At 41.6% G+C, this 105862-nt stretch overlaps 1 protein-coding gene across 1 annotated transcript; it reads right to left on the reverse strand.

The window, feature by feature from the left end:
* Nucleotides 1–18176: 18176 nt before the first annotated feature.
* LOC147901311 (transcription factor TGA2.2-like) lies at nucleotides 18177–51370 on the reverse strand. Its single transcript, XM_087375405.1, has 11 exons — nucleotides 50904–51370; nucleotides 46139–46251; nucleotides 45666–45742; nucleotides 45331–45531; nucleotides 45127–45198; nucleotides 43987–44046; nucleotides 43824–43901; nucleotides 43540–43585; nucleotides 30881–31152; nucleotides 19063–19299; nucleotides 18177–18879 (listed from the first exon to the last, which is right to left on the reverse strand). The coding sequence occupies exons 1-11, from the start codon at nucleotides 50987–50989 to the stop codon at nucleotides 18733–18735; spliced, it is 1389 nt and encodes a 462-aa protein (XP_087231531.1). The 5' UTR covers nucleotides 50990–51370; the 3' UTR covers nucleotides 18177–18732.
* Between the last annotated feature and the right edge of the window lie 54492 nt (nucleotides 51371–105862).

The raw sequence follows: 105862 nt of genomic DNA on the forward strand, positions 1-105862 counted from the left end.
AAAGAATGGTACCCTGAAGAAGACAAATAAGGGGAAAGAGACAGCTAACATAGCAGAAGCAGAGTTGGCTCTATCTTTGGCCATTGAGGAAGAGTATTCCTCAGTTCAAGAAGCTTTAACCACTGATTCATGGGTGTTGGATAGTGGTTCCTCCCATCACATGACTTGCAAGAAGGGTCTATATTGTTCCATGTAGCCTCTATAGGAACCCATCACCATGACGGTAATAATGCAAAATGCCCTATTGAGGGTACACGTATGGTTTCATTTGTTTTTGTAAATGGAGATGTTAAGAAACTATCTAATGTGCTGTATGTTCCACAAATCAAGAGAAATTTGCTATCAGTTGCTTCCATAACTGACCTTGACCATGAGGTGAGGTTCAACAAGACAGGAGCAAAAATTCTGGATAGTGCTGGCAATCTTGTTGGCATAGGAGTAAGGAGGAACAACTAGTATGAGCTAAGTGCTCTTCCAGCCACCGCTCGAGTGGGCACGCTCGAGTGGGCACAAGCAGACTTTGGCACGAAAGATTCGGCCACATCGAATTTGCAGTGCTGAAGGAGATGCAAAGGCAAGGTATGGTTGCTCACTTACCTACAGTAGCAGAAATCAAAGAACCGTGTGAAGCTTGCATGATGGGCAAGCAACAGAGAAAGGCATTCCCACAAGAAAGCAAGAATAGAGCAAACACTCCTCTAAAGTTGGTGCATGTTGACTTGTGCGGTAAGATGCCTACACAGGCCTTGGGGGGATCTTCCTATTTTTTATAGGAAGATGTGGGTGTACTTTCTTCTCGAAAAGGCTCACGCTTTTGGTAAATTGAAAGAATGGCTACAGCTTGTTGAAAATGAAATAGGGAGAAAAGTGAAGAAAATGAGATCGGATGGTGGTGGTAAGTTTGTTTCTACAGAGTTTGCAGATTTTTGCAAGAGCAAAGGGATCAAGTGACAAACAATGACACCACATATGCCTCAGCAAAATTCAGTTGTTGAATGCTGAATGTGGACCACCATGGAGATGGGGAGGTGTTTGTTGAAATTTTGGGCTGAGGCTATCAATACTGCGGTTTACATCCTTAATCGTAGCAGCTATACAAGGCACTCAAAGGTAAAACACCACATGAGGATTACAGCGGTAAGAAGCCATCTGTCTCCCATTTTAAAACGTCTGGGTGTGAATGATATGCACATGTACCAGACAAAGAGAGAAACAAGCTACAACAAAAAAGCACCAAATGTACTTTTTAGGCTATTGTGATGAGAAGAAAGCCTATAAGTTGTATGACCGAGAGGCAAAGAAGATCATAGCGAGCCGCAATGTGGTGTTCAGAGAGCAGCCACATGCAGTGAATGCAGAGAAGAGCTCTTCCACTTTATCATCAAGCGAAGAGGTAATTCACTATGGACCTATCCCAGGAGCTATAAAGGAGGAGGAAATATCAGATGATGAAGGTATAGGTCACCAACCTATTGTTACACCATCGGAAAAGCCATGGGTAAGGCAGCTCTACGACCATGATAACCAGATGCTCCTCTCTTTTTCCTCCCTCTTTCCCCTCTCTTCTCTTCTCTCTTTTCCTCTCTTTTCCTCTCTTTTCCCCTCTTTTCTTCTCTCTCTTCTCCTCTCTTTTTCCTCCCTCTTTCCTCTCAGTCTTCTCTTCTCTCTTTTCCTCTCTTTCCTTCTCTCTTTTCCTTATCTCTTTTCCTTCTCTTTTCCTCCTCTCTTTCATTCTCTCTTTTCCTCTCTTTCCTTCTCTCTTTTCGTCCTCTCTTTCCTCTCTCTTTTCCTCTCTTTTCCTCCTCTCTTTCATTCTCTCTATTCCTCTCTTTCCTTCTCTCTTTTCCTTCTCTCTTTTCCTTTCTTTTCCCCTCTCTCTTTTCCTCTAATTCTTCCTCTCTTCTCTCTCTTTTCCTTCTCTCTTTCATCCTCTCTTTTCCTCTCATTCTCTCTTTTCCTCTCTTTTCCCCTCTCTTTTTTCCTCTCTTTTCCTCTCTTTCCTTCTCTCTTTTCCTCTCTTTCCTCCTCTCTTTTCCTTCTCTTTTTCTCTCTTTTCCCCTCTCTTTTCCTTCTCTCTTTCATCCTCCTTTTCCTCTCTTTCATTCTCTCTTTTCCTCTTCTTTTCCCCTCTCTTTTTTCCTCTCCTTTCGTCTCTTTCATCCTCTCTTCCCCTCTCTTTTCCTCTCTTTCATTCTCATTTTTCCCCTCTCTTTTCCTCTCTTTCATTTTCTCTTTTCCTCTCTTTCCCCTCTCTTTTTTCCTCTCTTTTCATCTCTTTCCTTGTCTCTTTTGCTCCTCTCTTTTCTCCTCTCTTTTCCTCTCTTTTGGAGGCTAAGATTGAGAGTACTTTATAAACTGTAAAGACATTCTTTATCGTTTCTTTGATGAAGTGTTGCCCTCCCCTTTGTCATCTCTCTTCTTCTTCTTATGCTCCACCTCTTTTTTCTTCTGCTTTTTAGCCGTATTTGGTTCTTACTTTTCAAACAGATTCTAAATGGAACACCCTCCTCCACAACAGTCTGCCAAAAACCCCAACCCAGTTCCCCACATTGTAGTGATTCGGGACATCCAAACTCTGCTACTATCACATGTAGTAGAGAAGATTGCACCCAATATAGACCAGGTAAGTATAAGGTCAAAGTGCAGCGTGCACGTGGGTGGGGTCCTGATCGATTGTACCTGGAGCGAGGAAGATTGAGGCAGGCACAAAATAACCTACAAGATCTTCGTAAGCTTTGGAGAGACTGCTAACAACCGTGAATATAGCAAGGATGAAACTATAAAGGACATAATGGGTTGTGTAGAGCTCTTATTGGCCTGCAAGTACATAGTCCAAGAAGAGTATGATTATATATTAGAAGAAGTGGAAGATGAGGTCTCGAGTGACCCGTCTAACAGGGTGAGGAGGAGGAAAGTACCTCAGATAGTAATGAAGAGCAGTAGACCTTCTCCTCTATTTTGGCATTTTTGGAGAAAAATTTTGCTTAATAATACTATTTTCATGATGTTTTTTGTATATGAAAACTCTTGTTTAACAATACTATTTTTTGTGTATGAAAACTCTCTTGGATTCCACTTGTCTTAAGTAAATAATTGTATTTTCATAATTGTCTTAAGTAAATAATTATCTTTTCATAGTTTTATCGAATTGAATTTGAGTTTCAAGTAATAAATTGTCTTTTAAGTAAATTGTCTTTTCGCTTCTTACTCGCTCTTGTGTTTGTTTTTGTTTTCGTGTTTGTGTTTGCATTTGACCAATCCCCCCAAATTAGACATGGCATCACGTCGCAAGTTCGGAGACTATGAAATCCCTCGTAGGAGGAGACATCATGATGTATACTCTCTAGAGGACTTCGATTCCCCTCAACCAACTCCTCAGGGGCCTCCCCCTGCGACTACTCCTAGGCTGACTCCTCTCGGGCCTAGTATTGCGACTACCCCTTGGGGAACTCCTTTGCTAGCAGCCCATGGCGAGTCCCGATGATTTTGTCACATCCATGAGTGATGCAAACACAGTGAGATTCTTCTCTTTGCTATCCCAGAGGACCTTAGCTATTACCTCTCCTACACCCCTCGGGGTAGATCAGGGCCATCAATGGCTGGACCTACTTGAGAGCCATTCCTTGTAGCCCCTTCAACTGAGGGGTCATCACCTAGGCATACCCATCATAGGTCTAGGAAGAGTAAAAGGGTCGAAGCTGCTATGGTGACTTAAGGGCTATAGACGAGTCAGCACACTCACATCCCTACAAGTTCCACTTTGTCATGAGACCCAGTACCAGTAAGGTTCCTTGCCCTCTCCACTCACAGGTAGAGGCACACCAAAGCCCACTCCCTCTGATACTCCTCGCTCTGTAAGTGCTTCCAATACCACCCCCCTCACTCTAGCTCTACTACTACCACTCCCCCACCCAAGGACCTTTAATATGAGCTCACTACTACTATGGGTAAAGAGATAATAGAAAATAAAAAGGGCAAAGAAGTGTTGGCTGCCATGAGGCAGTTGATGAGCCACCATTTCAAGAGCGGCATAACAATTGACTGGTGGAACCAGGATGACGAAAATGAGAAGGCACTCATCAAGGAATTGAAAAGACAATTCCCTAACCCCCCTAGGTGGGAGTTGGATGACACATACATGCGAGAGCGCATGTGTGCTCTCTTTGAAGCATTGTAGGTTAGAGCTACGAGATGCCATCGCGGCGAAAAAGAAGCCTAAACCTAGTTGAGCAAATAAAGGTGATTGGAAGTTTTTGAAGAAGGAGCTGAGGGACACGTCCACAAAGTTCAATAATCAGAGAAGGGCTGCGAGGAGACAACTGGGCACCGTAGGTGCTTCCCACCTCGACAGTAGTGGAGGACAGGCCACGTTTGAGGCATGGGTGGTAAGCCTATTTCTCATTTAATTTATTGTTCTATTTGTTTAATTACATATTGCATGCACTTTATCTAACTCTCGTAATTTGGGTCCACAACAATCTGTGCTTGGTTGCCATCCCACAAAAAAAGAGATGAGCTGCGTATTCCATATAGGAGCAAGGAAGTGGTTTATTGAGATGGAGGCGTTTATTGAGATGGGCTACGGTGGCTACTCGCTCGGTATAAGTCTACTCCAACTTGTAATCTCACATTTTAAATTGTTTTCTTCTTTAACTTCCAATCTAATTTCAAATTAAAATGATTTCACTCCTATGGTGCAAGCTCGAATGTCCCATTAGTGGAGGTGATCGGTGATGAGACGAGGAGGCAATTCTCAGGGGATCTGGCTTAAACATCGACGAGGGCCAGGGATCAGGCGGAGGTCACGAGGGCCAGGGCGATGATGATGATGACATTGTAAAAGACCAGATGATGGAGGAGCTGAAAAGGGAGAATCCAGAAATCAAAAAGGTGATGTAGGAACTATGAGAGAGCTTCGAGGCCAGGAAGGATGGGACAGAGAATAGCCGGGGTGGAGAAGACAACGAGGCAACTCCCTAGGCCAGGAAGGATGTAGAGAGTAGCCACCACGGTGGAGCAAATTCTAGCCACCACGGTGGAGAAATTTGCTGCAGCCACGGTGAGGGTTGTTTTTATGAAACACTGTTGGAAGTCCAAAGAGAAACCTACAATACTCTACAAGAAGATTACAATAGATGTTTGCACAAGCTTGCAGTGGATTTTAACAGTTATGAAAAGCAGTCCGTCACCCTGTGAGATTTCCAAACTAGAGTGAAAGTCTTGGAAATCGCCCATGAAGAAGTTTTTTTGGAATTTACGAAAGTTCAATAGATGCCCTTCATGACATCGGGAAAATTTTCGGCGAGAGCACGGGTCCGCGCAAAATTCAAATATTCACCCATCGCATCACAGGCCCAAAATGGCCCCAAAAATAGTTCCGCGATTGGCTACACCCAAGCTAACGTTGACCCGAGGGGTAGCTTGGGAGACATTGACAATCCATAACATGTGCAGATGTTTCGATGTAGCATTCGAACTCCATTTTCTTTCTATGGCATCAGCCTTCTACAACTCTACTTTCTCTTAGAGATCCTCAATTTTCACCTGGTTACCATTCCATGTTGGCCCCTAAGTCCTAAATGTTCTCACGGGAGGCTTTGGCTGCTCCAAGGAAAACTATATCTTCTAGTTCAGAGTCGTCTCCTCATGTAACTTTTCAAAGCCAGATTAAAAGTAGCATTTTGCGACTACATGGCTAGAGCTATCTGTTGTATCCACAATTAGTACTTAAGATGTCAGATTATCATTGTCTCCTAAGGGTGAGAGGAGCATGGCGTCCAAGTTTAATCCCCTAAAAGTTAAACATAATAGCAAATGTAAAGGCATCTAGCGAGAGATGGGATAGCTTTACTCTGTGGCTTGCCAATAGCTGCCCTTTGGTAACATTTACTCATGATTTACATTGTAGGAGTGTCTTTATCTTGATTTTATAGCCCCTTAATTATTGGTAAGGATGTACCTATTATAATGGTGTGAACTAGATCAACATCACACCAACCCAACCGCCCACCTCCCCTTTTGTATCCATTGTATAACATTTACTCGTGAGTCACATGGTAGGTCTCCAACCCCACACCCCCACCCATGGTATTTATAGGTCCTTATCCCATTTCCCCTCTATCATGTTCAACTTTATTTTGAAAAGTTTTCAACATAGTCCAAACATCTCCGAAAAGCTCTCCCAATGCACCTAACCCCTTCCCAAAGTGAAAAGTGCACTTTATGGTATAAGCTCTCAAGGAACCGCTTTTTCCTCTTTACTTCCTCTCACGATTCATCATCTTAAGATGGTGAAGCAATCACCTTTTACAAGCTATTACTTTAATCTTGTGGGTGTCACATTTTGAAGGACTAAGATGGTGTTTGGATTGCTTGAGATTTGAGACTTATGTCTTCGATTTCAATATATCTCTCTGCACATGTTTCACCAAAAGTCTCTAAAATGATAAAGCAAACAAAAAGAAGCATTAGACTTTGGCCTATCAGCATTACGGTTGCTTACCTTAAAGTTTTATCCTGATATTGATAAAAAATAGAGTATATCACAATGGAAATGGTAGTGGTTGTGTGTTTTCACAACATATGCACAACAAGGTCAACATTTGTTTTGGTGTAGCCAATCGCGAAACTATTTTTAGGACCATTTTGGAGCCACGATGCGATGTGCTCCTGGGTGAATATTTGAATTTTTCACAGACCCACGCTCTCCTCGAAAATTTTCCCAGCATAATGATGCCGCACTGGCATAGTAATGAAACGCAATCTATTCATTTTGAACATTGTATAGCTCAACACACGACACTACATTGTGCATCTCTGCACTGCTTCATGTAGCGTAGTCTTTGGCCTGACTGGCTTGATCACTTATCATCGTGCAACCTTTTCCCACAACTTTGCCACCTGTCATTGGGCACCGCAACCATGCATATCATTAAAATTCAAGGTTGGCTTGGAGGGATCACCATGCTGGTTCTTGGCATAATAATGAGACGCAATCTACCATTTTGAACACCACAGTAGTGTAGTCTCTGGCTTACCACCTGTCATCGCGCAGCCTTTTACCACCGCAGCTTTGCCGATGCAAATCATAGGTTGTCTTGGAGAGACCACTGCACTAGTTTTTGGCGTAATAACAAGACGTAATCTATCATTATGAGCATCGCCTTAGTGCAATCTCTGAAGGTGCAAGAATGGAATGGAAAGACATAATGAAAATGCTAGAGCAAAGCAAAGATAACCAAAGTACTCACATGATGGAAAGCTTGATGTAGATGTTGACTCCTATGATTTGACACAAGGAAGTACAACACTCTTATAGAGTGCACACACAAACTAAAGTACCTAGTGTATATGGGATAATTCCCAATATGACACGTGGCACTCTCACACAAATACTAGTTCCTAGTACACACTAGAACACTCAACTTGACTTCATGTTCTAACACCCCCCCATGAAGGAAAGGTGAGTGATAGCATGAGTCCATAAAAAAATGCAGCTCCTTGATATTCCCAACAAATCCCCCCTCAAGGAAATGCCTCATACTGCAAGGATAAATCATAGGCTCATGGTCTCTCATGCCAGGGTCTCTGGTCAAGGATAAATCCACAGCTCTAGTCTCTCATGCAAGTTGGACATCCTTGGGTAGGTACATAATATGGGATATACCAGGATAAACACACAAAACATAATAGATACCTCTAAGAGGTCAAACAGATTAAGACAAGATACCTTTGCATACTCATAGCGGTTGCAACAGGTTTACAAAATCCTTTTTGGAAACATGATCCAGGTAAGGAACCCTAGAAACAAAAATCTTTATCATCTACCATATATGCTTTTTCATCACTTGTGTCCTCCACCATATTTGCTGAATTTTTCTTTGAGAAACAGTTACTTTCAGAGTGGCCATTCTTGCCACAAATCCCACATGGCTTGATGCGAAAGCAATCTTTCTCATCATGATTGTTTTTGCCACAATGTTTACAAGCTTTAAAATTCATCCCTTTGAACTTGGTTGCCAAAGCTAGTTCTCCCTCATCCTTTTGTTTCTCTTTCTTCCTTTCCTCTTCCTGCAATGCACTTATGATTCCTTCAAATGAAGGATTAGGACCATATTTCAGCGTGGTTACCAGGTTGTCGTATTCTTTTGGCATGCTTTTGAGAAGCACTGCCATAGAATCATCTTCTGTCACCAGTGAATCAACCGAAGCCAACTGGTTTATGAGACTTCTCATTTTGTTGATGTGAGCATCAAGAGGTGCTCCAGATGTCAGCTCTAACTCAAAGAACTCAATCTTGAGTGACAGCTTAGAATGCTTGCTACTTGCACCAAATAAGTGGTCAAGCACAGCCCAAGCTTCAGCAGGATCTTCAAGATTGGCAATGTGATGCAGATAATTGTCTCCAAGACCCAATGCAATGATTGCGAATGCTTGCTCGAGACGTTGAGGTTCCTTTTCCCTCTCTTTTGATGAAGAAGTTCCCTTGACCAGATTCCACAGATTGTACTTCATCAAGTGGAACTTGATCTTCATTTGCCAGGTGTGGAATCCTTGGCCATTGAGCTTGTCAATGGCAACGTGAGTATTCATGGGAAGATGCAGGAGAATGGGGCGCACTTTTACTCAGAATTCAGCAACAGTTGGTGTGCTGAATTGGAAACAAATGACGGGGCATAACTGCAGCAACAAATGATGGCGATGAAGAATGAAGTAACCGCTAGACAGTTGCTGAAGGATGGGACAGAACTTGGCGTAGATTTTGAGCAGCATCAGGGACAAATAGGAGCGACATGATGTAGAGGCGGGCAAAAGCAGGTTAGTGGCAGCCTGATGTAGAGGCGGGTAGCAGCAAGAGAATGGCGAGGTAAGTGAGAAGAGGTGGCGGGTAGCAGCAAGAGAATGGCGAGGTAAGTGAGAAGAGGTGGCGGGCAGCAAACACAAGGGGAGCGGCTAGATTTGGAGGAGAAGATGGCAAATGAAGAGGGAAATCGTGGGCAGCTACATGTTGATGAAGACCACAGGGAAGCTCCAGCTCCACATGAAGGGGTACGGGAAGGGAAGCCTTCCAAGGAGAGAGAGAGAGAGAGAGAAGCTTCTCTTTCTGGCCTCTCTCAACTCAATTCCTTGGAAGGCAAGGAGGAAGGGGACCTGGCTCTGATACCACATGAACGTGCAAGAATGGAATGGAAAGACATAATGAAAATGCTAGAGCAAAGCAAAGATAACCAAAGTACTCACATGATGGAAAGCTTGATGTAGATGTTGACTCCTATGATTTGACACAAGGAAGTACAACACTCTTATAGAGTGCACACACAAACTAAAGTACCTAGTGTATATGGGATAATTCCCAATATGACACGTGGCACTCTCACACAAATACTAGTTCCTAGTACACACTAGAACACTCAACTTGACTTCATGTTCTAACAATCTCTAGCCTGATGACCTGTCATCGCCCAGAATTCAAGGTTGTCTTGGAGAGACCACCACGCTGGTTCTTGGAGTTATAGCTCCATTACCTATTTTTACATATTACAGGAGGAGGTCTATGACGACTAACATGTTGGCAAACAAAGGGAGATCTATGGCAGCCACCGCATTGGTACTTAGAGTTATATATTTGTGTACCAAGGAAAATGTATTTCCTTGTGCAACCAAGCAAAATACAATTGATGATATGGCCCTTGAGGGGTCCCCTCTAGGGGCAAGGGCCATATCGACATGCCATTTTTGTTCAGTGGCATCTTGGATATTTTATAATGGCCCTTGCCCCTAGAGGGGACCCCTTAAGGGCCATATCATCAATTGCATATTCTAAAAGTTTAATTGTATTTTTCTGGATGTATCTCCATGCAACCACAATGGTGGGTCGTTGGAGCTATTTTAGCACTATTTTGGTCATAAACCAAGGAAATTGTAGTCCTACTTTACTGGTATTTTAGTCCTTGTTACAATAAATATAAATGAGGGAAAATTTACAATTCATCAAGTGAAAATTGAGCAAAAGAGATTACAATGTACATCTATGTCCAATAACAGGTTATATAAATATTAACAACTTATACCGAGCAAAAATTGAAGAGAGGATCTTACATTTATAAAAACTCGGCAATTGCTGAGAGCCTTAAAGGCCAAAAGATTACAGCTAGCAACCATAACCATTCAAATGTAAAAGTTAAAAAAAGTGAATATTGAGAGCCTCAAATGGACAAAAAGAAATTACATAAATTATGTAATAAAAGCTCAGCAATTGCTGAGAGCCTTAGAGACCAAAACATTACATCTAGTGAGCCAAAAGATCGTTGAGAGCCTTAGAGGCCAAAAGATTACATCCAATGATTAATGAGTGGTTATGAGCCTTGTATGAGCAAGAGGGAATTTGTACAAATCAGTATTTCCGCCAGTCTAGCTTGTTGCATTAAAATTTTTTAGGGAGCCAAAGGAGGAGACAATGGACAGGCCGAATACCATGCAGATTGCCAGGACTCAAATTACGGCCCCCCCAAGAAGTCGAGAGTACTCTGCTGTGAAAATACTGAGGCCTTCATCAATGTCTAGCAGAAACCCATATAGCACAGGCATAAAGAGCCCAGAGGTGAGAATGTCATCTAAGGTGGTGACATGCAGATGTGGGGGGAATCGACTGTGGGAACGAAGGGTCTCCACTAGTGCCAGCATTTTTATTCCAGGAGGTGAGTGAGACGCAATCACCTTATATGAGAAGGCAGATTACATTGCAATCATAGTGCATCGAGGGGGGGTGGTAGTAGGCATAGTGAAGATGAGTGGGTGAACAGTAGATGAGTAGGGGAGCAGATGAGTGACGATAGTTGGAGGACAGGGAGTGTAGAGCAAAGTAGAGCAGAGGTAGAAAAGAGCTGGAGGAGGGGTGTGGAGCAAAGTAGCAGAGCAAGGTCGAATGAGAGCAATGTAGTGAAATGCCAAATGACACGGATCTTATATATTTATAAAGTTCGAGCCACGATGGTGGCTGGAGGCCAGGGTTCCATCCATATTAATTGCAGGACATATCGGTGGAATCTTAGGCACCACTCTAGATGAGCTAGTAATCATGAAGTAGACGCCACATGGTGGGTGAGTAGGTCACGCCAATGGCTGGTAATTAACTGCTAGCCCAGTGGAATCTTAGCCATGATAGACATGGCTAATGAGAGCCACCATCAAGCAGTAATTCCTACAAAAGTAAATCATGAAGCCTTATCACTCAGTACTCTATTGAGTATGCAATCTCGGTGGCTGGTAATTTTTACTACACTCGTTGTGATCATGCATACTTTGTGAAGAGAGTGGGAGAGAAGGAAGGAGTCTCACTTGTAGCTTTCTCACATACACAATGGGGGGACTTCGATATTCATGGGTCATCATAACATCATCTTCCTTTGTTCTCCTTGTGCCAGCATTGGAAGACATGAAGATGCCTTATCAAAATGTAGAGTCCATATGGATTCAGATTGAGGTCAATCAAGTGAAGGTGGATTCAAATACATCTTTCATAACATCTCCAAGATGGATATGTAGCACTTTAGTGTGATGTATTGCTGAAGTGTTGGCATTTAAGAGTATGAAGGAAGAGGATCTTAGAGGAGTGGTGTGCAATGCGAGAAATGGAAGGCTATATATTGTAGGAGATTCATATGGAAGAAAATAATACACAACAGAAGATAACAACAAAATACAAGTACACAATAGAAAACTAGACATTGTTACTCAGAGAGCCTAAGCTTTGATATCATGAAAGAAAATGGTACGCAGCAAAAGATGATAATGAAATGCAAGTACACAATCAAAATTGGAGAGAATAAAAAAATTTATACACCAAAATTGCAGATATAACAAATGGCTACTGTGTTGTCCACCTATGCACTCTCAAGAGTGAGCTTCAATGGTGATCTGGATAGATGCTAGATGGAGAACTATGAGAACTCAAGATTAGAGATAACTCAAAACAAGAGGGTTAACTATCATATAGTGTGCCATGTGGGTCAATTAGATTAACTGACTATAGATCCTTTAGAAGGTGTAAAGTCGAGCTGACTATAGATCATATGGAGGTTGCATCTAGGGGCCTTTGAAGCACTACCAGACCCCAGTTGTGGGGCTGCCTCCTCCCCTTGCAACCCTTACTTTTTTGGGGGTTGAATGCCCCCAAAAACCCACCCTTCGAGGCTAGTATCAAGCTGTATCCCACTCGACAAAATGTCAAGTCCACATAGGCCATCTTGTAGCCATCCACTCTACAAACTAGGAACCCTTATAGTGTCTAAACTAGGGACCCACCCACTATCTAGGCCTAATCCTGGCTTCTCCTCATGTGGGGGATGAGTAACTCACACAAGAGGTAGAAATTTGAGCTAGCTCTAACACCATATACATGTATATGCATCTCATAAATAGATACAAATTCTAAAGTCCACACATGACAACATATACCTAGGGGATATCTTAAATTACTTCACCATTATGATATTTTGGAGGTCTATTCAAGATCCATATGTATATACACCTCATATATATGCATAGATATACACTCTAAAGTCCACACATGACTCCATAAATCTCAGTGATATGCTCTTTTACTTCACCATTATAACATTTTATAGGTCCATCCAATGATGGAGGACCTATTTATGAGGGTGGACAAGACAAGGAAAGTTCCTTAGGTAGCTCTAATTCATGGTGGCCCTCCCTCACCACTTCGTGTTTAGGAAGGGTCATACCTTTGGGCCATGCCTTCAGCCTCCATATTGTAATGTAGGCAAAACGTCCACGTCCAAGATAATGGGGATTAGGACTACTTTGGCTTAAGGGATATTTAGGCCTAAAAAGAGCTAAAATGTATGTAGTAGTGGAGACAACCTAGTAGCAAGGAAAGGGAATAGTCATTAGAAGGCAATCCATGCCCTTTCCTATGCATCAAAATATTGATGCTTCGAGTGAAACGTACTTAGTGCCTCTAAGAAGCAACAATAATGTCATGCTTAGAGGCTTTCATAGTGGAGAATATAATGGCCCATATTAGATATCAACATGCCCCTATGTTAACTATCCAACAAATATGATTATATACAAAGATACTACTATTAAATCTAATATGAAGTAAAATCAAGGGCTTTTAGAATAAGTATATGGGAAACATAGACGAGAAAACTAATGATCAAGTATAAGTTGCTAATGTTTTCTATGGTTGTACTACATCACTTGGTTTCTTGTCACCTTAAGTCACTCCATTAGCACAGAAGCACCCAAAATAATCATGGATTATCATAATTGTTTAAGCGACAATGTCAAACTATGGTAGGGATAAGAATCGTTTATAAGTCAAAGAATCTCTCCAACATTTGAATTTATAAAGTTTAAATGTTTTCAATCATCTTTTGTACTACTATGTGTCCATGATGAGAATTAAGGTGTTCACTTATCTTAACAATGCTTTTGCAATGTTCTTTTCTAGCTTTTTTAGTATTTCTTGCAATCTACTTTTTGCCAATTTGGATTCTCAATATCAATTCAATTCAAGGATTAAACATACCACAATTTTGGTTACTTTGCAATGTTGCATAGTACAACAAAACGGACATGGCATAACACCAAGCGACACAATTGGGACTCACACAAACCATATACCCTCCCTTTTCCTTCTCCACTAATTCATACAATTTTGCTTTTTTCCAAAGTTGAGGGACCTATTCCAAAAGCCCTTAATCTCAACAAATTCTACTATATATATAACTTAAGGAGAAAGGTAATTGAAAAGGCCTTTATTTTTTAATTGAGAAATTCAATGAATTTCTTAGGTGAAAGGGTGTACTCCAATCAAGCTAAGGTCAAAGGGATAGCTTCATATTTTCTTGCAAAGGGGGGTACCCATTACTCACTCACAAGTGCTTACCACTAGGGATGTCCTCATTAACCACTCTCCTCTTTACCCTTTCCCTTGCCTTTCCACCTCTCCCCTCCTCCCTTTTCCACTAAATAATACATCTTTGAATTCTTTTCAATTGGGACGAAGTCATCATTATTCCACTAACTAATATATTTTTGAATTTGTTTCAATGTGTAATATCAAATGTGCAAATGGAATAGGGACGTGGCAAAGAGTAAAACTTAACTCTACCTTGAAATATATGTATGGTATAATTTGTTGAGATTAAGGGCCTTGGAAATAGGTCCCCTCAACTTTGAAAAAATGCAAAAATGTTAATAATTAATGGAGAAGGTTGCGTGAGTCCCAATTGTACACTTGGTGTTTTCTTATGCTAAGTACATGGCAAAGAGTAAAACATAACTCTTCTTAAATGCTGAAACCTTATTCTAGTTGAAGATGTGTGCTCCAATTTGAACACATATTGCGAATTGTTTAGGTAATTACAAATGTTCTCCTTAAAGGTTCTCTTAAGGAAATTTTTGACCTTTTTTGAAAATGTGCCCATACATTGTAGCTCCATTTTAACCAAATTATAAAACTTAAGTATAAAACTTTAATTAATTTAAGTTTTGGCAAAAAATTTTTGTATAGGAATATACATTAATCACTAAAAGTAGATACTTAAACTAGTCATTCTGGGATGTGAGGAAGATATAGAGAAAAAGTATGATAGTTAATATGTTCAAAGAAATAAGAGCATATCAATGAATGAAGCATTCTTAATTTTTTGTATTTTGTGGTTGACGTGATTTTGCATCTACATACGATGCCTTAAATTTTATTTTATTCTTTAAATTAAATTGGCTTTTTTTTGCAAAAATAAAGATATTAAAACTAAAAAAGAAAAAGAAAGAAAAGATTAGAGCTAGCACCTCAATCTTAGAGGCAGACTTGAGCAAAAAATAGACTATCCTTCGCTCATTCACTTTACCAATTGAGCAAAGTCAACCGTCCATGAAAAACAATAGCATCTCCCTGCGCCCAGGCTTGCTCCACAACTATTGCTCTAATGATGGACTTGAGGCACCATTACATCTCCCTTATCACCCAAAAGGGCAAGTTCCATATCAAGGAGAATAAACTTACGAACACTCCACAAAGGTCGAATAAATACGCCTACTCCCAAAACAAGTGAACAAGATGAATGCTCATATATCATTCATAAGGCTTGCCTGAGATGTGGAGTGTGGAAAAGAGGACGGAGATAAGAGAGAGAGAGAGAGAGAGAGAGAGAGAGAGAGAGAGAGAGAGAGAGAGGAGAAAAAATAGGAGGATTTTTAGGGAAAAGGGCAATAGAGGGGGGATTATGTGGAAGTTGACTATAGTTGCATGCGAAATTAAAATAGTTATTTCACTTCTTAAAGATGAGCTTCATTGTGAAGGCTAGTGTCTAAATTTAGGAGAAAGAAATCTTGGAAATAAACAAGGTGAACGACGTTCAAGTGGCCTGCCCTGCAGCAAGGAAAAGAGGGAGGGAGAGAGAGAGAGAGAGAGAGAGAGAGAGAGAGAGAGAGAGAGAGAGAGTGCTTGCCTTGAAACATAAAGAGAGAGAAAGAGGGAGGAAAGGTTGGAGATCATATGCCACCTATTTTTTGGCTTGCCCCATGGGAAGGTCTAATTGGAAGTTCCACTTTGAGAAGCTAAAAATGTTGTTTTTTCAAAATTACCATTTGGATTTTTATGATTGCGCAAAGTTGCACTTGTTGGTTACATCCCATCTTTTTCTCCCATCTTTTTTTCTCCCTCTCTCTCTCTCTCTCTCTCTTCTTCTTCTTATCCTTCTTCTCTCTCTTTCTCTTCCTATTTGCATCCAATCTTTTTCTCGGGCCCCCCCCCCTCTCTCTCCCCCCCCCCCCTCTCTCTCTCTCTCTCTCTCTCTCTCTCTCTCTCTCTCTCTCTCTGTGTGCCATCGAGGTGGAGATGCTTAAGGCGTGATAGCCAACAGAAGATGGAATAGGGCTATACAAATAACTTTGAGGTACGTTAGGCCGAAAAGGTATTCAAGGCAAGGGGGAAGGCTACCTCCAAACACTCTCTTTGGTAAAGATGATAACCTTTTAGGCTTCTCGGTTCCTTCAACGCTCTTGTTTGTATCACTAATCTTGTCTTCGATCTCTTCCATGCTATCCTTGCCTCTTGCTACAAAATCTCCGACAAAAAATGTTTTTCCCTTGAAGTTGTCTCTTGATTGAGTATTATTGGATGAAACTACCCCAAAGATCATAAACTGCTGCTTCCAATTTCATTTCCAAAATTGCCTCACACGCCATACTATGCCTTGGAGAGGGTGTTTTGACTTAGAGAATATCTATTTTGCCTAGAGAAGATCTAGGTTGTGTGCATTGTATAAGCTTTAGAGGGGGAAATTTTATAAATAAATGAATTTATTAGAGTGATGGTGAAGCCACGAAGACCAAAGATACAAAATTAAGGTTGACGATTGACAATGCGGTTTTGGACTCACATCAATTCAAACTGATTATCTTTTGAAGACATCTAACAATTAGGTAACTGGGACCCTTTCTTTGTACTTGGGATCTGTTTAAAATTGCAGAGAGAGACAAGGCAACCAAGTAAGCTAAAGAGAAGAGTAGGGCTTGGTTGTAGTCAAGTACATCTCTCACTTTAAGGATAAACTCCCACAAGCACTACAACATGTGATTTGTTTAACATCAAAAATCCTATCCATCCATCAAACATCAAACAAATATCTCCCTTGGAGAGGAATGTAGGCCATAAACCTTCTATAGACATGTTTGGGTCAAACACCTTTCTCCTACGTGAATTGTGGGTACAATTAGGTAAGAATGAAACGTCCAAAACTCATCTTGTTCATTAAGATTAGACAACTATAAGCAAGCAAATGTACTGAAAAACACAACCAAAAGGCCACAAACACCAACCTCCAAAGCAATGTTGCATGTTCCTCGCTACCGCCTCTGTTATTTCCATATTGTCTCCAAGTGTCCAAAAACTTCTTTGTTAGCAGTCACAAATTTAGGCTTTGGGGATTTTCAAGCAAGAAAACGGCAGGGTTGGCAAGGCTTACACAATTCAGTTTTGAAGTGAAGCTATTAGAACTAGTGCAAACGATCTTGGCCACACATTTGGGTAGGAATTATGATGGCTTTTGATGCAAATGATACTATTTGTATGATTAAACGTCATCTTTTCAACCACTTCACATGCTGTGTCTTGCCTTGTTGTCTAAGTAATCAGCCTGCCACCTTTATATTTGCACTATCTTGTTTGATAGACAGTGACAATAGATTCCATTAAATACAAAGCAACAGAAATAGTAACATGGCTTCCTTGGACAAAATGCTGGAGCAGTAATCAATGCTAAAGTGAAGCAAGGGGGTAAAGAAGCACCAAGCCAAGGACACAAGCAAAACATAGAAAAGGGAGACCGGTTAAGGGAGACCGATTTATAGAAGAATCAAACGCAAGGAATTGCCAAAAATGATTTCCTTCTAAACCTTCTCATCGGCCTTGAATCGTCTCTTTCTATTGAAATCATCTGTTGAATACCTTCTAGCCGCTGCTACGCCCCCGGATTGCATAAGGGGCCCCCTTCTGATTTCAAGCAAATGCTAGTTCCTCATCTCTTGAAAGGAAGAGCTCAACTGCGCTATCTTACTTATCACCGATGTATGATGTAACTTGGCAGCTTCTACATTTACAGATAGCAGCACGGTAGCAACAGCTCAGAGCACTCCTTCAAAAACATATTAACCTGAACATCCACTAGTGGACACCTCCTTACTTGCTGCATGGAAAATGCACTGCAATGTGTTTCTTGACAGCATTCCAGATGAATACTCTCCACAACCAGAATTGAGAATAGTAAGCAGCAAAAGCTTGTGCCCAGCATGGGTTTTCCCTCTGAACAGGGACCCACAGAATGCAAACAAGTACAGTGGTAGGAACCAAAACTACGAGGTTCCTTTCTTTGCAACCACCAAAAAAAAAAGAATCAAAACTACGACGACTCGAACCAGTGCCAAAATCTCTGTATTGGGAGTCATGGTAGAATTACTAGCAACTAGAACACTTCATGGGAGGAGATTTGAATAGAAATCTATCATTGGATCTTGACAAGGATCCTCAGCAAATGTCGGTATTTAAAATTGAGCTCCTCTGGAAAAAAATAAGCATAACAAGGACCCAAAGTTTTCAAAAATATACATGAACCTGTTGTCAAGGTAAAGCAACTGATACAAAATTTACATGAATGTTTATTAGAATATGTAAGGAACATTTACAGGCCTCTGCTCTTCCTGATAGTGTTGCTGATCCTGCCTGTACGCAAGCGGTACACATGCATTCCAGTAAAATGTACATGGCCATCAGTGATACCAGTATCATTATTGTTTATGCACACGTGCTTAAACAATTGCCTCTATGACCCAAAACATAGTCTTGAAGAAGCCTTTAATCTGAATGGCAACTTGCACAAAGTCGCTGAAAGACCATTCTAGAGCTCACCTCTCCAGTTTACCAGAGAAGTCAGCTATCAGACACTCCTCTAAGTAGCATCTAAAAGCCCTGAACCACTGCACTTCCCTGCCAGATCTGATACCACAAGAACTCACACAGCAACCTACACAGCAACTATTAGGGCGACAGCTAACCAGCTTAAGAAACCTATCCCAGAAGAATGTGCTTTTCACACAAGCAGCCATGTTGTAAACTCTCTACAAGGTTCAAATGCAGATGCACTCCCTACCTAAATGACCCATCAGTCTGAACCTTAACAAAGAAACACCATTCTGTATCTCTTACTCTCGTGGCCGGGCTATCCAAAGAGAGCTTAGAGCACGAAGGCGAGAAAAGTAGTCTCCCAAAGCAAGGAGGCCTCTTGCTGCCTGACGAGTTGTAAGAATACGATTCATTTGCTGAAGTGTTTGTTGCCGAAGGTTGTCAGCCTGCATAACAAATCGAGTAACCAAAAAATGAGAGTATAACATATTTGTTCTTAAAGAACTTTGTGATTACCTAATACACTGTTACTAAACAAGCAATCAAGCCTGACAATTATAACTGGATTAGAAGCATGGGACACGCAAAAAAAGGAAGGAAGCTATCTATATAGGATTGATGATATGGACCTGGCGAACAAAGTTTTCAAGTGTTCCAAGTTTACCCATGGCCATGGCCATCTGACCCATGTAATTTGCAACATTTGGAGTTCCCAGAGAGCCAGCGGATAATGTATCAGCCAAATTCTGCTGCAAAGCTTCCATTCCTTGAGATAATGCATCCTCTGCCTGTTGAGAGGACTGTTGCAAATTGCACACTGCTAAAAGCTGCTGCTCAGTAAGTGGCTCGAGTTGAGGAATCAAAATCTGCTAAAACACAAACTAAAGATTAGGCCCATCAATACTATTTACAGTTTTGTTTAACCTAAAAACTGATTTTTTACACACACAAAAATGAAGCAAAATTCCAAATTCTTGTTTTTCCCCGTTTTTTGAAGTTGTGCAATCGTAATGTACAAATGCATCCTAACTAGATACATAATCTTCATATCAGTAACAAGGATGCAGAAGAAGACAATCAATCTTGAATTGCTAAGATCAAGACAAGATGCTGCACAATTGCATCTTAGAGAGAGTAAGATCTTAGTTACATCTGTAAGTATATAGTTTTATGATCTAAAACTGTTTATGTTTAGAAATCTAACGAGCATATATATGGACTTATAAGCCATACTAGAAAGAGAGACAAAAAAGCTAGTGACAGAATTTACTTTCACAAATGAAATCTGGCATACCCATCAACTTGCCCAAGGGATATGCTTAGGTTGTTTCCTATGAGGTGGCAACACCAATGCCACATATCATCAAAATATTTACTACAGAAAGCTCTGCATGTACTCAACCCAAAGACAAATAACTGAGCCTTAAAATGGCACCAAAATGTGCACGAAAGCACAAAATTTTTATGAAATTCGTACAAATTAATCTGCACACTCGTCGAACATTAGCGATGCATCTCTTAAAAACATGATGCAGTTGTTATGTCCAAGAAGCTTGGATAATCTGTGTTGCATGCAATATTGGTTTTTTTGCAACCACAATGAAGCTTTAACTGTAACAAATAATGCTCCTTACTGTCCACCTATTTCTAACCAAGTCCTACAATTAATCTCCAACCTGGATTGTATCATAGCCAATGTCAATGCAGACAAGTGCCTTTATTCTCAAGAGGATATGCTGCCATTTCTTGCTGCTTCTTACCCCATGCTATTACCCATGTGCCAACTCAGAAGGTAAAACACGCTGTCGCTCTCAAGGTATGCTAATGCTGACCCTAATGTCAGTCAGATAAACATGTACGCCCATGCCATATAACAATCCTCCCTGCTGTCCATTGTGGCTCTTTTGACTGCTCCAAAACATAGAAATGCCTCGTCTTGTCTTGGTCTATCAAACATTGAACCTACACACTCATCGTCACGATAGGCCCCGGCTTGAACTCAGGTTCCATGGCAGTCCCTGTCACATGCACCCCTGCACTTGGGTGCAAGGTGACATATTGGCCACATCGACAAGTTCATTATAGTTCCCAGATAGAAGATTTTGTCGTATGCTGTGACCCCTTTGTGAGCCCTTGTCCAGAGACAGTCAGGCACAAACTACGTAGGTCAGTCTCTCAGCCTTGGGTCAAGTCAGTAAGTCAGTTCTTGTTTACTAGTACCTACTAGAGAACAGTAGGTTAAGTGTTTCCATCTTATAGTTTAGGTCTTAGCCTAGGTTAGGAGTCCCTTTAGGGTCCCCAAAGGCTGGACAGGTAAGCAGGGAAAAGGCTGCCCAAAACCTCCCCTGGCGAATGAGCCAGGGAGGGCTTTTTATAGGCTGGTTGTAGGCCAACCAGTCTGTAAAACAGACCGACTCAGTCGGCTGTTTACAGACTGGGTTGGCTCAGTCCAGCCCTATAAAAGGGCCCCTTGGCTGCCCTGTTTTCTCATTCAGTTTGCTCCTGCCTTCAGTTCTCCTACAGCTCCACTTCAGCCTCCTATGCAACCCCTGAGATCCTCAGATCTGGCACTGCTCTAGCCTCAGTCCCTTGGCCATCAGTTCAGCCTGATCTGAAGGTGAACACGCAGCACAACAGTCGGAGGTTTGGACCAGCAAACGGAGAGAGGTTTGGACACTATTTCCTCAGCTTTCTCAGCTCCCTTTTACAGTTTACATAGCTCACTCTCAGCTCTATATTTCAGTTCATCTCTCAGTTCTCTCATAGGATCAATCACTTCTAGTTTTCACTCTCTCACCCACGCAATAACCCTGCATTCCGATAGACAGCACAAGCCTCTTCCTTGCCTTGCACATCGTCAATGTGGACAAGATCAAGGTCTCGGTATTGGTCAACGTTGCCTCTCAGGTCCTTGGGTCTGCTATACGTGTGCACAGTGAGCTCTTCAAAAGCACGTTCCGTGCTCTCTCGAAGAGTGTTCTTTGTATTTCTCAGTTCTCCAAGTATAAAGCAAATTCTCCCCTGATTGGGGGAGGGGGCGCTCAGTGGGTACAGGGACCCAATCGGTTGTCGACTCTACTCTCTCTCTCTACCCTTATCTCCTCTCTCTCTCTATGGTAAACAATGCTCATTCCTCGCTAAAGGTTTAAAGAAGGTCTTGCTGTGAATTACACGATCAGATAACCGTTGCATGTTACATTGGTATCAGAGCTTCGGTCTGTATCCAGCTTGACTACCGCAACTGTATGGTTGTGTTGAGATCCGAAAAGGACAAACAATCACACGTCATGGAAGGGTCAGGAAAAGATTTTAACCGCGAAGACTTTGAAGAGGAGAAAGACTACCAACAAGATACGCTTCCACCAAATGCTCAAGAAGTGATGGCGAACCTTGTAGAGCAGAATCCGGTCCTGTTGCAGCAACTCAAAGAACATTCATGCCAGCTGGAAGAAAGTAGAAGACAGCTGGACCAGACAAAACAACGTCTGGAGGAAAAAAAAGCAGAAAAGCCGCTGGAAGAAAGAGGAACCACAGATTTTGAAAAACTGCTCTTGTTAATGCGTGAGGAATGCAAAAATGAGGAGACACTGCGACACACAGAGCTCGCCCAGGCAGAGAGGCAACAAAAGCTAGATCGAGAGGCGATGCTTCTCCAACACAAACAGATGTTAGCCGATGCAAGCAAGTTTGAGCACAGCGGCCGTCTCCGCCACAGCTTCGCCATCAACAAAGGTAACACCACTCACTCGGTCCGCTCCAAATTTTGTCAAGTATGATGGTAAGTGTGACCATTCAGCAATTTTGCAATTTATTCATAAGTTTGTAGCTCATTTTCCGTTAGCACGGATTTAAGATGAGCAAGATAAAGTCCACCTTGCAGCCTCTCATCTTATAGGTGAGGCGGTGACTTGGTGGCAGCATTGGGCTAGTAAACATACTAACCCAAAAACATTTACGACGAATTTCGTTTGGGCAACGTTTGTGGCCGACCTCAAAGCCCGTTTTCTCCCACCTCAATATATGCTTAACCTGGAGGATGAGTTCACTCGTCTCTCCCAGAATGGTTTGCTTGTGTTGACATACAGTAATAAGGTCATCACACTGGCGCAACAGTTGGGCGTGACGGAAAGCGCCAAGATGAAGTAATTCATTCGAGGTTTGGACACGAACATAAGTTTTACCATTTAGAACTTCGACTCATCGGACGTATTCGAGCGGACGCTGACTCTCGCACAGAATCAAGAGATGATGCTGAACGGGGGAAAGCCCAAGCAGGTCCATAAAGATTCCAAAGCCCCGCAGAAGTCAAACAACAGAGCGGGTAAGGTTCAGAAGAAGGACAACCAGTTCCAAAAGAAAGACGGCCATGCCAAAGTCAAAGGCCACATCATCATTGACTAGCTTGATTAGTCAATACTGCCACATCAGCATCCCAATTAGCTACCACATCATCAGTGCCACATGGCACACTGACCTCTATAGGCACAGTCCCCTGCCACGCGCACTGTGCACACCTTGCATGTGCATACAAGTGACACCTCAGCACTCTGCTCCACAAGCACACCTCTTGCTAGGCATAGTGTTACATCATCACTGCATGTGATCCACAGTGACATCATCATTGAGCACCATTTGCACTCCTCATCAAAAGAAGGAGTCCAAGCCAAAGATGACTCCGGATGAGAAGGCTAAAGCTGGTATTACGGGAGGCTATCTACAGCCCAACACAGAAGCGCTACCACCAAGAACATCGCTGCTTTCATTGCTACCACATCACTAGGCATGGCAAGAAGGATTGTCCGAAGTGGCTTGCCGAAAAGGCTGCGAAAGCACCTACTTCGTCCGTCGCTAATGTATTGGCTCTTCCAGCCCCGCCTCCATCCTCAGCTACAAATGCCGTCTTCCCTGCTTTGAATGCTGTTCCCACGGTGGTCTTTCAAGGTAAGAAGGAGGGCGACTTATCAAATCAAAAGAAGGCGCTCATTCGAGCGTACGGCACAGCTAACGGGCATCAGTTTATTGTCATGTTCGATATGGGGAGTTCAGAAGATGCCATCTCCCCTCAGCTTGCCAAGACAGTCGGGTTAACCTTGGTGCCTCACGAGCTTGTAGTGGACAGGTCACACCCGGCTTGCGCACACACATCACACATAAGGCCATCCAGTTCACTTTTTTAGTTCAGAAGGCCATGTTTACGTGGAATTTTATATTGACTCCTTTGATGGGGTGCGACATGATTCTCGGGATTCAGTGGTTCCATGAGCATGTTCCGACGCCTGATTGGTGGCAAGACACCTTCACGATTGTGGAAGGTTTACCTGATCCTGCCGTGATACACAGTGATCAGAGCATACCAGGGATTCCATTAATCTCTCATATTCAAGCAGGTCGTGCCACCCGCAAGGGTGTCATGTGTGCACTTGTCTATGTCCAGTGCCAGATCACTGCAGTTCAAGCTGCTCCTCCAATGGAGCAAGCAATGGTGGATCTATTCCAAGAGTTCAAAGACATCATGCTCCGGGACGATCTGCCACCCCAGCTACCTCCCAACCGACCGGAAGACCATCGCATCGATCTACTTCCAAACTGGACACCTCCAAGTAAGTTCCCTTATCGACTTTCAAAGTCTATGGAGGGAGAGTTAGAGTAACAATTGTCTCAACTATTGCACGCAAGGTTTATTAGACCTTCTTCTTCGCCTTTTGCTACACCCATTCTATTTGTGGCAAGGAAGGATGAGTCCGCACGACTATGTGTCGACTACAGAGCACTCAATAAGCTTACGATAAGCAACAAGTTTCCTATGCCCCGCATCAAGTACATCTTGGAAAGACTCAATGGTACAATATTTTTTTCAAAGATTGACCTCAAGAGTGGCTACCATCAAGTCCGGATTTTTGAAGCTGACATCCCAAAGACAGCTTTCCGAGCGCAGCGAGCTCATTACGAGTTCGTAGTCATGTTCTTTGGTCTAAAGAATGCACCACCAACATTCTCCCGGGTATTCGCAGAGTATATTGGGAAGTGTCTGTTCATCTTTCTCGATGATATCCTTATCTTTTCTGCGAGAGCCGAGCTGCATATTAAGGATGTGCGATGTGCCCTACAGTTATTACGTGATAACTAGCTATATCTCAACGCAAAGAAAAGTAAATTCAGATTGCTGGAAATTCAATATTTGGGCTACATCATTAGTGCTCAAGGGATTCAATTGGACCCTGAGAAGATCCAAGAAGCCTTTCCTCTACGGACGGACTTTCACGGTGAAGACAGATCACCAAGCCCTTAAGTGGCTTTAGACAATGCCTAGTAAGCAATGGAGTGATCGACAGCAACAGTGGAGTCAGATATTCCAGCAGTTTGGGGGAATAATCGAGTACGTTCCCGGCAAAAACAACCCTGTTGCAGACGCTCTCAATCGGAAAGGTTCCATCTAGACCATTGAGCAGGCCACTGTGCTCGAAATCAAAGGAAAGGATCTTGATAGCGTGAAGGCGCAATCAGCGGAGTCAGCAAAGTTTGGCACGCAGTTCCAGTTAGCTACGACACTTGATCCAAGCCATTACTCATTAGAGGACGGTTGGCTTTTTTATAAGAAAACGTTATGTGTACTCAAAGACAAACGGCAGTTGCTTCTTCATGATGCCCATGACGCCCTTACAGTGGTCACAGAGGTATCAACGAGACTTTGAAGAAGTTAGAGCGCTATTTCTATTGGCCAAAGATGCGGAAGGACGTATACGGCTATGTGCAGAATTGTCAAATATGCCAAAAGGTCAAGGCTTCCCACAAGAAAGTGGCAGGCTTACTTATGCCATTGCCAATCCCCGACGGTTCTTTCCATGACATAGGTATCAATTTCGTGGGACCACTTCTAGCATCCACAGGTACGCGTAATACTCAACGTCTTACTATTGTTTGTCGCTTTAGTAAATATTGTGCTCATTCCCTACAAACAAACGGCCAGCGCTGAAGATGTAGCTCGTTTGTTTATCAAGTATTGGTATACCGTTGGAGGGTTGCCAAAGACCATCACATCCGACAGGGACTCCAAGTTTACGTCTAACTTTTGGCGAGCCTTGTTTGATAATTTTGGTACTAAGCTGCAGATGTCCAGCGCTTTCCATCCACAATCGAGCGGCAAGACGGAAAAGTATAATGGTATGGCATTTGATATTTTCTCCAAGTTTACGTCTAACTTTTAGCGAGCCTTGTTTGATAATTTTGGTACTAAGCTGCAGATGTCCAGCGCTTTTCATCCGCAATCGAACGGCAAGACGGAAAAGTATAATGGTATGGCATTTGATATTTTGAAATCATATTGTCATGATGCTCAAGGAAAGTGGGAGCAGTTCCTTCCGCTTGTGCAGGCCATTCTGAACGATATCTATTCTTCAAGTATTGTTCGCACACCTTATGAAGCAGCATTTGGACGTCGATTTACCTCACTCCTCACCTGGATGGTATCTCCATCTCTTGAAGCCAACAAAACCACCGAATCCATGGCAGAGATTACGGAGTCCGTGAAAAGCCGCATCGCCAAAGCTCAAGCATCGTATACACGCCAAGCTAATAAATCTAGACGAGATGTCCAATATAAAGAGGGTCAATGGGTGTATTTACGCATTATCAAGCAACGATTGAAGCAAGTGGGCAAGCGATGCCCTAAGCTGTCCTTCAGGAGCTTCGAACCATTCCCTATTATTCAAAAGATCAACGATGTCTCAATGAAGTTACGTCTACCAGACAGTTGGACTATGCAAAACGTGTTCCACGTAGCTTGATTGAAGCCATATTTTGAACCTCCTCTTTCAGAGATTTTCGACGAGCAACAACTTGAAGTTCTTGATGAAGCCGACGTTATGCAGCCAGAACAGATCCTCCTTCATAAATTCAAGCATGGGTCAGGACGCAGGATCCGGGAGTTTTACACCAAGTTCAGTGATCAAGGTACCCATGAAGCACTGTGGTTGGACGAAGATTTTTTCCAAGAGTTTCGGCGGACTACTTGGAAGCAATGAACCTACCACCAAGTTAAGGAGGAGGGAATGTCACATGCACCCCTACACTTGGGTGCAAGGTGACAAACTGGCTACATGTGACAAGTGCATTATAGTTCCCAGATAGGAGATTTTGTCGTATGCTGTGACCCCTTTGTGAGCCCTTATCCAAGGACAGTCAGGCACAAGCTACATAGGTCAGTCTCTCAGCCTTAGGTGAGGTCAGTAAGTCAGTTCTTGTTCACTAGTACCCACTAGAGAACAGTAGGTTAAGTGTTTCCATCTTATAGTTTAGCTCTTAGCCTAGTCCCTTAGGGTCCCCAAAGGCTGGACAGGTACGCAGGGAAGGCAACTTGCAAAGGCTGCCCAAAACCTCCCCTGGCAAATGAGCTAGGGAGGGCTTTTTATAGGCTGGTTTTAGGCCAACCAGTCTGTAAAACAGACCGACTCAGTCGGCTGTTTACAGACTGGGTTGGTTCAGTCCAGCCCTATAAAAGGGCCCCTTGGCTGCCCTGTTTTCTCATTCAGTTTGCTCCTACCTTCAGTTCTCCTACAGCTCCACTTCAGCCTCCTGTGCAGCCCCTGAGATCCTCAGATCTGGCCCTGCTCTAGCCTCAGTTCCTTGGCCATCAGTTCAGCCTGATCTGAAGGTGACCACGCAGCACAACAGTCGGAGGTTTGGACCAGCAAACGGAGAGAGGTTTGGACACTGTTTCCTCAGCTTTCTCAGCTCTCTTTAACACTTTACATAGCTCACTCTCAGCTCTATATTTCAGTTCATCTCTCAGTTCGCTCATAGGATCAATCACTTCTAGCTTTCACTCTCTCACTCAAGCAGTAACCCTGCATTCCGGTACACAGCACAAGCCTCTTCCTTGCCTTGCAAAAGTGTCCTACATCGTCAGTGTGGACAGCATCAAGGTCTCGGTATTGGTCGGCATTGCCTCTCAGGTCCTTGGGTCTGCTATACGTGTGCACAGTGAGCTCTTCAGAAGCGTGTTCCGCGCTCTCTCAAAGAGTGTTCTTTGTATTTCTCATTCTCCAAGTATAAAGTAAATTCTCCCTTGATTGGGGGAGGGGACCCTCAATGGGTACAGGGACCCAATCGGTTGTCGACTCTACTCTCTCTCTCTCTACCCTTATCTCCTTTCTCTCTCTATGGTAAACAACGCTCATTCCTCGCTAAAGGTTTAAAGAAGGTCTTGCTGTGAATTACACGATCAGATAACCATTGCATGTTACAGTCCCAGCTTGCAGTCTTCCATGCAGTTTGTCCAATAAATGCTTGGCATGTTTGGCTCATTAAACAGAGATATCATCTCTTAGCATACGTCACAAATGAGAAAATAGTGCAATAGCCCTAAGTTTGCCATTTCAAAGGTTTCTCGGAATCCTTTCTGCTTTACTATTAACATTCAATGACTGCAACAATTCACAAAAACAATTCAGAACGTCAACATATAAGACTACGATAAACACTGCCAATTTCTCCGAGGAGAGCAATGGCTTTTTTGAATCACCTTTTCTCAAAGGACAGTAATACTGTATCACCAACTTTGTTCGTCTAAAAGCACATTAGATTGTATACCTTGACATCTTGACCAAACACCGTGAAACATGTAGGCCACTCCATGTTGACTACTACTTCTAAACTTGATGTGGTTTCCAAATGGAATGAGCTATTATAGCTACAGTTATCTCCAAGTAATCAATGAATAGCCTTGGTGAATAAGCATGGCCTAGCAATCACAATAATTTCTACCCAAGATGTCAACTATGTCCTACATGTAGCTCTCCAGCTGTATGGTTGGCTGCTTGAAGGTTGTCAAGACCGTATATCTTCCTTGTGTATCAACATATCCAAAGAAAACGTGTTATTCACTTTCTTTCTCTCTTTAATATGCTGCCTTGTTCCATGGTTAAGAGGGATATTAAAGAGTTCACCTGCCAAGAGAACAGCGAAGAGAAGACAACAAACCAATATTTCATGCACAAGAGAAAGAGGAACATATTACAAAGGAGATTTGCAGAGAAAGGCATGTCTTCTGTATGGATACCTTTCTGGTTCTATTTCAAGATCACAATGCTTATAACTATGCATCTTTATACGATGGAAATATATTCAATCTTACCACTTGATCATTTTTTGGGAAACAAAGGAAACACGCTCATATGCGCAGCTCCTCGAAGGAGAATGAAAGAGCTAATGATATTGGATCCTTGTTAGGGCTTACTGCACCCTTTGGGAGAGTCAAGAAGATATGAACTCTGGCACTAGTAAAAATTTCAAAGTCATTGGGGTCAGTTTAAACATGGGACCCCATCTTAGTGGAAAAGTGGTTTCAGGATTTGAACTCGTCATTTTATGCATGACCTTCTTTCGGCTTGTGTGGATGCTTGTGAAATATGATACATTTTATCTTTGTGAATCACATTTAGCTCTCCTCCTCTTCATAGATAGATGTGATATCTAAGCTAGCTCCTCAAGAGGTGAAGCACTAAGTGGGACACTTTGGGTGAACATGAATGGAAAACTCCAAACGGGGCACAAACCCCAAGCTGTATACATATTCTTTGTGGGGACTTGAGGGAAAGAGAGGCTAGAGTGGAAGGAAGAGTCGAGTTATGTGGCTGAGTGGACTCAAGGAGTGGAGAGTGGAAGAGTCCTGGAACGATAGTTGACGTGGCTACGGGGAGTGAAGGATGTAGGGTGAGGGTGGGAGAATGAAAAGAAGTGTCAAAAATGGCACTCTGGCCATGTGGCATTCCAGGAATGTTCTGTAGGCACCCTGTTACCTAGGGACAGTGTTCCCACATTGAGAGAAGGGGGAACGGCATTCCCTGGAAAACTTTTCTCCCTAGGCAAGCCCTTAAGAGAGCCCGGCCACACAAAGCTTTAGATAAGAAGCTGAATACAGATCCAGACGTTTGTGCATCATGGACAGTTTGATTCAATTGTAGAATAAAGACGTGCAGTCAAAAGTATAAGTCCTGTTTGGAGTAAAGACGTGCTGTTTGGAATAACCCTATGGCAAACATGAAGGCACTTAGCGCAGCCACACCAGCCGTTTATGGCTCAGACAATAAATGTTACGCTATATGGTGCAGTGGAAAGCAACAGTTGTATGTATTTTTCAGTTATCTTGTGCCAAGATCATATGTTCATGTACAGATAAAGAGTAGTATATGGTACATGGTAAAGAAAGGTATAGGGTATGCCCTGTTGTTATGTCCACTAGAGTGCTTTGTCTATTTATACCAGTTATACAACTAATAACGTTGTATTTTGGGTGTCATCTACCGCTATCATGCCGAGCGATGCCCTACCAATATGACAAAATCTTTGTATTTACCCTAATGCATTGCTTTAGCATGAGACTGAGATTTGTTCAACCATTAGGATAAGTCTCGAGTCGTGTGTGTGCGTTCTGCAACATCTCATCAGAGTGGGATTTGAAGGGGTTAATGAGATGTTGTCTTAAATAGGTCACAGTTACGCTGGAAAGTGTTTCCCTGGCCAAAATCCCCCGAAACACCATTTCAGAATCGTTTCTAGACAAAAATGGCATTTCTGTCTGGAAGCGTTTCTGCAGACAGAAACGACGTCTAAAACCTTTCCCCACCAGTTCTTAAATGTTTTCATGTTTCCCCCAAGAGGAACACGCCATTTCCCCTGGTCTACACTCCCTCTTTTGTGCTTTTGACAGTAGACAAATATGATATATATTAGATTGCCATTTGTGGCATTTTGTCACTTGTTACTTGTAGCCTTTTTCATTGATTTAGTGAATCTTCATTGTTCAATCATTTCAAATTTGTATTATGCATTATGTTTAAGTCAGAGTAGGCTGTAGGCTGTAGCACTCTAGTTTCTAAATGTGTGTGTGCTGAATGTAATCTCAAAACCCCCTTTTCTAAACCCCCCTGCTGATGTAGCATTTCCCCCATTCTGGCCCTCCCAACAATCCCGAAATGTTTCCATGTTTCCCATTCCCGTTTCCACTAACCATGAAATAGGGTTTAATGTTCACTTGGGGTGAAACCAAGTACAAAGTTAAGTTAGAAACTTTTAGTTTTAGAAAACTCCAATACGATACATTTCAGCTTGGTGGATCACATTATGCTCCCACTTAAGATGTAAAACCAATCCAGAAAGGAAGGGGGGGTGGACACAGAGAGACAGACAGAGAGAGAGAGAGGGAGAGAGAGAGAGAGAGAGAGAGAGAGAGAGAGAGAGAGAGAGAGGAGGACAAATGAACCCCTGAGGTGACTTCGACAAAACTCACATTCTACAAATTATGAGAGGACCTCAAATGCACGTTCTGTTTATATTTCCCTCCTCCATGCTCATCGAGTGCTCATATAGAAGGACCGCTCACCAGGATTTCATTTAGAACAACTGAAGGAAGAGAGAGAGAGAGAGAGAGAGAGAGAGAGAGAGAGAGACCTTCAGTAGTTCTGAAGGACGAAAACCACCCATCCACATGAAGCAACGCTCTGCTGGTGTCTTCCACATACCAGATACAATATGAAAAACATCTGCTTTGACAGCAATGCCCTTCAGACGGAAGAGTTCATCATAATGTGCAATACCATTGTCCACAAGGACACGCAAGTCGTTATCTGTTACGTGTGCAGCCAAAGCAGACCGAAGCTCACATATTTGTCGATTTTGCTCTTCCACCCATCGCACATAATCCATATCAAATGCAGCAACACCTAAGATAAAAGAAATAGCCATAAAGCTTTTATCAGAGTTGATTACCATATCCCACACAAGCACCAATTCATCCTAACAATATAAGGTCCTATCTTGTCAACCAAGCACAGAGAGAGAGAGAGAGAGAGAGAGGCGGCGGGGGGGGGGGGGGTTCAGATGTGTTACATTTACATTAGAATCATGGTGGGAACCCCAGCTTGAGTACCCATGGCAGACTCGAGACCTAGTCTCTCTATCCCATGATGCTAGCTTATCTCATTGTACACTCTCTCATGGTGCCACAGATCCACTGAACAGAATGCAGGGCAACAGATGCAGATCTCAGACATTTTTCAGAGGCCCTAGCAACCCATACTTGTCTCTGATATGTACCAGTGTCCTATGTATTTTCCCAGGGTTTTTTTTCGTTCTCTATGTTCAAACACATTACAGATATTGTAGGGGTGTGCTACACGGGGTGCATGAACTTGATGTATTTCAGAGTTTGGTCTCATAGGGTCTTTTGCAGACATTTATAAATCTCCCCCCCGCCCCCTCTCTCTATCATGATGAAATGGATAAAGAAGCAGTCACAGAAGCGGACATCATGTGGCAGAGAGGATCCGAGGACGACACCATCAACACACAAGGCAGAGCACTCCGATGCATGATTAATGGGCTGCACATGCCAGTCTTGAATGGAATGCAATTATTCCCTAACACCCACAAGATGACGTGTCTCTCAGCCAGCGGAGGACAGAGTGTGCTAGATTATGCCTTGGTACATGTGGATACTATACCCATTATCAAAAGCTTCAACATAGGGATGAAATATCCGGAATCGGACCATCTCCCAATATGGATGGATCTTGACATACACCTTGAACATAGGGAGCAGAAATTTTCAGCACATGCAGGAGGTTTCAAAGTAGACCCAAACAAACACCAAGTTTATGCAGACACTTTGGATGCAAAGCTGAGAGCAATAACCAACCCCACATGGACAGCCTTGCAGGAAGCAATACTTGCCTCAGCCACGCAAACATTTGGAGCAGCAACAACAAGAAAAAAGAAACAGGTCAAAGGACTACCACACAAGAAATGGTATGACGAGGAATGCAAACAACTACGCCAAGAGCTGAAATACATACTGGATGCAGATAGGCATAAACAACTGGAGAAGACATACAATGCCATCACAAGGAAAAAATAAAGAAAATATATTTTGGAAAGAGAGAAATCTGATTTGGTCACTTTCATAAAAAATCCGAGAGAGGGCTGGAAACAAGTGAAAGGCAGACGGAAACAGGTCATAGGGGATATATCAGATGCAACCAAGCTTAATTATGTTACCAAGTTGTACAATCATGCACTTGCTTCTGATATGGGGAAGGAGGATCTATTGGTCACATGCACTAGTCCTTTCACCTTCGAAGACATTGAAGTTGGACTAAAGAAGATGGCTAATGGCAAAGCATCAGATCACATGAAGATACAGGCGGAATTTGTCAAATGGACAGGACATCGAGCAAGAACATGGCTCTCACACATCCTAACACATGCTCTACACCATGGTTTCCCTCAGGAATGGCAAGAAAATTGGGTCCAGCCTTTACACAAAGGTGGAGACAAAAATTCAGTCACAAATTACAGAACTATAATGGTCAGCTCTACATTGGCCAAGCTCTTCAGTACAGTGCTTGAAATTAAAATCAGCTCATGGGCAGAAGAGGCACAGAAAAGAGCCACCGGACAGGCAGGCTTTCGCAAGGAGCACATGACAGCCGACCACCTTATTACCTTAAGGGTCCTCATGGATGAATGCAGACTGAGAGGACGCACTCTATTTTGTTGTTTTGTGGATTTCAAGAAAGCATTTGACACAGTTCCAAGAGGAGGATTATGGAAGAGAATGCAAGAAATAGGAGTCCCTTTGGCCTTAAGGGTAGGCATCTCTCGCATCTATGAAAAGGTATTATGCCGACTCAAACAAACACAAGGTATGTCTGATGTATTTGAGAGCAATATGGGAGCAAGGCTGCCCTCTATCGCCTACCTTGTTCGGAATATGCATTGACCAACTGGAGGAACTCATCAATGAATTTGCAGTAGAGAAAGGGTTGCAAGGACCGCAATTGGGGCTTTGGACAGTCCTATTGTTGTTATACGCAGATGATGTCGTTCTTTTTGCATACGATCCGGAATCTATGCACAAACTTTTACAAGTGCTTAAAACTTTTTGTAGGGAAAGCGGGCTGCAAGTAAATGTCAGAAAAACAAAGATGATGGCAGTCTGTCCCAATCAGCCAGAACATCCCCTGATTTGCCAGTCCCTTTCACTCTTGGGTCGTTGACTGCAGCTTTGGGGAGAGTTACGAGCTGTTGTCCTTGATGGAAGCTTACGAGTGTGGGCTGTGGGTTTATAGTATTCTGAGGCTGGCTGTTTCCTGAGTATTGGGGGAAAGTTCAGTTCAGTTCTAAGTTTATCTGGTTCGGGCTGTGTAGTCTTTTGGCTCTCTCTGAGTCTGTGTGATCCATGTTTAGTCAGTTTTTGTGGGGGGTTTGTCTCGGTGCCTAATACAAAGACACCTGCTCTGGAACTTGGTTCATAAGCTCATCATCTACGAGCCCACATTGCAACTGATCCCTATGAAGTTTCAACTATCTGACGTGGTGAAGTACATAATTCTTGGTTGTCAACGAGAGTGTGTTTAAGATAAGTTAGTCAAGAGGAGAGATGGCTCATGAATTTCCTCGATTTCACGGGTTGCCCAATGAAGACCCAAAGAGGTTTTTAGAGTGCTTGGAGTTCACAGCTCTTATTAAAGACAGAAATGCTCCAGAAGTCCTTCAGATTCTATCCTTTTGTCTGTTGGGAGAAGCGAGAACTTGGTTGCAGACTTTCTCTGCAAGGATGCGTGATGATCAGGGTGTTCACAAAAACCCGACTTATCCAGAGGTGAGGACAGCTTTCCTGGACAGGTTTATGTGTGTTAGAGATCCTGATGGCATTTGGAGAGAGCTATGTTTATTGCAGCAACAGCCGACTCAGTTAGTGGATGAGTATGTCGGTATGTTCACTGTGTTGTGGAATAAATGGCAGGTGGCCTTATTACCTGAAGTTCCTCCCAGAGTCATAAAAAAGGATAGGTTTGTTGCTGGTCTGAAGCCGGAGATTAGGATAAAGATTGAATGTAAAGAGCTGGTCACTTATGAGGATGCTCTCAGGGTAGCAAAAGAGAAGGAGAGGAAGCAGATAAGATTGTCACAAATGATGCAAGAGATGCCAATGGTTCAGCATGTGCCTGAAATTCTCTCTCATGTGAAGCCAGAAATACAGAAGCCTGAAGTTAGGAAGGAGGAGAATATAAAAGAAGAAATTCATGAAATGTCGGAGCTTATGAAGAGTTTGAGTTTGAATTTGATGAACGGTAGGGGAAGAGGTAGATCATCGGGTGGTTATGGCAAAGGCAACATGCCTTCTTCAAATAATCCAGGCCCGTGGCAGGCTTGACAAGGTCAAGGGTCATTTGCACCTTGTGTCCAGTGCTTTAATTGTGGAGAGTGGGGACATTACAGAGCACACTGTGATAAGTCTCCTCGTGCTGGGGGTGATGTTTATCCATTGCCAACAAGGTTAAATAATAGGGTGAATGATCATAGTGTAGAAGTAAAAGATGCAGGTCAGCCTAGTACCTCTGGAATCCATAAAGCCACTACAGAAGAGAAAGGGAAAGGTAAGGCAGTTACATTTGGCTTGTCGGAGTTGGAGGAAGTTAAAGATGTCATGCCATTAGGGAAGAGAGATAGAGAAGAGGAGATTGGTCCGAGTGCAAAGAAGGGGAAGCAGTCTGAGGAGATGATGACCTACCAAAAGAAGAAGAGCACGAAGCCCAGAAGGAAGTACAGAACTGCAGATTATCCCATGGGGAAGGAGCAAGGAGATTATGATTTGGTGGAAGATCTTTCAGCAAGGAAACTGGACATTACATTTGCCCAAATGATTGGTCTATGCCCAAAGCTTAAAAAAGAATGGAGGCAGGCTGTAAATCCAGCAAAGAAGAACTCTCATAAAGGTACAATTAAGCTGATGTCTGTCTCAGAGTTGCCAGATCTTTTACCTGCTGTAGAAGCCTGGCATAAAGGAAAGGGTTTTGGAGAGGTATAGATGGGGGTGCACAGATTTGTGTGATTACCCAGGCTTGTGTAGAGAGATTAGGACTGAAGATATCCCGCTCCTCTAGTTATCGCATCAGAATGGCAAACCACTCCAAGGTGAAGACTTTAGGGATAGTACCTGGCCTAGAGGTTGAGGCATTTAGTGTTTCATATCGAGTGGATTGTCATGTGATGCCTGCGGGGTTGGGAGCCTATCCTTTGATTCTTGGAAGGCCGTGGTTGAGGAAGGTAGGTGCAATTCAAAATTGGTAGAAAGGAATCTTTTCTGTACATACGAATGGGAAGAAATTGAATTTCGATATGGTAAGCAGGGCTGAGGTTTCAGATTCAACAAGTGAAGAGGAAGAGAGAAGTGAAACCAGCAGTGAGGATGAGAGCTTGATGACTTCAGAAAGTGATGAAGGAACAATAGCATTGGTGGATTTGGTAGATGAGGATTCACATGTAGATTTTGTGGGGTCAACAGGGTTCAGTGAGAAAGAGGTGGATAGGTTTGAGGTTATCGAGCATTTAATGCAGCCCAAATGTTCTCAGGAATCAACCCAGGTGTTGATTGAGCAATCATTGAATCCTGATCTCAATGTTGAGGAGAAAGAAGAATATTTGAAGATGTTGCAGAAATACCCCAATTTGTTTATCACCTCTTATGAGGAGATCAGGGGATTTAAAGGGAAGCCTCTGAGGATTGAGCTAAGGTGCCAAACCTGTTTTTCAGAGAATAAGGAGATTAAGTCCGGAACAGAGAGATGTGCTAAAGGAAGAGGTAGATAAGCTTCTCAAGGCAGGAATAATTTATCTTGTAGTTCACTCTAATTGGATAAGTCATGTGGTCATAGTGCCAAAAGGTGTAGACAAATGGAGAGTCTGTGTCGATTACAAACCTTTGAATGCAGTGACAAAGAGAAACCACTATCCTTTGCCTTTTCTGGATGATATTCTTGATAAAGTGGCGATATCAGGGTACTTCCAAATAGCCATAGCTCAGGATAAAATCAAGATTACTTTCATTACCCCCTGGGGCTGTTTTTGTTACACGAAAATGCCTTTTGGAGTTACCTATTGCCCCTCGCACTATCAGGAGAATTCAGATCTGATTTTATCACCTTTCTTGGATAGTGTTTATTGATGACATCTGTGTCTACAGTGGAAGAAGGGAGCACTGTGGCAAGCTGGATCAGGTATTTTCTGAGATTGATAATAATGGTGGTCAATTAAATCCTAAGAAGACTCAGTTAGCTCAGACCAGCATTAAAATATTAGGGCATATTGTATCTGAGAATGGGATTGAGCCAGATCCAGCTAAAGTAAAAGCTTTAGTTATGTTGTCCTCTCCTGAGAATACCAAGCAGTTGCATACCTTTCTCCAGAAGGTGAAGTATCTGTTGAGATTTATTCATATGTTATCTCAGATTTTGTATCCTCTTCAGCACGTGGTAAAATCTGAGCCTCTGAAATGGACAACAGAGAGTGAAGAGGTGTTTGAGGCAGTTAAGGAATCCTTGACTCATATTTCAAGTGTAAAGCCACCAGATTATTCCAGGACTTTTTATGTGAATACGTCTGTAGGACCAAATGCTATTGGTGCTATCCTTTTGCAGCAGGGAGAGGGTTTAGCCTCTTGTATGCATGTAGGAGATTTCGGTCTTATCTATTGTCAAGGCCTTTTGTGGTTCTTACCTCATGTTCACTACTGCCTCATATGTTGAATAGTACAAACATCTCCAGGAGCATGATTAAATGGATAGTACCTTCTTGGTTGAGAACTCTACCAGCGCTTCCTTGGTTGATCTCCTCACCTATAAGGAAGGACCTATTTTAGTTGAAGATGTGGAGAAGAACACTAACATGAATGTTTTACACTTTGATGGATCTTTAAAAAAAAGTTTAAATAAAAGTACAGGAGGAATTGTCATTTATGATCCTGGAGGAAAGGAGATTCGAAAATGGGAATTCAGCTTGAAGCCAGCAGTAATAATGAAGCTGAATATGCAGCCCTCTTCAAAGGTTTGAAAGTATGCATTAGTCTGGGTATTAAGAGACTCATGATTAAGGGAGATGCTCTGTTGGTTGTGAAGCAAATTTTAGGTGTTTGGAAGGTTAAGCATGTTCATTTGAAGAGATGAATAAGCGCGGTGAAGAAACTGTTAAATCGATTGGATGCCTCGACACTCCAGCATATTGAAAGAGGTAAGAATGTAGATGCACATGATGCTGCGCAGGAAATTACAGCAGCTTATGTTGATGCAGTAGGAGTGCAGGAGCCCTTATACAAAGGAAGGGAGACATTAGCTTGTGAGGAAAGCTTCCTGTTAACTGGTTAAGTGCCTAAAGAAGTTCCGAAACAAAGAAAATACAGATTTATTAAAAGCTGTACTTCTTATTGTCTGATAGATGATGTTCTTTACAAGAAAGGGGCTGATCTAGTGCTCAGAAGAATTCCCTGGCATGAGGAAGTTTTTCATATTCTACAAGCTAATCATGAGGGAGTATATGGAGGACATTTTGCTTTCAAAATCATGCTAAGGAAAATACTTACAGAAGGGTATGTGTGACCATCCCTCTAGAGAGACATAAGACATTGGTGCAGGTCATGCCTACAGTGTCAGCAGATGAGTAAGAGAATCTTACATCCAAAACTCAGAAATATCATGCTTGCTTGTAATATTTTTGAGAAATGGGGAATAGATGCCATCGGTCCTCTACCCATGACAACCAGGGGAAATTGTTATGTGCTGACAGCTGTAGATTATTTGACGAGATGGGCTGAAGCACGAGCAGTACGGGCTGTCAATGCGAAATCTGTATGTAAATTTGTGTTTGAGGATATCTGCTGTAGATTTGGTGTGCCACTGGAGTTGCTTTCTGATAGAGGTCCAGGTTTCAAGAGTGAACTGATGGATTTATTATGTGGAAAGCTGAAGATAAAACACAGATATGCAAGTCCCTATTATCCTCAATATAATGGGATGAATGAAAAATTTAATGGTGTGTGTATTAATATCATGGGAAAGATCATGAGAACACATGAGAAGGAGTGGGACCTTGCTTTGCACTGGGCTTTATGGGCTTATAGAGTTGCAGTAAAAGAAGGCACCCAATTTTCACCATTTCATCTTGTTTACAGGAAAGAAGCTCTATTACCCTTGGAAGTAGAAATTCCTGCATTACAAATGTTAATGAACATAAACGAGGATTCAAATTCTACTTTCCAGAACCGGTTATTGGATTTGCAAGAAGCACAACTAGACAAACAAAAGGCGGTGGAACATTATGCTTTAATTCAAGAGGAGAATCAGAAGAGAGCAAACAGGAAATTCAGGGATAAGAAAATCGAGGAGGGTGATCTAGTTTTGAGATACAACAGTAGTCTGGATTCTACCTTCAAGAAGAAATTTGTGACCAACTGGGATGGACCTTTTCGTGTGACGAAGAAATTCAAAAATGGCTCATATCAACTTGAGGATTTGGATGGTCAGCAGCATAAGAATAGAGTCAATGGCTTCAGACTAAAGAAATACTTTCATAGGATCATGGGTATAGGCAGTTGTGGACCTACTGTGATGAAACCAGACAAGCCAGAAGACCTCATGGATGAGGATATCTCTGAAGATAATGCAAATCTTATATATCCCCTATCTACAAGACATGAATGTCTGCAAACTTGGGGATGGGCAAAATGATAGGACAAAACCTGTATCAATTTTTTGAGCACTGTATATAGCTGTAGGTAGGCACATAGTTGTACACATCTAGGGTAGGTGTGGGCTTTTGGCATTTGTGGATTTTCTTTCACAAGCATGATGGACTAATGTATAGTTTTTTGAGACAATAAAGTATGTTTTGCAGGGACTTCATGGGAGATGATGAAATGCAATGTGGTTGTGCCAGACCTCCAGAGCAAGGGTGTCCAGTGTGTGGTCAAGTGAAATGTTTTTGGAGTCATGTAAATCAAGTCATGAAGGGGTTTTTTAATTTTATTTTCTTGAGTCAATGTGCACTTGCATGTTACCGGAATTTGATATGTTTAGGTGCCCACGTCAAGGGGCTTTTCATGTGTGTGTACCAAGGTGCATGCAAGCTTTAATGTGCATGCTAATGTGAGGTAATAACATTTACAAAAATACATGTCATCGAAACTTGATTAGCTCCCTTAGCTTAAGTACCTGGACCCGCATGGAGCTTCGGTCCTGGCACTTGCTTCTGATTCTTGCGCTTAGGACAATCATTCCTAGTGTGGCCCCGCTCCTCGCATATGAAGCAACGTCCCTCTTTCTTTAGCTTCAAGGTACGAAGGAAACGGGCACGACCATTCTTCGCCTGAGTCGAATGGTTCTTGGAGGCTCCCCAGTACTAGTGGTAGACTGGAAGAACTTCCTCTTGTTCTTCCCACCCGTGTCGGCAACTGTGGTTCCCTTTGCGCTGGCCATGGTATCATCATAGATGCGTGCGTAATTCATGGCCTCTTGCAACGTGGTGCACTTGTTGTTCTTGATCAGTAACTTGTACGAGTCAGGCAAACCATCCACAAAGAAACCTAACAAGGTCACTGAATCCATCTTTGTAGCTCTGATCTGCAAATCCCGAAACCTCTAAAGATAAACCTCAAAAGTCAATTTCAGCTTGGACATATCGAGGGCTTTGAGCTTGCCTACGATATCATAATCTTCCTCCTTCTTTAGAAACTCTTTCCTGAAGACCCCTTCGAATTCTATCCATGTTGCAGGCTTGGGTTGGAGTTCCTTCCACCACAATAAAGCCTTTCCTGACATAAACCCTACTCCAAGCTGTATTTTCTTGTCATATGGATAAGGGTGAAACTGGAAGTGTACTTGCCACTTGTGCAACCAAGTGTCCACAACCTCCTTGGTACGAGACTTCTAATCTCCGGGAAAAGGATCTGGAGTGATGTTCGGACCTAACATTGAAGCCACATGCGTGAGCGCCTGAACAGTGCTAGTCAAAAGAGTGTAGTCTGAATCCCTTCGAGTTGCTGTGTCAACCCCATTTGATTCCTGTTAACCTGCTCAAACTTTCCATCAAGAGCAGTGGTGAATTCACTGAAGGCTTTCTTCGTAATCAGATCATCGTAGAGACCCTAATCATCCTCTGCATGGTAGTTCATATCCTGATCTCCCATCGCAAGCGCGGGGTCTACTGAATCAGCCATATCTGAAATCTGATATGATGAAGGGAGTAAACTTAGAGAAGTAACAGGTGGGATCGGAGCTAGGAGAGTGGAGCAGAAGAAAAAACTGTCCAGATAGGAGGTGACGAAAGAGAAGAGAGGCTGGCCGATGAAAGAGGTACAAAGCTGATGATCAGCCTGAGGCAGTGAACCCGGATACTCCCGCTGTTGGCTATGCCGTACGGAAGTCTGTTGCAAACCATTCCCACGTGACGAAATCCGCAAGGGGTGTGGAGAGGCCTTCTCGTGCACACAAGCATGAGCTGAGGCAGAACTGTGGTATCGCCAGGCTATAACATGGAAGGTACTGCTTTTAGAAAGCTAAGCTTTCTAAGAAAGCCCACCCTCCCACCCTCCTAAACTTGGAGGGGTGGTGCTTTTTTTAGCGTCCAGCCTCCCCGAAACAGCAGCCTGGCCGCAAACCTGCTCCAGCCTATGGCGCACCCCTCTACACACTCATGCATGGCGTCACCTATCCTCCGCGCAGCCCCGACCATACACGGGATCCCCTAGGGTTCCCCTCAGTCCATCGCTTGCCTAGCGACTCCTCTCACGCCTCTCCTACAATCCTCTCCACTCTCTCCAAGCTACACCTCTCAGCCTCAATTTCACCCTCTCTCTCTTCCTCCTTCCTTCTTTCCCAATCCTAAACCCCAACCCTTAACGATGAACCCATCAATCACTTGCAGGGCAATGAACATGAATTTCGAAATTAGGCCATACTTGGAGAAAAAATCATCCAAAATTCTCGCAACAGAAGTTCCTACCTCAAGAGTTGGCTCTGATACCAACTGACACGACCCCAGCACTCCTGAAACCTCTGATCTACAAGCAAACACAAGAACACACCAAACGTGAGGAATCTGAGCAAGTTGCTCACCACCCAACCATGACATCTACGAGATGCGATCCCGAATCAAGAGATGTCCCATCCGAGCCACGAGCTGAGCTACTGGCACGAACTCCCAACCAGATCCTAACCAACATGGTGTCCCATACCATCAAGTGGCGCTGTGAAGCCTGGGATCTGTTGTTGGGCCTTGGGCTACGCTATGATGCAAGCGCGCGTCCGCGACTCAATCCAGGATCAGACCTAGCACCTGGGAACGAGACTTGCTCCCGTCGGCTCCCTGTGAACTGAACCTCTAGGCCCCTTATATAGACTCGGGCCCCAAGCACCAAAAATAGCGAAGACCTCTAACTGGTTCGTACCCTTGTCACTCAACCCGAGAATCAAGCCTGCCTAACTCTAAGCCTCCCCAGGCTACCTGAGCTAGTCTTGTGTACCCAGTACACGTCCGATACCAATCCATGCACATGACATTAATGGTAGCCCGATCTCGGAAGATAGAATGTTTCTTATCACAACCAAACAATGCAATTTCCCCAATGCAACTGTGGGAAATTGGGCTAATAAGATTACAAGCAAGTGATATGACTTAAGGTGATGAAACCAACCTATCCAAGTCCTACCCTGAACACGTCCAGGTGAATCTTGACTCATGTTGAATAATTTGTTGCGATAAAATAATCAAGAAAGAATGACAGTGTCCATGGAAAAGCATGGACAATTGCTCTATGATGCATGAGAGTTCTACCCACCAACCTATTTTTCATCTCCTTGTTACCATACTCAGCAAAGAAAAACCTATGCAGATGAATCGAAGGGACTCCATGGGACAAGGAGCTCACACTTTGAATCCCATCCATCCTTTCAAATCTTCATATGTTGGGGGCATAGTTGTGAGGGAGAGATATACAACACCTCAAGCCAGCTTAACAAAATCTTCTCTAACCTTGTTAACACCCTCAAATGTTACCATCCACTAAGTGCCCCAATTTTGGCCCTTGTTGCTTGTCTTGTTGAAATTCTATCATATCTTGTTGACAATCTTTTAGTAGAAGTACTAATGTTCCGTCCTCAACAATAAGCATTGTTTGCATACGAGGAAATTGCCTGTGAAGAGGCAGCCCAAACAAAGATTGGGGTCCTCCTTGGGACTTGATGTCAAACTCATTCTCACTTGGTGATTTGAGGAATATCTCTTCCTCTTCTTCCTACACTGCCTATTTGTGTTGAAAGAAAACCATTATTCCTCGAAGCATGTTTTCTTGCTAACTCTTGATGGTCATCTTTCTTTTTTGTGACTCGATCTTTATCATGAGGAAACCTTAGGGGAAAGATGCAATGAGCTTCTCATGACCCACTTTGCATGGCTGGTTCGTGAGGCTGGCATGCACACTTAGTCCGCACTCCTCCTCGCCTTCTAGTGAAATTTTGGCTTAATTGCAAAGGCAAACCATTAGTCCTTGTTTCAAAGGATTATACTGAAAATTCAAAACTTCCTACCAAAGATATCAACCAATGATGATCATTCAATATCTTTCGCCTGCTCAACAGAAGGAAGTTCCTCCTTCGAAAATGGGAAGAGGACACAAAATACCTCTTGACATTTATGCCAGACACCCCAAAGAAGAAAAACATGTGAAAAAGACAAATGAAAGGTTGAATTACGTGCAATGAGAAACCATTAGCACTCATTTCGAAGGATCGTACCAAAAATGTGAAACTTCCTAACAAAGATATCAACCAAAAATGATCGACCAACATCTTTTGCATGCTGAATAGAAGGAAGCTCATTCTTCAAGAGAACACAAAATAATCTCTTGAATAAATACAAGATACCCCCAAAGGAAAAAGACATAAACATCAAACAAAGAAATCTCTATTGTCATCACAAGGAAGCTTCAGAATTCCAAAAGCCAGACCTTGGAAATACCTTAACTTCTTTTCAAGTACATTGCAAATTTATAAGGTATTGTTTTGGTTTCCCAAAATCCAGCAATACGATGTTTTCCCTCTTCAAACTACCTAACCCCTTAGATGTATGAACAATTAGCCAATTTAGAAAAACCCCTAAGTATGCATACTTCAAGATCATAACTAGCCTTAGTACTGACACAAGCGGCAAACTACTGCCACATCTCATTGTACTTGCCATGCAGGTGATAGATCCAATCAAATTGTCAGAACCACACATACCTGGATGGCTATGATCTCCTCCAGAGGAACCCCCAATGCACATTCCCTGGAATTCATGATCAAGACTAATAGTCATTACCAGCTCCTTGCATAATTGATAGCTAGAACAAACATCACTACGTAAACTCTGTCACTTAACCTCAGACACAGCTGACGAGTATAAAAAGCAATCAAAAACCTGAATGTGATTGACACAAATGTGCAGAAAATTTTGCTAGACTCCTATTACAAAGAGATTCCCATACAAAATTACACTATGGCAATTGCACCTGGAGACATGATACCTGTTGTCTCGCACGATCAAGCTCCTGTTCCAGTTGATTAAGCTTAACACGACTTGACTCTAATTGTTGTACATAAGCCTGCATAGTCGTCAAATGAATATGTTTTTCATTGTGTTACAACCAACTAGTGGATGCTAAGGAGCAGCATTGCAAGCTCACTTACTTTTTTCCTTAACCGGCTTTTGCGGGCTGCTTCACGATTTTGTGCTAATCTCCTAAGAACCTACAAACAAATTTGTTGAATTCACGATAAATTGCAAGATAGCCACCAAGACACAACAAATGAGAGGTTTAAAAGCAGAAACAATTAGTAATAAAATATTCCAGTAGATTTGTAGCATGCACAAGACCAGAGGGCTTGAAGGTGCATCAGGATGGGAACTGCAAAGAGAATCATGCATCACAGAATCCCAAGCAAAGTGTAATAAACTTGAATGGAATTCATTTTAAAGAATGGTGGAAGAAATGAAAAGCTCATATTCAGTATTAATACTCTATGCACAGACCATATGTTTACTTCCCAGGATGAGATAACTGCTGGCACTTAAAACATTGTTAATTGCAGCAGAAAGAGCTCTAACCCCCAGTGGCATGGCCAATGAGACCAACACAGTGTGCCCAGCTACAAGCAGAAAATAAGCGATGCAATTGTAGGCAAAATGGGCACACCTAGGACCATTATTCAACCTACAAGTGAAAGTATCAACATGCAAGAGCGAATTGAATGGAAGTAGTGGCTGAGATTACACAAGGTGTTCCCTTAGCTTTAGCCATTACAGCGAAGCGCATTGTCAGCTGCCCAAGGATTTGCTAACTTCTTGTGCTTTACTCAATTGCAACAAGAAAAAAAAGCTGAAGTCATGGGCTGATAGAGCAAATGCTTGGCACAATATGACCTTCGCTACTGTGAGAATTCGAGTGCTTTAATCTGGAAATGTATGCGAAAGCCATAAGACTAGATCTACTCTTAACTCATGGTAATTTGCACAACGATGAAGCAAAGAACTGAATAACATAGCTGCTGCAAGGACAAAAGGCTAATGCTCCTCTCAACTGGGATACGAAAGCAGGGTATATATTACCTTCACTTACTGAGGAGCCCATGATGGCAACCCTAAGGGCCCCAATTGGGCGGGAAGATGGCCTACTGGTCTGCTATAGCTGCCCCATGGCCACAAGGCCCTATGTAAGGGTCCCGTAGATGGGGACCAAAACAGCCCAAAGTTAGGCATACAAGGGGGCTTAAATAACCCTCCACAAGTTGGCCTGAACATAGGCCACTTTTAATTTGAAAGCAATCTACCTTTGAGTCTGTAGCCCTTGCCCGTTCACGATCAGATGCTACCATCATGTCACCCCGGCTGCCATTCTCCAGCTGGAAACATGTGGCACACATATTAAGACTACCTGCGTCAATCAGCCTTGAATTTTAAACATTCCGCATTCCAAGAACATTCAGCTAAAATAGACTCTAACAAACTAGCAGCATAAATGAAGATAGACTCACCCTATTGTCATCCTTAGCCTCTCCTTCCATGCTTGTGGAAGTCTCTGCTTTCGGACTATTATCAGCCCAGTTCTGAAAGTGACGGCTGGGTGGTGATTCGAAGCCCATAGGATTGTTGTGGTGTGAAGGAGTATTATATGCAGATTGTGAATCAGTACTGGCCCCAGACAAAGAAGTGATCTGAGAGGACTGGTGATGTTCCTGATCATTGTAATCATTGCAAAACACCACAAACAAACAACAATGCACGATTATGAGATCAGCCTTTTTTCTAAGAACATGTACCAATCCGACATGACAGTGGAGAACAAAGATGCAGAGAAAATATTGACTACCTCTTGAGCAATGTCAAATCTATGTGGAATAACAGGTAGTATATTAGCAAAAGGTGAAAGTTCTTTACATGCAAAGTCTGCACCCAAGAGACAAACACAATTTAGCTTACTGCCAATAATCAATAATATATCATTATTAGGTGTAGCATATGCCAGGACTTCACAAATTTTCACCTACACTTGACATTACTTGCTTATCAGCAACTTCAAGCATAGCCTGCATTACATGCTATTCTATCCTTCTCAGACAATTCACTGGCCCATACACCAAGCAGATTCCAAAGAGATCACCAAAGAGATCAAGAATCACTAATGGCAAATCCGATCAGAAGTTGTCCCTACCATCTTACCCCGTCAAACAGTTAAAATAAAAATGCAACCCACAAGTTTGAGCAATGTATTTTTATAAGAGAAGCTAATCCTTCACAAATGAAAGCAATAAACTGCGGCTAGAAAAAAAATTGTTTTCTCACTTTTGTAGACAAGACCCACTCCTTGCCTCAAACCAAGACGGAATTGTTGATTTAGGCTTCCTTGGCCAAAAGGTTCCGAGCAGTCTTGAGCTGTCTTGGCTTCAGTGTTGTATCTAGACCACCATAAGAAAAGAAACCCACAGTCTATCAGAAACAAAAAATGTTTAAGAAGTGCTTTGCAACACATCATTTACAAAATGCAAAGGGGAAAAGCAACATTGGAAGAAGGAGAGATAAGACTATAATAAACATTTGACAAGAAAAAAGAACGAGAAACCAGGTCACAATGTCTAATTATTGCTATCTAGTTCATAGATATTCTGGAGAAACATACATGGAAAGCAAGCCCACAGAAGACAGAGTAAATGGAAATATAGCTGGCGTGCATATGAATCCTGTATTAAAAGGAATCACGGTGACATAGTTTGGAAATCAAGAGATGGAGTGAGAGACAGCACACAATGGTGGCATAAATCATCCCTGAGGTCCTGATAGAAAGTGGCATAAATTATCCCTGAGGTCAAATTATCCCCAAGGTCCTGATAAAAAGCTATCCCAAGGAAAACTTGATCGGCCGAACATATCCTTGATACAGTGGACTGTACATTAATGCCACCATGTAGGTAGATGCATTGCTAGGCAATTGTTCGTTCAGAGATTTACAGCCAGAGGGAAATCTCTATCAAAATAATCCATGATCTAATGGCTGGACGATCACTCTTACCATCTAAGCATGCGAAGGCAATCTTTACAGGTAAGCACGAAGGCCGATCTGAGGATGCTAATGATTGGACTCATTGACATTTTGGAAAAATTCATTAGCATAGCATCCTTCTCTCCTGAATTCTGATGAAGGACTGCTCATCTTTTTCTTGCTTCCACCGAAAGAGAGCTCCTCATTTATGCTCTTGGGCTCAATACTCTGCTCTTTCTTCCCTCTGGTTTTTTTGGGCCTTGTTGACAGTTACAGATTCCCTCAAATATGGGCTGTGTAAGGTGGTGCATTTCCATAAGCATTGTCATTATCTGAGTTAGAAGATGTATTGCAGCCGATGGAAGTGAAAGAGAAATCTTAAAAGAGTGGAATAAACCTCCGCCTCCACATGCTCTCTAGGTATAGACCAGTTCGGGTCCATTATATTAATGGATTTGTCCAACCTACACAGCCAGAAACTAAGAAAGCCTTTCTATCTCTGAGTTGGAAGATGTATTGCAGCCAAGGGAAGTGAAAGAGAAATCTTAAAAGAGCGGAATAAACACCCACCTCCACATGCTCTCTAGGTATAGACAAGTTCGGGTCCATTATATTAATGAATTTGTCCAACCTCCACAGCCATAAACTAAGAGAGCCTTTCTCTGATCTAAAAACTGAGTACAAACACATGAGAAGAAAAAAGTGCCGGAAAACCTGTCCATACCTATAGCCGAGGTGGTACCAACACTTTTAGCTGTTGTGATCGCTTGTTAGCACCACACTGACTAAAACCTGCAAAGTGCTTGCTGGGCTGAACAGACCTATGACTTTTCCACATGAAGCTATGCACGATTGAAAGCCTTACTCTAGACATATATGTAGATGAATCCAGGAACATGCCCAAACTCATCCTCCAAAAGTACGACACAGTGTGCAGTTTCAATCTCACGACAGTCACAAGTTGAAAACCATAACATATAGCAGGACTATGACATCCTACCGACTTCATCAACACCCAACGGTAGACCAGTGTATCCACAAATATACAAATCCACACATCCTTGAGCATCCATTTATGCAATGTCTTCGTACTGAGTTCCTGTCAGGTGAAGGGCAGACTCAGCCTTGACAAAAGCTAGCACAAGGAGAAGGCTAATCAAAAACTTAAAAGTAGACCACACTCTTCATTCAAGCTACAGCTGCTTCTGAAGACTATACGATTTCATTTTCGTCTCTCTGAAACGAATCTAAGCAAAAGAATGCTTAGACAATCTAGCTCATATGGCAACGCACCACTTAAGATAGAAGAATTTATCACAATACCAGCAGCTGCAACATGGACAAAAACTTTATCCCCACCGATGTCATCAGCACCCAATGGTGGGTGTAGACCATAGTAATAAAGCCTTACTCCAGACACCCACACACACTTGAGCATCGATTTGTACAAAGCCTTACTCCAGACATCCAAGGTTCACATTTCTGCTCTTGTACCAACAGTATTGTTAAGTCATGGAATTAACTGTAAGATTGAAGTTCTCCACCTCAGACACCCTTCTGTTGAGCTTGCTTTAAGGTGAAGCAAAAATAGAAAAGAAGAAAGGAATAACTACGTGATCCACGAAAGAATCTTGATGTAGAACATGCTTCCTTGAGCCTCCCTTTTGATGTTCCACAGTTCGCTGCATTCAACAATAGTTTACAACAACAAACTTGTGGCTCCAATACCTATAGCATACAAGAGATCTAGGCCAGCTTTCCCACCCATGCAGTGTAGACACAGGAGATAAAGGAGAAGGAAGAAACAATATTAACATCTGCAAAAGACCTCAAGGTCTATGAGACCAAATTAATATACAAGTGCTACCAGGACTGGTAGGAGTGCTGAAAAAAAACGCGGCTCCCAAAAAAACATCCAAGTATAGTATCCACCAAAGAAGAATAATCTGTCAGTGGTCCAGCAGCTGTTGCATCTCTTTTGTTATGTCAAGAATCATAGGACGCTTAGGATGCGGCATGCCTAGAATGAAATGTCATCCTTCCCAAATGCATGAAATCAGATGCCTCGAGTCAAGTGTCCGACAAAGGATGTTTCGACCGCCTGTATCATGGGTAGGGGAGCTGCATCTTCATTTGTCTAAGCTACATCCAAGGTTTCCTTAGGCTGCATCTGAGTGTCCCTCCTCCTACAAAAGCAACCCTTCGGTGCATCATCCTGATGTGAGAAGTCTCTTTGTGAGACGCCAACAGAGTTGTAATAGAGGCTCACTCTTATAATGGCTCAAAGTTTGGCTGCATAGGGCTGAAAAGGTAGATTACTTCAGGCTATTGAAATGTGTAGATCTGTTCTTTCTAGTGGACAATATAAATATGTTATTTCTAGCAGTAGACCGTTCCTTCATGCAAGTCAGTATACAATTCCTAATTGGGCTCTCTCTATGACACAGCTTGTAGCAGTCAACCTTGGCGATCTGGAGATCTAAACAGCATTATGAGGTCAAATCTTCTAATCAGCATCACTTATATGTTCATGTTGCCCACAAGTTGGTGAATGCTTGACGCTGGTATGATGGATGTTCCTTCCATTCTAGTAACGCAGGCATAAAGAGCCTTTCCGGATCTGCTGGATTATGCATCATATTTCCTACCAGACTTGGTGATCAGCTTCGCTCAGCCCTCAGCTCATTCCATTTGGCTGGAATACGGTCTCATTTCCTTGGAATCCCTCTTTTGCCAGATGTTAGTGCTATAGCTGCGTTAAGCCAGGAAAACTCACACTATCTCTGTGATACTTATTCTACAGCTCTTCTTCTCTGCTATTGAGCCTGACCCATGTCACTATTTGTGGAGTTTACCGTATCTTTGGATTAGAGGTCGGTAAAGGGGGCAGACGTTTTGAATTTTGAAGTCATGAAATTTATCGTAATTCAGCTGCTCGTCTCTTCTGGGGCATTTTAGGGCTTTGAGGAATAATGTGCTGACGTGACGTACATGTCCTTACTACTGAAGTCGGATCAAGATTGGCTGAGTTGTTAGTAAATTTAGCCGTCTTTTATGTGAAAACGATAAGATTTTATTAGCAATTGTTAACAAAATTCCTAAAGATAAGCTAATTATTCTCAGGCCAGAGGAAGAGGAGGTAGAGATGTTTCAATAATAATGGAAGATCATTCTGACAGGGAACTTCTGGACGAAAGTTCAATCTGGAGATATTGTCGTCATGGGCGATGGCCATCTGTTTGCCACACGGGACAGCAAACAGATTGCAGCAGATCTACGTGGACAGCTACACAGGCCGCCATGTCAGCATAATTACTGCAGCCTGGTAGGCAGGCACTCTGCCATACTCAAACGGCCCTTCAGCAGACTTCATCTCAGGGTGTCGGCCAGTAGCCTTTTGGCGCGGGGAAGGGAGCCGGGGGGGTCCAAGCCTGTAGAAGGCCATCTTCCATCAGCAGCAGCACTAATCCTTCCAGCAGCTCCTCTTCCAGCTTAGTGCCTCATCCGCCAGCTAGGATGAGGGCTTCAGCCCTCACCACCCCCTCATCCAGCCAGTTACAGCGCCTATTGAGAGTCAGCGTTGTATTCTTGGTGATTTTCAAAGGCCACAAGCAATAAAGCAGTAGTTCGCATAATTCATAGTCCATTTATGTGTATAAGACCACTCCATCAGCCAGCCAATTACAGCCTCTTCGCAGAGAGCACATTTTCCAGCCCAATCGTGTGACGAAAGAAGCCTTCTATGGCAGGATTCGGATCTGATTGCAGAGAAGCCCATAAACGGAGTATACCCGAAATCCAATTGTTAAATGGGTCCTCTTGCACCACTGAACTTGATAACGTGCATCTCAAAGTTCCATCTGACGGATATTGAGAGACAGCCCTCTCATCTTGTTGACTACTACCATTGCAACAAGTTTGTTGCTCCAACATCGTAATCCGGGGTTTAAGAGAGCGAAAACACCTCACCACAATATCTGCGTCTAAGATAAAAAGCGCACAGCAAAGAGCTGCACGAACATTTAGTAATATGAACATTCGAAAACTGACAGCAGAGAGGGAAATTTTTACATAGAAGGGGATGAAAGTGCCGAGGGAAAGCTTTGCATGGCGTGTCCAATGGACGAAACTCCCAATTCCCGCCGGCTGTTGGCCATTAGCCCTTCTCACCATGTCGTCTCACTCTCGGAGCTTGAGTTGAAACACTCCGAAGCCGGAGAAGCAAGTCAAATACTGTCGCGGGCTGTCGGAGGGGAAGCAGATCCGAGAAGAAGCTAAGCGAGGCGACCTCATGAGCCGAAGAGGGCGATCGAATAGCGCAAGAATGAGAAAAGAGGGAGCGAGGCAAGCAAAAGAGGTGATAGGGAAGAGGGAAGAGAGAGGAGGAGAAAGGGAAGAAGCTCTGGCAAGGTGATGGCTATGGCGGGGTGTCTGTGTAATGTGTGGATGATGGCAATGGAGCTGGTGACCGGAGGATGAGAGTGTGTGTGTTTTTTTGCTTTGGCCACGTTTCTTTCTTCTTTCTTACAAAACATAAGCACTCTAGAGTCTCTTCTCTTCTACAATTAACACACGGCACCTTATATTTCTCCTTTCTAGTCAACCCCCTTTTTCCTTTTCTCTCCTTTCCATGTGTTGGAATTGCCCTCCTCCTACCTTTCTCTAGAATTTTTGCATCACCCCCCTTCCACCCTTGTTCACACACAACATTTTTCTCAACAAATCACAAATCTTGGATGTTCCACATTTTGAAGGTTTCTCTTCGGAATCTGCAGATTTTCCCGCTCACATATAACTGAATTGCTCAAAATTTCGCAGATTTTACAAATTCGAGCAAAATGTTTTTTACTAGTGAAAATGAAAATGGTCTAGTTTGCAAGTTTTCTGTGAACACTGGGTTACACCCCGGAGGTGTGCAACCAATCGGAAAAAGGTTTCTTATGCCACATGTCAAGGTGTGATTGGGTGTGCTTAAAGCGCTACCGATCACTCTTGGGTGGGCCCTTGCTTCCCGGCACCAGAGCGAGGGTTTTCTTCACTACCAAAATTTATGGCTCCTGTAGGTGGTGGGACTAGAACCCACAACATGGTCAATGTATATGCTACCTTACCCCCCACGACCCAAAAAATAGCAATCTGGGTGAGCAGAGATTAGGTGTGTTACCAAGCTAGTCATGCATCTTCTTAAATTGGCTAAACTAAGAATGGATACCATGCTCACATGATAAAGGTGGATTTGGTAGCTTTGCCGAGAAATTGGCTGTGCAACGTGGTGCAAACTAATATTTAAGGCTCTTCCATGAGGCATCATTGGCTGGAGTCCATCTACATACGATTTCACTAGCTACAATCCATTTAATAGGGTTAGGGAAGCTACTTCTCCAATGGTGCCCCTCCTCTCAAGGAGAGGTTATACTTCCCTCTAACAAAGAAGGCAATTCAACATGTTTAACAAATTGATTCAACCAATTTGCGAATTTGAGGGCATGCATGATCATGCCCTCACACACCCACAATCGTTGCTTCACCCACCCCCTAACTCTCTCTCCCATAGCGGTGCTAGCATTTGCACAGCTCAGAAATCAGACTTCAAACATTGTTAAATGCAATGCTTGGAGAGACTTGCCAAATGTCTATAATATTCTGCAATGATCTGCCAGTATTCCTAGTTGAACTCCCATGGGAGACAGCACATAACAGTAGTCTCACTTCTAGCTCGCCATCCAACAATGGCTCTAAAACAAGGATTCTAGCCTAATAGCACAATTTTGGTAATGTTGATTATGGGTACACCTCTAACTGGAGCCTATTAGACTATGCTTGTGTGTGCCCTCTTATGATGCCACATCAATCTTCAGTAAGCAATAACGCATGCAATCATTGTCTATTTGGACACCTTGGTTTATAGCTCAAGCTAGCTCGCCATACAATGTATCGCATGGAGCTTCTCTTAGGTCATCTCATAGCAGTGTGGGATAGGATTAGTTAATCATAGGGAGATCATAGCCCATCATCAATCTAGGATCCACAAGCTCAATGCCTCCACCACCCCATCTCATATGCACACAATATGTGTTTCACAAGGTGGTCACAAAGCAAATCACCTATCTAACACAACAAACTTTTAACGTATTCAATGCCGCAACAATGAACCATCTCCTACCCAAGCACATCCACAACACTGCATACACCTACCCCACTCCCATTACAATGGTCTAAAATCAAACCCAATGGTAATATTTAGGGACCCAAATTGCTCCCAAATTAATTGGTAAAGGAGGGACAAAGGTTCACAATTATGTCTCATGATTGTGTTTTCCTTGATTTAAGAATACAATTACTAATTTAAAAAATGACAATGCTTCAATTGCAATGGTTTCTTGTTCATTGCCTTACATCTCCTCCATGTGCAATCTTGCACATGTGCCTACTCTCCATCCCCAATCATTTCTTGTTGTGTGTCCCTTCACTACACTTAACCATGCATGTCTTGATGTTGGTTGCATGCCCCTATTTGAGAGTAGCTTCAAGCTGCACCATACAATGTAAGCTAGTAAGGTAACTAAGGGCACGAGAACAAAACCCACATTGAGTGCTTCTTTACCATAGTAAATAGACCCTTAACTTAGGTTAATTTCACACCAGATACGAAAAATATGTTTGACATGCCTAAGTCTTAGGAACAAGTTCAAAAGGATAGTGATGCTTTGATGGCTCTATGCACCTAGTTTGAATGTGCACATGAGCACTCCTTAGTTGCCTAGATCCACTCTAAATGCACCTATTCAAATGGTTGCTACCCCACCTAACCTATCCACTTCACTCCTAGTTTTCTTTCTTTTCAAGACTACTACTTGACATGCATGAACCTCATTTTCCCTCATAGAGATTATGTTTGCTAGACCACCATTGCTAATGCTACGTTTCCTTGAGTTAATGAGGGCCTTTAAAGCCAAAAGTAGAATAATGAAACTTTGAAATGAAAAAAGAAGTTCAATCTCTTTGAATTTATGGTACATTCATGTCGGGTGTATCTTCAAATTAATCCTTTTGAGAAGTTTTGTTCCAATTAGAACTTTGCTTTGCATGTTTACAGCAGCTCATGGCACAACTCTATTAACATGTTCAACTAGGGAAATACTATCCCCTAGTATACCACATCCATTGTCGCCTCTTGGATCTTTCACACAAAAATTTCATTCCATGTAGGAAGAAAGCAACTTACGTCCCATAAAATATATTGATTTCACCTTCCATGGCCTTTAAAATATCACATCAAATACATCTTTGATCAAATCCTACCCTACCTAAACATTGACTCTACCTTAAACAAAAGATCCTTTATTCAAAATTAATACTTTTATTTCCAAAATGGTGACCTTTCTTACCTCATTATAGAGTTCTATCCGACAAGATTTGCCAAAAGAGAGTATAATGAATAGGATATGGTGATTCAGCTAAATACTTTCCAAACACTTTCTTCCACTTTGAATTGTTACTTATTATAAGCTCTTTGATTTTTCCTTTCTTTATAAGACACAAAAGTATTAAAATGCTATAAGATATGCAAATCTTTCTCCCACCAACATTGAACCTTTAAGAGGAAGACATCTTGATCCTATATTGTGTATTACAATGCCATCACTCTAATGCCCCTAACAATAACAATTTAAAATATTTTAATCTCAATAACACGATAACTGCTGCAATCAAAATGTATTGGATGAATTGAGTGTGGTATTGCTGAGTTTACACCTACTAGCTTGTAAGACTTCATTTTGGTAATCTTTAGAGACACATTACACAATGACACTTCAAGCTACCTTTCAATTATCTAATAATGTTTATGAATAGCTACTTGTAACCAAGCTCAATAAGGGCTCATCATATATTCTTTTACAAATGATTCAGGTGTCTTATCTATTTGTCTCCAAACATGCTGGCATATTGATACCAACTCTACGTATTTTAATGAACGACAAATCACTTAGGACAAGACTAACCAACATCTTAGCAAAAATCACTACATGCAAAAGCATATCATATGCGAATTATACACGTGGTAGAACATGTACCTTGTGATGTTGCTTTCATACACGCATCCTCTAAAAATTTATGTTTTTGTGGGTACATGCACTTACCTGCATTATCCATGTTTGATGTGCATGCCTTTGCACCTCTCTCATAAGGCACAACTTCATTTTATAAAAAGGAAAATTAATCTAATGCTCTCATGATAACAATGGCCCTCCAAGAAAATTAACAATCTCTTTAGTTCCATTAAAACTTGGAATGTATTTCAAGGCAAACAATGGTTCATATACTACCAACACTTTTTCAAAGCAAAAAAGTGTATGTGTATGTGAAGCGTGGGCATGCAAGAACACACTATTCTTGCAATCAAACGTTTTTAAGCCAAAAAAGAGTATGCATTAAATGATAGATTTTCTACTAATCGCGTTAAAGTCATATATTTTTCTAGCATGGGGCAAAGGGGTGTCCAAAATACTACAAACATTTAGACTAGGTTGTTGAGGATGGGATCCTACATTGAAGTGTCTCGAGATTTATGTCACTAAAATATGTAAGATGGATATTCAAACTACAAAATGGAATAAAGATACCTCGTAGAGGTCTTTTTTCATAGTTTAATTTGTCCTAGATAGATTTTTTATGAGTAAACTAGGCCTATATATTGAGTTATGTATATTTTTTAATGTCAAACACTATGTCACAAAAAGCTCACATTATGAGTCATGATGCCACTTGCTCATGCTCAATAGAAATTTAGACACTATGATATGCGGGTAACATTTTGATACTTGGCTACAACTTTGGAGACATTATAAAATGGTCTCCCTCTCAAATCATGCATGTTAAGTAATCCCCTTTTTTTTTAAATCGGCGTTGCAAATTGACATGCACAAAACATTGTGATTCCACCTATTACTGTGCAGCATTGACTGCTAATATTACTGGAAAAGTGGGACATCTCGATAGTTGATCTTAAACACTACCTCTAGCATAGGTTCTTTCAGCACTGCTCCATCCATAACACCTAATGTTATCCTATTTCTTTTTTTCAAACATCACTTTTTACTCCATGCGTATGTTGAATATCAATGCTAAAGAAATTATTTGTGTTTTCATACTAATTTAGTGCTTTTGTTCACTAATTAATATTATAACTTTAGATGCATTTTCTTCATCATTTGCCATGCCAAATGAAAGGAATGCTTTCATGTCATGTTGACAAATGTCTAGTGAAATGATATAAGAAAATAATCACTACTACACACAGATCCTATTGCAACGCTTAAGTATCAACGTTTAGCGTGCGCGAGGCGCTAATCGTTAGTATTGGAAGCGAGGTTCGTTAAGGGTCAGTGTCGCTATATAACAACCATTACCAATCTGATAAAAGTCGCTATATAGAGACTTTAGTCAAACGTTGCTATATAAAGTCGCTATATAGCGACTTTAGTCAAACATCGCTATATAAACGTTGCTATATAAAGTTGCTTTATATAGCAACATTTGACTAAAGTCTCTATATATGACTTTTATCAGATTAGTAATGGTCGTTATATAGCGACACTAAGACAGTTTTCTAGAGCGACGTTTTATAAAGAGTTTTTTTTCCCATACCGACCTTAAAAGATAGTTTTTTCCAATGACAATTTTTTTTAAATTTTCATACATGTTTGATCTTTTGAGACAATAAAAGTACGAGAGCATGTATATCAAGCCTTTGAAGCTCATATATTCATGTCCAAGTTTGAGATGAAAAAAATCAATGAAGAGTATTTACATCAATGGTTTCATCTTGAGCCAAGTCTAATGCACCAAACAAGTCTATCTCTAACTCTATACCGAGTTGATCTCCTATATCATCATCATACTCTAGCATCGTACGTTCACCTAAGAGTACTTGATCATCTTCTTCAATAAAGTGTGGTGATTCTTGATGATCGTCATCTTCTTCCTCAATATCATGATCTCCATCTTCCTCCCGTATGATGTCATTATGCGTATCTTCCTCTTGGCTCATATCGTGATCTTCATCTTCTTCACTAGATTCATTTGGATCAATTGGATCCGGCATTGGTAGTGGCATCTCCATATCCACATCTCTATCTTCAAAATTTTGCTTACTTCATGGTGCAACTTGGATCACGTACCACGATCTTGGATCATAACGATACGGATGAAAAACCACCTATATTGAAGATGGGTGCCAAATGCCATTAATTATATATATGAAATTATGCTTAAGTACATGTATCAATGGATCTTTAAAAATGAAAGCTTCGATTAATTAAATCATTAGTATGCACCTGCTCACAGTGCTCAGGAAGAACAAAAGTATCACTTTCATCGGTCCAAAGTTTTGTGGAGTCTATTGTAAAGAAACCGCTACTGTCTTTTCTCACTGTCGCATGGGGACCATTGTAAATAGCTCTAAACCATTTTACATCAAGAATGAAAATACTAAATCATCTGAAATCAACTTCATAGATTTCGCGTATGGTTCCACAATAATCCAACTGTGAGGAGAGAAGATTGGTATCTGAAGCACTTGCTTTGCTATCTTTTGTGAAGTTAGCCATGACTCCACAATCATACGTGACTCTCTTTGAATCGATGCATTCCATGCAAAAATGTCGTCCATATGACCATAATGCACTGTACTTTTTGTCTTGTAAAAGAGCATCATTAAAACAATGAAGATGCATCTATTTTATAGCGTATAATGCCACAAATAATTACTTAATTACATCAAGAGGTAAGAAACTTACATGCATCATACATCCAAATGATAACTCTCGCTCACGCTCGTTTATTGTCTCTCCATCGCGTTCGGCTTTACGTAGAGCCAGTTGTAGCCAATCAAGTGACATGTGAGTGGGGAGAAGAGCCAGATCCTGTGGATATGGTTGCGATTGTCTGTACATTACTCTGAATCTCGTCCTTGCATTTATTCTTTCTACTTTGGCCACTTCATATCTCTCAATCCACTTCTGCATCTCCTTGCAATCGAGGATACAAAACTTATTGAATTTCTCCATTTGCTCGTTGCTCATCTTTCTTTCAATCCCTTTTCCTTGGGGAACCTCGCCAACGATGCGATCATCATCCTTGTTATACCAAGCTTGCGGCATATCGGGATCCGTGGATGCAAGAAAATCCGTGATATATACTAATGACTCTTGCACAAGCCATCCCTCTGCCATGCTTGCTTCTAGTCTTGCTCTTTTCTTACAAATCCCTTCAAAGTTTTCATAAACTGCTCGAGAAAAAACATCCATAGACTATGAACAATACTTGCAATGGCCACCTCATCAACTGTGTGCACAAGCAAGTGCACTTGAGTTGTCATAATGCTCGAGGGAAAGTGCTTCTTTAGCAAGCATACGGCTTTGATGGATTCCACCCTAGCCTTCTCGATGCTCAATATGGAGATCTCTTTTTGAGATATCCACCTATTTCACATGCCCATGTAAGATATATTCATAATCAGTCTACAGATTATTCAGCTTAAATTGAAGAAAATGCAATCAATGCGATTTGATAGTAAGCATACCTCACAATACCACTGATCTTGAATATAGCATTTCTAACATCTTCTTGTAAGCACCCTTTTATTGTAATTGGGAGGATGAACTATCAAAGCAACAAAGAAGTCGTGTCAACAATATAACATAATCATAATTATGCTAACGCATCATGATTATCGGTACACTAATCTTATAGCTTAGAATACTTGTAAGACCTTGTGCCAATCATGAGACTTGAGCCCACTAAGCTTATTGTCCTTTGAAAATGCTCCTTTCAAGCAACGCATGTTCCCTGTGGGTGTTTGAAAAGAGGCAATGTCTGCCTTGACCGCTGCCTCCTCTCTCGTAGAGAGGATCCATGTTGCTTTTGGGAGGATAACTTTTCCCAAAGCATGAACTAGGGGCCACAAACGAGTCTTCTCGCACTCCTCTCGAGTCTTTGGAACCAACCAAGTGTGCCCAAATAGTAGCCCCCACATTCTTGAAGATATGCATGGGATCCAAGAGATGATTGATTTGTAACCGAACCCAATGAGGAAGCTCGTGAAAGATCGATAGCCTCTTCATACCAGGAGGAGGTTCCTCTCCATTCGCTCTCCAAGCCTGAATCCAATCGCTTGCCTTCAAATATGGTGGTGGTGGATCAAGCTGACCTCCATGCGCGAGATGGTCCAGCGGAAGGGATTGAGCTTGATCTTCATAAACATTTTTCCTCATATGTTTGGAGTATCGTGCAAGCGATTTCAAACTCGATCCACAAACAAGACAAGCATGGTACCCACTTGTAACAAGTCCTGCACACGTGCATGAATGTATTAGTATAAGACATGCATGCAAAAGAGAGTCATAAAAGCATAATCCTATATTATACATGTAAAGACACAACCACGTACCTGCACACTCTCCATATCCTGGGTAGTCATGCATGGTCCACATCAAGATACCCCTGACCAAAATATCATTGGTATGTCTAGGAGCTCTGGAAATATCAAAGACCCATAGTCCTCTCCATAAGATCTGTAACTCCTCTATCAAAGGTGCCATGTACACGTCCATATTTTTGGCCTTGTACTTCCCTGGCACAAGTAGTGCAAGCATGAGGTGTCCCTTCTTTATTGTTAGCCATGGTGGGATATTGTAATTCACCAAGACTATGGGCCATATCGACCAAGATGTCGAGCGTAACCTGAAAGGATTCACGATGTCCATGACGAGCCCAAGATGTAAGTTGCGTGGCTCCCTCGCAAAGTCCAGCCATTGATTGTTTATGTGCTTCCAAGCTGCACAATTTGCGGGAATCCTCAATGTGTCATCACGGCAAGCATGGATGGTATCATAATCCATACCCACCATTGTTAGCATCTTCTTCACTTCATCTCTTAATGCGGGCATGGTGTTTGGTGCACGCAACATCTTCTGGAGCAACCTATCACAATTCAAACATACATAGGCTTCATAATTCTCAAAACAAACAATATCCAAATAATGAGTCAAATTAATGCAGGAGCTAACCTCATTAAGGCCGAGACACTTGTATCCGACCACCCATACTTTGCTTGCAGATTCAAGATTGAGAGACAAGCCCGTAGTTTAGACATCCTAGTACCCTCGTACAATTGTGTTGATTGCAACTCTCGCATTTTGACCTCAGACTCTAACATCATGTGTACATGTGATATAGTGTCCCTAAAAATAGAATCCATCATGTTCACCATACCCTCGTCATTATCCGGGAGCCTATAGTCTTGCTCAAAGTGTGAAGGTATATGCGCACCTCGTCACCCTCCTCATCCTGTTTCAAGATTTCGTGTAAATATAAGATCTTGTCTCAAGGTTTTGTGTCATAATGGTTACCAATATTAACCACGAACTCAAATAGCATTGACTTACCGATAATCCATCACCACGTGCAACACCAACGGTGGGTACTAGTTCGGGCTTCTTTCCATACATCCGCAAGTGGTGCATGATAATATGACGTTGATGTCGTACTTCTCGCTTGCAATGAGTGCAATGACAATACAACCTCTCCGTAAGCCACTCTGTGCTCCTGGGCGTTGGCGCATCATCTGACGAGCTTCCACTCATCCCTTCCATCTGCAAACTTCCAAAATCACAACGTGAGTTGCAAGGAAATCTATTAAGATCCAAAAAATAGCCACCCATGAGCTTCTTTTCTCTTTTCTAACAATAAGTGCCCTGAACCATCGCTATATAGTGACTTTTTGCTCTGTTCTGTCGCTATATAGCGATGCTTTGTCCTATTTCGTCGCTTTATAGTGATGATTTTTGGATATAAGCATCGCTATATAGTGACACTGGGGGCTTAAACCTGAAACCCTGTGCGACGCTTTCTTTAGTATCTCTATTGCGGGAAAAGCAAAAATCTCTCCCCCACCTTATATTCGACGACCTCACTTTCCTCCTCTTTATTCTCCACTCCTCACCACAACTCAGCCCCTCTCCTAACACTTGTGCTCCCTCTCCCTCTCCACCCTTCTCCCTCTTTACTTGTGTGAAAATAAGTTTTTCAAGAAGGTGAGTCTCTTTAAGCAATGTAGGTTCATTTTTTGTGAGATTTCGTTTTGTGAGTATTGAAGCATGTTTCTCTTTGTATTGTGCTAGTTTTCATGCTTGATTTTCAAGGGTTAAAGACAAAAAATGAGATTTTGTGAAAGAAAGAAGGCTCACCAACACCGAGCGAGACTATTCTAAGTAAGAAAGTCCTTCTCTTATGTTTATGCTCTTTTTCCCTCTTCTTTTTCTTCTCTTTCAATCTCTTTTCCTCTTTTCCCCTCTCTTTCCCCTCTCTCAATCTCTTTTCATAAGCATATGTATTTGCCTATGCTTATGCATGAGCATATGCTCATATGCTCATGCATAAGCACAAGCTTATGCTTTCTCTCTTTTTCTTTTATGCTCATATGCTCATGCATAAGCATAAGCATATCCTTTCTTTCATTTTCTCTTATGCTTATGCTCTTTTTCCCCATTTCCTTCTCTTACGCTTATGCTTATGCATGAGTATATGTCTCCTTCTCCTTCTCCTTCTCTTTTCCTCTCTCTTTCTCCCTCTCTTTCCCCTCTCTCAATCTCTTTTCATAGGAATATGTATTTGCCTATGCTTAAGCTTTCTCTCTTTTTCTTTTATGCTCATATGCTCATGCATACGAATAAGCATATCCTTTCTTTCCTTTTCTCTTATGCTTATGCTCTTTTTCCCTCTTCCTTCTCTTATGCTTATTCTTATGCATGAGCATATGTCTCCTTCTCTTTCTCCTTTTCCTCTTTTCCTCTTTTCCTCTCTCTTTCTTCCCCTCTTTCCCCTCTTTCGATCTCTTTTCATAAGCATATGTATTTGCCTATGCTTAAGCTTTTTCTATTTTTCTTTTATGCTCATATGCTCATGCATAAGCATAAGCATATGCTTTCTTTCCGTATCTCTTATGCTTATGCTATTTTTCCCTCTTCCTTCTCTTATGCTTATGCTTATGCATGAGCATACGCCTCCTTCTCCTTCTCCTCTTTTCCTCTCTCTTTCTCCCCCTCTTTTCCCTCTTTTGATCTCTTTTCATAAGCATATGTATTTGCCTATGCTTAAGCTTTCTCTTTTTTTCTTTTATACTCGTATGCTCATGCATAAGCATAAGCATATGCTTTCTTTCTGTATCTCTTATGCTTATGCTCTTTTTCCCTCTTCCTTCTCTTATGCTTATTCTTATGCATGAGCATATGTCTCCTTCTCCTTCTCCTCTTTTCCTCTCTCTTTCTCCCCCTCTTTCCCCTCTTTCGATCTCTTTTCATAAGCATATGTATTTGCCTATGCTTAAGCTTTCTCTCTTTTTCTTTTATGCTCATATGCTCATGCATAAGCATAAGCATATGCTTTCTTTCTGTATCTCTTATGCTTATGCTCTTTTTCCCTCTTCCTTCTCTTATGCTTATGCTTATGCATGAGCATATGTCTCCTTCTCTTATGCCTATGCCTATGCATGTCCTTCTCCTTCTCCTTTCCTTCTCTTCTTTTTTCCTCACTTTTTCTCTTCTTTTCATAAGCATATGCTTATGCCTATGCCTATGCATATCCTTCTCCCATCTTTCTCTTCTTTCTCTCTCTCTTTTTCTATGCCTATGCCAATGCATGTCCTTCTCCTTCTTCTTCTCCTTTCTTTCTTTTCTTTTTTTCTCTCTTTTTCCCTTCTTTTCATAAGCATATGTCTATGCCTATGCCTATGCTAATGCTTATGCATGAGCATATGCTCATATGCTTATGCATAAGCATAAGCATATGCTTTCTCAATGTATTCTCTTATGCTTTGTCAATGTATTCTCATATGCTTTCTCAATGTATTCTCTTGTTTTTTGTTTTTTGTTTTCATGTTTGTGTCTATGTTAGACATGGAATCACGTCGCACGTCTGACGAGTACAAAAACCCTCGTAGGAGGAGACATCATGATCTCTATTCTCCAAAGGACTTTAATTCCCCTCAGGCGACACCTTAGGGGTGTACCCCTGGCCCAACTCCTCTCGGACATAGCACTACGACTACCCCTCGGGGAACTCCTTAGCTAGCAGCACATGGCTTTGTCGGGAGTCCCAACGAGTTTGTGGCACAGATGACCGATGAGGAGGTAGCGAGATTCATCTCTCTGCTATCCTAGAGGACCTCAGCAATTCCCTCTCCTACACCGATGGCTAGACCTACTGCCCAGCCGTCCCCTTGTGCCCCTTCGATTGAGGGATCATCACCTAGGCATGCCCATCGTAAGGGAAGAAAGAGTAGGAGGGGTTGCTTATGTTGTGTTAACTCGGGAGATGTAGACGAGTCAGCACACTCACATCCCTACCGGTCTCCACTTGGTCCCAAGACCCAGCACCAATTAGGTCCCTTGCCCTCTCCTACTCCCATTGCTACTCCTCGCTCCGGAAGCGCTCGCACAAACACCACTCGCTCTAACTCTGCCACTACCATGAGTCCTCCTTACCCAATCGAGGACCTATCCTATCAAATCACGGCTGATGGAGAGATAATAGAAGATAAAAAGGGCAAAGTAGTGATGGCCACCATGAGGCGGTTGATGTGCCACCACTTTAAGAGCGGCATTGCTACTGATTGGCGGTCTCAAGATGACTGAAAGAAGCAAGCAATCATCGATGAATTGAAAGAAAAATACCCTAACCCCCAAATTGGGAGTTCAATGAGAATTACATGTAAGAGCACATGGGTTTGGTTTTGAAGCATCGTACATCAACCTTGCGTACTTCCATCGCAAAGGGGAGGGCTAAACCCAGTTGGGCAGACAAAGCTGATTGGAAGTTTTTCAAGAAGCAGAACAGGGACCATCTCGCAATGTTCGAGGGTCAGAGGAGGGTTGCGAGGAGATGGCTGGATGCCGTAGGTACTTCGCACTTTGGTGCAGACGGACGTTAGCGTTTGAGGCAATCATGGTAAGTCTACTTCTTCTCATTTAATGTATTGTTCTATTTGTTTTACTACATATTACATGCACTTTATCTAACTCTCGTAAATTGGGTCCATAGCAAGTTGCGATGGGTTGCCTTCCTACAAATGTAGAGACGAGATGCACATTTTGCCTAGGAACAAAGCCATGGTCTACTGAGCAGGAGGCAATGGGAGCGACGGTCGATTGGGTTGAGGTGGCTGCTCACACGGTATAAGTTTACTCCTACTTGTAATCTCACTTTTTAAAATGTTTTATTCTTTAAGTTCCAATCTAATTTCTAATTAATATGGTTTCACTCTTAGAGTCAAAGCTCGAGCATCCCATCACTGGAGGCGAGCGATGACAAGGGTCAGCGATCAGGTGTAGCTCGCGAGGGCTAGGGATTAGGCGCAGCTCACGAGGGCCAAGGATCAGGCTAGCAAGACAAGGACAAGGAGGACGATGATGATTCGAATGAGCAGATTCGAATGAGCAGTAGTAATAGTAGATTGCATATACTTCGCCATGTACATCCTTTTGTATATCAGCTTGTTTGAGCGATTTTGTATCACCCTTTTTGAAAGGGTAATTTTGTAACAAGCAATGTTGTATATCTTCGACATGTATATGCTTTTGTCGCTCGATCGGTTCATTTGAGCGATTTTGTATCACCCTTTTCGCAAGGGAAATTTTGTAATAATTTTTTTTAAAATAATTATTGAAAAAAAAACATTAGTGGGGCCTTGTTGTGGCCCTGTTTAGCCCCACTAATGTTTTTTTTAAGTTCTATTAATCGTCACTATATAGCGACATTTACCAATGTCTCTATATAGCGATGTTTACCAGTGTCACTATATAGCGACGTTTATTAGCGTTGCTATATAGCGACGCTTATATAGCGACCATTCTTTTCCGATGCTTATAACGACATAAATAATGACCTTTGCGCTCGTAAAAAAAAAAGTAAAAAACGTCGGTATTTTCGTCGAAAAAGGGCCTATGTCTTGTTGTGTTTGGTCAGCTTTGCAATCTTCAAGATAGACTAGGCCCATCAACACACCACTTTAAGCTGATTGAGATCAAATAGGAAAGGTTTTTCATAATTTAGCTTTATCATGTCTTACATTATATCCCATTAGGAACCAAGTCACTCCCTCAAGTGAAGCTAGCACAAACTCAATGATCATAGGGAGATCATAGGTGTTTCTTTTCTTCCAACGTTTATAGATCTAAGATTAAACAATTATAGATCTAAGGTAAAATAGTTATAGATCTAAGGTCAAACAAATTTTGTGCTCTAAGAGATAAAATCTAGGATCTCCTCTGATACTAGCATAGATTTTTCCCACATTTGTAGCTTGTGGCATTAATTTTTTATCACAAGGTTGATTGTGTGGTGATGTGGCCCATCTCTCCACCTCAGTCAACTATACTTTAAGGTAACCCAAATGTTTAGTGAATGGATCCACTTGATGCTTAGTGGGGAGAATGTGTGATTGAAGGGGAGGGACAAAAGTTTTCATTGGGGCTACATGTGTCAATGGGACTGGTGCTCTCAGTAAGCTCTAGAGGGTTCCATCATGACCATATATGGATACTTGTAATTATCTACCAACACACGCCCCCATTTCTTAGCGGCTTGATTGTATGTCAATTTTTTGCACTATTGATTGTTGTTATAAGGATGCGATGAGACCATGAATGAAGCTCTTTTAGGTTCTATTAGCTATGCACCCATGTTAGTCAATTTATAAGATAGATATTTTCAATGAGAAAAGACATTGATGATATGTTCACCATATTCCACTAGCTCTCTTGTATTTGTTTGAGCTTGTAGAACATATCCATGACTACTTGTTATGCATGCTAATATCTGAACGAATACCCAAAATACTATTGTGGACTATGGTAACAAGTTAGAAGAGCCACTGCTAGACAAAATCTCATAACATGTTTAAAGTTCCCTTAGCATCTCGAAGGAATAGCTCAATCTAATAGTTGAATTTATATCCCAAATAGAGGAGGTGATAGAGGGCATCCTTGTCTTACCTTAACTGTGCTAAAGACAAATCAACTCTAGCTTATAGAGCCCAAATCTCCCCCCGAATTACTCATGCAACGTCATGACTACCTAGATGCCTAAATGAGGTACTGAGAAAAGACATTGATGATATGTTCACCATATTCCACTAGCTCTCTTGTATTTGTTTGAGCTTGTAGAACATATCCAAGACTACTTGTTATGCATGCTAATATCTGAACGAATACCCAAAATACTATTGTGGACTATGGTAACAAGTTAGAAGAGCCACTGCTAGACAAAATCTTGTAAGATGTTTAATGTTCCCTTAGCATCTTGAAGGAATAGGGAATTCTTATCACATCATGTATATGGAGTTAGCCTTGTATTGATAGCCCTAAAAATGCCCATATTCCCCTACAAGATCCTCAATCTAATAATTGAATTCTTAACTGTGCTAAAGACAAATCAACTCTAGCTTATAGAGCCCAAACCTCCCCCCGAATTACTCATGCAACATCATGACTACCTAGATGCCTAAATGAGGTATCCTTGACCTCTAAATTAGGAGTCAATGTAGCATAAAGTCAGATCAACAAATAATCAAGGTACCTTTTCTCTTATATGCCAAGTCTCCTCAGTGATAGCTTGTAGCGTAAAGCTGTGAGCTAAGGATGAGATAGTACATTTGAATGTAGAAAAAGTCATTTTTAGCTTAGACTTTTGCCATATCTTGCTTGTAGTCTTCTTCTTAGCTTGAGGGAATCGTTGAGTACTCAATCATCGGATGAATGAAATATCATGAAAGTTATATTTGGAAACATTCAAAGTGACACTAGGAAGGAGGAGACTTGATGCAATGAATTTATTTGAATTCACTTACTGCTAAGAAGGAAATGGAAAGGCATGAGAATGCAAACTGACGAGTTGGTTGATTCAGGAAGAAGCTATATATTGTTTCCATTGCACCGTTGTAGCTACTACCTTGCCCTTTGCCACATCTTTGTGGTTACTTGCTATCCCATAACTAAGAGGCTATTCTTGCATATGCCATGGCTACATCCCCCTAGCATAACAAAGTAGGGCATGATGATCATGCCTGCCAACAAAGCTACTGCCCATTGCCTGCAAATGCTCCTGATGTGTCGCTGCAATAACTCCTTCTACACCACTGTTGAGACTGAAGCGACTACCCAAAGAGGAATCACAGCCTTATATTCACTCCTAGCCCCAATTTGCCTGGGTAGAGAGCCCCAAACTCCATCTCCATTGGGGTGAGAATTTGCCAAGGTTTGACACCGCAAAGATAGGAGTTCTATGCAAGAACATGGCAAGCGCTGACAAAAAGAAGCAAATTTTCCTCCTTTGCCACGCGCGGGAATGGCCTTTAAGGTGCCATTCCTACTATCAAAAGCTTATGCCTCAACCTCTAAATCACATGCCATGCCACCCAACATTCTTCTATCTCATGCCAAGGCAGAAAAGTAATGCCATAGGTCTCCTAAGATTTTATGTATAACTACATAGAGAATTTTTGGTGCTTATAAAGACTAGCATAAAGCCAAGAAGGACCTACAACCTCTTGGATGAAGGGTTTGGACCAGCCTATGGCATGCAGTGCACACAATCATAGGGAATAAATGCACAGATTAAACACATTAGAAGACTATGATGGGGATGAGGCGACTATCAGCCCTAAGATAAACTAATCCTAGCGCTCCTCAATCGCATTCCACTAGCAAGTGAGAGCTATTAGCCTAGCATTATTTGTATGCTCATTCATTTTGTCTATAGTGGGACGCTGTTCCTATCGAAAACACTTCTAGAAAGTTCATCACACTTATGTGCAAAAGGTTGATGCACCATCAGTGATCGAACCGGCAACCTCACATATGTGCATTGTCATGCCTACCATTGCACTATCGTGCACTTGTGCACCCAAACGTGCACTCTGTGCACATATGTGAAACAATGTGTGCACCTCCATCATCATCGTCGAAAAGTTCACTCCGACTAGTTGGGGCCTGTTGCTCCTGTATACAACAAATCTAAGCGACATAGATTTATCATTAGGTGAGGTATTACAACTCCTTACACATGTCTAGTTGTTTGCAAAATAATAATTAAACTCCATGACTAAGACCACGCTACATTTTTAGTGCCGCTGTCGGGGAGAAAAGGTATGCTTTTGCATTTGCACTTGTCTTCCTTCGTTATATTCCCATTGCACAAGTTTTCAAGCTTAACTTGGAGCTTGTTAGTGGAGTTGTAGGAGAGAAGAGAGGTGGAAAGAGAGAAAGAGGGAGAGAGAGGGTTTTTTCATGTAGGAATGTCATTTTTGAGCTTGGGAAGCCTGTTTTGGTTGCTTTTCGGTGTTTCAAGTTGATAGGAACGTAGTAAACTTGATTGCTAAGGTGTGTGTGTAGTCTAATCACCTTAAAAAACAACAAAACTAAGGATTTTTGTCAAGTTTTGCAGTAGTTTCATATTCTAGAACTTGTCCTTTCTGAGTTTTTGCATTTTGACTTCCAAAAAGTGTTTATTTTCAAGTTTTTTTTCATTGACTAGGTAGATTAGGTAGTGTAGCACCTCCCCATCACAAAAAAACAGGAACAAAAACTGCAAAATCTTCGAAAATCACCCAATCTCAGTCGGCGCAACTATGACTGACTATCTCACCGAGTCGGTGTTGTAGCATATCGCATCGACTAGATTCCCCACCGATCGACGCGTTAGCTAGATCCCATTGGTCAAACATCATTGACCCGACACCATAGTACTTCCCCACCGACCTAACCCCTGACCATGGTCTATCCCACTGCTTGGAGTTAATGCTTGTCAGAGTTACTTCCACACTGATCTGACAGTTTGTTGACCGATGCTGTAGTGGTTCCCCGCTAATCGTTGCTATTTTACTATCCCACCATTGGCATGGTGAACTTGCCCCTCTGTCCGTAGCCGTAATAGTTTCCCTCCGCCGTCGCATTACTACATCGCACCACCTGTCACTGTGAAATCCCACTGCCCGGTGTTGTCCGCGTACTATGCCATCATTGCCATATGATTTTGTCGAGTCATTTTCCCACCGTCTGGTGTTCTATTGTATCCCTCCGCCCATGGGGATAGTTCGTCCCTCGGATTGCACCGACCACATGGTAACTATTTTCCCACCGATTGTCACCATACATTCAAATACCCAGATGACATGCATGAACCAAAAGGGTATGGAAAAAGAAAAAGAGTAAAAGTTTGCAAATTGAAGAAGAGTTTATATGGCTTGAAACAAGCACCCAAAGTTGGTATTGGCATAATTGACAAATATTTTGCTAAATTATGATATGAAAAGGTTGCATAGAACATACACTCTACTACAAAGTTCAAGGGGAAGTTGCACAATTCATCTCAAAGCCAAAACAATTACACTAGGCATGTACTATGCATCCAAGAGAGTGTTGAGATGCATTGTAGCAATTAACAAAATTTAGAATTGAATACAAAGGAAGTCAAATTAGGTTGTATGGTTACTGTGATAACGACCGTGCAGTTAATCAAAATACAAGAAGATCAACCCAAGATTACACATTTTTCCTTGGTCAAGGAGCAATTTCATGGTACATGCAACCAATTGTTTATATGTCATGAATAGAAGTAGAATATAGGCCATTTCATTAGAGAAATAGTGCTACTTAGTTACATCACACTAGAGCATTGTGACATCAAGGACACGAAGGATAATGTTATGGGTATCTTTATCACTTTTTGAGAAACACGGGCTCAAAGCCCATAATCATCATCTTGAGGGAAGACCAACGTCATGATGTTGATCTTGAGGGAAAGTGAAAAGAATGATCTTAGCAACATGAAATACCATGTGCACATATTGTGCAAGGGTAGACTCGTATAGACTACGATTTACACTAGGAAAAATTTAAGAAAAATGGGGAGCAACTCTAACCCTAAGGGTTGTGTAGTATACTCTCTCCATCTCCACTCCACTTTCACATGGCTTGCATTGATGATTTGGTAGTTTTACCGTTGTTAATGGTTTATTAAACCAAATCTAATTTAGGCAAGAATTTTCTTATCTTCAGTACCCTTGCAAAATGTGGTGAGAGTTTTGCTTAGCTCATGCGTGCACACACAGACACACAAACACAGACACACACACACACACATAAATGAGGACATTCAATGTCCTCTAGTAGTTTTTAATATATCCAAGAACTAAGAGAAAATGAGACCTAGCTAACCCTAAACAAGATCAATCATTTAAAGGGGATTCCATATAGGCAATAACTATTTCCACTAGTCACTAAATTTGTTTGACTAAATCATTTGGATCCTTTCTATGAAATATTGCATTTTAAAAAAGGAATGCTCTCTCCAAGAACTTGTGTCACAAAATCAATATAAGATGTAGAACAAATGCACATTATTTGTCCTCCATGAAAAGTCTCTCATACTACTTACAGGTCTTTCTATGACCTATAAAGAACATATTGTCACACAAACAATATAGATTGGCCCACCCTCAACAATTGTGGCTTAGTGCATCCTCAGCTTGATTCATAATGAAAAACACAAAGCTGTCTAAGCTAGGCATATGTGAATGCACAGTATGTAATGTCCACTTGCCTTAGTGATTGCTTGGTGTCTAGTTGCCTTAGGTTGGCCTATAAAATTATATACATCTTGGCATTCCAAACCTAGGCTCGTCCCCCCCTTACCCATCCATCCTAGCAATTTCTTTAGAGGATTTGAACTTAAATTAATCTATCTACAAAGCAAATTTGTATCAACAAATTTCTAAACAATAACGCTTCTCCTTTCAAAGTGATGAAAGCAATGACAAGATTTCGCTTTTCGATCTCTATGAGACATACTTTGAACCACCAAATATTGTGTATGCACGTCTATGATAAATTTAAAAATGTGTTGGTACGTTGAAATACTATGGAAAACTTATCACCCTTTTAATCCTCCACGCTTTTCTAAGCCCTATTTGAAACCTACAACCTCCCGATCCCAAAAACCCTGTGGAATAGTCACCTTGACCCCTTTTTGTGATTAGTCCTCTTGTAGCAAGTCACTCATTTGCACTGCACAGAATACGACCATGAATTCCTCTGCTAGCCTGAGCTAACACAACATTGGTACATTAAAGAGAGAATCGGTGACAACATTTCAACGCCATTCTTGAGCAAGAGTATCCAAGAGAAGAACTTGTATTCCATGCAACTATTACTCAAGACCTTAGAGTGCAAAACTTTTTCCCATCTAGCAAAGAAAGCTAGTGCTATAAGAGATGCATGCGCTGTTGATGTATTGGGGAATGAGCCGGGTCAAGAAATGGCGAGCAGCCGGCGATCGCGAGCCATTTCTCGGCTGGTTTCTGACTCGGATAGCCGACCGCGGTCCATTCCCCGACGTGGAGGGCGGTGGGGAGGTAACTTGGTCTGTGTGGTCATTTGCAGAGGTGCTCCCTCGAGCTGCTGGTGTTGCGTCGAGGTGGTGATTTCGTCGAGCTGCTGGTGTTGCGTCGGCGTGGTGATTTCGTGGTGGAGTGTGTCTTGTTCTGCGTCTATGTCTTTTCTGGTCGCATTGCTCTGCGCCTTGTTCTACATCGAGGAGTGCGTCAGTTTGTTGTTATGGCTGAATTTCCGTCGTTCGACCTTTGTGCTGCGGGTGAGAGCTTATGTGAGGATTTTGTTCGCGGTCATATTGCTATGGAGGTGGATTGTGTAGGAGGTGTTGCAGAGGGTTGTGGAGATGAATCTACTGTTGCATGCGTGAGTTCTGAGCGTGGTCTTAATGTTGCTGGTGGTGGTGAGCCGTTTCTAGAGATTGATCCGAATATTGTTGCTGAGTTGTCTAGACGAGGTCAGAATCGGAGTATGATGAAAGATGCATGGGCTAGGAGGAGGTTCGATGAAGGGCATGGATTGCAGTGTTCCTATCGAAAAACTCGATTTGAGGGAGTTGAATAGCATGCTGTAGATCTTCTTCCTTCAGGTGTTGAAGCTTAACGGGAAGTTGTTTCCTGCGGAGAGTCTAATGAATCTCTATCGTTGTGTCGGACGCATTGTTCGTAAGGAACAAGAGGTTTGAGTTGTTGCTTTTGGAGAGTCTGAGGTGCCGTTCAACATTTGCGCGAATCCTATCTTTAGTTCCAGTCAAACAGGCTTGGTTGTTGTGGTTTCTTTTGCTTTTGGTAGTCTTGAGATTGGAGGCTCTGGTTTTGGTCGTGATTCTGCAGGCTGTGTTACATGCTCGGATTCTGCGGCGGTGTTTCTGCTTCAAAAGATGGCGTTGTTGGTGATGAAGATGTTCGATGTGCTCGGGATTGTTCTTTTGTTGATGTGAAGGATTCTTGTGGTGCAGAGAATTTTGCTGATATGAAGGTTGCACGTGGTGTTGGTGATGCAAAAGGTGGCGAAGAGACTGCGGTTGCAGCGAATGCTGTAGGGGATGCTTCTATTGGTTTGGAGCTGGTGTTGGCGTTGGTGTTCAGTGTTTGGATGTGTCTGCTGGTACGGAGGAAGGTCTGGCGAAGGCTGTGGAGCTTTTTCATGATTCTGAGTTTCTTATTTGAAGTTCATCGAGGATTCTTGGCCCTAGGGTGCAAAGGCTCTTTCATTCGAGAACTGCGGGTTGTGCTTCTTGCAGTAGCCGAGGTGTTTAAATCAATTTTGTATCCGCGGTGTTCAACAACTTTGTGATCAATTTTGTATTGGTGGTGGAAAGATGTAATCTATCGTAGAGACCTCGAGGGTTTGGTTTGGAAGTAACTCTTGGACATGGTGTTTTGTGGAGCCAAAGTGGATGTTGTAAATATTTGAATAAGATGGTTTTTTTTTCATCCCGGTTTTAATAATTGCCATGGATGTTGTAAATATTTGAATAGAGTGAAGATTATTAATAAATTTTGTGCAAGAGTTTTTGTTTGTTTTAATTTAATTTAATTTATGTTGGAATTTAGATTTTGTGTTAGTGTTTAATTCCTTAGGTTTGGTTATTTTGTTGGAGTGGAATGACATGGTTAAGGTGAGTTTGTGCATGGTTAGGTGAAATGATCTGGTTAGGTTTGTGGTTTGACGGGAATTTATCTGATGCGGAATGTGCAACCGAAAACTGGGTGGTTATATTCCCATTCTGAATGTGCTGAGATCATACGGCTAAGATTAGATCTCAGTTGAGCGAAAAAATGCTTTGTTTGGCACCTATTCAAGAAGCCCCATAGTTCTCCCTGAGAACCCAGCTAGGTATGTAACTGGTAATCAAAGAGCTAGCACCCTTTACTATAGCACGAAAGGACACTCATCAACGATATAGAGATCTCTCTATTTCTATCTGTTTGTGTGACTGTGTTCTCAATGCACTTCTTGTGGAAGGTTTGGAGTGTTGGCGAGTGTTCCTGGGGTGTCCAAAAATGCACAAACCTGCCACAACACGAATTTGGCCATTTGGACATGGTGAGGACATCATGGGGTGTCCAAAAATGCACAAACTCGTGTTCAAATGGCCAAATTCGCGCTGTGGCAGGTTTGTGTATTTTTGGACACCCCATGATGTCTTGACCAACTTTGCCTTCTGCACCGTGGTCAAATTCCTCCTTTATTTGCCAAAAATGGTCACCAAAATTACCAAACTTGGTCGAGAGTATTATTTTGACTTGGAATATTCATAATATTTTCCTAAATTAATTTTACAAAAATATATATACAAGTAATAGAACTTAATTGCATGGAATATGAAGAGAATAGTAAAATAGCTATAACTTTTGTGCTATAACTCCGATTGTAAAATTTTTTAGTTCAAAATCGAGAGCATGAGTAGCTCTATGATATTTAACTCGGAAAATAAGGTTTTCCCACGAATATTCAAATTCAATGTAGAAGACCTTCAAAAATTAGTCACAAGTTGAGGGGGTCATAAATTTGTAATTACTTTCGATACAAATGAAGGAAAAGGGACAAGTTTGCATCTAAAAGATTCACCTCTCTACACAACAAACTTGGAGGTGGTGTATTCAATACTCTATAATTCAAAGCGACATTACCTTATATTGAATTAACAACACATTCAAAATTCCAACCATGACTCAATCAAAATTATTTCTTATGACATGGTATCTTGCAAGGAAGAGAATGTGATAAAATGTACATTTTTGTATTATAATCTCTCCATTAAAATACAAAGACTCTTCATAGCTTATACCTCCTCTTTGCTACCTCTAATACATAGAAACAAGAGGCTTTTGAAATCCCCAAGTAAGATCCTAATACTAATACCATTAAGGCTCTCCTCTCAGGGTAGTCGGGCACAAAGTTTTTTATACCATTGCCAATGGGATACAATGCAATAGGGAAGCCAAAGCTGTCAATACTTTGTTGCACTTCAGTAGTTAAGTAGGCCATTCTAAAAATTGAATGTGGAAGACCACAACGTATCCTCCTGCTCGACTAATATAGTGCACCAATGAGAGATTTCAAATGCCTCCTGCATCAATTCAACAACCATTACATTAGAAAACCTAACAAAGCACATTACATTAAAAGACCATAAAATATAAATCAATACATAGGATGCTTACCATCATGGCATTGCCTCCTTTAATGATGCAAGCAAGGCAAATAGGTATAAACTATAAACTTTAGACATGAAAACTTTAGGCATGAAAACTTTATACATATTACCTGAAAACTTTGGACACGAAACCACATAAAAACCATCAAAATAAAATTCATCAATGCTTTTAATGTCCAAGTCATGAAGAGAACCTATGTAAATTCCAAAATGCCCAACCTACAATTTATGGACAGCTTGTACTAGTCAAACACATTGTTTGATGTTGCACGAGGAATAACATGGACATTTTCATGCATTTCTCTAGATTCTTGCCTACTATTTCACCATTTCAAGTAAAGTTGAAGGACTATACATTTCGTTTTCCATGACTAAAAGGTATTCCTGCACATAACTTATAGACAGTCCATTGTCAGTTATATCAAAGATCTTCCCACTCCTACGTTAAAATAGGATCTTGTAAAGAAGATAGGCAAGGAAGGTACATAGTCTAAGAAATACATCCTTCCTCTTGGGAAGCTTATGTGGACCCTTGGCAAAACCTTCCATGACTATCTAGTTAGTCAATCTGTAAGTTCAAGTCATCTAATGCATTTTTCATGTTCTAGAACACACTAGAGCTTACAATATTATCAACTTCTATCACTTTCTTCCTGACCATGCCTCTAGAACACACTAGAGCTCATAATATTGCCATCTTTGGCCACTTTGGTCACTTTGTTCTTGACCATGCCTCTATAACACATAGAGCTCACAATATTGCTAGCTTGTGTCACTTTCTTCCTGACCATGCCTCTAGAACACACTAGAGCTCATAGCATTACCACATTGTGTCACTATGTTCCAGACCATGCCTATTGGGAAAACAATAGTTGTAGGAGAGGAAAGAGCAGTTGTATCCTATATGAGAAGGAAGAGAAAGAGGGAAAAAGCTTCTATAGGAGAGCAAAGAGTTGCTATAGCAGAATTGCAATGAACTTGCCTATGAATGATTCAACTGGTTCCCACTCCTCGAGGTCCGAAGGAAAAACATCTGCCTCCATGAATAAGAGCTCTTAGAAACCAAACAAAAAATTTCCAAATGGACTCATTACACTTACAGGTTGAAAAGGTACATAGATAGAAAGGCTCACAGTGTGATGGTATCCTAGATTGATTGAATGATGGTTTACATGTTTGCCATGTAAACATGTTGCACTTTTGCGAGCCATCCTTTCTTCCCAAACTTGAACTTCAAGATGCGCCCCTTCCACTCATGCAAGATGTCATCTCTCTTGCTCTTGGGAAGCTTCTCTGGACCTTTGGCTGATCCTTTCATCACTATCCAGTCATTTAAGCTATAGGTACAAGGGATCCACTCATCCAATGCATTTTTGATGTTGTGGAAGAACAAGAGGTCACAACATTGCGTGGTCTTATAGCCTTTCTCCTCACCATGCTTACAGCGGTTGCAACAGCAAGAATGGGACTCCTACACAAGGCAATGTAGCTCCAACAGAGGCACAAAAGAGGGAGAAGGAGAGGGACAGAGCAGCAGCAACATAGGCACAGGAGAGAGAGAAGGAGAGGGACAAGAGCAGCTTCAACAGAGGCACAGAAGAGGGAGAAGAGAGAGGGACAGAGCAGTAGCAGCAACAGAAATACGGGAGAGGGAGAAGGAGAGGGACAGAGCAACAACAACAGAGGCATAGGAGAGGGAGAAGGAGAGGGACAGAGCAGCTCCAACAGAGGCACAGGAGAGGGAGAGGGGAGAGAGAGAGAGAGAGAAGCTGCAACAAGCAGGCCAGAGCAGGAGGGAGCAGAGAAAGAGGGGGAAGAGGGAAAATGCATGGGATTTGGTTCAAATTTGAGTGATTTGGTAGGCTGGACCAGAACAGTGGGGGCAGAGGCCCTAGAAAGAGAGAGGGGAGAAGAAAAATTCACCAGAAGGGCCCTACCATCCATTGAAGGCACTTTTGGGCTCATGCGGGGGAGGTGCACCTAGTAGGAGGGTCAAACATGGGTTAAGAGGGGGGGGATGGTTTGGGTGGTCCCTAGTGTAAGGGGAGCAACCAATAAGGGCTCTCTGCAGGCCTGCCCACCCTCCACCTCAACATACCATTGCCCCACACCTTCTAGCACTCTCATTGGTACACCTCAAATCACTCTCTAATCCATTGAAATTAGGAAGCACTAATTGGAGGCCCTTTTGAGACCCCAATTCTCCCCTAATGAGCTTCAACTAGACTCAGTCCTAGTCGCATTGCTAACTGCTTACATAAGAGCGCCACCGTGGTGTTAATCAATTGAAGAGTGAACATCTAGTTGCATTGAATTGATTTATGGATGAAAGCATACAGTCCCATTCCAGTCCCATTCCAATACAACAATTAGAATACTAAATAAAAGGATGAACGTATATACCTATGCAAGCAAACATTTAATAGGGATCAAACAGTTGAAAACCAATGCCTTCCCTACAGTCTACATAAACCTCTATGTAGAAGGATGATAATATACATGGATTGGATCTGAATCCAAGATTGAAGGATATATGAGCAACACATGGTATGACTTGGAGATATACATTGATTTAAACATCGTGAGCTCAATTGGAGGCTTAATTTCTGCAAATACTCTTCTTGCAACTTACATTCTCAGTCTATCTTGCATATTATTTGGTTAGAAAAATGCAAGACTTAGCCTACAGATTAATATTGTAGATCGAGATTAGGATATACAATGATCTTGGTAGTGGGGCAATATCTATTGTTCAGGTACACTCCGAAGTTGCAACAAATGCTACATAAGATGATTTTGCATAACTGTCTACATGACCAATTGGTGCTTTAGGAATACGAACCCAATATCATGTACTTTGCAATTCTAGTTGTGTGTGATTGGCAAGGTCCTTTTTCCACTCTGGCATCAACTACATAGATGCACCTAATCATTTCACATAAGAAAAGTTTCAGAATGGAGAAATCACCATTTTTTTCTGTGAGATCCAAGAACAAGTAGTAAACATCTTCACTGAGGCATTTAGCAAAGACAAGGTAGAGGCCTTTAGAGATCAAATTGGAGTATGATCTAACAAAATAGCCATTAAGGGAGGATGTTTGACACTTGATGTCTAATTTCTATTGCACATATGTTTTTTCGAATGGGCAACCAGTTGTTTATGAATTTGAAATTCGGTTGAGCATAAGTACATCCATTGTTGTATAGTGCTTGTCATTATCTTTCCAGTCCCAAACAAGAGTTGTCATGCCAAGATTGTATGCCCCAAGTAGTGCTTGTGTGCCATCATCAAATGACCTTTCTAGATGTTTGTATGCTAGACCTCTCTAGAATTCCTAGATTTCTATGAAACGCTCATCCCCCATATGCAAGCATGTAGTTTCTAGAGTTGAGAGCCCCAGAAGCTTTCCACATTTATAAATTCAGATAGGGGTGGGTCAGCATTCTTGTGAGAACTCTCCAATGCTCTTGAACATTCTTTGTTGTAATAGAGGCCTTGGTTACTTCATTAATCTCTCTAAGGATTCCATTCCTCTTATTTCTTTGACATCTCTTCTATCCTTTGACAAATTTGGTAAGCTAATTTTCAATCTGATTTGATTATATGTGCCATCATCTTAAGGCTATACTTGGCATCCTCTAGTATGTAATGGTTAGAACACCAGAGCGTGTTTCCCAAAATGGTAATCAAATTTTCTGCTACCCAAATCTCCTTGATGTCCCCTGCAAGCATGCCTACATTTCCACTATCAGAATTGCCCTTGCTCTTGGTACTGCATCTAAACCCATACAGATTAGCAAGTTGGGCTCTTTCTCATTACATGGACCATGACCCCTCACACTGGATGCCATGTTGAGATGTAACCCATGGACTTATTTTCTGAGGTTGTTGTCTACAGGCACTAAAGAGTGACATCGTCCAATAAGTGAGTTATATTATATCTTCTTAGACGAATAAGTTAGATTATTATTTTTTGACTATGGCAACCTAGCACTCATCAAGAATGAGGGAAGTAATAAAAGTGTCTACACCAAATTCTTGGAGGCTCCTTCATTGCTCCATAAGCTAGATCCCTCTCAACACCACCAAGTGCGGGTGTAATCATCCATACATATGTTGCATGCTTGTGATAGGATTCTGCAAGCATTTTGGGCATGTACCACTCCCCACAAATTCTTGGAGATGCACTAGGAGAACATGGTGATAGGACTTCCCAAGCTCCACCTACATGTTTCTATTTGCAAAGCTTGCCTTGAGGGTAAGTAGCATTAGAAACCCTTTCCACAAAGCCAAAAATGGAGCACTATATATTTGGAGCTAGTGCACTCTGACTTGTGTGGATACATGTCCACAAGATCCTTTGGTGGTTGCTTATATTCTCAGTTTATAGATGACTATAGCCGAAAGGTTTGTGTATATTTCATGAAGGAGAAGTCATGTGTCTTTGTTAAGTTCAAAGAGTGGCTAACAAAGGTGAAGTCAGCACTGACTCAAGACTCTTTGCACTAGCATAATTTGAGATTATATTGGCAAGAAATTTTTGTTTTGCTGTAACTAGAGCGGGATTAGAGACATAAGATAGTTTCTCTTAGTTCTCAACAAAATGGAGTTGTGTCGGAGCACAAGAACAAAGTCATTTTGAGGACAGCAAGGAACATGATGGGGGCAAAGAAATTTATGAGGATTTGCTGGGTTGAGCTTGTTCAAGCTACGGTTCACATCATGAATAGATGAAGACCAGAGGACTCGATGGAGTTATGCTAGAGGAGGCTTATTCAATTAAAAAGCCTTTTTTTGAGCTCTAAAGCCCATGTTCATATCCCAGATCATGTGAGTAAGAAGCTGGGCTTAAAGTTGAGAGAATGTATCTTCATTGGGTGCAGGATGGAGACCAAGGGATACAAGCTATATGAGCCAGCTACAAAGTCGCTAGTGGCAAGAAGAGATGTAATCTTTGATAAGGAAGAGCTTAGGAATACACTACCTACTACTCTAGTTCAAGAGCCCAAATCAAAAGAAGGTGTCTAGGAATCTCTCTCCATATACAAAAGGAACAGAACGCCAAAATCTTGGTGTCACAAAATGGATTAGTTCTTTAGTAGTGTTGGGAGGATCACTTGTTTCTTCCGATGCCAACCTCAACAAACTAGTAGGAGATGGTCTTATCATGCTCATTTTGTTATACCTTGATGACCAGATCATCTTTGGGAATCATAATAGTGTGAATAGAGATATGCAAGTCATTCTTCAAGATGAGTTTGAGATGACACAACTAGGAGAGCTTAAATACTTACAAAATGTAGTAATTTATTCATTCAAAGCAGATTATACAAGAGGTGGGAGAGTGAAAACTCTATACCTCGCCTCTACAATATGAAAGAAAAGAGATTTATCTCTCTCACATCGTTGCAAAGGACCCAAGACATCTCTGGCACTGACACATAGAAGCAGTATATCAATGGTACTAGATGGATGACCACCTAAAACATGTGCACGTCTTGCACACCACCACAATGTAATATTGGAAACCACCTTCCAAGCCGAACCTGCTTGTGAAAAAGCCAAGGTATCCTGAGCTAGAATAGGAATAGAAAACAAATCTTGTAAATCTATGATGCTAAGTTCTGTAGGACCACATCTTAGACAACGATGCATGAAGAAAGCATGTTCACTAGCCTTAGACTCATATAAAGCAAAGGCACCAAACCCTTTGTTGCAAATAGCTATTCCCCATGTCATCATGAAAGACTCAGATGTAATATAAGAGAACAATCTGAAAATTATTCCAGCTTAAACCACCGTGGCAGTGTGACAACTCCAGAAGCAATGTTTGCAGGATTCCTCTGTAAGCGGGCATCTCATACAAAGAGAACGTCTGTGTTGGAAAGGTCACCTCCCCATTTGTAAGTGCCCCCAAATGAGGAGAGCATGGGGGAGGGAGACCTAGGGCAAGATCTGCCACACATGCATTTGCCTAGAGAAAAGAGAGAGAGATGGGGCTACCACATGGGCGGCACCTCAAAGAAAACATGGCAGGGCTATCCTAGGGCAAAGGTGCACTGATGGCAAGGCTTTTGGTGAGGTGTGTGGGTAGGGTCATGACCTGCAGAAGGACCAGCAGATAGTGGGGTATGCAGTCCAAAGGGGGTGGGCCCTGCATGGAACAAGAGGGCTGGCAGATGGTGGGGTATGCAATCCAAAGGGGGTGGGCCCTGCATGGAACAAGAGGGCTGTAAAGGGCCAGTCCCCTGCCCTTAAATAGGGCTTAGGCTAGCTGGCCGGTTGGCCCAGCAGGTCGGCTAGTAGATTGTGAGAAAAGAAAGGAAGTAAGAGCAAGAGTGAGTAAAATGGAGAGAGTGAGTTCACTCCCGAAAGTGTATTGAACTGAAGTGAAGTACAATGAAAGAGATGAGGGTTTTGTCTAAGTGACAAAACCCTATCTAATCACTAACCATAGTTAGAGATTAGACTGTGGTTAGGGGGAAAAACCTCTAAGAGGGGAAAGTGCCCCTAACCCACTTATTACATTACATTGGCCACTACCTAGAATATAATAATAATTTTAACACCCCCTACAGTGCCAATGTGGTGTACAAGGTAGTGATCAATCACCAAAAGGAGATAAGTTTAGGGCACTCCGAAATGCCTTAAACTTCTCACGTGGAAGTGCTTTGGTGAAGATGTCTGCAACATTGTCATGTGTTGACACATAGATCATATTGATCTCCCTTGCATGCAACTTCTCTCTGACATAATGATAATGAACCTCAATGTGCTTCGTGCGAGCATGAAACACAGGATTCTTTGCCACTACATCATACATGGATTCGATGCTTGATGAGGTAGCAAGGCACAATGTCTATTCCTTCTTGGATGGCTATAGTGGCTACAGTAAGATTCGAATGGCACCAAAGGATTAACCAAAAATAGCATTCATCACTACATGGGGTGTCTATGTGTGTATGGTAATGTGGTTTGGATTGCGCAATGCACCATCCACATTTCAAAGAGCCATGCAGGAAATCTTTGACGAGTACCTGATGGATTTCATGTGGATATTTCTCGATGACTTGAGCATCTCTGGGACTAAAGGAAGTCATCTGGGCCATTTGTAGCTATGCTTTCAGTGTAGTCGGGAAGTGTCATTCAGTATGAATCCAATGAAGTATGGTTCGTAGTGTAGCGTAGCCGTTTGCTGGGGCATGTGATCAATGCCAAAGGTATTATGGTGGATCTGGATAAGGTCGCCGTGATTTTGCAAGCTCTTGCACCATCCAGCCCAAAGGAATGTTTTTGGTTTCTGGGGCAGATTCAGTGGCACGAGCATCATCTTCGATTTCTTGCACACATGGCCATTCCACTCAATGCATTGGCGCACGTGGATCCAAAATTGTTTTGATGGATGCAAGAGTGTGAAATATTTTATTGCTAGCTGGAGAAGGTATAGCTCTCAAGAGCACCCATTCTTATCCCACCAGATTGGGAGCGAACCTTCCATGTGTTCATTGATGTGTCAGATCGCGTGGTGGGGACTCTGCTCATGCAAAAAAATGAGGAAGGGTGGTTTCGACCAATCTACTATGCCAATCGAGTAGAACTATTCTATAATGGAGCATGAAGGGTTGGGGATGATCTTTTCAGTGAAGAAGTTTCGACACTACTTGTTGGGTTGGAGTTTTATGTTTCATGTGGATCACTCAGCATTGATCTACCTAGTGCGGTAGCAAAATCTCACTGGTAGGCTGGCTAGGTGGATGTTACTACTTTAGAAAAACCACTTTGACGTGGTGTATAGGCTAGGTTGCCAATACATTGTGGCATATTATCTATCAAGGTTGGAATCGGGGAGCCTGCAACAGGGATCGCATATGAATTTCCTAACATTGAGCTCAATGCATTCTCGATATTGGAAGTCACAGAGATGTCAATGAAAGAAGTTGTGTAGATCACACCTTGGCCATGGTACGATGAGCTCTTGTACTTCATGATATCCGGTGAGATGCCTAAGTAGCTCACCAAGCAGTGGCTTTGTGGAGCCGAAATTTCAAAGTGGTGGTTGGGCAGCTCTACCACCCACAAGCACTATATTTACGTGCTACTCCGGTGCATGGAGTAGGATGTGGTGCTAACTGAGGCACATTACAGAGTGGCGGGTGGGCACTTTGCATGGGAGATCACTACTGCGAAGAAAGTGATTCAGGAAGGGTTGTGGTGGCCCACACTTCAGAACGATGCTTGAAGGTGTGCAGATCGATGTGACCATTGTCAATGACTGGGTCAACCAGTGGCAAAGGATTGCATGCCCATGTAGCCGGTCTTGTTGTTGGAACCATTCCAAAAGTGGGGAATTGACTTCATGGGTTAGAGATATTATTATATTCTAGGCGGTGGCCAATGTAATGTAATAAGTGGGTTAGGGGCACTTTTCCCTCTTAGAGGTTTTTCCCCCTAACCACGGTCTAGTCTCTAACTACGGTTAGTGATTAGATAGGGTTTTGTCACTTAGACAAAACCCTCATCTCTTTCATTGTACTTCACTTCAGTTCAGTACACTTTGGGGAGTAAACTATGTTCAGCTCACTCTCTCCATTTTGCTCACTCTTGCTCTTGCTTCCTTTCTTTTATCACATTTGGTATCAGAGCAGCTCTCCTTCTCCTTGCTCCATTGCCTGCAAGCTCGACACTCATCCATACAGCTTCATCGCGACCTGCATTCCGTACGGTCCGTATGATTGTATGGATTCCATACCAGCTGTCTACTCCCGTCCGTACGCCACATTCCATACAACTACGCAAAACTCCATCCGTACAGTACGTACAAGTTTCACCGTACAGTCCTACGATTTTGTCCATACACCTGCGCCATCCATACAACCGTACGGACTGACATCCCGTATTGTCCTGCATTCCGTACAGTCGCCCGTACACTGTAAGGATTCCGTACAGTTTCGAACTGGCAGATCGTTGTAGGCTGAAGGTGTCTGTCATTTTTTTGGTAGAGTTCATTTGCAGGTTCAGTTGTGCATTCAACCATTGTTTGGCTTAGCTTTTGGGAGCACATTTGGAGCTTTAGCAGACATTGCAGTTGATCTGCAAGCTTTGGAGAAATTTGGGGCTTTTGCAATTACATTGCAATTTTGTAGTGAAATTTGGGACTTTTGCAGGTAGAGTACAATTTATGCAACAATTGGGGCTTTCAGATAATTTGCCCTCTTCTGTATGCAATTTCCCGCAAGAAATTGGGGCTTTTGCATTTGGGTTGCAATTTGCAGGTAAAAGAGCATTTTGGAAGTTTGCAAGCAGTTCTGGACTCAATTGAGTCAATTTGCAGATTTTTGGGCATTCAGCAAAGCATTTTGGTGCATTTTGAGCCTTTGATAGGCTGTGATAGTATTTGTCATTGTGGGTAGATTTTCTTTGAGGATTTTACTTGTGCATTTGGCATCCTAGAAAGGGAATTTACTTGGTCAATTTGCTGTGTTTTTTGAGTTTATCTGGCATAAATGGCACAAAACAACCCCAATGAGGTGTTCAGAGTTCTCACCCAAGAGGATAAGTTGGATGGCACCAACTACTTGTGGAGTTTCATGGTTTGCAATATCTTGGTTGGCAGACATCTTTGGGATTATGTCAATGGAGATGAAGCAAGACCAGATACAGTGGCTATGCCTGCCACTCCTATAGCTGGAGGTAGGGGTAGAAATACAGCACAAGTAGTTGGAGCTGCCGCTCCAGGAGCTCCCACAGTAGAGTAGAAAAGATGGGACTCTAGAGATGCACAAGCTCTTTCACTGATTTCTCTCTCTATCAAGAGGATTATACCTCACATTCGGTCATGCAAGACATCAATGGCAGCTTGGGAGATACTAGAGAGTATATCTATAGCAAGAAATGGTGCCAAAGTTTCCTTTTTGAAGCGAGAGCTTTCCCATACGCATATGGATGAGGGAGATTCCATGAATTCTCACCTCACAAAGCTTCAGGAGTTGAGGGAACAATTGTTGAATATTGATGAAGTTATTCCGGATTTAGAGATGATAACCACCACTCTGAATTCTCTTTCTAAGTCCTATCTTGGTTTCCACACCTTACTGAATTTGTCATTGAGGGGGGGCAACAATCCTCTCCCTTTTCACGAGTTGGTAGGACTTCTGTTACAGGAGTCCTGAGCAGACACGTAGAAATATGGCAACCCGGGATGGCGAGCATGCCATGCTTTCTAAGTTCAAGCCCAAGGTAAAGGGCAACAAAAGCCACATTCCAATCAGCCCGCACATCAGCATAAAGCTGATTCAAGACAACCCTCTTATAAGGCAAAGGGTGATGCAGTTAAGCAAAAAAAGAAGGGCATTTATCATTATTGCAAGAAGCCAGGTCATTATATTGGAGAATGCAAGAAGCACATAGCCAAAGAGAAGAAAAGGGATTCTAGTATGGCTGTGTCAGATGCATCAGCTCCACATTCTCATGATGGGGGAGATGTTGTAGCCAACTTTGTGGAAGAGCACTATGCCTTTCTGTCTTGCACTTCAAATTTTTCAGTGGGTAGTTCAAATGCTACAGCCACTAATAATGATGACCCTTATGCTTTTTTGACTTGCAGCTATGATATTTCAGAGGATGCATGCTCTCTCAATGTCAATGAGACATTGTATACTTGGTATTTTGACAGTGGTGCTTCGAAGCACATCACTTCCAAGAAGATTCTTTTTGTATCTCTGCATTCTCCACCTACCAAAAACAAGGTGACTTGTGCAAATAATTCTTCTTATTCAGTATGTGGAGTGGGAGACATTATTCTCACATCCACTGATGGCACAGATTTCAAAATTTCAGATGTTCTCTATGTGCCAGGCATAAAGAAGAATTTGCTTTCAGTGCCCTCTCTTAATAGAGGAGGATTTTAGGTTATTTTTTATGATTATAAGTGCGCAGTCAGAGACAAGGAGAATGACTATGCTTTGATGTTGTCTGGCACTTTGTATCAAGGTGTTTTTTAGCTTGATCTATATGAAAAAAGATCTGATCTTGCATTATTAGTAAGCACTCTCCCCCACCACCGTGGCTATTTGTCCACACTCAGATGATTATGCCCTGAGAGGCTTGTAATTATTTTGTTACCACGGGCTGTATCCGTTTTTTGTGATCACAGCCCGCTAGCCTTTAGGCGTTCTTGTACTCTCGTTTTCAAGCAATATAACTAGCACTACTTTTTGCGAAAAAAAAAAAAGTAAGCACTTCCACTGCTGCGATGCAGAATGCAGAGTTATGGCAACTTAATGACACTTCAGAGGCATGATATGGTTGATGCATTGCCTCCTTTAGAGTCACCTCCTCCTCATGCATGTGAGGGTTGCATCATTGGCAAGATGCATAGACTTCCTTTTAAGAAGAATGGTGCAGTGAAAGCTACACAAAAATTACATCTTATTCACAGTGATGTCTGCGGTCCCATGAGGACACCTGCTTTTGGGGTTTATCTTTATTTTGTTATGAGGGGGAGAGTATATGTCTCATGAATTTGAGGCATTTTTGAAGGAGAAAGGTACCACACATCAGCTTATAGTGAGGCTTACACCTCAACAGAATGGCAAAGCTGAGCAGAAGAATCGCACTGCTATGGAGATGGATAGATGCATGCTTACAAGTAAGAAGTGTCTTATAGGTTTTGGCTTGAAGGCCTCATGTGTGCCAACTATATTTTGAATCGGGCTCCCACAAAGGCTTTGAAGACAATCACTCCCTATGAGGCATGGCATGGGAGAAAGCCTTCAGTGTACCATTTCAAAGTTTTTGGTTGTGTTGCATATGTCCATGTGCCTATGGAGTTTCGACACAAGTTGTTAGATAAGGCACTTAAATGCATTTTTGTGGGGTATAGTTTACAAAGCAAAGGCTATTGTCTGTACAATCCTGCTACATGCAAGAATTTTGTGAGTAGAGATGTTATATTCTTTGAAAATTCAACACATACACATGCTGAATTTCAGATTCTAGCTTCTTCAGATGATGTGTTTGAGGGGATGCTTCCTGTTTGGTTCCCCCCACTAAAAATCAAAATTTACAACAACCTCCTCCTAATCCACATGCCCCGATTTAGCCACCGGCTGATTTTGTACCTCCACAGGGTGTGGATGAAGTTGTCATGCAAGAGATTCAAGAGATACATGCAGCCAAAACAGTCTCGAATTGGTTGCTATAGACTCTTAGGGAGAGTAGGCTTGAGGCCCCATTGCCTGGCAGAACTTGTAGTGCAGTAAGGCACACAGGGGGGGCTCTTTCAGTTGAGAGAGCTTATGCAGGGACTCTTCTTGATGAAGAGGAGCCTGACTCTTTTTTGAAGAAGCAAAGGAGAATGTGCATTGGATGCATGCCAATGAGTTGCAGTCCATAGAGAAAAATCAGACTTGGGATGTTGTGGATTTGCCACTAAGTAAGCATGCCATTGATACCAAGTTGGTTTTCAAGGTAAAAAGGAAGCCAAATGGGTCTATTGATAGGTACAAGGCAAGGCTAGTTGCCAAAGGCTATGCACAAAAGAAGGGCATAGATTATGAGGAGACTTTTGCTTCTACATCTCGGATGACCACCATATGATCAGTTATTGCAATGGCTACAAATTTTGTGTGGAATGTCCATCAGTTGGACATAAAAACAGCTTTCCTTAATGGGGACTTGCAGGCAGAGGTTTATGTCAAGCAACCTCTTGGATTTGAACTTTATGAAAATGCACTTCAAGTTTGCGAGCTTAACAAAGCCTTATATGCGCTGAAACAAGCCCCACATGCATGGTATGCCAAGATAGATGCATTCCTGGCAAGTAATCCATGGAAATATCTCTCCAATAGGGGCCATGTATGGATTTTGTAGTATGGAGGTTTTCAAAGTAATCATGATGGAAATTGTACATTTTGATTAATTTAGCTTTAAAAAACTATTGTGGAAAAAGAAATGTGCCAATCGTATAAGGTAATAGTTTCTTGGGGGGTGGGGAGATAGACCGCCATATGTCTCTATCTCTTAGTGGATTTTGGACCTCTAAGCTCTTCCCTCTCTCAAACTTCAGTCTCTCTTGTAAGCTACAGGCTACGCTAAAGTGAATCGCCAAAGTTGACTTGTAGGTGCTATGCCAAACAAATCGCATGAAGAAGAATGTGTCCTAATGACACACTTGAACTATTGGAGTATAATCAAATCCGAATTAGCTTTTTGAAGAATAGCAATACAAAGTCTTTGTTTCGTAGAGGTACAACTACCCCTCAAATTCTAAGACATGATACTTGTAGACTTGATGCCCCTCAAAACCCCCCTATCACCATCTTTGTTACTTTTCTAGAGCCTTGTAGGCATCTTTGAAAATTTTTAATTTATTTTCCTTGCCTTGCCCTGCATTGCAAGCAAACTTCTATCTTTTAGAGATCATCCTCTAACAAATGGTTCTACCACGCTGATTACTTGGACTGAGCACCTTCTTGTCCATAATCCACTCCTCGAGGAACCATTTCTTATAATTTTGCTCAAGCATATCCTCTTCATACTACTTCTTTGTCGGCGACGAAGGAACATCATCTAGCTCAGTTTGCATGTCCTCTTGAAATAAGTCTTCATGTACCTGACCACCTAGGTGGTTGCACCAAACTCTGATATTTGAGAACCTTTGAAACCTTCTTGCATGTAGCCACAAATCTATTAAATTGCATCTAGCACTACTTAGTTTTCCATTTCTTGCCAGCCACTTTCCAAGGTTCTTTGTTCGATTTCAATCCAAATGGAGCCTCCCTCATGAAAATTTCCTCTCGAATGAAGGGGCACGGTCTTTTGCATGCTGCATGTTAGGTGATGTGCCTTTAGTCTCCTCTCATGTAGCCTCCACATGATTTGTAGTATCATCAGACTTCTCCCCCTGAGCCAAGCTAATGTTGTTATTTTTGGATAATCAAGAGTAAAATGAGTGGTATCCCGGTAAATGAACCATGAATTTGGGAATGCCTCAAACCTGACTTGCTAAGCAAAAACCAAACCGTGTAGTAGCCTGATATCAACAAAATCTCATATGCCATTTCTCCTATCCCACAAAAATGATGGAAATCGGATAGAGATTTTGATGTGAGGGTATCACCTGTACTCGACCGAGTGCGGTTGCAATATGTTCAACCAACTCCACCTCCATCATGCCCCTTACTCCTCGACCTAACGTCACATGCTTCCATTGAGTCACTCCATCGAGGGTGCATTGCTTGAGACAAATATCAACTAGAAGGAAAGGACTAGGGATCGGGTATGCACATCTCTCGGTCTCTTAGACTCATCAATATGGTGTCTCTATGTATTTGAATCTTTAAATGATCCACTCACTCATGGTTAAATGATGAGGACTCAGCCAAAATTTTAAAGGCAATTCTTTGTGATCACAAATCTGTATGGCCTACCATGCATTTTCCACCTTGTTTTTGTATACATTTTATTTTTAAATTAGCAAATAATATGATGGAAACAAATATTCATCTATAAAAAATTAGTAAGTTACAGACCACACACCAGGATCACACTTATCAAAAATTCGAAGCTCTCTACAATCCATAAATTATCCCATGCAATGAGATGTCCTTACAAAGAACCATTGGGTCTCTTTTACACTATTCTCCCATTTTCATATTTTCCTTGAATTCACTCCTTTGCCTCAAGTCTCACACTTTCCATCTCATTACTCTTTCACTATATAATATTTTTATTACTACAATATACTCATGCTTTTAAACTTCTAGTATGCTTCTTTCAACTTGGCATTGTCAATGTTGTTTATGTGTATCTTTCAAACCAAAATTGTTGATAAAGATTGTGCATTTTTTATTTGTCTTGAGAAAATTTCATTACATTATTCTTATCCCCCCAAATCATACCTTATGTAATATCCAATATCCACATGAACATTGTTGATGCTTTATTTGTATCTTGTATCTACCTTGAGGTTCCATGTCTATATTCTCCCTAATTATGTCTCCCATATCTATTTGGAGATTACTTCATTATGCCTTACATATCAATTGTCCACCTCGATAAAAAAATTTGAGGATGTCAAATGCCTTCAAACTCAAGATACAAGGGTGTTTTCAAAATACAACCTTCTTCATGTCTTGATATAACCTTCAAAAATATGCATAACTTGAATCCTATTCTATCCCACAACCCACCATAAAAGGTGACTACAAAGTGAAGGAGTCTCTCGTATTGCGTTTAACAGAATCCAATATACTTACCTAAAGTCACGCCTTCCTCATTTAGTGATACAACCTTCCAAAACATGCATAACTTGAATCAAGTTATATCGCACACTATAAAGTCCAAGAGTCTCTCATAGTGACATTAACAAAATCCAAATGTGTAGGTGGATCAATTTATTAAGTCCCTATTGCAGTAGTACTTCTAGGAGGAGCTTTGGTTATCTAACAATTATTCATCATACGTTAAAAATAAGTCAAACTATGGCTCTAACGTGTGGTCAACCATAGCTCACTGGGAGATGCTTTGGGCATTCGTCCACCCATGGGGCTGCATGCATTCAATTCCTCTCAATAAGGACCCAAGAAGGATGATTGTTGCTGTCAATGTAGGCCATGGGCAGTGTGCCTCTTGCAACTGGCCATGTGTGTATGTGTACGCGCACGTACACTCATGTGTGTGTGTGTGTGTGTGTGCACGTGTGTGTGATTTTCACCCCCCAAAGAAGTGTGTGCTCATGTGTGCGTGAGCATGTGCATGTGTATGTGTGTGCGTGTGCGTATGAATTTGATTCTGAAACATGGGTGTAGTTTCCAAAAATATGTGTGTGTGTGTGTGAGGGTGCGCGCGTGTGGAGACAGAGACAAGTGTAATCTACAAACCCTCAATCCCGCCCGACTGGACGCGTCGGCGGGTGAGAGATCGAGTGGGGCAGTGAAAGTCATGCTCATTGCTGCTTCCATGAGCAGGTATGACTCTGCCCGCAGCATGAACCGCCTGGCAAAACAGTCAAGTGCGCATGTGGGTTCGCATACGACACTCACATTCGTCGCGGAGCAAGAGCAATTGAGTGTCACGGGGATGGCAGCAATCGGGTGATGGAATTGTAGGTCTGTCTGCCGTATGATGATGTTCTCCCGGGCGGCGCACTCGCTCACGGCAGCCATGGCCATTGTCTTCTCGGCAGCGCGCTTCCCTCCACGATTAAATGGGTGTGCACACATTTGTGAGAAAACTGGTGTTTACAGACAAGAGGCTATCTACAAGTAAAGAAATCTATGCGACCTTGTGCTGCGAGGAGGCACTTGATAATTACGACTATGGAAGGGATGCAAAGGCCACGTGAGAAGGAATTTGCACCTTCATTCCCGAGGATGAACAAAGGGAGACGGTGAATCGGTGATTATATGAGGCAAATGCTACTTCAAAAGCCTGGTTGCATGAGTCCAGTTTTGGCATAGTTGGGGGGACAACAACAACTCACCACCTTTGCGCCTTAGAGTTTGGATAGCCCGGAACTCCCCTTGTAGAATCCAAGGGACCCCTGTTAAGCAACTAGCAATCCCCAATTTCTGGGGCAAACATACCAGTTTGCAGGCCAGCCAAAAGGTCAGCCAGCAGGGGTCTGGCCGACCAGCTAGCCGACCAGCTTGCAGGCCCATCGACCAGCTGGCCGACCAGCTAGGTCAGGCCTATAAAGGCACTAGCCCCCCACACTCTCACTGATAGGACAGGACCTGCAGCTGCTCCTCATCTCTTCTGCCCCCTCCTGCTCCAGATCTGCCCCTTCTGCTCCTCTGCTCCAGATCTGCCCCTTCTGCTCCTTTGCTCCAGATCTGCTCTTCTGCTTCAAATCTGCTCCTTTTCTTCATCATGTTGCTATTCCAGATAGCCTATGCTGGTTTTCAGCCATTTCCTAGGGCAGCTCCAGCCCTTCTTCATCTTCGTCATCATCGAGCTACACAGAGGACTGCGTTTCGCTCCCTCTGTTGCTATCTTTTGTATTGTTTCTCTACACGGAATCATCTTTCTGATTCACCTCAGCCACGGTCCTTGAGACACGAAAACTTGAGGTTCTTGTATTCAGTTTTTCATATTACCGACAGGCACTATGTTTTCTGAGTTAGTTGTGTCTGAGTATTGTCTATTTTTTGATCGCTCCATTGCAAACCCTATCGTTTCTCTATATGGTATCAGAGCCATGGTGATCTAAAGACCCGAGATCTCTGGTGATCTAAAAAGATCCTGCTTCTTCAAGGAGGCCATAGGTATGGGGAGCATCACTCCTATGAACATATCAGTTTCCTCTTCATTTGGCTGCGCACTAAGGAAGAGAACTCCATCCCTCCCTCCATTTCAGAACTCCATCTTCTACTCCCATCCCTCCCTCCCTTTCTTACCTCCATCTTCTACACCCATCCCTCCCTCCCTTTTTGATTTTAGGCTTGACACTCCCCATTCCTTCGAACAAGGAGGTCATGATCCTTCACCTCTACCAGATCTCCATCGGCATCGACTTCTAGGATCTACAAGTTCTCCCTAGGCGGGATCCTTTCTATTCAGATGTGTCTTGATGACTATTGTTTCGACTTCTTCTACATTCATGGAGGCGGGGATAGACTCCTCTCTCCCGAGGTTCAAGATCGGGCACACACTGGATCACTATTCAGCTCCGACCTCTTCCTTTGGTGAAATCCTACCATCTCTGGATTATCAGTGCCGTTACGACATATTTGTTCTTTACCTTTGCTTTTCCCTCCACCTTTCGACGGTGAGAGGGGGTGGCTTATTCTCTCGAGCTTCACAATGTTCTTATTTCTGCTAATCATACGTGTAACTCAGGCACTTGAGGAAGTGAACAATTCCCTTGCAAGGGCACTCCTCTTGTGATCATCTCTTGGGCATTTCACAGGGATAGCCACCACCACCGTCGACATCCCTACACGAAGCTCCAAGCACACAGTGTCTGCCCCTCCAAATTGGCAATTGAGAGGGGGTGTTAAGCAACTAGCAATCCCCAATTTCTGGGGAAAACATACTAGTTTGCAGGCCAGCAAAAGGTCAGCTAGCGGGGGTTTGGCCGACCAGAACTGGCCGACCAACTGGCTGACCAGCTGGCAGGCCCACCAACCAGCTGGCCGACCAGCTAGGTCAGGCCTATAAAGGCACTAGCCCCCCACACTCTCACTGACGGGACAGAACCTGCAGCTGCTCCTCATCTCTTCTGCCCCCTCCTGCTCCAGATCTGCTCTTCTGCTCCTCTGCTCTAGATCTGCTCTCCTGCTCCAAATCCGCCCCTTCTGCTCCTCTGCTCCAAATTTGCTCCTTCTGCTCTAGATCTACTCTTTTGCTCCAGATCTGCTCCTTTTCTTCATCATGTTGCTATTCCAGATAGCCTGAAGGTTCCTTCCTCAGAGCATGCTGGTTTTCAGCCATTTCCTAGGGCAGCTCCAGCCCTTCTTCATCTTCGTCATCATCGAGCTACACGAAGGACTACGTTTCGCTCCCTCTGCTGCTATCTTTTCTATTGTTTCTCTACACGGAATCATCTTTCTGATTCACCTCAGCCACGGTCCTTGAGACACGATGGCGTGAGGTTCTTGTATTCAGTTTTTCATATTACCGACAGGCACTATGTTTTCTGAGTTCCGTTCTTCAGTTGTGTCTGAGTATTGTCTATTTTTTGATTGCTCCACTGCAAACCCTATCGTTTCTCTATAACCCCCACATGTCTCCAAAGGGACTCCCAATGCCCACATGTCTTTTTTGGCTTGCCCATGGGATAGCCCAAGCACACGACCTTCAGGATTTGAAAAGCAGAAAATATGTTTAATTTGATTTTTTCGTGTTTTGTATTTTGTCGCACTCATTTGACCACGTCCCTTGCATGGTTAATGTGGAAGTGGGCTGAGAGTCGAGACTTAGTACACGTTTCCACTGCTGAGGTGGTGCATGAAATTGGAGGAGGTGCGTGTATTTGTATGCACCTCGTTTTTTGGTCTTCTCCTTTGCTTCTCCTATTCGTTCGCAGAAATTCGCGTTCAGTTCGGCATCTTCTGTTTTTGCACCAAGTAGCAACTGCATATACAGTCGCGTCATCTTCTCATTTTCGTTTGCAGGATTCGCATTGAATTCTGATGTACTGGGTTGGAAGTATGTTCGTTTTGGAGATTTACTTGGTATTTGTTTTCACGAAGCAGCGTGACCCTTGCAGCTTATGTTGCTGCAACAAGCAGTAGACGTATACACAGGTGTAGTATATTACGAGCTTTGTTCTGTGGAAGCTTCAGTGCTTTATGCACAATTGGAGACATGATCCAGGATTGACTATAATCATGCACATTAATTGAGGAACGACGCCGATGAAAGAATCGTACCTTATTGAGAAGGTTTGCCAATGGATGACTAATGACATTCCTCATGGTAGCATGGACTCTACGAGAGGTTAGCTAGATAGGATTCCATCAGTTGTCCTATAAAATCCAGGTGCTACTCTCTGTAGGCATACTCGTGATTGCTGTGTTTGTTCGTGGAATAAAGTCCATGGAAATGCTCTCCCATCTACCTAATGGTATCTCCGAGTGTTGTAAAAGGCTGGGTGGCTTCCTCCACTCTACCCCTCCACTCTACCTTACTCACCTGACATGAGAAACATCGTTTCATATAATCATGAATATGTTGTTTCATCTTTGGCCAAAAGAAATATCATTTCACGTTTTCTATACTCCTGGATGTCTAGCACATGGGCTATGATGGCACTTTTGAATAACTCTTTGCTTGAGATCATTCTAATTAGGTGCAACTACCTTCCCATTAGGTTTCAGCATACCATCCACTATGGTATATCTTGCATAAGTTTGGCCTTTTCTAGATGCCAAATCACATAAGACTTAGGCCAAAGGCTCTGGACAAACTCGTCCACTTTTTGAGTTTCCCTAATCTTGGTCATTAGAGCACTCTCTAATACTATGATACTCATATTATGCGTAATGTGCGATAACGCATTAGTTACTTTGTTTTCCTTTCCTATTTGATACCAAATCTTCATATTAAATTCTTTCATGATTTTTGCCGACCTAGCTTGGCGACCATTCAAGTCAGAATGTTTACTTAAATATTTCAAAGTATCATGGTCCACATCTACGTAAATTCTAAACCATACAAATAATGTCTCCGTGCTTTCAAAGCATGAATAATCTCACACAACTATAATTGATGAGTTTGCCAATTATGCTATGAGGGAGAAAGCTTCTTCCTTTCAAAGGCTACTGGCCTTCCCTCTTGAAGAAGAACCGTCCCTACCGCAATGCCACTTGCAGCGGTTTCTAGAAAAAACGGTTTCTGGGGATCAACAATTTTTAACACGTGACTAGAAATAACTGCCTTCTTTATGGCATTAAAACTTTCTTGTTGATTATGTCCCCATACAAAAGGCACTTTTTTTAAGGTTAGCTCAATCAAAGGTGCTTCTATATTGAATATCCTTTGATATGCCTTCGATAAAACTGAACAAATACTATGAGCAATCACAAAGCGGTCAACTTCTGAGGAATGGATCATGTTAATATTGCAACCACTTTTTTTGGATCCATTCCCACCCCCTTAGGAGTAATAATGAATCCTAGATACTCAAGTTTCATCATGAACAACATGGTTTTCTTTCTATTCACATATAGACTAGCTTTCCTCAAAGTATTGAACACTTCCTTTAAGTGTTTGTGATGTTCAACATACTTTTACTATAAACAAGAATATCATCAATAAAATGTACTACAAATTTCCTGATGTATGGGCGGCGTAATAAATCATTCATAAGCGTGACGAATGTAGCCAGAGTATTGGTAGGTCCAAATGGCATTACCAAAAACTCGTAATATCCAAAACTTCTTCTAAAAGAAGTTTTATGCACAGCCTCGCTATAATAAAATCTGATGATTAAGATTTATCTGCTAAAAATTGTGGCTCCATGTAATGCATCTAGCAAATCATCGATTTGAGCCATCAAATACTTGTGCTTAGTAGTGATATTGTTTAATCCCTTGTAATCTATACAAAGATGAAAAGAGTCATGTTTTTCTTTCTTCAATATCACTCACGAAGCAAAAGGTGAGAAATTGGCCCCAACTTGAGGTATTCTTCAAGTAGTCTTTGCACCTCAACTTCTTCAAAAAATCTTAGCCAATAGGAGGCCTATTCTGCTGCCCCCAGGATGAGTTCAAAATTGTATTGAAGGTTCTGCTTTGAGGTAATCCTTAAGCCAACTCATCCCTAAAACATTCAAAGAACTCCTCTACAATTTGATCAACCAACTTGGTCATTTCCCCCTCTTGGCTAACATCAGTGCTAGTCGATGGACCATTGGTGCGTGCACCCGATAAGAGGCAATTGAAACTCAAGGAGGTGAGTGTTCCATGAAGCAACAACCACAGTTAACATCAGCCATTGTTAGTAGCAACCACAGTTTGAAGGCTATCTGAGGCTTCCATGAAGCAGCAACCATAGTTAGTAGCTACCACACTTATTGGACATTCTCTTGGAAAATCAATCATATGTGATAGGGTATTCTTCATTTAGCTAATGCGATGCCCACTAAGTCCTATGTACATTCTTACTTGTCAAGAAAGATTTGTACCAAAGATATCATCACTAGTGATAGTGAGCTACTCCAATAAGTTCTAAGCACATTCTGTCAAGAAGCATTTGTACCAAATAAGTTGTCAATAAGCATTTACACTTTAAAAAAGAAGCATTTATACTTGTTTTATCATTGTCATGACTAGTGATATTGAGCTACTTTGCATGGCACGCTATCAATGCACATGACTACGAGCACCATGAATGCCACTACAGCACAGTCATGCCAACAAAGCCTCCCGCATCTATTATGGGACAACAAAGCCTCCTGCTGCTCTCTGCTGCCCTTGCCTGCTGATTCTTACTCAATCCAGCTTGCTCTTCTCATTCTACACTTGCTGCAAGCCTGGTTATCTTGATTCCTGCTCTATCCACCCTGTTCTTCTCCTCCTAAATGTGTTGCAGGTTTGGCAGCCCTATTCATAGTCATCAACACAACTCCTAGCTACCCCTTTTCTACACTTGCCCAGTTCTACCAAGTTGGCCTCCTATGCTAAAGCTCCCTATTTGCTAGTTGCACTAGTTTCTATGTGTTTTTTCTAGCCTGGCTCCCCTGTTCCACTTAGGTGTTTTTTCCAACCTGGCTGCCTTGTTCCACTTAAGTCTTTCTCAATTGAGGCAAAGTATCAATCTCTCTTGCTTAAGTGTCTACCCCTAATGTGTCTAGTAGAGGTACGCTCCTGGGTGGATGTGTATGCTATAATACAATTTAGATCAAGCTTTGTTATCTTGCACATGTCTTGAGCCTTGAATATTGTGCACGTTTTTAAAAGGCTTAAGAGAATTCCAGCATTCACTACTTTGGCACTTACGCATTTATAAATCAAATACATGAAGTCCTAGCCACCAACAATCTGCCCACATGAGTGAGAGTGATGATAGGGATGCTAGCACCACCTTTAGTCATATCATCCTGATAATCAGTACTGCTAGGGGTTGCTAAACTGCCTATATGAACAAGGACATCCCACAAGGGACTTAACCCAAGAATGACTAGTCCTACCTCCTTGATGTATAAGGCATGGGAATTACCATGGGTCGTGACATGTTTGTATTTAGATGTATAAGATGATGCATTGTTGGCTACTATTTGATTACCCTTTTGTCAGAGTGCTATGCTTCATCATATTTGATTCTTCCCTACATCTCTTTGTGGGCATGCTGAAACAAGCGTAAGTATAAGGAGAGTATAAGCGTTGAAATAAGCGTTATGGGATGGTTTTCACACCAATGCTTATAGCATCACCTATAACACTACTTATGTCGACTGTAATATCAAGGCTAAGCTTTGAAAATATTTAAAAATGGGATACAATTTTTTATTTACCTCTAAATTTGGTGGGCTTGTAGAAGATGATGAGATGAGATAAGGAAAAATTGTCGCAATAACTTTTTCAATAATTTTGGTGGCATTGGTGATCGAAAGGGGACCAAACTTGGTGGGCTTCCAAACAAATGAATGGGCAAATGTTTATACTGGACTTCATTGCATGTAGTATCCCACGAGGTCTTGTTTTAGGTTCTTAATTCAATTTGGAAAATTTTGCGCTCTAAGTGGTACAAAACTTGTTGGGCCTCTAGGACACCATGGACCAAGAACAGTGCCAAGTATTGTCCCATATATTCATTTATACATCCATTTTTTGTTGAAACCCTAGTTCACTAGCTAATGTACCAAGAGGATCCACCAACGTTGGTGTTGTATTGGAAAGTGTGGCATCAATGGTCCAAATTTTGTGGTCCTCCAAACCATGATGGGACAAATGCTTGTATTAGATTCTGTTGCATTTGGACTCCTACAAGGCCTATTTTGGACTCTTAGTTTATTTTTTGACAATCCCTGTGCATTTAGGATTTTTGCAAATCCAAGGCTCGAGATCATTAATTGGTACAAAACGTGGTGGGCATCTAGGACACTATGGGATCAAGCATCATGCCAATCTTGTCTAATGTAGAGGTTTACATATCTACTTCTTAATTGAAACTCTTGTCACCACGAAGAGGCTCTTCCAACATTAGTGTTGTATTGGGGAGAGTGAAATTGTGGTCCAACTGGGACCAAATTTGGTTGACCTCTGTTAATCGGTTCATCTACCTCTCAATGTGTCATATGGTGACCTTGGGGTAGTGCCGGTGAGGGTTCTCAATCCTCATTCTACCAACCATAAGTTGATCGATGCTAACAGATCTGTGGGTGTCACTCCCATGGCTTCCGAATGCATCTTGATGTAGCTCCACAAGAAGGGGAAGAAAGTGGAATAAGGGGGAGAGATGGAGGGGATAGAGAGGGGAAGCGTGATCATAGGGATGGAAGCAACAAGGAGGTGGAAGGTGTGAGAACACTTGGCATCACTCTATTGGTGAGTTCCATAACATTGAATTGGCTTTGGCAATCCATCCATAGGTAGTGAGTTCATGGCTCGCCTCAATATGTTGGAGAGAGGATGATTTGGACACCATGCGATCTCCCGTGTTGCACACATGAGCAACACAACGCAACCATGGATGATATTAGGAAATAGATGCCCATGTTGTTGACAAGAAACACAAGGGGGCCAGAGCATAGACTCCTCCGTAGGCATGGCTAGGTAGTCCAATTATGCATGTGATTGTGGTGGTAGTTGCATTGTGAACAAAGAGACCAACCCGCACAATGGTGGCTGGTAGTGGTGGCAAACACACAGAGACGGGTGTGGCTGACACGCATTCGTGCTTGGCGCAATGGTGTGGATCTGTTTCCCTCTTGACACATGGTGATACTTGGATAAACTCTGCTCGTTCTTGAATTAAGAGAGGGTATTGAGACCACAAAGTAGTCATGGGCAATTCAAGCATATGTCTAAGTGCTACCTGACGTGCTACCTGACATGTGGTGATTGGCCTAGACTATAATCCCCCATGCAATTGGGATGCTAAGAGTGGCAAGCATATAAGGGTTAGGGAGCTCACGAGTGTTGTTAAGGTTGATTTTCATGAAAGTTTTTGTAAGCTTCATTCCTTTCTAGTAGGTCTTATGAGGTCTTGATGATTTTGCATCCTCTTTTTGTCCCATAGCTCTTCTCATTTCTTATTTGTCATGTCGAAGTAATCAACACAAACTACTCGATTACAGCTACTATGACAAATTGGACTTTGCAAACAAATGAAGAAAGGCACAAACAACAGCACCAAGTAGACAACACATCCAAACAGAATCGACAAGCACATCAAGAAACCTCAAGCCTTAACCTACAACAGGTAGAAATCTATGAACATCTACTCTGACTTTGTAGACAAGCAGCTAGGTGTAACTATAACGTCAACAAATGTGTGAAAAGTTTAAAGAAGAAGTCTTGGCGTGAATGTTCATTGGTCGTTAAGTAATTAGATCTAGGTGTAGTTGGTCTAACAAAGGTGTCTTGATTTAGTTATATTGGTTAATGCCTAGGTAGACTTGGTTAATTGAAGAGCTAGTTAATAGCTCATGGAGGTTAGTCCTAATACTATTTGCCATATGGCAAGTAGTTAGGACACCATCCTAATATTACTAAGATAGCTAGCACTGTCATAATATGTATTGCATGCTTGCTAGTGTCATTTTGTGTGTTGTTTGCTTACTATCTTTGAGTGCCATGTGGGTGAATAGATTTTGTTGGCATCACTTTTCTTAGTTATTTATTTTGTGTTGTGGGTTGGGTTACAAATGTGTTGCATGCATTGTCTTATGTATTTCTTATGTTCTGCATGCAATGTGTCATTGTAGCGGGTGTGCAGGTTAATCATTTACCACCTAGGTTTTGCAGGGGCTTAGACCCAACACATGGTAAATTTTTGTGACTTAGGTTTTGACTTGTAGATAAAACTTGTAGAGTTGACCGATCATTCCTTCAATGGTGCTAAAGATTCCTTCAACTACTCCTAGTTCTTCTTTTCTTCTTTCTATCTTGCAAATTGTAGACTCTCTCAGCTCTTCCACAAACCACTCATAAAATTATTGTACAAGAGTTCATTAAGAGAATAACCATATACAATATTGAAATGAGCATACCTTGAGTTCCATAAATTAGAATACAAATTATCTTAAGACAATCTTTGTTACATATCTATATAAAACTTGGGGGTGAAAAATGAAAGCATGGAACCGTGCCTTCTCAAGGGCACATGAAGATGGAGGTGGAGTATCTCATCTACAAAAGAGTTGGTCTAGGGACGTATGAGTGTGTTAGAGTACCCCGCAAGAGAGATGGAGATGGGGAGTGTGCTATAGATACATGCTCAAGAAAACATGAAGATGGAGATGGTGTTGAGGATTCATCTAAACATTATGTTCATAATGTGCATTATCACTAACACAAAAGAGTGCTAAAAGGGCACAAGGGTTGGAAACCCTAACCCTAACCTTAACCCTAAAGGGTTTTGTATATAGTCATTCTTTTCAATTAATAGAATATAGTGTACAATTAGCCTTTGTGGTGTGCTTTCTAGCTATGCACTCTCCCCTCATCTCCACTCTTTTCACTCTTTATATTTGTTCATGGTATCAAAGCACACGTATAGTTGTTTATTACTATTATAAATTTGTATTTTTAGTTATTGAATTGTTTAATTGCAAACTAAAATTGGAATTGTAATGTGCTTGTTATTTGGAATCAAGTTTTGCACCTATTTTGCACTTCAAGTTGGGGATGTTATTTGTTTTGATTTGTGTGTATACTTGGTTCCTTATACATGTGATGATTTTTTACTTTAAATTTGAGGTTGTTTAATTTATATTCAATCAAAATCATTTGGTGTCATTTTCCCTCGATCATTTTCTTATAAGTAATGGATGAAGGGAAAGCTACCATCTTTATTGATTATTCACATAGCCCTTTCTTACAAAGACCGTCCATTCATAGAGGCATTGCATTTGGGTTCAAGATAGCCTTGTAAATAAAGCTCCAAATTAGTAAGTAAATTGCAAAGAATGCAGAGCTAAACACTTCAAGTTGTATATAGATTTGCTAGCATGCACTAGGTTAGGGGAGGAGGTGATATACTCTCTTAATTTCTCCCCTTATGTAGTGAAAAGCATCGCAAAGAGTTCCTGTACTCCTAGTCAACAACTAAATGTCCATTTGCATCATCATCCACCACACAAGGACGAATTGAGACTCTAATGTAAGTAAGTACCATAGGATTTCCTTGTTTTGATGTACACTAAGCCTTGTGGGAAATTCCTTAGATTCATTAAATGAAGATTTGTTTACATGACCAGCCTAGAGCAAGATTTGGAATTATGAGAGGAGAATTAGCCACTTGTCATGATTCTAGTGGGTGAAACAAGATTCCAAATTCTAGCTTAAAGCTAGAAAGCTAATTAAAGCTCAAATAAAGTTGAGGCAAAGATAGAAAAAAGCGTGTCATGAATGCTTAGATTCAATAAGGATTTGACAAGCGAAAAGCCTGTCATGAGTGCTCGGATCTAATAGCTACCTTCAAAAAATCTATGTGATTCAAGCAAATAGAATACCTAGGTACCATTGGAAACGATGCTACGATGAAATTGTTGACGCCGTGGACTTTGTAGAGAGCAGACATGTAGATGAATAACGAGGTTGAAATTGATTTTCAGATTTTGAAGCTTTGCAATTCGCAATCAGATTGTAAAAATCAGTTCGCATGGATCACACGAAACAAAGTAAGTACAACCTGGATTCAAGCAAATAGAATTCCTAGCCACCATCATCAATGATGCTCTGATGAACTTGTTGATGCCATGGCCTCGCTGTAGACTCTAGAGAGAGCAGCCATGTAGATGAATAATGATGTTGAATTTTTTTTTCAGCTTTTGAAGCTTAGCAATTGGCAATGAGATTGTACAAATCAGTTTGCACGGATCATGCGAAACAAAGTAAGTACCGAGGTAAGTACAGCCTGGACTCTGGATGAAGATTTCTTCATCTTCCATGAAATTCTTGTATCACGGTGCAAAAAATTCAAGATCATTGTGACAAATTTATGTGCGAGTGCAATTTCTGAACGCAAATATACTCAAAGTATAAATCATTCTGGAGTAGAGGTAGCTACTGTTATCCTGTGAGAGGCTGTACCCTCGCATACCCTGTTGGATAATCGACTCAATCGAGGTTCACATCCACGAACCGGAAAACGACAAGAGACAATAAGAAAGAGATCGGATGAGGAAGAGCGAACGAGAAGAAGTCTGAGGAGATAACCAACACCATCGAGAAAGCTACTACACAACAGAACGAGATTGCCAATGAAATCTACGAGCCTGAATTAACGTAAGAAGTTCATGCATCAAAGCAAGTTTCTTCCAAACAATGGCCCTGTCTTTGTCATCGTTCAACCTTTCGAGGAGGACAAGAGATCGAGCAGGTGCTAATGGTGGGCTTAACGTGTGCTATGAGATGACCATTGCGAGCGGTTATAGCTAAGAGAGAGGTTTTTGTCTTAGATGTGCTAATCGTTGGACTGCAGTCAGATTGCAAGGCCCTAGGTACTATCTGTGCTTGTTCAACTGATGCCCTTGCAAATCTAAACCCGTCCAAATTCTGTCTTCAAAACTTTTACCGACGAGCATTGAGTTTTCCCTTTCATGTGTCAAGCTTGGCAACCTTAAGGTGAGCTTTCTCGTTTTGAGTTTTTCACCTTGAGGATCTGCAAGCACTCGGGCATTGAGAGGAGGATTTTGAATTACTTTGAAGATTGACAAACGCTTGATGTAGCTCTAAAATCTTATATTCGGTCTAGCTTCAAATGAATGATTCAAGTAGTTGTTTTATCTGGCAAATTACCTTAGCGAGTCGCATGGAGAAACATGCACAATATATACATTGGTAGGAAAGGTTGTCGAATTATGTTATGCAAATATCATGATTTCTTCCCTCGCCCTTCAATTTTTGAGCATGATGCATCACTCTGTCACTATGTGATTGCTTAGGCCAGTCTTTTATGAAACTAAAGATGGTTAGTACTGTTATGACCTAAGCCAGGCTAATGTGGCATGATCATTGATAATAGACATTCAAGGAATTCAAAGGGATAGTGTAGATTTTGTAGTGGTGGGGGCCATTGATGGTTGTCATTTTCAATGCTCTTTGCAAATCGAATTTAGAATCTCATGTAGATTCCTCAACATCTTCGAAGAGCTTGCTACTCATACTAGGTTACTCCCCCCTTCTAATCTCGTGCTTCCATTCAGTGGCTCACGCGAGGACCCGGCCCATGTTTCAGGTATCTTTAACACATAGTCTACCTAGAGAAGTAAGACATTGCCATGAATGTGTATTTGTGGAGGGCAGTGTCAATGCCCTTGTTCAGATAATCTGTGGGGAGTCGAAGAGATGATGATCAACGGACGAAGAAGAACCAAAAGCTCTATCGTGAAGCCAAGCCTGAAATCGAATCCATCACAAGCCAAGGCTGTGCCGTTGAAGCATGAGATTCACCAACGCTCTGCAAGATTTAAAAAGCTCTGCCAAAGCGTGACATTCAAGATTCAAGAGTGTCTTTCCAATGTCCCTTATTTTCTTTACAATCTTTCTATTTTTCAATGATGACTCAAATAAACTTGCCAAGACACCTATGTAGGACTAAGGAACAAAGGCCCCATCTAAGCATTTTACTCAAAATTGTGTGTTTTCTAGTATGCTCTTAGATTTTGGTCTATTGAAGCATTCATGTGTAGGTTCATAGTGTATTAATTCAAGAACGACTAAATGATTAGCACAATAAAAGCCAATATTTCCAAAAGCAACAACAAACGACTATTTGAGGTCATTAAAGGTAAATTTTCTTTCTTAACTTTGGGTTTTTTTAAAGAGGGAGACACCTTGACATTAGTCAATTCAATACTTGCTTTCTTGAAATGCATTAAATTTTAATTTTCTATTTAAGTATTGCAAATTGCTTCCTATAGCTACATTGGTAATATGTTTTGGTGCTATTTTTCGTACACACTTCATTGATGTTCCAAAGAAGTAAGCGACGCAACGTGACCAACGAGCATTGAACAACCATGTAAGTTTCTATAAATCTGTAACGTTTTAAACTAATCCATTTCTTGAATTTTAAATCTCACATTAAATAGATTTAGTTAATTTAGCCTGCCGTAGTAGTAACATGTAGTAATTCGATGTTAAAAACATAAAGGCATAAAAGAAATAGAATGGAAATTTCAAGAAATTCGAGCTCACAAACATTAACCGCCAACTAAGATGACTTCGAACGTAGCAAAATATGTGCCATTTGATGACAACTTTATTGTAGATATTCTAGCAACAAGAGATAGTATAGACAAGGCAATCACATTAGAACAAAATTACATAGCTAAGTTTGATACAACTGGTAATAGATGATACAACAATCTTAGGGGAAACCCTCCTTCGAACAAGAAATATTACTTTTTGAAATGCCACCACATCATCTAAAACATCCATGTAATTTTTAAAAAAACATTTGGCTTGATGGCTTATCGCTCACTACTTCAAATCAATCTTTCTTAATTGTTGTTCCACTTTTCTACATACTATATTAAATTCAAAACCATAGTTGACTTTTACTTTAACATTAAAATAATTTCAATTACCTTCTGGTTGGTTGGTCATGCACTACTAGTTGCTCACCACTATATCATTGCATTGAACTATGATAATTGGATATGGTTAATATTGGATCCTGATTCCATAGTTCATCCTTTTCCCATCCTTTTTACATGTGTAATTAAATAAAGTTAAATTATAACACATTTAAAATAATCTAAAAATAATATGTAAAAAATATATAATTAATTAATAATGAGACAATGAAAGCAGCCAAAAGAAAAAACTATCCTCATTCATTTAAATGGTAGCAAAGATCTAAAGGATATTAGTTGTATTGACATAGGCATCCTCATCTTTTGTATCCTTTTCCATTATGAGATTTTCTTGTGCTTTCTCACATGCTACTCGTGGTATTTTAACCTTGCACTTCTTAGTGGGGTCTTTGGTTATGCTCAACTCTAAACAATAGAAACCACATCTTGTTGTATTTCCATTGGTTCATCCAATAGTTCATCCACCTAATTGCATTACTGCATCCCATTTTTCTTGTAGAAGATCACTAATGTATGATTAGTTATTTGCAGTTTGTTGATGAGGTGTGTCATTTCTTTTCCATTCAAAGATCTGGTTGTGTTTTCTCACAAGCTACATGTGGTATTTTAATGTTGCACTTCTCAATGGCATCCAACAGTTCTTGTACCTAATTTCATTACTCCATCCCCTATTGTGTGTGAGCCCAATACTGCATGATTAATTTCTTTTACTTGTCGATAAGGTATTTAATTCTACTTCTACCATTGTGACGCCATTGAAATTGGGTATATATCATCATAAGGTCTTACTAAGATAAAATCATTCTTCTTCACATTTTTTAAAGGACTAATTCCATCTCTTGGCTTATCAAATGTTGGTCTAACATAGTGACCTTTAAGGCCCAAGGCGTGAAAACTGCCCCTTGCCTCATTTGTATTATTCAACATTAGTAAGAGATCACTTTTTCCTAATAACTCATAACTAGAAGGATCCATGATTTTATATGACTTATCGATTCTTTCACTATTATCCTTGTCCCCATCCAACACCTCCAATACTCGACATGCTTTCTCAATCTAGACACTCTCTAAATCTTTGTCATTTAAGTACTCATGCTACTAAAATAGATTTTGGATGTCGCATTGGGAGCATTGGGAGCATTGGATTACCATCTTCCTATGGATGTCTTTCTTGATTGCAATCCTTCTAGCAATGGTTGTATTGAA

This window comes from Dipteris shenzhenensis, chromosome 6, assembly GCF_047967505.1.
Source record: "Dipteris shenzhenensis isolate YYH24624 ecotype China chromosome 6, Dip_SZ_1.0, whole genome shotgun sequence".
Classification (NCBI taxonomy): domain Eukaryota; kingdom Viridiplantae; phylum Streptophyta; class Polypodiopsida; order Gleicheniales; family Dipteridaceae; genus Dipteris; species Dipteris shenzhenensis.

What these genes read in the sequence shown, in the direction of transcription:
- LOC147901311 (XM_087375405.1), bottom strand. Translation starts at nt 50,989, where the DNA reads ATGGCCAACAGCCGGCGGGAATTGGGAGTTTCGTCCATTGGACACGCC. An exon ending in GCACTTTCATCCCCTTCTAT is followed by an intron (nt 46,252 to 50,903) that starts GTAAAAATTTCC and finishes ATGGTGGTCTAG; the next exon opens with ATACAACACTGAAGCCAAGA. An exon ending in AGGAGATCATAGCCATCCAG is followed by an intron (nt 31,153 to 43,539) that starts GTATGTGTGGTT and finishes CTTTTATCTTAG; the next exon opens with GTGTTGCTGCATTTGATATG.